The sequence below is a fragment of the Lutra lutra genome, chromosome 10 (genome assembly GCF_902655055.1).
Source record: "Lutra lutra chromosome 10, mLutLut1.2, whole genome shotgun sequence".
NCBI lineage: Eukaryota > Metazoa > Chordata > Mammalia > Carnivora > Mustelidae > Lutra > Lutra lutra.
In genome coordinates this window covers 103,381,276-103,524,621 of record NC_062287.1, presented here as the reverse complement: position 1 = coordinate 103,524,621, position 143,346 = coordinate 103,381,276, and the positions used below count along the sequence as shown (strand labels likewise).

At 44.5% G+C, this 143,346-nt stretch overlaps 5 protein-coding genes and 1 long non-coding RNA gene across 11 annotated transcripts; 3 read left to right on the top strand and 3 right to left on the bottom strand.

Moving 5' to 3' along the window:
• The first annotated feature begins 26,389 nt into the window (after positions 1-26,389).
• TCN1 (transcobalamin 1) lies at positions 26,390-40,076 on the top strand. Of its 2 annotated transcripts, none has more exons than XM_047693375.1 (9): positions 26,390-26,515; positions 29,709-29,888; positions 31,659-31,799; positions 32,699-32,851; positions 34,132-34,319; positions 36,745-36,934; positions 37,938-38,127; positions 39,366-39,484; positions 39,889-40,076. In XM_047693375.1, the coding sequence occupies exons 1-9, from the start codon at positions 26,437-26,439 to the stop codon at positions 39,948-39,950; spliced, it is 1,302 nt and encodes a 433-aa protein (XP_047549331.1). In that variant the 5' UTR covers positions 26,390-26,436; the 3' UTR covers positions 39,951-40,076. The 2 variants fall into 2 exon arrangements, with proteins under 2 accessions (XP_047549331.1, XP_047549329.1); XM_047693373.1 differs by having other exon boundaries at positions 32,696-32,851.
• Positions 40,077-45,514: 5,438 nt separating this feature from the next.
• Positions 45,515-68,130, top strand: CBLIF (cobalamin binding intrinsic factor). The gene is made up of 10 exons (XM_047690916.1): positions 45,515-45,643; positions 47,336-47,512; positions 49,276-49,389; positions 50,039-50,179; positions 52,236-52,417; positions 56,746-56,923; positions 59,406-59,607; positions 62,257-62,375; positions 64,442-64,510; positions 67,738-68,130. The coding sequence occupies exons 1-9, from the start codon at positions 45,565-45,567 to the stop codon at positions 64,501-64,503; spliced, it is 1,254 nt and encodes a 417-aa protein (XP_047546872.1). The 5' UTR covers positions 45,515-45,564; the 3' UTR covers positions 64,504-64,510; positions 67,738-68,130.
• On the bottom strand, positions 51,769-73,337 carry LOC125078373 (uncharacterized). Of its 2 annotated transcripts, XR_007120876.1 has the most exons (4): positions 72,976-73,337; positions 71,827-71,898; positions 52,023-52,119; positions 51,769-51,925 (listed from the first exon to the last, which is right to left on the bottom strand). It is a non-coding gene; the product is annotated as an uncharacterized LOC125078373 (long non-coding RNA). The 2 variants fall into 2 exon arrangements; XR_007120875.1 differs by lacking the exons at positions 51,769-51,925; positions 52,023-52,119 and adding an exon at positions 70,413-70,845 and having other exon boundaries at positions 72,976-73,325.
• Positions 73,338-73,376: 39 nt separating this feature from the next.
• MRPL16 (mitochondrial ribosomal protein L16) lies at positions 73,377-78,612 on the top strand. Its single transcript, XM_047690922.1, has 4 exons — positions 73,377-73,538; positions 73,870-73,935; positions 76,188-76,336; positions 77,243-78,612. Exons 1-4 carry the CDS (start codon positions 73,403-73,405, stop codon positions 77,726-77,728), a joined length of 837 nt encoding a protein of 278 aa, XP_047546878.1. The 5' UTR covers positions 73,377-73,402; the 3' UTR covers positions 77,729-78,612.
• A 2,462-nt stretch (positions 78,613-81,074) lies between these two features.
• Positions 81,075-120,517, bottom strand: STX3 (syntaxin 3). 4 transcript variants are annotated; one of them, XM_047690921.1, is made up of 11 exons: positions 120,291-120,515; positions 105,218-105,301; positions 95,264-95,363; positions 92,950-93,024; positions 91,840-91,907; positions 90,081-90,189; positions 88,930-89,003; positions 88,606-88,740; positions 86,774-86,884; positions 85,192-85,305; positions 82,740-82,992 (listed from the first exon to the last, which is right to left on the bottom strand). In XM_047690921.1, the coding sequence occupies exons 1-10, from the start codon at positions 120,318-120,320 to the stop codon at positions 85,222-85,224; spliced, it is 870 nt and encodes a 289-aa protein (XP_047546877.1). In that variant the 5' UTR covers positions 120,321-120,515; the 3' UTR covers positions 82,740-82,992; positions 85,192-85,221. The 4 variants fall into 4 exon arrangements, with proteins under 4 accessions (XP_047546873.1, XP_047546877.1, XP_047546875.1 ...); XM_047690919.1 differs by having other exon boundaries at positions 82,740-82,961; positions 120,291-120,514; XM_047690920.1 differs by having other exon boundaries at positions 82,741-82,882; positions 120,291-120,513.
• A 10,515-nt stretch (positions 120,518-131,032) lies between these two features.
• On the bottom strand, positions 131,033-132,158 carry LOC125079886 (olfactory receptor 10V1-like). Its single transcript, XM_047693609.1, has one exon. The coding sequence runs from the start codon at positions 131,969-131,971 to the stop codon at positions 131,033-131,035; it is 939 nt and encodes a 312-aa protein (XP_047549565.1). The 5' UTR covers positions 131,972-132,158.
• Positions 132,159-143,346: the final 11,188 nt, after the last annotated feature.

Genomic DNA, 143,346 nt, shown 5'->3' with positions numbered 1-143,346 from the left:
TCCTGTCCATTCCTTCCACCCTGGGGATGAGGTCTGAGTAAAAGATTGGAAATATGAACCCCTGCACCCAACCTGGACCAGTCCACATACAGTAATCCTTATAACCCCTACCACCCTCAAAGTCTCCGAAATCACACCATGGATCCACCACTCGCGAGTGAAAAAGACAAACCTGAACTGAGCTACCTGGACCCCACATCCGTCACCATCAAACCTTCTGAAGGTCTTTAAAGAGGGGCCCCTAAACTCTAAAATACATCTTCTCCTTCCTCAACCCAGCTGGGGCCTCATACTTGGGTTATTAAGTTTCTCCTGCCGGGGACTTCCTCCAAATGTAACTGCATGAAAGGTTCTAGAAGGTCTCAATACTTTCAATCCTTTATCCTAATGCCTCAGGCCTGTTACCAGGGAAAAACTCCTACTGCTTGCAACTCCTCTCGTGCTCCCAGCCAGATTTTCTGGACAGCAACCTTGACACAGATCTCTTGGTCCCCCTGTACAAAATATCCAAAATCAGGTTCAGTATGTTGGACCTATTAAGCCCAGGCTGGTTCTTCAGATGGGGGCGGCATCCAAGATCTTGCCCTCCAAGAGCAGGGTATGACTCAACTAAAGGATCTAGCCAGCCGAACCCCAGTACCCCAGCCTCATTACAGAGGAACCAACCTAACCTCACTCTAACAATGCACTCGACTTCCAGACACCCAGGGACTCAGGAGACAACTCATCAGCACCAGCTATCAACTATAGTTAAATTTTTCTCAGGATCCCACCAATAAATTCTGTTGGTCTGTCTCCCTGTCACCTGCTCAGCCATGTTCAGGATTCCCATTCCACCCAGCTGGCCACTACCAAATGTCACCAACTCTTCCATAACCATCGGACCTCTAAGCAATCCTATTCTCCTGGCCCCAGTCCCCAATCTTACTTGCTTCCTACCCCCAGGCCTTTCTCAACCCCCAGATGAATGTTGCCTTAATTTTACAGCCTCCCTTCCCTACTGTGTTCCCCTGGCATCTTTCTCTCCTGCAAGAACAACCTTCTCTTTAGGTACTGTGACAAAGATGACACCAGCTCTGGATACATACTTGTATTTTTGTCCCCCTCAGCCTCACTGTACTCTGGCCCCGAACTCCAGTTCCAGGTCTCTCCCCACCACTGGAGCCACCGAGCAGTTGCCTTACCTATCCTCCTGGGCATTGGTATCTTTGCTGGGGTAGCCATCGGTGCTTCGGGTCTTGGAACTTCTATTAACTTTTATTATAAGCTTTCACAGGAACTCAACAATGACATGGAATGAATCACGGACACCTTGACATCCTTACAGACGCAACTCACCAGCTTAGCCACTGTTGCCCTACAGAACCAATGAGCTTTAGATCTCCTCACTGCTGAAAGAGAGGAGACATGGCTTTTCCTGCAAGAAGAATGCTGCTACTATGTCAACCAGTCTGGAATTGTCACCTCCAAGGTTCAAGAGCCTTGGGACCACATCCAATGGCACCAAGAAGAACTCACCACCTGGGGTTAACCCCCAGGCATAGACAACATGGTTATTTCCCCTCGAGGGCCCCCTCCTAACCCTATTCCTCTTAATAACCGTGGGCCCCTGCATCCTCACTGGCCTCATTTGCTTTATCAGGGAAATGGTCTCCCAGCACATGAATGCCCACATCCTCGCCCTCCGAGGATATCAGCCCCTAGATATAAATGATGATGTTCAGGGAAACCCTATCGATCATCGGGGGGGGGGCATGAGGCAGAAAGCCCAAAATAGCTGCCTCACTGAGATGAGGAGCACCAAGGATGACTTGGCACTTCTCTACCAAGTCACTTCCCAAGGATGACTTGGCACTTCACCAAGTCACTTCTGCATAGCTTTAAGAACTACCACAAGACCCCTGAGCCAATCAGCTGTGAGAAACCATGAAAAATCCCTAGTTTGCCTATAAAAACCAGTCCCAACAAAGGCTGGGTGCTCAGACTTTGGGAAGGATTGCTCTGAACCCACCAGCGATAATAAAGCTGCGTTCTCCCAACTCTCCATGTACCACTTGAGTTTCTCCGTCACCTCAGAATTTCCACAACACCAAAAGCACAGACAGAAAAAAAAGGTGGAAAAAGATCAACTGCATTTCAAAATTTTAAAATTCTGTGCTTCAGAAAATACTGTCAATCAAGTGAAAAACAACCTATACAATGGGAGAAAATATTTATCTCATAAAGGACTTGTATCCAGATATATCTAGAACTCTTAAAAGTCAATAATAAGACAAATAACCCAATTAAAAAACAGGTAAAAGATCTGAATGGTCATTTTCCAGCAAGATATACAAATGGCCAATAGGTACATGAAAAGATGCTCATTGCCATAGTCATTAGGGAAATGAAAGTTGAAGCTAAATATCATTTCATACCCACTATGATTACTAGCAGCAAAGAGAAAGAAAACCAGGTATTGGCAAGGTTGTGAAGAAACTGAGCCCTCATACATTGCATGTGAAATGAGACAGTCACTTTGGGAAATAGTCTGGCAGTTCCTCAAAACTTTAAATACACAGTTACTGTAGGACTTGGCCATTCCAGACAACAGGAAACATAGAATCTTGTGCACAATTGTTCATAGCAGCACTGTTAATGAATGTAATAGCCAAAGATCAGAAATAACCCAAGTGTGGTATATCCTCACAATAAAATATTATTCAGCCATAAAAAGGCACTAAGTATTGATACATACTACAACATGGATAAACTTTGAAAATGTGCCAAGTGAAGGAAACTAGTCATAAATGGCCACATATTACATGATTCCATTTTCTGAAATGTCCTGAATATGGAAATCTATTGAAACAGATTAGATTAGTGGCTGCCACAGGTGAGGGGAAGGAGAGACTATGAACTAACTGCTAATAGATATGGGGTACCTTTTGGGGTATGATTAAAATACCCTGGAATTACGCAATGTAAATGTTTGCACAACTTTTTTTTTAAGTAAACTCTAACCTAACCTAGGGCTCAAACTCACAAACCCAAGATCAAATGTCACATGCCCTACCAACTGAGCCAGCCAGGCACCCAACAACTTTCTGAATATACTAAAACCACTATATTGTACACATAAAAATTTTTAAAATAAATTATTCTTCCCTATTCCATAACTACCAGTTAAACTAAATGCTACAGGCCTGCATTTCGTTTTTAATGCTAACTGATGAAATTATAGGCCCTACCCTTTAAAAATCTTCATAATAAATCAAAATAAATCTATGAAAGAAACAAAGGCATCAGAGAGAGATCCTTTGTATCATAAAACTCATTCAAAAAACTGATGTGATACAGTATCAAACCAAAATACTCATAAGAATATCAGCACTACTTTTTGTGGGGTATGGAAAATGGAGACTTCTCTATTTGTTAAGCAAGTTGGTCCATAAATACCAATATGCTTTTGGAAGTACAATTTCAAAGAGGTGTTGTAAGGTGCTGAAAACTTTAAAAATGGCTTTCATGACCCAGGAAGATAACTTTCAAAAGAAATCTGTAGCTCTGACTGCTTGTTGCACTTTTTGGTTTATTGTCCCTCTAATAACGTTGTGATTGATCTAACAATGTTGTGATTGATCTAACAACGTTGCGACTGATCTAACAACGTTGCGACTGATCTAACAACGTTGCGACTGATCTAACAACGTTGCGACTGATCTAATAACATTGTGATTGATCTCTCATTTCGTGGTATCAGCTTTGTGAAGTCAGGCTATCAATCCTTTAGCCGCCGTAATTCTTTCCTTATATCCATAATAAAGGCATGCTTTGAAATGCAGGAAAGGAACATAAAGGCCAAAGAAATTAGAAATATGAGAACTTCCACATGGAAGTTGAATTAGTAAGATTTGTGGACACGAAGCAGTATATTGAAGGAAATTAGAATTGTTTGTATACAACACATACACACCTCTAAATGGATAGATGAGTTATTCTGCACTTGATTTACCTATGCCTCTGTTTCTTTTGAGTTCTTGTTGTAAAACCACTGCCTGTTCCACCAAAGATCAATGTTGAATCCTCTCAAAGTTGCTGTCAGAAAACCCGGGTTCATTCTCTGGCTTTCCTGCTGCCTAGTTCTACTACCTTACACAGTCCTCTTGCCTTGACTTCACTCTAATGACATAACCACAAAAAAAAAAAAAAAAGAAAAAGAAAGAAAGAAAGATTCAAGAGGTTTTGCCACCAAGATCTATAGAACATCCAGGGATAGAAAAATTCCAGTTTCACCCAAACTTCTCCAAAACATGACAAGGAGTATATTAGAAAAGACAATTATAGACCAAACTCATTCTGGGACATTGATGTAGAAATCAAAACAAGGTACAGGCAAATCCACCTCTAATCACACATTCTCCGATCCTCCCTTCCTCTGAATCCCCATGGTGCTCCTTATCTCTGGCCTACTTTCTGGTCTACAGTCTCTCATTGCCTCCATCCCCACAGGAAGAATATAAATCACCACTGATCAATATCTAAATTTCAGTCATTTCTCTGTTAGACAGTTGCATGACCTGTGGTCAACTGTCAGCCCTTTAGCCTCAGTTATTTAATATGAAAACTGGGAACCATGTCTTCTTTACAATGTTCCTAGATTTTAGGAGACAGAAGGACTAAAGAAGACTTAAGAGTACTTGGAAAGTCCTAATAGTATATACATCAATACATTCCCCCCAAAAGGCCATGACTTCTTCAAGGCCAACTTCTGCATTCCACTGGTCCTTCTATCCTAAAAGGACCAAACTCAAGAGTCAAAAACATGAGCAGGTTCTTCATCTTGGGCCTTGACTGCACTATCTGCCACTGGGCTACTGTAAGTTAAGATCTAAGGGTTAGGTAATGATTTCAAATGGTCACAGCTCTTAGATCTTTCTGAAACCCACATTTGGTGACAAGGTAATTAAACTCATATCCCTTCTCAATTATGTTGGCTACAGAACAGCCAATTCCCAGAGAATGTAGTTTTCAAAGAGCTGGAGCAAATAATCCTAAAATTTGTATGGAATCAGAAGAGCCCCGAATCGCTAAGGAAATGTTGAAAAACAAAAATAAAACTGGCGGCATCACATTACCTGATTTCAAGCTTTACTACAAAGCCGTGATCACCAAGACAGCATGGTACTGGCATAAAAACAGACACATAGACCAGTGGAACAGAGTAGAGAGTCCAGATATGGACCCTCAACTCTATGGTCAAATAATCTTCGACAAAGCAGGAAAAAATATATCGTGGAAAAAAGACAGTCTCTTCAATAAATGGTGCTGGGAAAACTGGACAGCTATATGCAGAAGAATGAAACTCGACCATTCTCTTACACCGTACACAAAGATAAACTCAAAATGGATAAAAGACCTCAACGTGAGACAGGAACCCATCAGAATCCTAGAGGAGAACATAGGCAGTAACCTCTCCGATATCAGCCACAGCAACTTCTTTCAAGATATGTCTCCAAAGGCAAAGGAAACAAAAGCGAAGATGAACTGTTGGGACTTCATCAAGATCAAAAGCTTCTGCACAGCAAAGGAAACAGTCAACAAAACAAAGAGGCAAGCCACGGAATGGGAGAAGATATTTGCAAATGACAGTACAGACAAAAGGTTGATATCCAGGATCTATAAAGAACTCCTCAAACTCAACACACACAAAACTGATAATCATATCAAAAAATGGGCAGAAGATATGAACAGACACTTCTCCAATGAAGACATACAAATGGCTATCAGACACGGGAAAAAATGTTCATCATCACCAGCCATTTGGGAGATTCAAATTAAAACCACATTGAGATACCACCTTACACCAGTTAGAATGGCCAAAATTAGCAAGACAGGAAACGTGTGTTGGAGAGGATGTGGAGAAAGGGGAACCCTCTTACACTGTTGGTGGGAATGCAAGTTGGTGCAGCCACTTTGGAGAACAGTGTGGAGATTCCTCAAGAAATTAAAAATAGAGCTTCCCTATGATCCTGCAATTGTACTACTGGGTATTTACCCCAAAGATACAGATGTAGTGAAAAGAAGGGCCATCTGTACCCCAATGTTCATAGCAGCAATGGCCACGGTCGTCAAACTGTTGAAAGAACCAAGATGCCCTTCAACAGACGAATGGATAAGGAAGATGTGGTCCATCTGCACTATGAAGTATTATGCCTCCATCAGAAAGGATGAATACCCGACTTTTGTAGCAACATGGACGGGACTGGAAGAGATTATGCTGAGTGAAATAAGTCAATCAGAGAGAGCCAATTATCATATGGTTTCACTTATTTGTGGAGCATAACAAATAACATGGAGGACATGGGGAGATGGAGAGGAGAAGGGAGTTGAGAGAAATTGGAAGGGGAGGTGAACCATGAGAGACTATGGACACTGAAAATCAACCTGAGGGTTGGGGTGGGGGTGGGAGGTTGGGTGAGCCTGGTGGTGGGTATTGTGGAGGGCACGTATTGCATGGAGTACTGGGTGTGGTGCAAAAACAATGAATACTGTTATGCTGAAAAGAAATTAAAAAAATAATAATAATAAATAAATAATAAAATAAATAAATAAATCTTTTAAAAAAATGAATGCAAAAAATCATCTTGACCAGTACTATTGGTTCTACCACAGCCTGGAAAGCAAAAGAAGTCTATCCTACCAACACTGTTCAAAGAACCCAACAAGGAAAGATTCAGATAGAAATTTTTGTATCAGAGGACTCTCAGAAATTTTGAGCATAGCATCTTATAAATAAAAAAACACACACATGCATGCACACCAGAACATCCTTGAGAGATGCAATGTGATCATTTATACAAAGTCATGTTATTGTGAGTGAAAAATTGACATCAGGTCAGGCTCATGAAGGCCTATCTAGAGACAATCCCCATCATTTCCTTCACCCAGAAACATTCCCTTACAACTAGAGAGCTAAGCTACATGTGGGATGTTGTCTCTGCTTTGCTTGCTGTGTGGGATATCCCCTGGATTGGGATAGCCTCCAACTGGTACATACTCTTGGGTCTGAATAACCAGGCCAATGTAAATAATCAGTGGAACACAGAAGCTGCAGCTTCTCTGTAGCTCCTGGCTCTCCTCCATAGCAGCAAAAAACCAAACTTTCGTGGGTGAAGGGACAAAAGAAACCACATATTTGAGCAGCTGATGGATCTGCCTAGGAAATGAAGAACTGTATCTGCTGTCTCCTGCCTTGTATCCTATAAAGCAAAATGAAAAGAGGTCTTAGATTAAAGTTTGTGTCTAGTGTGTCAACTCCATTCATTATCCATAGTTGTGATACCCCGTCAATGCTATTACCAGGATTAAATCTTAAGGGAGTTTTTAGATAGATATGCAAAGATAGGTCCTGCAGATAAAGCCATCCATCACTAGAATTTCATTAAGGAAAAACTAGAAATAACTGTTGTTTACTTTCTATGCAATATTCATGGCTTTTTGGATAAGGAAAAATATATATAGTTTAGCTGAGAAAAATATTGCCATAGATATGCCACTGTAGAGATGGAGAGGAGAAGGGAGTTGAGGGAAATTGGAAGGGGAGGTGAACCATGAGAGACTATGGACTCTGAAAAACGATCTGAGAATTTTGAAGGGGTGGAGGGTGGGAGGTTGGGGGCACCAGGTGGTGGGTATTGTAGAGGGCACGGATTGCATGGAGCACTGGGTGTGGTGCAAAAATAATGAATACTGTTATGCTGAAAAAATAAAAAAATTAAAAAAAAAAGATATGCCACTGTAGGACACATGGACAAGGCAAATAAAGCAACAGATGTTAAAAGATAACTTTATGATTCAGGAAAAATAAGAAGCAGGAAGAGAAAAAAATGAAGGGCTTTGTTTTCCACAACCTAATTTAGAGCAAACACATGGTCACTTAGAGTGGGAACAGGAGATGACCAGAGGTGGGTGGTTTGTTTAGGAGTAGATCAGGAGATCAGGGTGGGGCATGGCAGAGCAATAGAGAAACTTTTTCCCCATGTAGGGTAGATGGGGATGGGGGGAGTTCCACAATAGGAAATACCTATATCTAGAAGGAAGAACAAAAACAAGCATAAGGATAAACCAGACAAATCATGTACTTTGGGGGAAAGAGGAGGGCAAAAGAGAGAACACAATATCACTACAGAAGTCAGAAAAATAAATTGGCAAGTCACTTACATTCCAAATAGAAAACCGTAAAAGGCCCACCAACCTCTAAGAAACTACACCGTCAAATGACAAAGCATGAGGATCACTCTTGTACCTGGAGCTTGCTCAGAAATGCTAAAATCAGGCACAAAAGTAAAAAATGATTGTAACCCTACAAAATCCTTCATAACATCAGCCACCAACCAGTGACCAAAACACAGGATACTGGAGGCACCTGGCCTGGTTGCTGCAAGTCATTTTATAGCAAATACAACCAACCCACAGCTGACTGCACTTACAAATCATTTTGCTGATTGCTTTTCTTTTTCAGAAATATAAGTATTATGTTTTCACTGATCCAAACTGCTTAATATTTGGAAAACATGGAAAGTACAAAGAAGAAAATAAAAGCTCTTTACAAAAGCCACTATTTTGGGGGTGACCCAGGTGCCCTCAATCAGTTGGGTATCCAACTCTTGATCTCAGCTCCGGATTTGATCTCAGGGTTGTGGGTTCAGGCTCCAAGTTGGTCTTGATACAGGACATGGAGCCTACTTCAAAAAATTTTAAAAACCACTATCTTTATATTCAAAGAAAAACTGCTTTCTAACTCCTAAACCTTGACTTTCCACTGATCACTCCAGTACTAAAATCAGGGGTGTAAATAAAGTGCCACCACCAAGTCTTTGAAAACTATAACTTCTTCAGGCCCTCTGAAATTCCTGGGAGAATAAAATGTTCAGGGAGTGCCAATAGCTGTTTATTGAATTGTTGGGGAAAGGCATTTAGGGTGTTTTGCAAACTAGAAGCATCAGAACTTTCAGAATCACCTGAAGGGCTTCTTGAACTGCAGATTGCTGGACTGTGCTCTAGAACATTCTTCTTCAGATTTTTATGGTGCCCAAGAATTTGCATTTCTGAAAGTTCTCAGGTGATACTGCTATCCCCAGGACTACCTTGGAGAACCACCGACACCGTTAATATCACCTTAAGGAGCGCTCTGTTCAATGGCTCCCAAACTCTATCAAAATTATCCGAAATGTTCTTTTAAAAATACAGGTATCTTTTTCTTCTTATTATGTTCACTAACCAAGGTATTATACATCATTAGTTTTTGATGTAGTGTTCAACAAGTCATTAGTTGCGTGTAACACCCAGTGCCCATCACATGTGCCCTCCTTAATACCCATCATCCTATTACCCCATCCCCCCACCCTGCTCCCTTCTGTAACCCTCAGTTTGGTTCCCTGAGTCCAGAGTCTCATGATTTCTCTCCCCCTCTTATTTCTTCCCATTCAGTTCTCCCTACCTTCCCCTATGGTCCTCTGTGCTATTCTTTATGCCCCACATATGTGTGAAACCATATGGTAACTGTCTTTGTCTGCTTGACTTATTGCACTTAGCATAATCCCCCCCAGTTCCATCCATGTCAATGCAAATGGTGTGTATTCATCCTTTCTGATGGCTGAGTAATATTCCACTGTATATATGAACCACATCTTCTTTATCCATTCATCTGTTGAAGGACATCTTGGCTCCTTCCACAGTTTGACTATTGTGGACATTGCTGGTATGAACACTGGGGTGCATGTGTCCCTTTTTTCACTACATCTAGATCTTTGTGGTAAGTACCTAGAAGTGCAATTACTGGGTCTTAGGGTATGTCTATATCTAATGTCTTGAGGAATCTCCACACTGTTTTCCATAGTGGTTGTACCAGCTTGCATTCCCACAACAGTGTTTGAGGGTTCCCCTTTTCCACACCCTTGCCAACATTCATCAGCTCCTGTCTTGTTAATATTTGCCATCCTAACTGATGTAAGGTAGTATATCCGTTCATGTCTTCTGCCCATTTATTGACTGGATTATTTGTTTTTTTCAGTATTGAATCTGAGAATTCTTTATAGATCTTAGGTATGAGCCCTTTACCTGTAATGTCATTTGCAAATATCTCCTCTCATTTTGTGGGCTGCCTCTTAGTTTTGTTGACTGTTTCCTTTGCTGTGCAGAAACTTTTTATCTTGATGTCCCAACAGTTCATTTTTGCTTTTGTTTCCCTTGCCTTTAGAGACATGTCTTGAAAGAAGTTACTGTGGCCAATGTTGAAAAGGTTACTACCTATGTTCTCCTCAAGGAATTTAAAGGATTCTGGTCTCACTTTTAGGTCGTTCATCCATTTTGAGTCTATTTTTGTATATGTTGTAAGAAAATGGTCCAGTTTTATTCTTCGGCATGTGGCTTCCTATTTTCCCAACATTTGTTGAAGAGACTTTTTTCCATTGGATATTCTTTCCTGATTTGTTGAAGATTAGTTGACCATAGAATTAAGGGTCCATTTCTGGGGTCTCTATTTTTTCCACTGATCTATGTGTCTGTTTTGTGCCAATACCATGCCGTCTTGATGATCACAGTTTTGTAACAGAGCTTGACGTCAGGCATTGTGATGCCCTCAGTTTTGGTTTTCTTTTTCAATAATTTCCTGGTGATTCCAGTTTTTTTCTGGTTCCATATAAATTGTAGAATTCTTTGTTCCAGTTCTGTGGAAAAAGTGATGGGATTTTGATAGGGCTTAGCATAGACATTTTAACAATATTTTTTCTTCCAATCCATAAGCATAGAAGGTTTTTCCACTTCTTTTTGGCTTCCTCAATTTCTTTCATGAGTATTCTATACTTTTCTGAATACAGATCCTTTGCCTCTTTGGTGAGGTTTATTCCTAGGTACCTTACAGTGTTGGGTGCAATTGTAAATGGGATCAACTCCTTAATTTCTCTTTCTTCTGTCTCATTCTAAGTGTATAGAAATGCGCCTGATTTCAGTTCATTGATTTTACATCCGGCCACTTTGTTGAATTCCTGTATGAGTTCTAGAAATTTTGGGGTGGAGTCTTTTAGGTTTTCCAAATAAAGTATCCTGTCATCTGCAAAGAGAGTCTTTAACTTCTGCTTTGCCTATTAGGATGCTGTTTAATTCTTTTTGTTGTCTGGTTGCTGAGACTAGGAATTCTAGTACTATGTTGAACAGCAATGGTGATAATAGACATCCGTGTCATGTTCCTGACCTTAGAGGAAAAATTCTCAGTTTTTCCCCATTGAGAATGATACTCACTGTGGGCTTTTCGTATATGGTTTTTTAAGATATTGAGGTATTTTCCCTCTATCCCTACACTATAAATGGTTTTAATTAAGAAAGGATGCTGTACTTCATCAAATGCTTTTTCTGCATCAATTGAGAGGATCATATGGTTCTTGTCCTTTCTTTTATTAATGTGGTGTGTCACATTGATTGATTTGCATATGTTGTAGCACCCTTGTGGCCCAAGAATAAATCCGACTTGGTCATCTTGAATAATTCTTTTAATATACTGTTGGATCCTACTGGATAGTATCTTAGTGAGAATTTTGGCATCCATGTTCATCAGGGATATTTTATGGAGTTTTTGTCTGGTTTGGGGATCAAGGTAGTGCTGGCCTCAGAAATACTGAAGTTTTCTTTCCATTGCTATTTTTTGAAACAGCTTCAGAAGAGTAAGTATTAGTCCTTCTTTAAATGTTTGGTAGAACTCCCTTGGGAAGCCATCTGGCCCTGGACTCTTTGTTGAGAGAGTATTGATTACTGCTTCAATTTTCTTGCTGGTTATGCGTCTATTCAGGTTTTCTAGTTCTTCCTGATTCCATTTTGGTGATTTAAACATCTCTGTGAATGCATCTATTTCTTCCAGATTGCCTAATTTGCTGGCAAATAGTTGGTCATAATATGTACTTAAAATTGTATTTCTTCAGTGTTGGTTGTGATTTCTCCTCTTTCATCCATGATTTTATTTACGTGGGTCCTTTCTCTTTTCTATTCTTTCAAAGATACAACTCCTACTTTCATTGATCTGTTCTACTGCTCTTTTGGTTTCTAGTTCATTGATTTCTTCTCTAATCTTTATTAATTCTTTTCTCCTGCTGGATTTAGGCTTTATTTGCTGTTCTTTCTCCAGCTCCTTTAGGTGTAAGGTTAGCTTGTTTATTTGAGACCTTTCTTGTTTCTCGAGAGAGGCTTGTATTTCTATATATTTCCCTCTTAGGACCACTTTTGCTGCATCCAAAAGGTTTTGAACAGTTGTGTTTTCATTTTCATTTGTTTCCTTGAATTGTTATAATTCTTTTTAATTTCCTGGTTGACCCATTCATTCTTTAGTAGGATGCTCTTTAGCCTCCATATATTTGAGTTCTTTTCAAATTTCCCTTTGTGATTGAGTTTAAGAATCAAAGCATTATGGTCTGAATATATGCAGGGAATTATCCTAACCTTTTGGTACCAGTAAAGACCTGATTTGTGATCCAATATGCTGTCTATTCTGGAGAATGCTCCATGTGCACTTGAGAAGAATGTGTATTCTGTTGCTTTAGGATGCAATGCCCTGAATATATATCTTTGAAGCCCATGTGGTCCTGTATGTCATTCAAAGCTCTTGATTCCTTCTTGATCTTTTCATTATTAATCATTATTCTGAACTCTAGTTCCAGTATTTTACTTATATGCATACTGATTAGGTCCCTGGCATTCAGTACTGCCTCTTGTTCTCTTTTTTGAGGTGAGTTTTTCCATTTTATCATTCTGTCCAGAGAAAAATAGATGAATGAGAGAACAAAATACTAAAATGGCAACAAGAACCCCAGAGAAATATATATTAAACTAATCAGAGGAGAACCAAAAATAAAATAATAAAAAATAAAAATTTAAAAAACAGAGACAATAATCAGAAAGGTGAACAGAACAGAGCAATACACTGCATCCTGTATTTTGTCCTGCTTTTTAGAAAATTGGATCCAAAAAACTGATACATGTACAAAAATAAAATTAAATACAATGAAAGGATAACATGTAACTATAAAAATGAAAATTAAATGACACAAAAAAGAAGGAATATAAACAGATAGGTGAACAGAAGAGAGCAATATACTACATCCTGAGTGTATTTTGGTCTGTTTGTTAGAAGAAACTACATCCCAAAATTGAAAGAAAGAAACTATATATATATATATATGTGTGTGTGTGTGTGTGTGTGTGTATAACTTTTGTATATATTTTTGTGTATATATATTTATATTTTTTTGTATATACATATACAAAAATAAAATTTAATACAATGAAAAGATAGAATGTAACTATAAAGATGAAAATTTAAAAAGACTTCAATCCAACTAATGAATCACTGAACACTACATCAAAAACTTATGATTATTCTATGCTGGCTAACTGAACATAATAAATAAATAAATAAATAAATAAATAAATAAATAAATAAATAAGATTTTAACAAAAAGAAGAAGAGGAAGAAGAAGGAGAAAAGAAAGAGAGTGTGGCCAGACAAGTGAGGAGAACAGAGCAATCCACTAGATTCTGGATGTACTTTGGTGTGTTAGAAGAAATTGTATCCCAAAAACTATAAAGAAAGACTTATGTATATATAGGTATTACAAAATTAAATACAATGAAAGGATAAAAAGTAACTGAAAAAATGAAAATTAAAAAAGATTTTTAAAAGAGTTGATAAGAGATTGAAAAAGGAAAGAGGAAAAAATTTGAAATTAAAACACGAAAGAATTGTGGGGGAAAAAATCACGATTTCTATATACTATTTTCCCCTAGTGCTGGAATTTTGCAGTTTGTAGGACTGGTAAACTTGGTCTTAGCCAGATGTTCTTAATGATATTCTGAGGGAGGGGCCTATTTCCCTGATTCTCAGGTGTCTTTGCCCCGGGCAGAATTACACCACCCTTGTCAGGGGATCTGGCTAAGTAAGCTGCTCCAGTTTGCTCTATGTGGCTTTTATTCCCTTGATGCCTTGGAGGATAAGAAATGGAAATAGCAGCCTCACAGTCCTCAGGCCTGCAGCTGAAAGCTGGGGACCCCAATCCTCAGTGTGCCTCAGGGAAAAGCAGTCAGTCACTCCTGTCTCCCTGGCCTCTTTCCAAACTCCGTGCTTACCCACCCTGTGACTGAGCATTTCTGTCTTAGCCATACAACCCCTTTCCAAGTCTTCAAACCCTGAAAACCACTGTGGTACACATCTGCGCCACTCCTCCTGGGAAAGGAAGGTGGTTTTACCCAGCTGCTTGTTGGGTCTCTGCTCAGAGCGACTGCCCGACCCTGCCTCAGCTTGCGGTATTATATGGCAACACCCAAGTTGAGACTCCACTCCTGGGATCACTGACTGCAACTGGATTCCCTGCTTCAATGCCTGGAAACTTCCACATTCAGGCACCGCCAGTCTTCCTGTGACCCCAGGTTCCCTGTGACAATTCTGTCCCACCTAGGATCATGCCCAGCTTCTCCACATGAGCATCTTTAAGGCAGGCACATCTTTCACTGGAGCAGACTTCTAAAAGTTCTGATTTTCTGCTCCATTGCTATATCACTTTCCAGTGTGGGCTTTTGGAGGCTCCCCGTCCACTGCGGTTTATCTTTCCATATATCTCCTCAGATTCACTTCTCCCCACCTCCTACCTTACAGAAAGTGGTCCTTTTTCTATTTGAAGAGTTGTACTATTCTTTTCTTAGATCTCCAGTTGAGCTTGCGGGTGTTCAGAATGATTTCATAGCTATCTCGCTGAATTCCTGGGACAGACAAAACAAAGATCTCCTACTCCTTTGCCACCTTGGACTATTTAGCAATTATTTATTTTTAGCTTCCAGTTTTCTCCTGTATAAACATCTAATATTTATTCTGAGATTACCTACTAACACCTGTTACTAATTTATCATTTGCCTGAAGGATCTTAGGTGGTTCATTTCAGCAAATATTTGACAACCTCAGGATACAGCAGGAAATACAATAGTGAACAAGAAAGACTTATCTTTACCTTTGAGGAGCTAACAAGCTGGTGGAGACAAGCACATTAAACAAACACAGTTGAGAAATAATTCTGCAAGTAACTACTGGAATTCTCACACGTGTTACAACGGAAAGTATGGAGTGCCAAGGGAGTAGATAACAGGGGAACAGAACTTGGTCTGGGATGCAGACAGAGTGTCCCTGAGGAAGCAGTACTTGAGCTGAGGGACATGAAATGGCACCACCTTAAAACAAGACTTCTAGAGGAAAACCATAAGTGCCAATGAGACTTGAGGAGACCTGGCAAAATGGAAGAACAGAAATGAGTAAGGCTAGAGCATAACCTACAAGATAATGAGGTAATGCTGGACACACAGGCATGGGTCAGAAGGTATAGGTTCTGAGAGATTCACATTTAAAATATGGATTCACAGGGTGCCTGGGTGACTCAGTGGGTTAGGCCCCTGCCTTTGACTCAGGTCATGATCTCAGGGTCCTGGGATCAAGCCCCACATAGGGCTCTCTGCTCAGCAGGGAGGCTGCTTCCTCCCCTCTCTCTGCCTGCCTCTCTGCCTGCTTGTGATCTCTCTGTCAAATAAATAAATAAAATATTTTTAAAAAAATATGGAGTCTCCTTCAAAGTGCAATGGAAGTCTTCAAGGTTTTTGACCAGAAGCAAATAATCTGAAACTTTTTTTTTAAGATCACTGTAGGAATGAAAGTGAATACGCAGAGCCCAAAGAGTCACAGACATACCTTCAATTCTATGATGATTTCAATAACTGCTTTCAAACATTACCCATGTAAGAATAAAATACTTTATCTGCAAGAAAAATGCAAACTGAGATTTTAATAAATTAAAATTCCTAGTGTAGTCTTAGGTAGTCAAACTCTGTTGTCAAACTCTGTTGCTGGAGAATTCCTTTTCTTTAAATAGGGATTATGTATTAATCAAGTTTGAGAAATGCTGCACTAGGAGTTGGATGGAAAATGGCTTCAAGGAGATACAAACTACTAAGACAAAAACTTGGAAGTTATGGTGGGGGTACAGGACTCCTTGTAATCTAGACCAGAGTACTAGCAGTAGAGGCAGGAAAAAAGCAGACTGGTTCCAGAAGAGAGAATGTTTGACCCTGGTGATTGATTAGATCAGTGATGGAAGGAAAGAGAGGTACCATGCTTGGCACCAGATTTCAGGTAGATATAGCTAAACTGATGGTTACTCTTCAGATAATAAGTGTTAACAATTATGTGATGCCTATTATGGATTAAGTACTATTCTCAGCAGTCTTGTGATAACTCATCAAACTCTCATGAGAAACAGGGGATAACAATTATTAGGATCTACATTTCATTGATACACTAAGCTTTGGAGAGGTTAACTGACTTATCTAAGGTCACACGGCTCTTAAATAGCAAAGAATCACCAATGAAGAAGCAAGTTAGCAATAGATGAAAAAGTTTTGTTTGAGATTCCTATGAGACATGCAAGTAGAAATATAAAGAAAGTCTTTGGCCAGTTTGGGACTCAGAAGGGAATCCAAGATAGAAATAAAAATTAGTATATTTGTAGGCTTCAAACTAGATGTGGGAGCCCCTGAGTCTATAGCATGAGAAACAAAAACAATTTAATACAAAGTCCTGAAGACATATAACATTCAAAGTTTAAACAAAAATATTTGTAGTGAGTACAAAGGAGCAGTCAAAAAAGCTGAGAAGACAATCAGGGGGTGGAGTTTGATGCCAATGTCACAAAAGGGGAAAATGTATCTCAAATTAGAGAATCTATTACACTCAGTGCTCTTAGGAATTCAGGTAGATTGAAGAGAATACAGGCAGCAACGTCCTCCTAGAAACATCGCCAAAGGCAAGGGAAGCAAGGGCAAAAATGAACTATTGAGACTTGATCAAGATCAAAAGCTTCTGCACAGCAAAAGAACAGTCAACAAAACCAAAAGACAACTGACAGAGTGGGAGAAGATATTTGCAAACGACATATCAGATAAAGGGCTAGTATCCAAAATCTACAAAGAATTTATCAAACTCAACACCCAAAAAACAAATAATCCAATCAAGAAATGGGCAGAGGACATGAACAGACATTTCTGCAAAGAAGACACCCAAATGGCCAATGACACATGAAAAAGTGCTCAACATCACTTGGCATCAGGGAAATACAAATCAAAACCACAATGAGATACCACCTCACACCAGTCAGAATGGCTAAAATTAACCAGTCAGGAAATGACAGATGTTGGTGAGGATGCAGAGAAAGGGGAAACCCCCATACACTGTTGGTGGGAATGCAAGCCGGAGCAGCCACTCTGGAAAACAGCATGGAGGTTCCTCAAAAAGTTGAAAAGAGCTACCACACAACCCAGGAATCACACTGCTGGGTATTTACCCCTAAGACAGAAATGGAGTGATCCAAAGGGGTACAATGCACCTGAATGTTTATAGCAGCAATGTCCACAATAGCCAAACTATGGGAAGAACCTAGATGTCCATCAACAGATGAATGGATAAAGAAGATGTGGGGTGTACACACACACACACACACACACACACACACACACACACAAATGGAATACTATGCAGCCATCAAAAGAAATGAAATCTTGCCATTTGCAATGACGTGGATAGAACTAGAGGACATTATGCTGAGTAAAATAAGTCAATCATAGAAAGACAATTATGATATAATCTCTCTGATATGAGGAATTTGAGAGGCAGGGTGGGGGAGTTGGGGGCAGGGAAGGAAAAAATGAAACAAGATGGGATTGGGAGGGAGGCAAACCATAAAAGACTCTTAATCTCAAATAACAAACTGAGGGTTGCTGGGGGTGGGGGGTTAGGGAGAGGGTGGTTAGGTTATGGACATTGGGGAGGGTATGTGATATGATGAGTGTTGTAAATGTGTAAGCCTGATGATTCACAGACCTGTGCCCCTGGGGCAAATAATACGTTATATGTTAATAAAAATAATTTTTTTAAAAATTCAGGTAGAAAAGACAACCCACAGAATGGAGAAGATATTTGCGAATCATCTCTCTTAGAAGGGACTTGTCTCCAGAATATAAAAAGAACTCTTATAACTCAATAATAAAAGAGAAATGACCCAGTTTAAAAAAACAGACAAATTAATTTTTTGGAGTGATGAGAATGTGCCATAACTGATTGTGGTGATGGCGTCACATACCTATGAACACACAAAAGTCCAAAAACCACTGAAACCACTTTCTGCAGCTGAATTGTATAGGATGTGCATTATTTCTCACAAAAGCTGTTTCTTCAAAAGTGAAGGGGAGGTGAACCATGAAAGACTATGGACTCTGAAAAACAATCTGAGGGTTTTGAAGGGGCAGGGGGCAGGAGGTTGGGGGAACCTGGTGGTGGGTATTGGAGAGGGCACGGATTGCATGGAGCACTGGGTGTGGTGCAAAAACAATGAATACTGTTACGCTGAAAATAAATTAAAAAAAAAAACAAAAAGAAGATGTGGTCCATATATACAACGGAATATTACTCAGTCATCAGAAATGATGACTACCCAACTTTTTTTTTTTTAAGATTTTATTTATTCATTCGACAGACAGAGATCACAGGCAGGCAGAGAGGCAGGCAGAGAGAGGCAGGCAGAGAGAGGAAGGGAAGCAGGCTCCCTGCTGAGCAGAGAGCCTGATGTGGGGCTCGATCCCAGGACCCTGGGATCATGACCTGAGCCGAAGGCAGAGGCTTTAACCCGCTGAGCCACCCAGGCGCCCCTGAATACCCAACTTTTGCATCAACATGGATGGGACTGGAGGAGATTATGCTGAGTGAAATGAGTCAAGCAGAAAAAGTCAATTATCATGGTTTCACTTACTTGTGGAAAATGAAGAATAACATGGAGGACTTTAGGAGAAGGAAAAGAAAACTGAATTAGGGGAAATCAGAGGGGGAGATGAACCATGAGAGACTATGGACTCCAAGAAACAAACTGAGAGTTTCAGTGGGGAGGGGGGGTGGGAGGATAGGTGAGCCTGGTGGTGGGTATTAAGGAAGGCATGTATGAAGCACTGGGTATTGTACATAAACAATGAATCTTGGAACACTGCATCAAAAACTAAAGGAGGTTGGGGGAACCAGGTGGTGGGTATTAGAGAGGGCACGGATTTCATGGAGCACTGGGTGTGGTGCAAAAACAATGAATACTGTTACACTGAAAAGAAATTAAAAAAAAAAAAACTAATGATGTAAAATAAATAAATAAATAAAATAAAATAATTTTCTGCACATACAAAAAAAAAAAGTGAAGGTGAAAACCAGAAGCTGTCCATTACATTTAGGAACAGCTTGTTGGCAACATCAGCTGAGGTGTTACACACAACGGTGGAGGCAGAAGACAACTGTAGATGTTTAAAGTGTCTGCCAGCCCTTTGAAGGTTCCCTGCCCTTCCTCTGCTCAGCTCTAAATCAGAGGACTGATCCCTGCAAACTTCTTCTTTGGACCCTCCACTAACTGTCTCCTTTTTGGGAGTAACTGACAAGAGACTGGATGGTAGGGATTTACAGCTGGTTCCATGGCCCATCATCTACCTTCCAGTGACACCTAGGGACTTGACCCTTGGTTAACTCTCCTAACATTAATGCAGGGAAATGTTATGAATTTGCTTACAGGAGATGCACGATAAGTGACAATTTAAAAGAAGACTATTTACTGTTTCGTTGCTGATACCCCAGAGAACGGAAGCTAGTCACAGATACCTGAGGGCCTGTGTAACTAAATAGGTAGATATAAAAGGTGAGGAGACCCTGGCACTGATGGTGCCCTTAGGCTAAGGTTGTCCACCTACGCTCAAGCCTCATGTCTCATGGCCATGTCCATCTGAAGTGCAGACTGACTGGAACATCAGAAGCTGTGCCTGGGAGTCATAACATCTCCTCCGTGTTGATACTGAGCACGCAGAGTAGTTTCACGTCTTGAAGCTTTCCTTATAGCTAAGCAAACTTGAGCCAGGGTGAAGCCTATTGTGCCTCATGAGTTGGATTATGAATTTGCATCTAACCTCACTTCTGCTGGAAGAACAGAGGAGACAGTGCCAAGGCAGTGCCAGGAGACTAGAGGGTGAGAGAAGAGGAGGGTCTATGGTGTTTCTCCCCTGAATCTCTTATCCTGAGACATCTACAGTGGGTCTACCTCCTGCCAGGCAGCCCTCCTTTCCATGGGTCCCTTGCATCCATCAGCCCCTCCAGGGCTGGGATGGTGTCTCTCTGCAGTTGTTAGATTGAGTTGCCTCATGTTCTCCTATTTCCTCTTTCAGCTCCCACAAATCTCAAATATATAACCCCCATATTACTCTATTGAACTACCTGGTGTGTTTTCTGCTTTCCTAACTGGACCCTGAATAGAATAGTTCAAAGCAGGAGCGGTCTTACAAAATTCAGCCTTAAGTTACAATCTGGGGATTGAATGCTTATTTATTTTGGTAGGAATGCAGTATCACCTCATTGTTAGTAGAAAATGACATTTTAAAACCCGTGGGAGGGGTGCCTGTGTGGCTCAGTTAGTTAAGCATCTGCTCTCCACTCAGGTCATGACCCTGGTGTCCTGGGATCCAGCCTCTGCTTAGTGGGAAGTCTGCTTCTCACTCTCCCTCACTCTCCCTCCTCCCCCAACTCATGTTCTCTCTCTCTCAAATAAATAAATATTTAAAAAAATAACCTGTGTTATATGGTGGCATCACACTGGTTTATCAGTCACCTAGTGTTTCTTAGGGTGATGGGCCTATTGTTGAGGGTTAGATTTTTGGAGATCAGTTAGCTTCTGCAGTTACTTGTGATTTCAGCAATCATGATTAAGAGGAATATGTGGTTAAATGCTGATTTCAGCAATCATGACTAAAAGGAATATGTGGTTAGATGCTGATTTCAGAAATCATGATTAAGAGGAATATGTGGTTAGATGCTCCTTCTGACATCATGGATCAGCTTACAGGAATAAAATTATAAATTCAAAATCTTACCCTCTCTGTTCAACTTAAATCAGAAAACCAGACAGCTTCTATATGAGCTAGACAAGATGCATTTATTTCTTATACCCACAGGCCGTGGGACTTAGGAAAATTAGAGCACAATCTAACTGTACAGCTTGCAGAATGAAAGTTTAGTATATAGCCTACCAAATCTCCATGGTAAAGATGTGGCCATTGACAAGGAAGGAGTGGGATTCTGAGACTCAAGGTGAGAATTTTGAATATACTTCAAAGAATCTGAGAATCTTGAATAACCCAATCTCTTTGAAACTTCCTTTTTCACAGAATTAGATTTTCCCATCATGACTGAAAGGACTAGTCTTCCTTTGCTTGGAGGCCCTGACATGCCTGTTCTGCCTAAAGCCTGTGCCTGTGATTACTCATTGCCTGGAGATCCATCACTATTGTCAGATCCCAGTGTGACCCAAGAAGACAGAGGCAAAGTTAGACTCAAGAGAAGATAGCTTAAACACAAAACTAATTACAAGATCTTCATAATTAACATTTGCAGAAACCTAAAAAAACATGTGTAGAATTGGACTATTGATGTGTTAGACCAAAGAAAACAGAATATAATGTTGGATGATGCCAAACTTATCAATATAGATGCAGTTAGCAGAGACCATGAAGTGTGAGCACTTGAGCAACAGCAAGTGGCTCCACCATTTTTCTTGTTGTTAGTATGGAAGCTGGACTCAATAATGACCTACATGAGTAAGAATGTGATGCCTGAGGGATGCTTGGGATGCCTGGGTGGCTCAGTGGGTTAAGCGGCTGCCTTCGGCTCAGGTCATGATCCCAGGGTCCTGGAATCGAGTCCCACATGGGCTCCTTGCTCAGCAGGGAGCCTGCTTCTCTCTCTGCCTCTGCCTGCCCCTCTGACTACTTGTGTGCTCTCTCTCTCTCTCCTTCTCTCTGACAAATAAATAAATAAAATATTTTTTAAAAAAAGAATGTGATGCCCAAAAGGCACCATCAAAGGCTTAAGGAGATAGCCATACTGAAGAGGATTTTTATCATGGGCAACCCATTCACATGACTCTTTCTTCCTTGGGGAGAGTCCAGAGACTACTCTCCTCACAATGACATTAGGAAATGAATTAGTGAGAGAATATGGTTGGAAATAATAGAGATCTGGTCATTCCAATTATCTCAGTTGGCATAATGTCACCCTAAATCAGCCAGATACGATGACAGTACTTGAATCATGGTTGGAGTTGGACAAGGTTGGAACAATTACTGTAACAGGCAACAGAACCAGAATAACAACAGGAATATTTTAACCCACAGATCTATGACATCAGCTAATGAATCAGGAGGTACCTAGGAATGAAATAGGTGATCAGCTTCCTAAAGTATTGCTTAAACTATATAACTGGAAAAATTATAAATATTGCATATCATTTATCTACTGCTGCAAAACTCACCACTCTGAAACCTAGTAGCTTAATACAATCATTTTCTCACAAATCTATGGGTCAGCAATTTGGGCTAGGTTTAACTAGATACTCTATTTATTATTTGACCAGGGTTATTCACATTATTTTATTCATCAGGTGGTTCAACCAATGCTAAATGAGCTAAAGGCTCCTCACACAACATCAGGCAGCTGGCAGGCTGACAACTAGAATGTTTGAGTTCTCCCCTGTGTGGCATTTACAGCAGGCTAGTTCTTGTTCCTACATAGAGCAGGTCCAGGATTCAAACCACAGAATTCACTGAAAAGGCAATTTTCAAACTTCCTTTTACATCATATTTGCTAACTTCCTATTGACCAAAGTAAATGACATGACCAAGGCCAAATTCAAGCTTAAATTAAATATATCTCCTATATGGAGGTAGAAAAAATTGTTTATGCTCAGTTAGCCAACATATAGTACATCATAATTTTTTGATGTAGTGTTCAACAACTCATGTGTTGCATATAACACCAGTGCTCATCACAACACATACCCTTCTTAATACCCATCACCCAGGTACCCTGTCCCTTCATTCCCCTCCTTTCTGTAACCCTCTGTTTATTTCCTGGAGTCCAGAGTCGATAGGACCATAGGGGAAGGGAGGGAAAACTGAATGGGAAGAAATCAGAGAGGGAGACAAAGCATGGAGATAGAAGTTTTAAAAATATTAACATGTAGATATCATTTAAAACCCTGAGATTTAATAAGATTACTAAAGGAGAGAGAAGAGTTTTAGAAATTAAACCTTAGAATATCACAACTTTTAGCATATTTAGGTGCATTATGAGGAACCAGCAAGAGAACATCAAAAGGATCTATCAGGACAGTAGAAAGAAAAAGAAAAACTCCATAGAAGGATGAACTTCTAGCCAAGTAAAGTAAGTAAGGGATAAAGAGTAATCAATGTTGGGTGAGATAAATGAGAATTTTATTTGTTTATTTATTTCGAAGATTTTATTTATTTATTTGTCAGATAGAGAGAGAGAGAGCACACAAGCAGGCAGAGTGGCAGGGAGAGGCAGAGAAGCAGGCTCCCCACTGAGCAAGGAGCTGGATGTGGGACTTGATCCCAGGACCCTGGGATCATGACCCAAGCAGAAGGCAGCAGCTTAACCCACTGAGCCACCCAGGTGCTCCAAGAATTTTTCAACATTGAAAGCAGCAGTGTGGAAATGACTTGTGATCCTGATAAGATCAGTCTTAGTGGAGGGGTCCAATATCACTTAAGAAGCTTACAACTTCTACTTTCATTTTTATGTATTTTAAGGCTTTGCCCCATCAAATCTAATCCATCAGGAGACAAAACATAACTATGATGCTTATAATAGATCCCCAGAATTTGTTCACTCTATAGCTCAGAGTTTGTACCCTTTGACCAACATCTCCCCAATTCCTCCAGCCTGTAGCCTCTGGCAACCACAGTTCTACCATCTGCTTCTATGACTTTTGACTTTTTTAAACTGCCACATGATATCATATAATATTTGTGTTTCTTTGTCTCACTTATTTCATTTAGCATAATACCCTTGAGGTCCATATATGTTGTTATTACAAATGATAAGATTTCCTTCTTTCTCATGGCTGAATAATATTGCACCATATATACATACCACATTTTCCTTATCCATTCATCAGCTGACAAACACTTAGGTTGATTCCACATCTTGGCTATTGTGAATAATGCTGCAGAGAACATGAGAGTGCAGCTATCCCTTTGGATATATATTCAGGATTCCTGGGTCATATGGTAGTTCCATGTTTAATTTTTGAGGAACCCCCATACTGTTTTCCATAATGACCATATCAATTTACATTCCCACCAACATTGTACAAGGGTTCCCTTTTCTCCACACCCCTGCCAACACTTACTATCACTTTACTACCAGCCATTCCAAAGGTGGGGAGGGGTGGTGATATCTCGCTGTGGTTTTGCTATGCATTTGCCTGATGATTAGTGGTGTTGACTACCTCTTCATGTAACTGTTGGCCCTTGGTGTATCTTTGATGGAAAAATGTGTATTTGGGTCTTTTGCCCATTTTCCAATGGGATTATTTGGGGGTTTTTTGTGATTAAGTTGTAGGAGGTCATTATAGATTATTTTATGAATACCTTATTAAATATATGGTATCTGATAAAAAAAAATTTTTTTTTACATTCTATAGGTTGCCTCTTCATGCTGTTTATTGTTTCCTGGCTATGCAAAAATCTTTCCAGTTTGAAGCATGCCCGCTTGCTATTTTTTGCTTTTGTTTTTTGTGCTTGCAGTGGCAGATCCAAACAAACCATTGCTAAGACCTACAACAAGGAGCTTCTTTGCTTTGTTTTCTCTGTCCGTTAAGTCTATTTATTAGTTTTCTTTGGCATCATGTTTGCTTGCTTTGTGATCTGTCTGGCCTTATATTTGTGTCTGTGTGTTTGAAGGAGCAAACACCTCTCCATCTTTACAGCCTGTTTTTGACAGGTAAAGACCTTCTCCTGTCAGGCCCAAGGCTGACAGGATTATCTCTGGGATCACAGTCACCAAGGTTGGATGAAACTGGGTCACCTTGCTGCTGCTGGGTCCTCAGTTGGGTCTGCAAACCACAAGTCTATTACCAGGTACATGATAGTCCTGGCTCCTGCTGGGTCACTGGAGAGATCCCAGCATGGGCAGGACTGTCCCTGAACCACAGCTGAGAGGGGATGGAGCCAGGTTACAGGGTCCATTCAGGATCCATAGCTGGACCATAGTCAGCCAGTCTGCCTCCTAGGCACTGAAGGGTGTGTCTTCTTCTAGGCCCCTGAGTGGGCAAGACTGTTCCTAGACCATGGCTCATGCTGTACCCAGGTCACAGCGCTTCAGGCTCCTCAGCCCTAACCAAGGTCAACAGTCCTATCACCCAAGGCTCAGGTGGGCATGATTCCTCCCAGGTCCCTTGGCTGATGGTGCTAGTCACAGAACCAGTGCCAAACAGCAACAGAGCCAAGTCCATAAGGGGATGAGGCTGTTTTCTGGTTAGTATCCAGGACCACGGTCAGTAAGCCTGGTTCTTCAGGGTGCAACAGGGAAAAAGGCCAGGAAGAAAAATCAGAGCAGGCAAATTCTGTGCTTTAGCTTTTGTGAAAGCAAGTCTTTCTTCTTCGGTATGTCCTTTCAATACAGCTCTCCTCAGCAGCTCCAATAACGTTTCTGAACCTCTTACTTGGAACACAAAGCTCCCACATAGAAACTTGTGTCCATGGATGACTGCTAAAATGATTGTTGCTGTGGGGGGATATGAGCGGAGGACCCCCTATTCCACCATCTTGCTGACCCATAACAAACATTTTAAGGCCAAACTGATAGTATTCTCTAATAGTTTCTAGGAGACCTATGATAGACAACACATCTTACATGGAGCTTGTAGCATCTTTCCTGGCACAGCAAAAATCCACATTTGATGTGTATCTCTGTGGTGTTCCTCCTGGGCTATAAAACTCGCAGGGCATCTATCTTAGAAGGAAATCATGCATCAGAAACCACTATGCCAAAGATCCTCAAGGGCCAGGCTCCCGCAACTGGCCTGGTCAATTTCAGTCTTACAACTTCTACTTCCATTTTTTTATGTGTTAAGCCCTTGCCCATCAAATCTAATGTTTCAAGAGACATAAATAAAATACAACCAGACTGGAATGGAAAAAGAAGGAAAATTAATTTATCCTCACTGGGTTGAAGGAAAGTAAGGAATGTGAATCCTAAAGTTTGGGATAGGAAACAAAGAATATTAGTTCTTCTTCCTCCCTGACCATATCTTTCAAGTCTTCTTCCTGGTTTATCACGATTCTTGGAAAAATACACTTCACCACACCACACCCCCTGACATTGCTCAATATTTGCTTAAGTGAAAGAGGCTGAGGCAAGCTAAAGGAGGAACTCTCATTACCCTCTGCCATCACCCAATAAATAGCCAGACAAGTCCTCACCATTCCTGAACACTTGGAAAGATGAGACAATCTCACCAGCTGCCCCTACTGGGGCTCCTATTGTTTTCTCTTATTCCAAGACAACAATGCGAGATCTGTGGTAAGTACGCATTGAGCTAAAATTACTCCTTGTGTGTTAGTCTTCTAAAGTTTCCTGGCAGAGGACTTGTGTAGAGTGACCTGAGAAAATACCCTATTCCAGTTCTTTTTTATTTTTAAGATTTTATTTCTTTATTTTACAGAGAGATAGAGAGTACAAGTAGGCAGAGAAGCAGGCAGAGGAAGAGGGAGAAGTAGGCTCTCTGCTCAGCAGGGAGCCCGATGCGGGACTCCATCCCAGGACCCTGCGATAATGACCTGAGCAGAAGACACCCACTTAACTGACTGAGCCACCGAGATGCCCCCCTATTTCAGTTCTATATGTGGTTGGACTGAGTAATGTAAAATTTGGCAGGACATGGTGAGGAAATTTCGATAACGTATGTTGTTTTAAGAGGGGGTGTAGATTCAATGCTAACTTGCCTAACTATTCTTCCTATGTTTAGATTTTCTCCACCATAGCAACCCTACCAAGAAACTGTCTATTCTTCTTCTATTCAAGGATAGACTATTCAGGATACCAGAAATTTTTCAAGATCATAGAAAGCTTTATTTTGAATTTGAGATGCAATCTATTTTTTTGAAGTTCAACCCATGGGTTTTGGGTTAATCCCTTATAACTGCACAGGAAAAAATGTTAAAAATCCCTTTCAAATAACAAAAACTTCTCGCTTGTCATTGTTGAGTTTAGATGTTCCAAGGTACACATTAGCCTCTCCAATTCATCCCCACAGGGCATGCATACAAGCCCATCATCTCTCCTCTGGGTATAGGATCCCAAGATTGTGTGATTCTATTAAAAACTACTAAATAGGAAAAAGAAAAACTGGTTCGGGTATAATCTGACCCCTTACTAGCTGAATGATCCAGTGATTCTGAATATTTTTAGCTTCATCCATAAATTGAGGATAATTGGGGAAAGGTGTTGGAGCAAGTGATGTTATGAAGCTTGGTATAGCTCTCAGCTGCATGGTTTCTTTTTTGTAAGTCTTTACCCTGGAATTGTGCTTAAACCCAGTCCAAAGATGACTATGTGGTGCCGTCAGTGGTTACATGCTCCTGGTGTTCTGGAGCCTACAAGAAGAGGTCAACACCACAGCAGAAGGACCTGTGTTCACACAAGCTAAAGCAGAAATGCTGCCAACTCTAGTTTTTCTTCCTGGCCTGTCATTTCCTTTGTTGTATCCTAAGAATAGGGGGTCTCTGTGGAGGTTTTAAAGTTCAATCCATTGTACAGAATAATTAACTGTCTTTAGTGGACAAGGAACCTGATGAGAGGTTGACCAGGAAATGAAAAGTCTGTTTCAGTGCCAGAAAATCTGCTGAACTGGATGTTTCCATAAAATCTCAGCCATGACTCAACAACTGTCCAATTGTTCTTCTAACAAAGAAGGACTTTTCTACAACCACTGGTCCATATCTCCCTGTCTTTTAAAGAGAAGAAAGATAGAGTGGTGCCTGGCTGGCTCAGTCAGTAGAGCATACAACTCTTGATCTCAGGGTGGTGATTCTGAGCCCCACATTGGGGATAGAGAACTCACATTGCCTCAGTTCCCTAAATATAGTGATAGAAACTACAGTTGAGCTAAGAGTGATAATATGTGTGGTACTTTATAGTTTATTAACTGATTTCTTGTCCAATAACTATAAAATAAAGGTTAATATCCATAATTTTAAAATGAGGGAATTGAAGGTCAAGAAAGTTACATAAGCACCCATAGTCATATGTTAGGGACCAGAGAATCCAGCCAAGGTCTGGCTGAACAAAGAGCTCATGCTATTCTCAGTATCCCCACTAACCCAAGAAATAATCTGGAGATGGGTAGGATTTGTCTTGGGAGTGTTAACAAAGTACATTTTTTAAAAATTGTATCTATTTATTTTAGAAAGGGACAGAGAGAGAGAGGAGAGAGAGAGTGACCATGATTTGGGGGAGGGGCAGAAGGAGAGGGAGAGAGAGAATCTCAAGCAGACTCTGCACTGAGCACAGAGCCCAATGTGGGGCTTGATACCACCACCCTAAGGTCATGACCTAAGCTGAAATCAAGAATTGGCTGCTTAACAAACTGAGCCACCCAGGTACCCTTAAACAAAGTTTATTTAAAAATATTTTAAGTGGTAACTCTTAGAACTCTTAAAACTCTTAAAACTAACTCTTCTTATTTTCCTCCAGTTATTGAGGTCTCTGGACTCTTAATTCCACAGTAGAATGTGACTCCTCCATCCTTTTCTTTGGGATTTGGTCATGTTATAGGATAAGACTAGATGTTTTCTGAAAGGTATAGGTTGCTGAATAATGATCCTGATGCCAGATCAGTTGGGCAACCAGACAATTCAGCTCTCTGGGGTCAGTCACCACCGTACCACAGAACTATTGCCCTCTTTCCCTTGGTATTAATAACCTGATTGAGTTAGAAGATGGAGAAGGGAAGGAACTCAATCCAGCAAGTAGTGAGGACTACAGACTGGGAGTCAGAAGACCTGTATTTTAGTCTCCATTAAGCCTTCAATTATGGAAGTTTCTTTAAGGACACCTGGCCTCAGGATCTCTTTAGGGATACACAGGCTTCCTCCTCAAAGTCAGGGAATCATACTAGATCTCCCGGGCAGGACTGATAATCTGCCAATACATAATAGTAAGGCTGAAAAAGCTGTTAAAAAATGGAAACACTTCCACACTGGTAAAGGAGCAGAGACTCCAGACCCACCTTTGTATTGTTCCAGCAACACAGTCAGTGACCACTGGATTGTTCTCTCTGTGCCCTGTTACTAAACATATCTGTTAACAAACATTTTAATACCAACACTGTTCCTAGGGTTCCTGTACCTTAATATTTTCATAGTGTGCATTTCTTTTTTTTTTTTTTAAGATTTTATTTATTTATTTGACAGAGAGAGATCACAAGTAGACGGAGAGGAAGGCAGAGAGAGAGAGAGAGGGAAGCAGGCTCACTGCTGAGCAGAGAGCCCGATGCGGGACTCGATCCCAGGACCCTGAGATCATGACCTGAGCCGAAGGCAGCGGCCTAACCCACTGAGCCACCCAGGCGCCCCTTTTTTTTTTTTTTTAAGATTTTATTTATTTATTTGACAGAGAGAGATCACAAGTAGACGGAGAGGAAGGCAGAGAGAGAGAGAGAGGGACATAGTGTGCATTTCTTATTTCTTCTTATTTCCTCCTTCCCCTACCACAGAGGTAAACAAGGAAAACAAAGCTGCTCTAAAACCTCTGATACATACAATGATCAATTCAAATTATACCAAAAGAATCCATGCCGCCAATGCACTGCTGTCCCTCAGACTTTGTGGGTCCCTGAACCAAAGCCAAGATCAACATCTGACTGAACAATTCATACTCACTGTGAACAGTACAGGTGAGTAGCTTTATTCTCTGGAAGTTTTAGGAGAAGACTTACCTATCCATAAAGATTATCTCCAGCAACAGATCTTTGGACATAATTTTGTATCCAAAGTCTCCCTGCTACATCTATCCTAGCTGTATAAAACTTGAAGGGGACTGGAAGAGATTATGCTGAGTGAAATAAGTCAAGCAGAGAGAGTCAATTATCATATGGTTTCACTTATTTGTGGAGCATAACAAATAGCATGGAGGACATGGGGAGTTAGGAGAAGGCAGTTGGGGGAAATTGGAAGGGGAGGTGAACAATGAGAGACTATGGACTCTGAAAAACAATCTGAAGGGTTTGAAGAGGTGGGGGGGTGGGAGGTTGGGGGAACCAGGTGGTGGGTATTAGAGAGGGCACGGACTGCATGGAGCACTGGGGTGTGGTACAAAAACAATGAATACTGTTATGCTGAAAATAAATTTAAAAAAATGATTAAAAAAAAAACTTGAAGGGACAGAAAGATACCTCAAGAAGTAGAGAGGCAAAGTTGGGGGTTTGGAGGGTAGGGAAAGAATAAATGAAACAAGATGGAATCGGGAGGGAGGCAAACCAAAAGAGACTCTTAATCTCACAAAACAAACTGAGGGTTGCCGGGGGGAGGGAGGAAGGGAAAGGGTGGTTGGGTTATGGACATTGGGGAGGGTATGTGCTATGGTGAGTGCTGTGAAGTGTGTCAACCTGGCGATTCACAGACCTGTACCCCTGGGACTAATAATACATTATATGTTAATTAAAAATAATAATAATTATAATAATAATTATAATAAAATGTTCAAATAAAATTAAAAAAAAGAAAGATACCTCAAATCCTCTTGCTATTTACAGCTAGGCCTTACTTGTCTGTGTCCTGAAAAATATTTTCCTTTAAAGAGTCACAAAGAAAATCAAAATAAATTAAAGACTCTTATCCACTAATAGTGTTCTATAAGTTACCTGAGTTCACAACCAGGAGGGATGTGGCCCACATGTAAGAAACCGGACAATAGCAAGGAAACCACAGTGCAATAGAGATGAGGACTGGGTCTTTTTGGTTTTGTTTTTCTTTTTGCTCTTGGTTTGTTTTAGAGAGGTGGGGAGGGACCAAGGTAAAGGGAGAGAGAGTATCTTAAGCAGACTCCATGCTCAGCACTCAGTGCAGAGCCCAATACAGGGCTCAATCCCACAACCCTGAGACCATGAACTGAGCCAAAATCAAGAGTCAGATGCGTAACCAACTGAACCACCCAGGCACCCCAGATGAGGACTGAGGTTGAATGCAGGCTAGATGCTGAGCCCTTCATGTCAATACAGAGCCTTAGCTTTCTAATTGAGATAAGGGAGAAATGAAGCCACCCCTACCTACCTCACAATATTATTCTAAGAATTACAAGAAACCTGAGAATTTTGATACTCTACAAGGCAGAACATCCAAGTCAATTATTACTATCTTGGCAAGATGGCACCCACAAAGAGAGTAAATCCCAAAGTTTTATTATCTATTCTTTTCCTTTTAAAATTTGTATAAGGATTGCAGCATTCCCAAAACACCTCATGATTTCATGGGGAAGACTATGATCTAGTTGGCATTTATACAGCACTGCTAGAAAAGTCTCTGCTTTGGGAATAAAGAAGACAACAGTAAAATATTTGTATAGAGTGGAAAAAGAGAATTGACAGGTGATGTAAGACAAGAAAGACAGGATGCCAAAAAAAATCACAAACATGTACCTTGTTAAACTCAAATACTTTTCTTTTCAGAGCCATCTTTAACCTCGGGACAGCTTGCCTTGGCTATACTGGCTTTGGGAGCATGTAAAGCACCTGGTGGAATGTCTATAAATTATTCTGAACTGGTCAAAAGACTAGGAAATAAATACAAAGCAGAAATCAGAAATATGGGTGAGAGTCAAATGTTCAGAGTCCCTGGACAACTTGCCTTCTCCTCCACTGGTTCAGATCTCAATGAAAAGTTTCCCTTCAGTCATTCCTTCTCCTCTTCATTCTGTTCATCCCACATATCTTTGATCATTTTCCCTTCTTCCCTCTTTCAACACGCATCTTGAATTTTCTTCTCAAACAGATCCAAATGAGCATGGACTTTACATCCACCTTACATAAGATGATGAACACACACACACACACAAACTAATAGAACAGTTTTTTTTGTTCTCTAGAAGCTTGGCTTTTAGACAAATAATGAAATAGACCAGAAATGGCTGAGCAATACAAGACACTATGTCAGAAGTACCAAAACTTATGATACTAGTAGAAGAGATAAAGAGATAAAGATGGCCAAAAGTGCTTTCTCACTAGGAAAAATAGACTGATAGTGATAGTGGCTACTGAGAGGCATTGTTTTTATTTCAACACCCACCCAGTATTCATCCTGTTATCCATTAAGCTGTTCTAATCCCATCTTCTTGGGAGATGGCCTCTACTTCTTCTATTTCTACTTATAGTTCAAACACATTTCCATTCAAAATGCAAGAAGCTTAGTGGTGGGAAATCTGCATTCTAGTCCTACTTCTGTAACCACCTGAGTATCAGGATGGTACTTTAATCTCTTTAGTGCTGAGTCACCTCATTTATAAAATGAAAGGAGTTGAGTTAAATTGGTGGCTCTTAATAACCTTTACATTTCTTAGGTTTGATGATTCTATGAGTGATCTTTCTCCCTCTATTACTTACCTTTCATTAAATGTAAAGAAATTCTTAAAAAGCAGGTAGGAAAAGATTGAAAGTTTATTACTCCACTATTATTTCCATGAGTAAGGTATTTCTTTCCTCTCTGACAGAAGATCATAATGGTAATCCACTGACTAACTACTACCAGCTCAGCCTGGACATTTTGGCCTTGTGTCTGTTCAGTGGGAATTACTCAATCACTGAAGTTGCTAAATTCCTCAATCCTGAAAATAAAAATTACTATTTTCATGGACAGTTCTCAGTAGGTGAGTGATTACACCCAGTTCCCTTGGCATAGAGGACACAGTCACTGGTAAGTCTTTTCCTTTGAGTTTTTCTACCTGTAAGTACTTGGACTTTATTTTTATCCTCTTTACCCTAGTGATCAGGGAAGAGAATTTTCTTTTTGAGAAGAATGAATATTGGGGGGCATTTAAGCATCTTTCTAGATATCTAGTATAGTAGAAAGATCCAGTTCCTACACTACTCCTTCTTTGAATTATATAACCAATGGATATTAACTCTTGACCTTAATTTTCCCATCTGTAAAATAAAGACAGATTGTGAAAATCTTCATATAAGACATTTTAGGAAGTGTAAGGATAGAGGCAGGAAAACAGTGGAATTCATTTAACTTAACTTCACCTCTCTCTCTAATTTTTGGGAGCACTGAATGTGTGGGCTTACTTGGACAACACAACCTCTCCATGGACAAGGCCCAATATTTTGTTTAATAAAGTCTGTACCTTCAATAGACAAGGACTAGAAATTTTCTCCTGGGTCAGTTTACACATCCAAAAAGAAGCCCCCTCTAGACAGCTAGTATTGTTGCTCAGCCCTATGGATCCAGATACACAAGCTTATCTTTCTCCAAGAAGCCCAAAGAGAATCACCATTCAGTATCTCTGGATATTAAGGTGAGATTTCATTCTATGGGAGAGGGAAACTACCACACTTAAAGAATCCAGCAGGGGAACTAAGTAACAAGCCAGGAAAAAATATTTTATCCTCCCTTCTTCCAAACTCTTGCTTTATCCTCCCCCTTAAGAAGCTTTATTGGAAAACAACTCTCTTAAGTGCTATTTTTCTAATCAGCCTAATGGAAACATTGGAACATTGCAAAGACATATGTTGCTTGGGGTATCATCATGAATTCTACCAATTCCTTTGCCAATATGGCTGAGAGATAAAAAAAAAAAAAAAAATGAGAACAGCCAAGATGTAGAAGTGGAAAACTGTCCATGTATATGCACCTGCAAATCTGTATGTGTTCCTATGACCAAGAGGTGAGTTATTGTGTACAAGGCACAGGGATACTGAACATAAGAAAGGGATCTTGAAATATTTGAGTGTTTAGTGCTGAAGAGATTATTGCTATCTCTTCAAATCCTTCTCTCCCATCATCAACTAGGATGACCAATCTTCCCAGTTTGTCCAGATATGAGCCTCTTTTAGTGATGAAAATCCTACCTACCAGGAGACCCCTCAGACCAAGGCAAACTGGAATGGTTGGTCACCCTATCGCCAATGTTTTGTTTCCTGGCAGATACTGGTGCGATGGCTGTCCTGGCTCTGACCTGTGTGAAGAACAAAGCAAGAGGGCAGAAACAAATAGATAGAAAGGATATAGAGAATATTAATAATTATACAGAGTCACTGATAAACAAGATTCTGTCTCAGAAAACAGAAAATGGTCTCCTCGGAAACATATATAGTACAGGAGAAGCTATGCAGGTAAGTCAGAGGGTAAAACAGGAGACAGAGAAGAGAGTTATGAAGGAAAGAAATATCTATATCCCTTCTTCCTGGCCCCAGAAGATATTATCCACTCTGTTTCCTATACGAACTGATTTTATGTGATTCTTCTCCCCTGATCGAAATGTATTCTCCTCACCTTAGATCCTTACATTTCCATGTCCAGTGCTTCCATGAAGCTTTTCCTGACTACAACTTTTTTTAATTTTAGAGTCTATTCCAACCTCCTATGTTGTTCTATCAAATGCAATTTCACCATATGCCATATGCCAGCGTTTGGTGCTTGCCTCTTCTCTCCCAAATTAGATTATGGTTGTCCAAGTGATAAGAGGCAGTGCCAGTAATACCAGCTAGTATTTACTGGCATGCTCATTAATGCACACAACAGCCCAGTGAGGAAAATATTATTAGCTCCATTTCCCAGAATAAGTGCATGAGTCATGGAATATCAGTAACTTGCCTAACATTACAAGGCCAAAAAGTGATTTACATGGAGAGGGAACCTAAACAGTTGGTTTCAAAACTCATACTTGGCACCCACTCTGTCCTGTATATGTTCCTTGAAGTCTGGGGCTTTATTCCTGCACTCACTCACTGATTTACATGACCCTAAGGGGGAGATACAAGAAGAGATGAAGGAAGATTGACAGGAAACAAAATTTCACTGAGTCTTTAGCATGAGTAGGGGTCTGCCAGGCCACCCCAGGATGAGAGGGCTTTCCAAGGGAGAGAGGACAGCAAGGACAAAGACCAGAAGCATGAAAGAACATTTTAGCAAGATCAAGGTGTTCAATGTGGCCAGTAAGGGTCCTTGAGAAAAATTATAAGAAGCTGGGGGTGTTATAGTGGTCCAATCACGCAGGCTGTGTTTACTGTTGGTGAGAGGCTGTTGTCTGTCTTGCTGAGTTTGGCCTTCATAGAACACTGGTTGTCCATTCTGGCTGCATATATGAATCATCTAGAGGAGCTTTTGGAAAACACTAATATTTAAGCTCCATCAGTCAGTCAATATAGAAACTGAGAGGTGGAGCATGGGCCTTGGTCCGGTTTTACATTTTTTCATTTAAATTCAAGTAGACAACATATAATACATGACTTGGTTTTTGATGTAATGTTCAATGTTTCACTAGTTACATGTAACACCCAGCTTGGTCTGGTTTTAAAACCCTACAGGGGATATTTATTCACAGCAGGCTTGGGAGCTGATTGCCTACAAGACAGTTTTGAAGATGAAATGAAATATAATCCTTTTTATATTTTTATTTTTTTTAAGATTTTATTTATTTATTTGACAGACAGAGATCACAAGTAGGCAGAGAGGCAGGCAGAGAAAGAGGAGGAAGCAGGCTCCCTGCTGAGCAGAGAGCCCGATACGGGCTCAATCCCAGGACCCTGAGATCATGTCCCGAAGGCAGAGGCCTTAACCCACTGAGCCACCCAGGCACCCCTATAATCCTTTTTTAAAAATATCCCACAAATGCTTGTTGACTTCTTGGTTAACTTAAAAGGTCTTCAGGAAAAATGAAAAGAGGAACCGTCCTTCCCTTAGAAACTACAGTGACATCTGCAGGACCAACCCGTTTTTGTCCTTGTCTTAGTCACTCTGATACCTTCCTAAATTTTCCTACCCCGTCATGCTGTCCCCTCTGGTTTATATTTGCTGCTTCTATAGTTTCTATTCAAGAATCTATTTGGCTCCACACTGTTAAGGAAATAATGTCAGACACCTCACTCTGAAGCTCCGGGATCCACCAATGTGGCCCCAACCTCATTCTCTGCCTGTTCTTCCACAATCACCCTGAGTCTCCCCTGTACACCAGTCCTCCCAAGCCATGAGGAATTCCCCGGGGGGTTTGCAGACAGCGTCATCAGAGACAGGCCATGCCCTGGCCTCCCCTACTCTAGCATCCTTGATCATGCTATTCCCTCTGGGTATAGTGCTCCTCTCCTGTCTCCTACTGAAATGCTGTCATATCATCAAGGCCTACCTCAAGTACTACCTTCCTCAAATATATGCTCTCCCTCTTCTGAAAAGCCACGGCACTAGATGCTTCTCTTAAGGCATTCGCCTTAGGGACTCCTCCATGATTGTCTGTTAACAGCATTTATCAGGTATCTCCCATGTGAAAGGTATTGTTCCGTGTCAAGGCTACAAGAGTGAATAGGTAAAGTCTGTTCTTATTGATGCCATTACTGGTTGTGTTATTAAGCAATTCTCCATCTCCCCCCAAACTAGTTTTTAAACTTCTTGGTGTCGGGAAAGGTATCCTAGTTGTCCAAGGTGCTTCCCCTGTGGTCAGTGTCCAGTAAATATTTACTGAATTCATTAGATGTAGGCTTTCCCCCTATTTGACATTTCTCTCATTCATTCTCATTCCCTTTCATTCTTTCTCTCACACATTAGGCTCTCTTTGTCTCACCCAACTATTACAATGAAAATCAATGGGTTTGCGAAAAAACACGGGATACAGTGCTCACAGAAATTTCTCGAGGAGCATTCCGAATGCCAACTGCTGCAGCTCAAATCTTACCGGCCCTGATGGGAAAGACCTACTTGGATGTTAACAAAGACTCTTCCTGTGTCTACAGCTCAGGTAGAGTACTAAAGAGCAGAATACCCAAAGAATGTGAGACTAAGATGTTCTTAGGGACCAAAACTGACCAGATAAACCCCTAAAGCATAACAGTTCCCTGATAGAATGAGGTCCTCCATGTGTCACCAGTGATTATAACCACCTGAGGATTTGTTCTTAACAGTGTCGTAGATGGTTGTTCTTGTTTCAAACACTGATAAACAATGTAGACTTGATTCAGTAATGTCTATCTTCAAAGGGATGTTTTCTGATGGTTAGAGAGATGTTCTGAGCATCATTCCCATTCAAAACAAAGTATGCTCTCTGACTCTCCATTATGCACAATGAGTGAGCCCTCAGGGAACTCAGAGGAATATGGAAGGAATATGGAAGGGTTATAATAAGAAAATTAGAACATGAATCATTTATTCAAACAACTGATTTTTAAACCAGGGATGAAAGAAGATTTGACTTTTATCTATGTTCATTCCTGGCTCAGCCACTTGCAGGTTTAGAAACCTCAGACAAAATGTTTAATCTCTAAACTTCAGTTTACTAATATAAAACATGCAAATGATAAACATACCTAACATGGATATTTGTAAGGACTGAATAAGATAAGCTGTGTAAAATGATTAGTACAGTGCCTGATACTTAATATGTCTTCAATAAATGTTAAGAAATAAAAGGCATCCCAAAAAAGGGAAGCATCATTATAGGCTATACAAAAGAAAAAGAAAAGAAAAGAAAAATTCAGGAGGGTTGATGAGAAAGAGGAGACAGGGAACCTGCATTGTTTAAACAGCTGGGAGTGAAGCTGAACCACACATTTACAAGCTGGTGCCTATCTGGTTTAGGCACACAAGAGATCCGCCCCTTGGCTGATGATTCTTGCTCCTTGTAGCAATCCTCCTCTACCTAAAGGAAAGCAGGCCTGGGGGAGGGGTTGGATGTGTTTGTAAACTTGAACATCATTTTTATTTTTCTGAATAGCAATTCTTCTCTGTTTTTCTGTTTCTGCCAGATTCCTTCCACACTTCCACTCAGGAGCCTATTATATCAGTGACACCTGCTGTCTCACCTTCACAAATCCAAGTAAATTACTCTGTGGTAATTGATAACAGAAAAGATCGCATTGTGGTCTCTGTGACAGATGGTTCTGTCTTCCTAAATGTGATGGAACAAGCTCAGAAAGAAAATCCAACTCTATTTAGGTATGTCTGTGCCTAACCTAGTTGAAAGTATTTGGGTGATTTTGAAAGACTCAGTAAGAACACGTAAGTACCTGAATAAAAGTATATTTGAAACACGTCTTCATTAGTACTTTGCTGCCCCTCTACATCTCATGGCAGGGGTTAAAATAAGGTGTGACTTTCCATCTTCCAACACACAGTAGGTACTAAATTAATGTTCACTTAATGGGTGAATAAGTCCAAGGGATCTCTCTTCTGTCAGTAAAATTCCTTCAACAAAGAGAACCTCTTAGCTCAACCATTTTGTGTTCAGAACACTGGATCATTATCTTTGAATCACTGACCCGTTTGAAAATCAGATGAGTGTAGTGGCTTCTGATCCCAGACAAGTAAACATAGACACAAAACCTGTCCTTTAAATCAGAGGTTTCACAAATGCCCTGAGTCTCTCCATGCCCCCCTCTTTCAGATTCATGGAGCCCTAGATTTGGGTTTCCTGGCCTAAAGAGGTCAAATATTAAAATTAAGATACTAACTTTGCCTCTGAAAGGTATGATCCACTTGACTCCCTAAACCTAATCAGCAATTATTTACTTTGTCTAGTAACATGATGTAAGATACCATAGAGAAAATTTTATATATACAGTATGTACTGTAAATGTTACGAGCACGCACACACACACACACACACACACACACACACAATGTAAGTATTTTAAAAGTTGCTTTCAAGGGCTCCCAGGAAGGCAGAAAAATGTGGCCAGGGAATGTGAAACAAACATTGGCCATGTCACTTTTTAATAAACACAATATGAAATATTAAGTTGCTCTTTCCTGTTCTTCTTTCCTAAGAGAAAACCTACTTACTTATGATGCCTCTAGGATGTGAGGTTAACATTTTCTTCTTCTGCTTTTGTCTCTTCAACCGTTACTATCTTGGGGTAGAAGATTAGCAGTTGTTGAATACAGAGTGTCCACCACGAAGGGAGGCAGGGGCAGAAACAGGCTTCATTCCTCTACTTCAGCAGAGATTGTGCGGTGCCTGCATCAGAACCACCTGGAGTGTTTATGACACATGCAGATTCCTAGTCACCGCCTATTTACCTACAGAATCAAAGGATCTGAGGATAGGGCCAAGAAATCTGCTTTTCTTGATAATGGCTTCAAATGATTCTTAGGTCCATTGAAGTTTAAGAAATGCCCATTAAAGTTGCCCTTGAAAGTTCTAAGTTCTTGAAACTCATTTATTGTCCCCACAGGTTCGAAACAAAGGAGACTGCATGGGGCCCCTACATAATCAGTGTTCGGGGCATAAAGGCCAGCACTAATGACAGGACCTACTGGGAGCTCCGGAGCAATGGTGAACACCTAAACCAAGGTAAGGGAGAGAGCGCTAAAAAGCCCCACAGAGTGACAATGCCCCAAACATCCCAATGTGAGTGTGTGAGCTTTGGTGGGGAATGTGCCAAGGTGTTGAGAAAGTGAGATCCATTATTTGGTGATTTGGTAGTTGAATCATTTGAACCATTGGGCACCTGGATGACTCGGTCTCTTGATGACTGATGACTCAGTCCATCTCTTCTTTTCAGCTCCGGCCATGATCTCAGGGTTGTGAGATCAAGCCCTGAGTAGGGATCCACGCTCAGTGAGGAGTCTGCTTGAGATACTCTCCCTCTCCCTCTTCCTCTGCCCCTCCCCTTTCCTGCTCCTATTCTCTTTCTCTCTAAAATAAATAAATCTTTAAAAGAATCATTTGATCCACTTTTCATTCTTCCTTTTCAGGAGCTGGTAGTTACATTGTCCATGCAGGAGATGATTTGGAGGTTCGCTGGAGCACATACTAATAAATTCAAACAGTGGACTTACAGGCAGAGATTGGCCTCATAAATTCCTTTTCTCTCACCTCCATTTTAATAGGAGCATCAATAACCTCCCCTTCTCTCTTTATGTGTTCAATAAAAGATCAACAACAATACAAAAGGAGCATTTTCTAATCATTTCATTTTAAAGGGGGATTATTGATAGAAGGAAGGGGAAGGGAAAAGAGATTAGACCATATGTCTAAACTGAGTTCTACTCAATGTTCCACTGCTAACTGTGTGGGTGACCTCAGGCAGTGAGTGGGAATGGAGATAAGGTTCTAGATCTAGTGTTGAAGCAGCAGCCAATGAGATCAGGTAGAAAATCTCTAGGGAGGAAGTTCTCTGAGGCCCAGATGTAAGGGACTGAGTGGACATACTGACCTCAGAAAGGCAGTGGGTAGAGAGAAAAAATACTGCTCTGAAGAAAGAGGGAAAGGTGAGACTTCTACATAAAAGACCAGTCCATAAAGTCTCAGGAATACTCTCCAGCTATCTCCCTTGGGTTCCATTTTTTTCTTCTTCCACATGTATTTTCCTTTATTTCACCATAAAAATCACTCTGATATTCGTATCATCAAAATACACATGCAGCATCTCTCTCTCTCTCTCTCTCTCTCTGTCAAATAAATAAATAAAATCTTAAAAAAAATACACATGCAGAAAAAATCATCTTTGATGATTTCAGTAGAATTCACATTTTAAAAATATATATATTAAATCAAGGACACCTACAGGTGCCTGGATGACTCAGTCAGTTCAGCAGCTGACTCTTGGTTTTGGCTCAGGTCATTGAACTTAACGCCCTGGGATCAGTGGTGTTGGGTTACCTGTTACCTGTTCAAAGAGGAGTCTATTTGAAGATTTTCTCTCTCCCATTCCCTCTCCCTCTGCACCTCACCCAGCTCTCTCTCTCTCTCTCAAATAAATATATCTAAAAATAAAAATAAGTCAGGGGTGCCTGGGTGGCTCAGTCAGTTAAGTATCCCATACTTGAGTTCTGCACAGTCATGAGCTCAGTGAGGTTTAGCACCATGGCTAGCTCCATGCTGAACATGAAGCCTGCTTCAGATTCTTTCCCCCCTTCCCTCTGCCTCCCTCTCTGCTCCTTACCTCACTCTCTCTCAAATAAATAAATAAAATCTTTAAATAAAGCTACCCCAAAAGGAAGACGCCTTCAGGCAGAATTAGTTAAATTATTTTATAAGCGTCTCCCTCATTTCTCCTGTGTTCCCTTCATGATACTCTTAGCTTCCTCCCCTCCACCAGCAACACTGCTTCATAGTCAGGCTTTGACCATTGCTTTCTGTTACTGGCCCTCAACCCTCAGGGTCATCTCCACCTATCCTTCATTAACTGGATATAACAGATGACCTCATCACTAGACAGCAATGGATTCTATCCCCTTGGGTCTAGGTCTCATTTTGAAAGCTAAGTTAGAGACAGGAGACCTCCATGGTGCTGTTCACATGGGCAGCAGCTGTCAGACCTGTTTGTAGACTCTACAAGCTATGTGAAATTGAGGGATAATGGCTTATGGTGATAAATATGCAGAATGTTACATAATTGCTATTCCTGACTATGATACACAGTGTGACCATACAACTTATCATCCAACCTCAACACTGTAAAGAGTGAAAGCAAACCATGTTAATAATTACACTCAAAAAGACAGATTAGAAACTGGTAATATCCTCGAAAAAAAAAAAAAAACCAGCACATATGGTTGGTTTTGTCCATCAGGAAAAATAATGACGCTCAAGCAAAAAATTACAGGAAGTACTGAACCTCCAATAGACACTGAAATTGAATCTCAAAATAACGAAGTTGGAATAGGTCCTTTTGAGATTGCAGACAATTTCACAAAGATTCTAGGTCACTTTCTATAATAACCACTCAACATCAGTAAAGCACACAATTTATATTAGACCTATTATCCCAAATGTGGTATAAGGATATTCTAGTTGGCACACTGACACAGAATCAAATAACATGTTATCACAGCATGAAAAAGTCATTTCCTTGGCAATTCTCATTTAATTCCTCTCATTGGATCAAACATAAAATCTCAGTTAATGCCACTGTGTTTCTAACACTTCCCTGTAGCACCATGAGCCTCCATTCCTAACAGACAGAGCTCAGTTTCTCCCAACCATTGGCTCCATAGTAGAATATAGTAACATTGCTATCTGATAGGAATTCATTTAATCACAAAGACAGACATGGAGAGAAATGGAGTAACATTCTCTTTGCATTCTACTGACATTGCCTAGGGAATCCTAGCTCTGGCCACACCTGTCTTATAAGAAGCTCTAAGGCTTAACACTATGACAGCACCAAGAGAGTCTGAGGGGAGAAACTTCCCTCTGCTGCCACAGCAGAGAATAATCAACACAAATAAACCTCTCAGATGTCCATTGAGAGTCTGGGTGCTTGGATGCCAGACAGTGAGGCACGTGAGAAAACAGGCAAATAAATTGAAAAATTTCCATCAAGGAATGCCTGGGTGGCTCAGTCAGTTGAGTATCTGACTCTTGATTTTGGCCCAGTCATGACCTGAGTCCTGAGACCAAGGTCCAAGTCAGGTTCTGTGCTCAGCATGGAACCTGCGTGAGATTCTCTTCCTCCCTCTCTCTCACTCTGCCCCTCCCCCATCTTCCCCCAACACCCCGTCTCTCAAAAAAAAAAAAAAAAAATAGTTCCCTCAATAGTTAGTCAAGGACTGTTGAAATATATGAGTTAAGAAATGTATGGCCTGTGTGGTTTCTGTTCTGGAAGTTATTTGCTAAGTGAGACAATTGTATCATAACCAGTCTTGCAACAACCACGGCTGTGGCAATTTATAAGGAAAAGTGTGTTTAAAGAGCAGGCACATGAAGGGGTTGTGGCTTATCTCAGGATGGGCACAATCAGGCACTGAAACCCAAAGTCAGTGCCATGCTGGGATTCTAATCCTGTGTTAGATTCTTACCGTTGCTGCAACAAATTACCACTAATTACTGGCTTAAGGCAAACACATCATCATACAGTTGTGGAGGTCAGAAGTCAGAAAGGGGTTTCACTGAGATAAAATCAAGGTGTTGAAAGGGCTGAGTTCCTTCTAGAGGTTCTAGGGGAGAAACCCATTTCCTCATCTACTCCAGCTTCTGGAGGAAGCTAGCATTCCTCCACCTTCAAAGCAGCACTCAGATCACTCCCACCTCTGTTCCCATCACCATATCCCCTTCTCTGACTCACTCTGCTGCTTCTCTCTTCCACTAATAAGGACCTCTGATTACAGTGGATCCTCTGACATAAACCAAAATAATCTTATGTTAAAATCAGCTCATTTTAGCAACCTTAGTTCCCCCTTGCCATGTGACCTAACATATTCATAGATTTCAGAGATTAGGATGTAGATACCTGTATGGTGTTGGGGGTGGGCATAATTGTGCCTACCACTCCTTCACATGACATGCAAACCCCTCAAACTGTCTTTCTGGTCTCACCCCACTGTACACTACATAGTAGATAATAATACAAAACTTGATGGCTTAGAACAACAAGATATATTATCTCAAGTTTCTGTGGGTCAGAGTCTCTCAATGAGGCCACAATCAAGATGTCGAATGAAGCTTCATCTGAAAGCTCAACTGGGGAAGAATCAGCTTTCAAGATCATTCACATGGTTGTTGGCAGGATTTCTGCTTCCCTGGCTGTTGACTGGAAGCTACCCCCAGTTCCTTCCATAGAGGCTTCTCTATCAGGCAGCTCAGAACATGGCAGCTGGCTTTCTCAGAGCAAGAAGCAAGAAGAGCCAGAGAGAGACTGCAAGCAAGAGGGAAGCTGGACCTTTGTCTCCTCATCATATAACTTTTCCTGTATTATATTCACGAGAAGTGAGGCCAGCCCACACTCTGGGGAAGGGGATTTCACAAGGGCATGGATATCAGGATGTGGGAACACGGGGCCATGTCAAAAGCTGTCTAATGCACTCCAATATATATCCTGTGCTTTCATCTCACAAAACCACCAACACTCCCCTGAGAAAGAAAAAAAATGTCCTATATTTGCTCATTTATTTGCTCATCCAAAAATTATTGTTCCTACTGTGAAATAAGCAGTACAGTAGCTCAAGGGCTGGAGATAGAACAGTGAACAAGAAACAAAGACCCTTCCCCCTTGGAGTGGACATTCCAGTGGAGAGGGTGACAGTAAACAAATCACACAGTGTGACAGAGGGTGAGGAACCCTAACAGGGAAGAAGCACAGTGGGTGTCCATGGGGGTGACACTGTCTTCTACATAAGAGAGATGGTCTGGGAAGACCTCTTTGAGAACTGGCCCTTGAGCAAAGACATGAAGGAAGTGTGGGAGCCACAATGAGAATATTTGAGGAGGAGTGTCCCGGGCAGTGTGGACAGCAAATCCAAAGGCAGGTAATGGGTTCAGGGAACAAGAAGCTCAGTGCCACTGGAGCAGAGGGAGCAAGGGAGAAGGCAGTTGGAGGGGAGGTCCAAAAGGCAACCAGGAGCCAGAACTGACAGGGTCTTGTCATTAAAAATGACTTGGAATTTTATTCTAAGATCGGAGTCACTAAAGAACGGCCCCACCAAATGAAGCTGCTTAAATTCCAGTAGTTACAAAAAAAATTAGCCCCTCCCTTCATAATTTCAAATACTATTTCTAGTTATATGTTATAGGAAGGTATACTTTGCTTTAATATAGCTGCATTTAACATTTAATATAGTCCATTGATCCACATTTTCTAATTACTTACTTTAAAAGATAGTATCTGAAAGCCCTAGGTGTTTGAAATTGCTTTGTTCCCAGATAAAGAAAGAAAAGTCAAATGAAACAATCTCTGGGCAGGGCCCCTGGGTGGTTCAGGTCCACTAAGCATCCGCTCTTGATGTCAGCTCAGGTCTTGATCTCAGCTCAGGTCTTGATCTCAGGGTCATGAGCTGGAGCCCTGCCTTGGGTTCCACACTGGGCATGGAGCCTACTTAAACAACAAACATACAGTTTCTGGGAAGCTTGGGTCCATTGCTCACCTGAAGTCAAACAACCTTAAAGGGCCTAGGCTGGGACTCAGGTCACAGCAACTTATTAACTGCAAAAAGGCCAACTTCACAAAGCAAGCGTCTCGAACCAAAAGCAAGGTGGTGCCTTAAGAACTGCCTAACCTTCAGTGAAGCGGCTACTGACCAACAGCCAGGAGGTTGTCTGGGCAGGTGTGTAAAGGCCCAGGAGGAAGGCCTGTTTATGCTTACTCGCACACCAGCCACACTCCTGATGTGATGACCCAGAATTGTGGGGAAGGACACTCTGTCATGGCCATCACTGCACACTCAGCCCCAAGTGTCTCCTACGACTGTGCCACCTAGAAGTCACCTCCACACACCTGGGAGGATGGATAGGCGGGAACTTAGATAAGCATGTGGAAATTAGTTCTATCAGAGAAGGAGGGGTCAGCTTAAGTGGTTAGGAGTGGCCAGAACAGGGAGGACGCCAGACTGTTTGACAAAAAGAAGCACATATAAGAGAAAGTAGAGAAAGACCCTGCTTTCAAACACGGGGATCTGTACACGGGAGCTGTAGACTAAACAAGAGAGAGTGGGATGACCTGGTTCACCATCCCCCTCCTGAACCTTCTCTGGGCTGCAGCTGGGACCAGCACCTGGACCCGAAGCTCATGCTGTGAGTATGGTGGTTTTTCCAGAGAGGTCGGGGGAGCAGTTCCCCCTGGGCACAGGGGAAAACCTCACACACAGAGGTCTGCTGAGGAGAAAGTGATTGAAAACGGCAATCACTGTAGGAGTTCCAAGTGGGCGAGTCAGGGTGAGTGTGTGCTGCATCTTTCCTGACTGAACCCTGTAAGTGCTTGGAGAGGCAAGTCTATGCATTTTACCTTAAAAGAGGTTGAAATAGTGGTGCAGGAACAATGGCTGGTGGCACAGAGAGAGATGCTCAGAGCTGTTCTGACCAAGTGCCACTGCTGGGGGATGTTGGAACTCACTGAGGACAGCTGGTATCCCATGTCTTCTATATTTTCCATATAAGACTGAGAAAAAAAGGAGGTGCCTGACTGGCTTAGTTGAGGAGCATGCAACTCTTGATCTCAGGATTGTGAGGTCGAGCCCCATGCAGAGTGTAGAGATTTTTAAAAAAATCTTTTTAAAAAGGAAGTTCACCTGGGTGGCTCAGTCAGTTGAGCATCTAACTCCTGCTTTCAGCTCAGGTCATGATCTCAGGGTGGTGGGATCGAGCCCAGCGTTGAGTGCTACTCTCAGGAAGGAGTCGGCCGGCTTGTCCCTTTCCCTCTGCTCCTCTCCCTGCTGGCCCACAGGTCACTCTCACTCTCTTTCTCAGTCTCTCTCTCTCTCTAATAAATAAATAATAAAATCCTTTTTTTTTTTTAAAAAGGACTTTTTTTTTAATTTATTTTCAGTGCAACAGTATTCATTATTTTTGCACCACACCCAGTGCTCCATGCAATCCGTGCCCTCTCCAATACCCACCACCTGGTTCCCCCAACCTCCCACCCCCCCCCGCTCCTTCAAACTCCTCAGATTGTTTTTCAGAGTCCATAGTCTCTCATGGTTCACCTCCCCTTCCAATTTCCCCCAACTTTTTTTTTAAGGATTTATTTGAGAGAGAGTGAGGTGGGGTGGGGCAGATGGAGAGGGAGAGAGAGACTCCCAAGCAGACTCCATGCTGAGCACAGAGCTGGACGTAGGGCTCCATCCCAGGACCCTACGGTCAGGACCTGAGCCAAAAACCAAAAGTTAGACACTTAATCAACTATACCACCCAGGCACTCCCCTGAAAAAAAGTTAACTTTAAAATAAAAGAGTGAGAAAAAAATACAAGGAAATCAGTGATTTCTAGGAATCTGCTAAAAATAATATGAAATGGCCATGAGCCATATTGCTTGAACTTCCTAAGTGAGAAGTCACTTTGTTAAACATAAGGGTTGTTTGAGGAGATCCAACATCTAACTGGTCTAACTGGCCTCAAAAGAAAATGTCAATGTTTTCTCCATCTCTATTTTTTTAGAGAATTTATTTGTTTGACACAGAGAGAGAGACATCGAGAGAGGGAATACGAGCAAGGGGAGTGGGAGAAGAAGAAGCAGGCTGCCCACTAAGCAGGGAGCCAGATGTGGGGCTTGATCCCAGGATCCCAGGACCATGACCTGAGCCAAAGGCAGACGCTTAATGACTCAACCACCCAGGTGCCCCTCCACCCCTGTTAGGGACGCTAATGCGTGTCCCTGAAAATGTTAATGCTAACTAATCCTGTCTTCTAACAGAGTGACACATGGGAAACATGTTTCTGAGATAAAAGAGAATAGATTAGGGGTTTAGTAAATGGTTTTTCTCTTCTCAGCTGTTCCCCCAGCACAGCAGCCCTTGGTTCATGGCATACAAGTGCTCATGGAGAACTCTGTGACCAGCTCAGCCCACCCCAATCCCAGCATCCTGATTGCCATGAACCTGGCTGGAGCCTACGACATGGAGGCCCAGAAGCTCCTAACTGACAAGCTCATGGCCAGTAACAGTGCAGGTGAGAAATCAGAGCCTCTCCACATGCTCCCTGATTCTCCAGCCCCAGATCCCAACTTCACATTCCCACACACACCAGTGCCACCTGTGACTGTCCCTGAATCACCCAAACACCTTTCCCTATGTACCTGGAAAGAAAGGTTCGTGAAGTCAGAGCATCAGTAGAGTTACATAGGAAAGCAGAATAAGCTCTAGACCAGACATTATAAAGAGGGGGCTTGCAGCTCTGGCTCCACCACTTATTAACTCTGAAACCTTGAACAGGTCACAGATCCAGACCAACCTCACGCCTTCATTTGCAAAATGCAGATGATTCTAATAACAAGGACTCTAACAGTAATAATAACAATGATAATAATAATCAAATCTCTGTTCTGCCTACTTCACAGGAGTTGCCCTGAGGATCAAGTTAGATAGTAAAGTTAAAATTGTTTTCAGGTATGAATTTGTATGGGTGCCAATGCTGCTTTTCTAAATAGATACCAGGGATTCCTTATCCATTCGTCCATTGAAGGGCATCTTGGTTCTTTCCACAGTTTGGCAACTGTGGCCATTGCTGCTATAAACATTGGGGTACAGATGCCCCTTCTTTTCACTACATCTGTATCTTTGGGGTAAATACCCAGTAGTGCAATGCAGGGTCATAGGGATAAGGAAGATGTGGTCCATATGCACTATGGAGTATTATGCCTCCATCAGAAAGGATGAATACCCAACTTTTGTAGCAACATGGACGGGACTGGAAGACATTATGCTGAATGAAATAAGTCAAGCAGAGAGAGTCAGTTATCATATGGTTTCACTTATTTGTGGACCATAACAAATAGCATGGAGGACAAGGGGAGATGGAGAGGAGAAGGGAGTTGAAGGAAATTGGAAGGGGAGGTGAACCATGAGAGACTATGAACTCTGAAAAACAATCTAAGGGTTTTGAAGCGGCGGGGGGGCGTGGGAGGTTGGGGGAACCTGGTGGTGGGTATTAGAGAGGGCACGTATTGCATGGAGCACTGGGTGTGGTGCAAAAACAATGAATACTGTTATGCTGAAAATAAATTAAAAAAAAAAAGAAAAAAGATACCAGGGATTCCTGATGAAGTTGTCAAGTCACACAGTGGTCACTAGATTAAACCCTCCTTCAACATTTTTCCATACTTCTTTCCTTAAGAAAAACAAGATCAAAAAACTATCTAGAGGGACCTGGCTGGCTCCATGGTGGGAACATGTGGCTCTTGATCTCCAGATTGTGAGTTTGAGTCCCAGGCTGGGTATAATGATTACTTTAAAAAAAAAAAAAAAAACTTTTTAAAAAATTATCTAATCATATTGCTTTTTTTTCCCTTTGACAAGATTTGATATTTTTTTAAGAAGATTTTTTTTTTAATTTCTTTTCAGCATAACAGTATTCATTGTTTTTGCACCACACCCAGTGCTCCATGCAATCTGTGCCCTCTCCAATACCCACCACCTGGCTCCCCCAACCTCCCACCGCTTCAAAACCCTCAGATTGTTTTTCAGAGCCCATAGTCTCTCGTGGTTCATCTCCCCTTCCAATTTCCCTCAACTCCCTTCCCCTCTCCATCTCCCCATGTCCTCCATGTTATTTGTTATGCTCCACAAATAAGTGAAACCATATGATAATTGACTCTAATCGTATTATTAAAAAATCAAAATGATCTGGAGATCAGATCAGAGAGCTCAGCCCTGACCCCTGGCACACTCTCCCCTGAGAATACCTTTGTGACTGTTTTATTCTCTCCTCTACAGACCTGACCATTGGTCAACTTGCCCTTACCATCATGGCCCTCAACTCCTCCTGCCAAGATCCTGGGAATAAAGTGTCGGTTCTACAGAGACAAATGGAAAGCTGGCCACCCTCAAGTAAGACCTCAGCAGAAGGGAGGGGAGGGTGAGGCAAATGGTCCTTCCTGAGAGTATTAAACCTAGAACAAAAAAGATGGGTGAGGGGCACCCAGGTGGCTCAGTGGGTTAAAGCCTCTGCCTTCAGCTCAGGTCATGATCCCAGGGTTCTGGGATCGAGCCCCACATGGGGCTCCCTGCTCAAGAGGAGCCTGCTTCTCTCTCTCTCTCTCTCTCTCTCTGTGCCTGCCTCTCTGCCTACTTGTGATCTCTGTCAAATAAATAAATAAAATCTTAAAAAAAAAAAAAAAAAAAGATGGCTGAGTGGAAAATGAGGGAGGGGATTCAAGTTATCTCCACTCAGGATTCTTCGGATAACCACACAGTGAGATATTCACTTCGATTCCAAATGTACTAAAGAAGATCACAATCCTGGGAAATAGACTTATGCCATCATCTGAAGACAGTCATCCTTTTTATTCTCTTGTCCTGCTGGGTGACGTTCTTATTCTGAGAAATGTTAAAGTTAGCTTTTGCCAATATGGAGTCTTTCTTTTTTGGACAGGTTTTCTAGAAATTTCTACTTTAAAGGTTTGACTTTTACCATTTTTACAGAAGTCCTCATTATGGTGAATGTTAATCTTACAGAGACCCTCTGTCCCCTTCCCAGGTCCCAGTGCTCCAGCTTCAACCTTCTATGGGCCCAGTCTGGCAGTCCTGGCATTGTGCCAGGAGAACCCAACAAGAGCCTTACCCATAGCAGCCCGCTTTGCCAAGATCCTGAGGTTTGGTTCCTCCCCCTTCAATACGGGTGAGTTGGTTGTCACTTCCAAACACTGCCCTGAGCTGGGAATATCAAGGACACTCAGTGGCGGGGGGGGGGGGGGGGGGGGCAGGAGGGGAAAGTGGGAGGGGGAGCTTTCCATGGCGGAGGAGCCAAGGGTCATGAAAATGTCTGCAGATGGAAGGCACTTAATAAACATTTGCTGGACATGTGAATTAAGGAATAAGTGAAAGGGCGACAGTAAAACAAAGAAACCAGGGCAATACTTGAAATGTCTGACAATGACAGAATCTCTACCAGGAACAATAAATAAGTCACACAAGTCAGGAGTTATTCCCAGACAAATTCTTAAATTATTAAATCAATGTCTAGACTCAAGTCTTACCCTGAAACCTTTGTTTTTAAAGATTCATTTATTTCTTTCAAATAAATAAGTAAAATCTTAAAATATATATATATATGTATATATATATATACATATATATATATATGATTCATTTATTTATTTTATAGAGAGGGAGAGCAGGGAGAGGGGCAGAAGGCAAGGGAGAGAGAGAACCTCAAGCTGACTCCACCCTGACCGCAGAGACAGACACAGGGCTCCATCTCACGACCCTGAGCCGAAACCAAGTCAGACACTTAAATGACTGAGCCACCCAGGCCTCCTGAACTCTCTCTTTTATCACTACTGATGATTCTACTCTCTGTTCCTCTCGATGTTTCTCCTTATAACACCCTGATATTCTCTTTCTAGTAAACAGATAATCTCTGAACCCTAAACCCATGATGCTCCTCCCCTTCAAGGATACACTGGAACCATGTTACTTCTTCATTCTGTAACCTTACGGTTGCTTGTCAAGAGAAGCTTTTTCCCCTACAGCACCATGTCCTTTTCTGTCCACCCTTCTGCAGGTCATGATACCTGCCCTGAATAACACCCTCTCTGTGGACATTATCACGTGCCCTTCATTCATGGTCACCTTTCCTCCTTCGGACTCTCAAGCAATAGCGTATCTCGGGTTTTCACCCCGTTAGCCACCCTGCCCCTGCAACCTCTCTTGTTTCAGGCAAACTCTCCCATTTCAGTCTCTTTCAGACCATAAGCAAGTACTCTAGTGCCCTCCCTGTGGCTCAAGAGCAGACAGGTCTCCGTTTTCCATCTGGGACCTCATGCATTGCTAGTGAGTCTGTCAGTTCAGGAGATTTGACTTCTTGGCCACCAATGGTTTCAACAACACTGTCATCCTTAATGAGGTAATACTATTCAGGTGGTGATTATAGGAGGGAGAAGATCAGAGAAAGAAGTCATCTGGCAAGTCTTTCACTTGTTCTCTCTTGTCCTGCCATAGCTTGCTCATTCAATCCACATACACTTTCCCATGCAAATAATGAAAATGCCCCTGTGCCAGGTGCCCTGGGGGGGTGCAAAGTTCCCACCATCCAGTTGTTTACAGAGCACAGTAACGATAAAACAGAGCAGAGAGTGCTGAGATTGCAAAACAGGTCCAAACAACACATGATAAAAAAGCTCAGAAAAGAGGGGCACCTGCGTGGCTCAGTTAAGTGTCCAACTCTTGATCTCAGCTTGCGTCTTGATCTCAGGGTCAGGAGTTTAAGCCCCACATTGGGCTCCATGTTGGGTGTGGAGCCTACTTTTTGAAAAGTTCAGAAAAGAGACTGTACCTGTGGCACTGGGCAGACCAAAGAAGGTTTCACTGAGAGGTGGTGATGGCCAGGCCTTCCAGAACCGGTGAAATTTTTAAAAGATAAACACTGGGACAAGAAAAATGAGACTGAATGAAGCACCAGTCTACATGAATTAAAAACATGAGCCTTAGATCTGGGTTCAGGTCCTGGCACTGCTACTTACCAGCTGTGTGGCCTTGGGCCATTACTTGGCCTCTATGAGCCTCCATTTCCTTATCCCTTCAGTGGAGTTCATTATAGGTCCTATCTCACAGGTTGTCCTGAAAAATAAAGAAGATAATGTAGTTGGAATGCAGTAAGCACACAGTAAATGTTAGCTCTTCCTATTGTTGGGTGATGGTTGTCTCACCCACCTCCCTCCAACCATGATTCACAGACACAGGAGCTATGGCGACCTTGGCTCTGACTTGTATGTACAACAAGATCCCAGAAGGTTCAGATGAAGGTTACAAAATTCTGTTCAGTGAGGTACTACAGGAAGTCGTGAAGAATGTCAGCATGAGAATCAAAGACGATGGAATCATTGGAGACATCTACAGTACTGGCCTTGCCATGCAGGTAAACACATCACCTATGCTTCTTTGTTGAGCCCATGCCAGTATGATAAGACTGGATTGTGGGATCAAGACACCAGGCTTCTTATAATTATATCTCTGGGGAAGACAAGCTAGTATGACTTGAGGTAGATTCCTTGTGGTGTTTGTCTCAGTTTCTCTACTGGTAAAACACAGGTGTTAATTCCTCCCTACCTCATAGGTAAAGGGTGAAAATAAAATTATAAGAATTCCTTTCTCTTTCTTGGAAAAATAAATAAATAAATCCCAGGAATATATCAGGTTATTACTGATAATGTTCAGTGTGCTCATAATAATCATAGACTGATGAAAATTTGATGTATAAAAAATAAGATATTAAAATAGGCCCTCAAAAAAATGAAATTTTCTAATTCCATCTTGCCAGTCAAGTGTTCTTTTTTTCAGCCCTTTATCTTTTTTTTAATTTTTTTAATTTATTTTCAGCATAACAGGATTCATTGTTTTTGTACCATACCCAGTGCTCCATGCAATCCATGCCCTCTCTAATACCCACCACCTGGTTCCCCCAACCTCCCACCCCCCGCCCCTTCAAAACCCTCAGGGTGTTTTTCAGAGTCCATCATCTCTCATGGTTCACCTCCCCTTCCAATTTCCCTCAAGTCCCTTCTCCTCTCCATCTCCCCTTGTCCTCCATGCTATTTGTTATGCTCCACAAATAAGTGAAACCATATGATAACTGACTCTCTCTGCTTGACTTATTTCACTCAGCATAATCTCTTCCAGTCCTGTCCATGTTGCTACAAAATATCTTGATCCAGAAAATACAGGCTTATGTTCAACCTGAACACAGGTTGAAACAACCTGAATACAGCAGTGAAAACACCTAAAGCTGACCTGTCAAGCTCTTATAATCTCCATCTCATTGCAACCTCACACAGTGTTCTAAATGGGAATCAGGTGTGTTTGGTACTCTGTCCATACTCAATCCTATGTTTCTCTAGTATAGAACCCGGGCTTGAACTCCATAAGATGCTGTTTGATATATCTCCAAATGCAACCCTCACCCCATTGATTAGGGTTGACTAGGGCAGCATCTTCCCATGGAGGACATACTAATGATAGTGGGGAGAGGTAACCAGCTAGAATCAGAAATTAAAGGGTCATCTGTGGCCAAACTGTCTAGTCCAAACTCAGAACTTCGTGCTCCGAAGTCATAAAATGCCTCATGTGATTCATAGTAAAACTGTACCATGACCTTCTCAACTCAGAAAGCCCAGGAAACAGAGAACCCTGGAGTTACAATGCCAGCCCTAAACCTAATATACCTCTGGACTAGTGGTAGAAAGAAATCCTTTGGGGGAGAGGAGCAGAGACTGGCCCTGATGTTCCACACATTAGAAATTAACAAAGGACATAAACAGACTAGAAATTCATTTATGTTAAACACAAAAGTAAATACAATATCACCACTCCAATGTGCAAAGTATTGGAGCAACTAATGAGGACAACGTCAGCTTCCATGACATGTCAAGGTGAATGAAGTTTTGCCATGGGAAAAAAAGACTGTTACCACGGCTGAATCATCCAAGAACAATCCCGGGACTCAGGGCTAGAAAGCCTTGTGGAATATCAGAGGCAGTCTGGACGGGATATAAGATGGGTTTTATTTATGCCTCACTTAAAACTTGCTTCCCCTTAGTGCCAGACAGAGAAATGTTTGCTTTTGCTAGTTAGGTTTGTGAATTCCGTTTGGGATTTTCTCACCCACAAGGTACACTCTGATAAGCTATACCTAAGAATTAAAGCTTTATTTATGAAAAGGCAAGACCTCATCCTTATCTGATATCATAGGTCATATGTATTTCTAATCAGTTGGGATAGATAACCTCTCCTTACTCGAGTTATAGTACATAACGAGAGTTTACCCAAGCAGCCTGAAGTCTGAAATCACCAGATATCTAATACACGACTTTTTTTCTAATTTAAAATGTTCTTCTGTGGAAAAGCAAAGGGCTCTCAAGATGTCACAACTTGAGTTTGAATCCCAGATCTCCCACCACTGTGGGCAAATATTGAATTTTTCTGAATTTCACTTTCCCCATAAAAACAAAAAACAAAACAAAACAAAACCAAAAAACAAAAAACAAACAAACAAAAAGGTTGCAAAGGTATTTTTTTAAAACATCACAAGCACAATGTGATTCCAATAACTGTTCATGGTTTCTGCCAGTGGAAGAGTGGTGATATTAAGCTTCCTCTCCAGCTTTCATTCATCCTCTTCCAGGATGCCAGTGCCCTTCAAGTAGCCTGAGCCACCCACATGGCTTCCCTAGGCACTCGGGAGGCACTTCCTCTGTTGTAGAATTTCTTCTCTGCTTTCTATCAAGAATCCAAAAGCCTTCAAAGTTCCTCTTAACTTGGGGATTTAACTTGGAAAAAGGATCTGATAAACATCTTTATGCAAAGCTATTAATGAGTTCTCATAGGTAATGTGTTATTCCTCTCTAGAGTGTTGGCACTAGTAATGTTTTATCCCAAGGGGATCCATCTTGCTTTTGGGATCTGAGAGGTGAATATGGCAAATGAACAAGATCTGGCTGCTGAGGAGGACCTACCTGATGCCCCTTAAGCCAAACTGCCCCATAAAGTGACCTCTGGCAGAGCAAAGAGATCTAACAGTGATGGTCGTGTCAAAAACTGTCGGGTCGTTCATCAACTGCCTTTGGCTTCACAAAGCCATTTCTTTTTTTTTTTTTTTTTTTAATTTCTTTTCAGCGTAACAGTATTGATTGTTTTTGCACCACACCCAGTGCTCCATGCAATCCGTGCCCTCTCCAATACCCACCACCTGGATCCCCCAACCTCCCACCCCCCGCCCCTTCAAACCCCTCAGATTGTTTTTCAGAGTCCATAGTCTCTCATGGTTCACCTCCCCTTCCAATTTCCCCCAACTCCTTTCCCTTAACTCCCCATGTCCTCCATGCTATTTGTTATGCTCCACAAATAAGTGAAACCATATGATAATTGACTCTCTCTGCTTGACTTATTTCACTCAGCATAATCTCTTCCAGTCCCGTCCATGTTGCTACAAAAGTTGGGTATTAATCCTTTCTGATGGAGGCATCATACTCCATAGTGTATATGGACCACATCTTCCTTATCCATTTCTGATCTGACTCTCTTCTCTCACTTCCTATTCCAAGCTTCAGGTGAATCAGTCACCAGCAATCTCAAACCACTGACTTACTCTGAGGGTCATGGTCAGCACAACCCTAAAGGGAGGGAGGTGGTGATAACAGCTTACACATTACACATAACAAAATGCTTTTGCTTATTGTCCCACATCTGAACCTCGAATGAACCCGCAAAGGTAGGAAGAAATTGTGACTTCTATTTTACTCAAGTGATACAAATCTCAGCAAAGTAGAATGAATTGCTTGGAGCATTAATCAAGAACCACTTTGCAGATAACAGAAACCCAAATAATTTTTGCTTAAGAAAAAAATGGGGATTTACTATTTCATGTTATAAACTAGAAGGTCCAGGGCTAGATTAAATGGTTTCAGGATTAAGCAGAATAAAGGGCTCAGATTTTGCTTTTAGGCACTATTCTTTTTTCGTCACTCAGCCCTGGTTTTCCTCAGTGTCTCCTATGGCATGGTTTCTTCAAAGTGGCTGAGGAGGATGGTCACAGCCCAGTGACTACTTACATGGTCCCAGCTGAATACCCCAGCAGGAGGAAAAGACATGCTTCTCTCTCTGAATGTCTGTATGTCAGGGAAGGATGCTGGCTAGTGGGGTGCCCACTAATCACTGTTAGCAAAAGGATGGCACTCTAGGATTACCCCAGCCCAGGCCATGGGTCCACCCCTGTGGCCAGGCTTGTGGAACCTCTGACTAACTGTCCTGACATGATCACAAAGTATGGGAGGAGTCCACCAAAGGTTGTGCAGGACAACACAAAACAAAGAGCACTGCTATGTTTGGATGACCAGATGTCCCAGACTAACACTGCTCCTGAAGCTTGCTTTCCCTGGGACTCGCCTTCATTCTACATTCAAGAACTGTTTTATACACACATGCTATAAATACAGCAGCCCCAGTAGTGTTCCCCAAATCTAACTGGCACACTGATATTTGTTGTGTGACTGCTATGTGACAGACCCTGATCTAAGAGGTGGGGACACAGCAGGGAAGACAGACAATGTCCCAAACCTTGGGCAGCTCAGTTTTGGACTCTGAGTGATTCCCCCAAGATTAGTGATCAAGTATATCTCTTGTAAAGCTTATAGAGGCCAACTCTCAGCTATGCTTAATCAACCTCTTATTCCCTCTCTCTCCTGCCCCCAGGCTCTGTCTGTGACACCTAAGAAACCTAACAAGGAGTGGAACTGCCAGAAGACCATGGACACAATACTTCAGGAGATTGAGCAGGGGAAATTCCACAATCCCATGTCCATTGCCCAAATCCTCCCTTCCCTGAAAGGCAAGACATACCTGGATGTGCCTCATGTGTCCTGCAGCCCTGGTAAGAACTCTTAACATCTGCCTTTCCTTATGTCGTAAAGTAGTGACTCCTTATGTGGATCAATTTTAAGTGGCACACAGGCTCATTATGTAGGCAGAGCCACATCTGATATCCAATACCCAAGTGTTGTGTGCTAACACACAGCCATGGCAGCCTGTCCTCAGAATTCAGCCCCCATGTCTTCTTCACTCAGTACACATTAAGTGAGCACCTACTATTTACATAGCATTTTGTGAGACGCTGGTGAAGAGGGGCGGTCCATGGTCCTAACAATCAGATGATACATAACTTCCTTCATTCATTTGACAAATGCACCAAACCTTATGCACTATCTTATGATACCTGCTCTTTACAAGGTCAGGATACAGATATGTAGACAAAAACTACAACATTTGGAAGAATGAAATAAGTATTAAGTAGAAATAGAAGCCACATGTAGTGCATAGGAAAGAAAGTGTGAGCAATCATTGAACTGGTCTGAGACACGTATGAGAAAAAGAGTTGGCTTTTAAGCCCAGACTTGGGGATCTCAATACAAGGCCTTGGTGCTCCTGGCACACCAAAGGAATGGGATGGAAACCTGGCATATTACCTTTTTATTTTAAATATCTCTATTTTAGCCAATTAAAAATATCATACAGGGCTACTTAAAAATTCAAACTTTGTAGAAATATGCACAAAGAAAGTGGGAGTCCTGCATAAAATTTTATCCCCCCAGCAATAATGAGTCTTAGCAAAGATACCTCCAACTCCTCCTTCTAGACAAATACTAGTATAAAGTGCTCATGTCTTATGTTGCACGGATTTGCTGAGATAAGAGAGATTACTAAATTCCCTGCCTATCTCAGTACAGAGTCTATAGAGACTGTAATCAAGGAACCCAATCCTAATCACACCAAACACAGCTACATTCACCGAACTCCTCAGGCTGCTTCCCAGTGATTTCCCAACCTGGACAAGGTGGCCATGGAGTCTTTCCAAGGACTCTACACTATAGTTGCCCAGGTGTTTTGTTAAATGGTCTGAAACTTACTACCTTTGCTTCCAGATTCACAGTGTTACCAAAAATCCCACAAATCCACAGAACTCAACCATGTAATACACATGACTTGGAGCTAACCATACTCCCTTCTGGTTATAAATTCTTTTTTTTTAAATATTTTAATTATTTATTTGACAGAGAGAGAGAGATCACAAGGAGGCAGAGAGGTGGAAGGAAGCAGGTTCCCCACTGAGCGGAGAGCCCAATGCGTGGCTCCATCCCAGGACCCTGGGATCATGACCTGAGCCGAAGGCAGAGGCTTTAACCCACTGAGCCACCCAGGTGCCCCTGGTTATAAATTCTTTAAACAAAACTAATGTTCACTATAAAATGAGCCATCTCCACATCACTCGGCATCAGGGAAATACAAATCAAAACCACAATGAGATACCACTTCACACCAGTCAGAATGGCTAAAATTAACAAGTCAGGAAATGACAGATGCTGGTGAGGATGCGGAGAAAGGGGAATCCTCCTACACTGTTGGTGGGAATGCAAGCTGGTGCAACCAGTCTGGAAAACAGCACGGAGGTTCCTCAAAAAGTTGAAAATAGAGCTACCCTACAACCCAGCAATTGCACTACTGTGAATTTAACCCAAAAATACAAATGCAGTAATCCGAAGGGACACGTGCACCCGAATGTTTATAGCAGCGATGTCCACAATAGCCAAACTATGGAAAGAACCTAGATGTCCATCAACAGATGAATGGATAAAGAAGAGGTGGTATACACACACACACACACACACACACACACACACACACACACAGAGTGGAATACTATGCAGCCATCAAAAGAAATGAAATCTTGCCATTTGCGATGACGTGGGTGGAACTGGAGGGTATTATGCTTAGCGAAATAAGTCAATCAGAGAAAGACAACTACCATACGATCTCCCTGATATGAGGAAGTGGAGATGCAATGTGGCGGGTTTGGGGGGTAGGAAAAGAATAAAATAACAAGATGGGATCGGGAGGGAGACAAACCATAAGAAGCTCTTAATGTCACAAAACAAATTGAGGGGGGCTGGGGGAGAAGGGTGGGAGAGGGTGGTGGGGTTATGAACATTGGGGAGGGTATGTGCTATGGTGAGTGCTGTGAATGAAGTGGGCAAACCAGGCAATTCACAGACCTGTACCCCTGGGGCTAATAATACATTATATGTTTATAAAAAAATAAAAAAGATACTAAAAAAAAAAGAAAAGAAACAGTTAAAATGAGCCATCAGCTCTTCAGCTATGAGCAATTCTCTAGATTAGATTGGAAATGAGAGCTTCATAGATCACACAAGTTCCTCAGAACCACCCAAAAAAGACACAAAATCTTTGCCATTTCTTGAAATGTTTCTTTAGGATAAGTTGCCAATAACAGAGATTTTTTTCACCTATAATACAAACCCTATAATCATTAACAAATGTGACCTCTTTGCTCTTCACAGGTGTTGAAGTGCAACCAACTCTCCCCACTCAACCCAGCCCTGTTCCCACCACAGCATCCAACATCACCATCATATATACCATAAATAACCAGCTGAGGGGAGTGGGTCTGCTCTTCAATGAGACCATGGACGTTAGTGTGAAAGGTGGATCAGTACTATTTGTTGTCCTAGAGGAAGCACAAAGCAGAAATCCCATGTTCAAGTGAGTGCTGTAAGCAATGTTCACCATTCTCCCCAGACCCCACCTGAATTCCCATTCTCTCTTCCTTCCTTCATTTTCTTACAATTTTTCCCTTCTTATAATTTAACATCATTTCATCACCCCTTGAGAAGCGTGCAATCTAGTAACTATCAAAGCTGGCTCAGGAAAATTCAATCGCCCAAGTCAACATATGATGGAGTTTTACAAACAGGAATTCAAAGGGGGGAGAGTCTATTGTGGGTTAGAACAGTCCAGGAAGGCTTGTGGCTTTGGAGCCCATTTGAAAAATAAGTACTGTTAGGAAGATGGGGAAAGATGGTATTCTAGAAAGAGGGAAGGGCTAGGACAAAGCATTTGAGATAGGAATAAGCAAGGACTTCAGGGTCAGTGAGTAGGCCAGCTTGACTAGAGAAGAGAATAGTGAATCAAGTGAGTAACCTGTAAGGATAGGCTGGGTGATAACAAAGTCTGAAAAACCAGGTTAAGGAGATCAGACTTCCTATTAGAGAAAGCACTGCAAGTTTTTAAGTAAGAAAAGTCACGTTGTAAAACGTTAATTGGTTCGAGAATGGGAGACAAGGAGGAGATCTGGGGCTAGCCTGAGGTAACGAATCTGTGAGGTGATGAAGACCTCTTCTAGGATAAAGAGACTCACACCAAGGAAGACACCACTTGGCTCTGTGAATACTGGGGGAGAGGAGGCGGCAATAGAGAGAAGCTTCCAAACTTTTGATAGGAGTGTCAGGAGGAAAGAATGTCTTTCAGAGAAAAAGACTTAGTTCCTTTAGACATGTCTAATTGTGGGTGTTCAAAACAGCAACATTAGGGAGCTTTTGGAGGTTTAGATGAAGGCCTAGAAAAAGAAGTCAGGACAGGTGAAAGAGGTCAGATGGTCATCTGATAGAGGGGATGACTGAAGTTGAGGAACTGTGCAGAGGTAGCAGAGACAAGTTCCCAACAAGCCACGAGTCCAGAGTGCCAGCTGGCTCAGTCAGCAGAGCAGACGACTCTTGATCTCAGGATCGTGACTTCAAGCCCCATGTTGGGCGTAAGTCCACATGAAAAACAACAAACAAACCAACCATGATCTATATGCCCATTTTACAGATAGCACCACATAGTCCCAAAGAGGCTAAGTAACATTCCTAAGATCCCATGACATGTAACTAGTTAAGTTGCCTGTGAAGCTCATGTTCCTTCCACTGTCAGGAGAGGACAAAATACAGAAATAAATCCTGAGAAATAAAATTAAACTTGAGATGTCTTCATAGTTTGCAAGAAGAGGAAGCAGTAGAGAAATATGGAGAAAACTAAGCTCACAGAAAGAGCAGAGGGGAAATGCCAGGAAAGGAAAAGAGGAGAGACCTTCAAAGGACAATGATGTGATCCAAATTCTGCAGAGAGATGCCAGAGAGAAAGACTGACCAAGCCCAAGGAAGTGACACCTGAGTGGGATGTGGAACCTGTTCCACAGGATTAGGTTCCATACATTGTGCCTGCTGTCCACAGCCCAGTTCCATAATCTCCTGACTCCCACAGACAGGTCAGGACAAAAGTTGCGTTTCAAGAATACTTAGTTTTTAAATACCCTCAGAATATACCTTACTACTTCTCTGAGCTTAACTATAATTTTGCCTGATTTTTCTTTTTCTGACCGCACATGGCATGAATACATACAGTAGACCTTTGGGGGTGATGCATAACAAGCAAAACCTCTAAAACTAGTAATACACTATCTGTTAATTAATTGAATTCAAATAAATTTTTTAAAAATGGAACAACACAAAGCATGTACAGTGTGTCCATAATGTAATCAGTTGACATTTCTTTATGATTTGGTAGGTGTTTTCTTCTGTGCATGTTATAGATAGCTGTGACCCCTCACATGGGTGGGATAGTTATTTCATGTAAAATTTGTGTCCCACATTTTCACCTAACAATTAGTGCATGAGCATTTTTAATGTCACTTAAAAGTATGGAAAAATACAATTTTGTCAATGCCAAAAAAAAAAAAATTCAGTCTTGAATATTCATCTCATCACTCATGTAAGTATTCACCCATTGTTGGGCGTTTACATTTTTTAAAATTTGCTTATTGATAGGTTTTTTAAAAAACCCCATTCATTTAAATATCATTTAATACCAAGTGAAGTAATTTCATATCCATTAGTCATTAGCAATTTCTCTTTTAAGCATTTTTTTAAATAAACATATTTTTAATTCGCATTAGTTTTATTTCTACCTAAAGGGAGACATTTTTTTAACTATGTTCCATTAGCCACTGTAGAGTACATCATTAGCTTTTGATTAGTCTTCAGTGATTCATTAGTTATGTATAACAGTGCTCATCACAACACATGCCCTCCTTAACACCCATCACCTGGTTACCCCATCCCCCACCTCCCCTCCCCTCTGTAACTCTGTTTGTTTCCCAGAAAAGCAACGATTCCTGTGCATTAATTTTGTATCCTGCCACACTGGTGAATTGCTCTATGAATTCTAGTAATTTGGGGTTACTTTATGTGGATGACATGATACTTCAAGGCTTTTATATGATCTCTAAAGTATTTAGAATGTCTCTGTCCCTTCACCTTAACCCCTTATTGCCTGACATAAATGAGGTTAATCACATATTTTTTATTCTTACAGATTTGAAACCACAATGACATCCTGGGGCCTTGTCGTCTCTTCTATCAATGATATCACTGAAAGTGTTCATGAGCGGACATACTGGCAATTCCTTAGTGGCAAGACACCTCTGAGTGAAGGTGAGAAAAGGAAAGGAATCTGGGACTTTCTTCCATAGTCTGCAGGCTGCTTTCTTTCATTTACTTATTTAATTCATTCATTCCTTTAATCAAAAACTGTGAGACTGTATGTCTCACATGTGAGATATGTGAGATACTTGTGTATACAGTGGTAAACTATACATGTACAAGTACACATGTATTATGAATATATATATTCATATATATGAATTGATTCGATTGAATAACAGATAAATGATGAGTAGGTAGATGGATGATAGAACAGGTGGCTGACTTTCTAAAATAGCTTTTTCGAAAATCAAGAATCCTGACTCCATCCTGAGCCAATGGGGACATATCCAGTGAGCAAGAAAAGTGGATTGACCTACTTAAAGCAATAGGAGCTGAAAAAGGAAAACCCAGATAACATGAGAGACCAAAAAAAAAAAAAAAAAAAAGGTAGAAAAAGTAGTATGGGATCCTGTGATCCAAGAAGATGGCCACTTTAGGATTTAAAAATTAAATATCATCATGTAATATAAAACCACAGTGACTTCATAGCCTATGGGAAACAAATATGAGGAAGGGGAAACCTAGCTCTTCGTGCAGTGATGTTATCATATGCCACATGTCAACTCTGTAGATATCGGTGATTCTCTTTTTTACAGAGAGAGAAACTAAGTCTCAGAGGCGTTAAAGGGACTTGACAAGTCCTGCATCTAGGGTGGGACTGAGCGATCATCCAGACCATGCTTCCAAACTGTATCATGACCGTCCTTCCCCCACAGCTTCACTCAGCATTCATTTTTCTTCTCGCTCTAATGTTTTTTAAAAATTTCCAAATAGAAGAAGGTTTATTTTTGTGGGGAAGAGGCAAGAATAAAATTCAGACTTCAGCAAAACCTTAACATTCTTTAAAATTTTGCACAAATACTAAAAATAACTCTAAGTTAAATGGCCATGCGTGCTATTTTGTCTAAGGAAGATGTTCGCTAGTTAAAGGATGTTAATCGTCACCGTGCAGGGAGATGTGAGGCCACTTAGGGTCACAGCAGAGCTGAGGCTGCGGCTTTGTAAGATGCTTCATTATCCAAGATTACGATGGGAGAGATGTTTTCTTAGAGTCTATCAGGTACATAACAAAATCTGGCTGGTCAGAATTTGTTGAATTGCAGCAAAACACATAATAAAGACCTCAAGGTTACATAAGGGTTGGTTAGAAGCCCCTTCTCCTACTTACTAGCTGCTTTAGGCAAGGAGTGAATCTTCTCAGAACCAGTTTCCAGAGCTATGAAATGAACACAGTAATAGCCATTTCTTGGGCTAGTATGAAAATTAGAAATAACATGTTTAAAATGAGTAAGTACAATGTCTCCTGCATAGCACGCACTCACAAATGCTCAGTATAAGTATTATTAGTTCTCCTATCACCTTCATCTCAAGAATTGCCCAGGAACCTAAATCAGGGTTAGTCTCCTGTCTGCCAATTACCTTTCTTCTCTGGGGAAGGAAGGGGAAACAGAAAGGCCTCTGATATCCAAAAAGTTCTCAGAAAGATCTTATTCTTTCTGATGCCCTGTGACTTGAAAGATAATCATCAATACTGCCATCATCTAACTTCTCTGCCCTGAAAAACAAGAATTCTCAACCCACTGCCCTTCCCTACTTTTGGCAAAACCTTCAAAAGTGAACATGAGTTCCTACCTCGAATGTTCTAAACTTGGCTTAACTAAGTCATTTTCTTGCACACTTACTATGTGTCAGGTACTATATTAGGCATCTGGCAGTCATTATTCCTAATCCTGAAATGTTTCTGTGGGGTAAATATTATTAGTGCAGTTTTAGACATGAGGCAAAGGAGGATCTCACAATTTAAGGGGCTTGTCCAAAGACATGCTCCATGTGGCAACTCTGAGCCTGGAAACAAAGACTCCCTAAATCTCAATTCCATGCTCTTCCATAGTCATCAAGCTGCCCATTGCACTCTGGGATGATTTTCCTCCTCTAGCAAGGGGGCTGGTCATTTGGGAGGTGGGTGTGGATACATACACCATGGTCTCCTCATGTTCTTCTCTGCTTGTTTCCAGGAGTTGCTGACTACAAACCCTCCGACCGTGAGCACATCACGGCCAATTTCACACAGTACTAAGGACAAGGTGAGTTCAGGTTCTCTCAAACATCTCCAAAAGACGGTGGAATTTTTGTTTACTTTATTCCAAGTCTATGCAAAAATACCCTGGATATCTACAATGCTGCTGTATTCCTGCTAAAAACACAGAAACCACTATGTAGAATAAATGATTCAAACTTCCCTTAAGTCTTAACATCTGTGACCCATGATAAAAGTCCAGCTTCTCAAGGCAATGACTGCCAGTCATCATTTAAACCTAGGATGAGGGGAGGAGAGAGAGCCCAGGTGATGTCTTTGGAGTTCATTCTGATCTTCGTGATTAATTAACAAGTGGATTCCTTTATTTCTACAAATGAAGTGATATATATTAAAAACTCCTATTTTTAAAAAACCTATTTTTGTTTCTTATACCAAGTACTATTTTTCAAATCACTTAGTGAAATGACCAAAATTATTTCATGAGTCTCCCAGATGGTTTAGAACTAGGTAAATCATGTTCATACTCTCCCCTTGCATTTCTAGTGTTCATTCTGGGTAAAATTAGTTTAAATGTATATTTTTATATAATTTGTAGATAAATACACACATTTAATATATAAGTATAACCTACAGTATGTAATATAAAATTTGATATCTATTTTATATTTGATATCTATTTTATATATTAAATATAAATATATATTTAAAATCCCACACCACACATGTAACATGTATTTTACACAGTAAATAGAAATACAGATCTATAACCACACCCTATACCTACATTTGAAAGAAAAATTAAGCTTTCAAAGACAGTCATAACTCTAATCTCTGCTGGTAGGAGTCAACACTGGTACCAACTTTCTAGTGAAGGATATGAAAATTGTATCAAAAGACCTAAAACAGACTCAACTACAACCTCCAAAATCCCAATTCTGAAAAGTATACAAAGGAGAGAATCACAATAGGGCACAGATATACCAGAATCAAAATGTGTGCTGAGGCAATTAGAGAGCAAACCCTAGACATGCAGTCTCAGTATACTTCCTGAACTGATCCCAAGGCAGATGTGCCCCATCACAGGTCTCCGCCCCCAGCTGCTCAGAGCAAGAGCCTACCCTCTGGCAACTGGGGCTCCTGGGAGAAGGAAGTGTGAGCCACCAGCCCAAACATACCATTAGTTATGTTTGGACCCCAGGAAAAGCCCAGCGCTGGTGCTGTGGTGGAAGGCACCCTCCAGGAATGTGAATAAGTGACCTCTCATAACATGCCCTGATATTCATAATATAGAAAACACAGAAACAGTCTACATGCCCAACAACAGGGCAATGGAGAGATAAACCCTGGTGGATCCATATGCTGGGATACTTAAAAGTCACTGAAATTCTTAAGTCCACATATGAGTGAGAACATACAGTATCTATCTTTCTCTGACTGACTTCACTTAGCATTATACCCTCTAGAGTACCCATGTTGTTGCACATGGCAAGATTTCATTCTTTTTTATGGCTGAGTAATAGTCCATTGCATAGCTACACCACATCTGCTTTATCCATCATTTACAGAATGAACAGCTGGGCTGCTTCCATAATTTGGCTATTGTAAATAATGCTGCTATAAACATAGGGGTGCATATATTTGTTTGAATTAGCATTTTCATTTTCTTTGGGCAAATACCCAGTAAAGGAATTACTGGCTTATATGTGGAATGTAAGAAAAAAAAAAAAAAGAAACAAACAAACAAACAAAACAAAACAAATGAACAAAGGAAAAAGAGACCAAAAAACAGACTCTTAACTAGAGGGAACAAACTGATGTTGCCAGAGGAGACCTGGGGGGTGGGGATGGGTGAAATAGATGGAGAAGGTTGAAAATACACTTATGGAGGGGCGCCTGGGTAGCTCAGTCTGTTATGTGTCTGCCTTCAGCTCAAGTCATGATCCCAGGGTCCTGCGATCGAGTTCCACATCAGGTTTCATTGTTCAGAAGGGAGCCTGCTTCTCCCTCTGTCTGCCACTCCTCCTGCTTGTGCTCAGTCTCTCTCTCTCTCTCTCTCTCTCACTCTGACAAATAAATAATTTTTTTTTAATGGACACTGGGACGCCTGGGTGGCTCAGTTGGTTGAGCATCTGCCTTCAGCTCAGGTCATGATCCCAGAGTCCTGGGATCGAGTCCCACATCAGGCTCCCTGCTCAACAGGGAGTCTGCTTCTTGCTCTGCCTGTTCTGCCTGCAGCTCTCTGTGCTCCTGCGCTCTCTGACAAATAAATAAATAATCTTAAAAATTTTTTTAAAAAGGTACACTTATGGAGATCAGCATTGAGTAATGTATGCAGTGTTCAATCACTACTTGTATACCAGATACTAATATAACAGTGTATGTTAATTATACTTTTTTAAAAAGTTAATTTTTTAAAAGAAGTATAAAAATTAATTTTATGGTATAAAAATTAATTTTAAAGATTTTTATTTTTTTATGGGGGGCAGGGGCAGAAGCCCAAGCAGACTCCACACTGAGTGTGCAGCCAGACCAGGGCTTGATCCCATGACCCTGAGATCATGACCTGAACTGAAATCAAGAGCCAGATGCTCAACCCAACTGAGCTACCCTGGCAGCTCTTTTAAATTTATTTTCTTAACTGTCAGTAAAATTTGTGTTGGAGATAAATACTTGCTGACATAGAAAGACATTCATGATCACTCTGATGCCATCCATGCCAGAGTATTAGAGTGGTTAACTGTGATGGAATTACTGGTAACTGATTTGTTTGCTTCTCTAGTGTCTACATTCTCTCCATTCGATAGAATAACTGAACAACTAGAAAATGGGAAAAATTACCTTTAACAAAGATTACCTTTTTATTTATCAATAAATTGGGCAATGAAAGGAAGGGGTGTGTGTGAGCAAGAGAGAGGGAACCACTGTCCCCCAACTTTTGCAATGAACTGGGTGTGTTTATTTGTATTGGCAAGGATGGAGGACAGGTGAGCAAGCTGACAATGGCTTTATGACAAGTTACAATTCCACTTTGAGGAAGTGCTGTAATAAAATGTAGTCTGTATGTGTTCATTGCTGCATAACTGTCCAAGCATGGGTTTAGTAATGCTTTGAGAGACTATCATAAATGTTTTTGCGACCTCTACTGGCCATGGATGGTAAAGCCTAAACTTCCTTCAGGGAAGTGGTCAATTTTCTGCGTTACTGTTTTTGTGAAGATGCAGGGGAGAGGTGGGAAGATTGCTACCAAATCCAACTGTACTTTCCTTTAACTAGATATACGAGTGACATATGCCAAGTCTGCGATTGAAGATCACACCCTGATGAGGAAATGGAACTACAGAGAGCCTCCTCTAGCCCCTTCCAACTAAGATCCTGTAAGTCTTTGAAATGACAAAGAATCTTGCTCAGAAGCACAAACACCTTTGAGATTTCTAAGAAGAAGAAGAGGAATAACAACAACTACAACAAGAATCCTGGCCAAGAAAATAAAAATAGAAAGGGAGAGATAATAGAACAAAATAGTTCCAAATTCTATCTTGAAGACCAAACATGCAAAACAGCCATGATGTTTTTTGGACAGTAAAGTGAATTTGACCAAACATATAAAAATATGTAATAAAGTCACGATAATTAAAACAGTGTAGCACTGGTTTCAGATCAGGGAGAGCATGGGAATGGGATAAAATGTTAAAAAATATATTACGTGAGAATTTAGCATATTATAAAATCACATATTTTTTAAAGATTTTATTTATTTAGAGAGAGAGTGTGAGCATGCATTAGCATGGGAGGGGCAGAAGGAGAGAGAGAGAATCATAAGCAGGCTCCATATTCAGCATGGAGCCCAATGCAGGGATCCACTTCATGGACCTGAAATCATGACCTGAGCTGGAATCAAACATCCAACATTTAACTGACTGAGCCACCCAGGGACCCCAAAAAAATCACATATGAAATGAGAATTTTCAACTTGCCAAAGGACATCCCTACTTCTGGCCTTATAAGCATATTAGCAAAGTCAAAAACTCTTAAGAAAATAACTGAAAGATTTTACTGTGCATGAAAATTTAAAACTTAAAGGATATAATAAAATAAATAATATAATAAAATTAGAGGATATAATAACACTGTAAAAAACTGAATCATATACAAACAAGAGTTAATATGATTAATATACAATAAGCTTTTAGAATTGATAAAAAAGAAACAGTACAATTAAATCATAGAGAAAGTACACAAACAAATCACATATGAAAAAATGGACAAACATATGAAAAAAAAAGGGGGAGAAAAAGTTCAACATCACTAGTCATTGAAAAATTGCAAGCTAATGTATATCCAGTGTGTAAATTATATGAAGTAGGACTCAGAAAATGGTATTGGAAATCAACCTTAGGAGTGCCTGGAGGGCTCAGTCAGTGGAGTATGTGGCTCTTGATCTCATGGTTGTGAGTTCGAGTCCAGACTGGAGGTAGAGATTGCATAAAAATAAAATCTTTCGGGAAAAAAAAAAAAAAAAAAAAAAACTTTAGGTTACCCTGCTCCTGCTTACCCAAACTCCAAACCAACGTTGTAAGGCTGGGGGATTTTCTATATTTTCTCAGTTCTCTAACTTAAGAAGAAAAAAAGAAAGAAAAAAGATAATTCTGATTTCAGTAACTAAAATGCCCAATACTGTGTAATAGTCATAACTCTGAATTCCATCTAAAGGTGAAGCTGCCTCCCTCTGCTAGTTCAGGTCTGCTCCAGATAGGGTGACTGTAGCGGAAACAAAATGGGAATGAGGTCGGGTGGGGTCTCTCTATTTCCTCACTTTGCACTTTGACCGGTCATGTAGGATCTCTCCTGCCCCTTGTCTCTCCCCTCTGTTGCTGACCCCTCTGGGAAGACTGGCATAGCACCTGATATGGGTTAAAGTATGTCCACCTCCCCCCCAACCAACCAATATGTGTTGGAGCCCCAATCACCCCCTTCACCCCCCATTCCCCACTTCTGCCCCCATCTACTGTCCCTCAGAATGTGACATTGTTAGGAGAAGGGGTCTTTACAGAGGTAATCAAGTTAAAATGAGGTCAACAGGGTGAGCCCTAATCCAATAGGACTACTGTTTAATAAAATGGGGAAATTTGGACACAAAGACACATATAAAGGAAGAGAGAAAGGGAGAAGATGGAGAAGATGGCCATCCACAGGCTTGGGAAAGAAGTCTAGGACAGCCCTCTCCTCACAGCCCTCAAACAGAACCAATCCTGCTGACACCTTGATTTTAGACTTCAGGCTTCCAGAAATGTGAGGCAATAAACTTCTGTTGTTTAAGCCCCCCAGTTTGGCATACTTGGTTAGAGCAGCCCTAGCAAAATGATACAGCACCCAACAGTAGTTGACTCAGCTCCTGGTATAGTTTAAAGTATACTCATCCTCTCATGGGTGCTTTATGGATTCTTCAGAAAAACACATACACACACACACACACACACACACACACACACACACACACACCCCCTACCTTGACTGCTGAGGCTATATCTTGATGCATGCCAATTCATCTCTGCTGAATGACTGGCTGGTTGCATACAAGTCTTCCCTCAGGCCCTAGACATCCATCATTTCATCTCTTCCAGCATCTTTCTCCCTGCTTCTCAGTGGGGGCCTGTTAGATGGGATATAAGAAATCCCTAAACCAGCACACTGCCTGGGGGTCCATGTCTGCTGAAGAAGGTATGCACACCTCTGACCCACCATCAATGGAAATGTAACTACTTCCCAATTGCAGCCCTCTACTTTGCATCAAACCTCCAAACACAGACTTTTGTCAAACACCAATCCCTCTCAAACAGTGGGCCCATATCCAGCTGAGTGGTCTTGAATGCTCTCACTTGAAGCTTGATGGAGCACCCCAATCCCGTGCCTTAGAGAGGAACAATATACCAACAACTCAGACCAAAGAAATCTTTAATGTAATTTCCAGTCTCCACTTCTTTTCTTGATTTTCCCAGTCCTTTTTAGAGTCTGGAAAAAAGTAAAGAGCTAAGAATAACAAAGCCATTTCCTACCACCTCCTTTATAAATCCTGCCCAGGGGGCTCCTGGGTGGCACAGATGGTTAGGCTCCAACTCTTGGTTGTGGCTCAGGTCATGATCTCAGGGTCCTGAGATCAAGTCCACACTTGGTTCATGGAGTCTGCTTGAGATTTCCCCCTCTCTGACCTCCCCCTGAGCACTCATGCTCTCCCTCTCTCTCAAATAAATAAATAAAATCTAAAATCAGTCAATCCATCAGGCCTGTCCAGAAGGCCCAGCTCGTCACTCTGGAATGTGCAGATTACCACATACACTGGCGCGTCAGGCAAAGTGGAGTCAGACACAATCCTGTTCGAACAGCCTGTTATAAACATAATATTTGGGTATCATTTCTCTCCTTCCATATTGGCAGAGCTCTAAACAAAGCTGTGCAAGACAACTCAGCAAGGATGTGGATAATAAGCACTCTGATACATTTTGGTGAAGATCAGTCCCTTTGGAAATTTCCTGTATCTCTACCTACCCCCCAAGATATATGCTAGCAAACATCATTAGCCCCCTGATCTGCATCTGAAGGGTCTCCTGACTGAGGTTTTACTAGACAGTAACAAATGACCCCTCAAGCTTCTGGAAACCTTAGAGACTTACACTATCCCTAACCCCCCTCCCAACTTCCAGGTACATATTCAGTCACTGCTCATAATCCTAATGCAGCTCTTTCTGCCCGTGGGTCCTGTCCCTGTGCGTTAATAAAAACCATCTTTCCTGCCCTGAAAACATCTATAGAAATCTTTCTTGACCATTTGCTCCCAGAGTCCAAAACACCACATCAGGATCATTGCTCTTTTAGCAATGCTCTACACCATGTGGAAGCTAATCTCTACACCACATGAAAGTTCTATGCTAATTTATTACACTATGATATTATGATTAGAATCTGATAAGCAAAAACTCAATCTTTTAAAGTGAGATAGTGGGCACAGATATGCATACACAGACACAGACAACATGCATGTGGGTGTCGTTTATGTCAACAACCAGACCTAAAACTAGGTCTTTCTGTTATCTCATGATTTTAAAATAAGAAAGATTAAAAACTGGGATGCCAGGTAATTTTGATACAGATGGCAAAATATACAAATCCCAGCAAATACAGAACTGAATGATCCAAAAACAATGCCTTGTAGCTATACTCTGCTTTTTAAATTTTCAAAGTGCTCCCAGAGGATTGACTCTCAACTTGCTTAGGCATTAGAATCACTCATGGGGCTTAATTCACTAAAGGAATCCTGAACCCCACCTTTAGAGTTTCTGACTTAGTATGTAGGGACCAGATACTTACATTTATATGAAGGTCTCAGTAACATCTGATGCAGGTGGTCTGAAGACCAACTGTTGGGAGATTTTACCAAACCTGTTCCAGTAAAAGTAAGAACAGCAAGGTTTTTATCATACTAACTGTGTGGCAAATCATTTCATCCCAGAACATCAGTTTCCTACAAATAAACACAATGGAACTATCAGAAGAGAAGTGTAAATAAAGAGCTGTGAGAATGGGAAGGAGGGAAAATCATTTTCAGGGACCAGGGAAGATTTCACGTCCCTCCTAACATTTTCATGCTTTATTCATATTTCTCTTCTGAAATCTTAACATTAGCTATTGTAGGCTCACCATATTGTCCCTACCTCAACATAAATTCCTAAAGAAAAGGGTCACTGATTTTTTTCCTCTTTGTATCCTCCATAGTACTGGCACAACTCTTGCAAAGAAAAAAAGATGTTATTTGTCATAGTTGCTGTTTAAATGTAAAACGTTGAGTTTGCTTCTTAGTTCTCTTAAAATAAACCAGGGGGTGGAAGCGGGGGAGCACCAAGAGACATAGAGACCAAACCAAGAGAGATTGTATTGACACTTTACTTTCTATCCAAAACAAAATTACACAATACTCAGCCTGAGATTTTTAAATGCCTCATGAGCACATTCAGTTCTCCTACTTTGGGTGGAAGAGAGTAGGGAAGAGCTCTCTAGAATCTGACACTGGCTTGGGAGTGGGGGGCAGTTAAACCCTTTCAGAACTGCTCTACACGGCCGGAAATGGCTAAAATAAAGTCCAATAACTCTTTTTGAGACAGCTTTTATCAAGAGCGCCTAACGCCGTGGACAGAGAAAGTTCTCCCAGTAGCTTTGCAAGCATTACAGGTTTTAGTTGTTGCCATTTCTGAAACTAATCCTTGGGGAAAGACCATACACAGATTCAGCGTGATTTAAATACAACAGACATCAGTCTCCACTTGTTAATCCCATTTGTGTCCTAGAAGCTTGGGAAATGAGCCTCTCTCGTTCTAAGTATTTAAAGGGTTCAGACCCATAAAAATGATTTTACAATCATCCTCCCAGAAGAGTCACGCATTACTTTAACTTGATCATCAAATTTTGATCCAGTCCAGTCCCTCGGGTCCCTGGAGTGACAGACTCAAATTCTGATCTTACCGTTTTCTGCTGTGTGACCCTAAGTGAAATCCTTCGACCCCTGGCATGTTATCTGCAAATGGGTGTCATGACGTCCTTCTTCTCCTGAACTCTTCGAAGGACCACAGGCAATGACGGGGTACTGAACGCCGACCACACTGCCACCGCCCACTAACAAGTTCAAGCAATGGTCAGTCAGTGGGCCTTTCCCAATGTCTCTGAGCGCCCCCCCCCCCCCCCCCCCCCCCCCCCCCCGCCGCAGAGAAGCGGCGGAGAGACGGAGAGGTTCCCCTAGGGAAGCAGGGAAAGACCCCAAGAGTGTATGGAGACTTCCAGAAACCTAAAGCGGCGCTGGGCGTAACTAGCACACGCCGGCGCGGGAACCCGAGCGATGCGGCCGGGTTTTCTCTGCTTCCGCCGGGATCTGTGGGGGAACGGACCGTTGCGAATGCAACTTCCGGCCCGACCAGGTCCAGGGAGCTCCTGCTTTCGCGGTGGGAGTCCCGCGGTTGCCGGACCCCGAGTGGCCATGTGGCGGCTGCTGGCTCGTGCTGGGGCGCCGCTCCTGCGAGCGCGGGTGTCAGGTCAGGAGGCCTTTGGTCCCTCAGAAGACCTCCCCAGCCCCAGTGCGGCGCGTAGCCGGCTCCGCCGACCGCTGCCCCAGAGCTGAATAGGCGCGGCGCTGTCCAGCCCGGGGACTCGTGCCGGGGGGCCACGGCCACCTGCGGGGGTCAACGTTCGGAGACCCCTGCTGACTTCCCGGGGGGGAGTGGGAATTGGTGCTGGGCCTGCGAGCCCATTTAGCGGAACCCCACGGTCCACCATCGGGGCCCTTCGTCAGGACTGACTTTGGTCTGGGTCGTAGCAGGCCCAGGTCTTGTCGCTTTCGGATCTTAATGTGATTTGCTTTTGTAGATTCTTGGGCCGTCCCGCCCGCCAGCGCTGGCCTCAAGACGCTGCTCCCGGTGCCGACTTTTGAGGGTGAGCTTGTGTCCCTTTCGTGTTTTGTCTTCTCTGATGGGACCTGAAGAGGGTAGGCGAGGATGAAGGCGGGTTCTGCCTTCCCTCCTCCATTCACTCGCTCAGTGAATACCTCTAGAGGGCATGCTGTGTGCCAAGAAGTGTTGTAAACGGTCGGGATAGAACAGGTGCTGTTATGGAGCGACTGTGTAATGGGGTAGCTCCCCTGTGGTAGGTACTGTGTGGGGCAGTTCCCCCCAGCGCACCCCCCGTCCCCAGCCAGGGCATATTGCCATCAAATTGGAACTTCTGACGTTCTCCCTAAAGGATGTTACACTATGCAGTCATATAGCTATGGGAAAAGCATTAACTTGTTAAATACAAACGTTAAGATAAACCACAATTGTGTAAATATAATTTAACATGTCTTTACTATATTGGAAATCTTAAAAAACAATTGGAAAAAAAAATATGAAAGTGTCCTTGAGCTCTGAGGATTTTATCTTCTACACATAATTGTGAAACTACTGTATGCTCCAGAAGTTCATGTGGATTTGGAGGTGACCGCATCACTAATTTCTCTGTGGCTGCTTATAGAAAGTGGAGGAGAGGGATGCCTGGGTGGCTCAGTTGGTTAAGCAGCTGCCTTCTGCTCAGGTCATGATCTCACCGTCCTGGGATCCAGTAGCACTTGTGGTTCCCTGCTCAGCAGGGAGCCTACTTCTCCCTCTCCTGCCTGCGACTCCCCCTGCTTGTGCATGCTCTCTCTCAAATAAATTATTTAAAAAAAAAAAAAAAAGAATGAAACTGGAGGAGAGCAGGTGGCAGTTTCTACATCCGTGTTAGCCAATTAATAATTTGGTATTTCCTTGAAGGCCCTTGTTTTATATTTGACTCCATGATAAAGCTGTGCCTGTTTTACCACAGACATTTTTTTTTAAGATTTTATTTATTTATTTGACAGAGATCACAAGTAGGCAGAGAGGCAGGCAGAGAGAGAGGAGGAAGCAGGCTCCCCATGGAGCAAAGAGCCCGATGTGGGGCTCCATCCCAGGACCCTGGGACCATGACTTGAGCCGAAGGCAGAGGCTTTAACCCACTGAGCCACCCAGGCGCCCCTATAAAGTGGAGATTTAAAATAGTACTTGCCTAACGTTCAGTTTCTTGAGCAGGGTGACTGTTAATGTGGGTGTGTTTATGCATTCACTTTCTGATAATTCACTGACCTGTACATTTTTTATTTGGCTTTTTGATTATGTGTGCTAAACTTCAAAGTTCAAAGTTCTAAAAAGGGAAGCCCTAAAAAATTACCAAGCCTCTAAAGCTGTTTTAAAGATTCTATGAGGGGCGCCTGGGTGGCTCAGTTGTTAAGCATTATGCCTTTGGCTTGGGTCATGATCTCATGGTCCTGGGATCGGGCCCGCATCAGGCTCCCTGTTCAGGAGGGAGCCTTCTTCTCCCTCTCCCACTCCCCCTGCTTGTGTTCCCTTGCTTGCTATGTCTCTTGCTGTCAAAAAATAATCTTTAACCAGGTGGTGGGTATTAGAGAGGGCACGGATTGCATGGAGCACTGGGTGTGGTGCAAAAACAATGAATACTGTTATGCTGAAAAGAAACAAAAAATTAAAAGAAAAAAAGAATCTTTTTTTAAAAAAAGATTAAATGAGATACTGCACATAAAGCATTCAGCTCAACGTCTAGCACTTAGTAAACATTAAAAAAAAAAGTTAGCCAGTGTTATCTGTGACAGTCTCAATCTCTGTACCTTCCCAGATGGTCTCTTTTTTTTTTTTTTTTTTTTAAGATTTTATTTATTTATTTGACAGACAGAGATCACAAGTAGGCTGAGAGGCAGGCAGAGAGAGAGAGGAGGAAGCAGGCTCCCTGCTGAGCAGAGAGCCCGATGTGGGGCTCGATCCCAGGACCCTGGGATTATGACCTGAGCTGAAGGCAGAGGCTTTAACCCACTGAGCCACCCAGGCGCCCCACCAGATGGTCTCTTTTCTAGTGTTATGTAGAGTGTATTTCCTTTGAAAGTTGAAACTTCGTTATCTTCAAAGGTTCAGAACATCTCCATTAATACTTGTCATAATCAAAAGATTCAGTGTCAATAAAAAAGCATACACAGGAAAAACCTAATACACTTTTGAAATTATTTTTTTCAGCGGTAACTCTAAGACTTCCACTTGATTAATATAAATCTTTGTAGGAAGAAAATTGATCCTTGGAGATGTGTGGTTTTAGTTCTTCTTGGCTGTCTGTGCTCCTTTTAGATGTTTCCATTCCTGAAAAGCCCAAGCTTCGATTTGTTGAAAGGGTACCACTCGTGCCAAAAGTGAGAAGAGAACCTAAGAACTTGAGGGACATCCGGGGACCTTCTACTGAAGCTACTGAGTTCACAGAAGGCAGTTTTGCAATCTTGGTAAGTGAGTTCAGTGTCAAGCAGATGCATGATGGAAGCCAGGGATTAGCAAAATCTCATGCTCTTAGAGTTAATTCTCGTCCTCTGTGGGTTTTATTGGAATGGCCACCATTTGCTCTTTAAACTGACGTGCACTACCCAGTGAACAGTTGAATTGTTTATCTTTTTCATGTCAAAAATAATACAAAAACAGGAGAAGGCAGGCTACCAATTTGGCCCCTATAATCAGACTATGAAATCCTCACAGGCTTCTGGTTAAAATAAAACTATCCATGACTTAAGATGCAGGACACTGTTTCCTTTCTAGAGTGGCTTCCATGGAGACTTGATGTCAGTAGCTGCACAAATGGGTGTGGACTAGGACTGATTTCCTATCAGGAAGCCAGAGCAATATTTTACAGTCCTTCCTGCCACCTGCTGATCAGCCCTGGACGGCCTCTCACAGGCTTATGCCCATACCCTGTCCTTCACTCTCTTCCAGCCAGTCTGCCTTCTGCTCACACTCACCAAGCCATTCCTCTTCCTTTAACTTGTTTTCCCTTGGCTGGTTCCTGCCATTCTGGTCTCAGCTTTAAATGTCCCCTCCTCGGGATGCCTGAGTGGCTCATTGTTTAAGTGGCTCATTGGTTAAGCCTGCTGCTCCCCTTGCTTGTGCTCTCTCCCCACTTCTCTGACAAACAAAATCTTTTAAGTAAATAAATACCCGCTCCTCAAAGAGGCTTTCCCTGGTTATCCATTGAAATGGGTCCACCTTGTTTTCATTTACTTCTGTACCCTAGGCTTTTCTCCATGGTACTTACCAGAACTTCTTTTTATGTAAATCATTGAAGCCACAGTTACTGTGAAAGAGCACATACAAGATAACTAAATCCCCACGTATTTTCTAATTCTTTCATCCACTTTTAGGCACTGGGTGGTGGTTACCTCCACTGGGGCCATTTTGAAATGATGCGCCTGACGATCAACCGCTCTATGGACCCCAAGAACATGTTTGCTTTATGGAGAGTACCAGCCCCTTTCAAGCCTATCACCCGCAAGGGTATGGGACAGCGCATGGGGGGAGGCAAAGGTGCCATTGATCACTACGTGACTCCCGTGAAGGCTGGCCGTCTCATAGTAGAGGTGGGTGGGCGTTGTGAATTCAAAGAGGTACAAGGTTTTCTGGACCAGGTTGCCCACAAGTTGCCCTTCCCAGCAAAGGCCGTGAGCCGTGAGACTCTAGAGAAGATGCGGAAAGATCAAGAGGAACGGGAACAGAACAACCAAAACCCCTGGACCTTTGAGCGCATAGCCACTGCCAACATGCTTGGGATACGGAAAGTCCTAAGCCCGTATGACTTAACCCAGAAGGGGCGGTACTGGGGCAAGTTCTATATGCCTGAACGTGTGTAGTGAGAATGGGAGACATAAATGTACAAAGGCTACCAAAAGAAAATCTACATTTTTATTCCCCTCAGCCTACCTTTAACAGACTGTGGGTGGCACTGATAATCTAACCCAGGAGCAGTATGAGTAAATGATTTGTGAAAAATTGTAGAATATCCATTGATTTTTTTAAGTGCATTATATAACTTCTCATTGGTCACTCCTAATCCTTAAATGATTACCAAGCCAGCTTCACTGATTGTTAGTGGGTCCAGTTCTCCCCAGCTGGAAGATGCATATCTTCAGGGCTGAAACAAATGCCTCCATCTCCCATCTCTGGTATAAGTTGGATTTAACGTCTGCCTGGGTTTCCTTGCTGTCCAAGTCTGCTTCACATCGCTTCATTTTTACCAAAGAGCTACATTGGTACCTGTTTTCCTCAAACTGAAAGAAATCTGAAGAAGATTTTTGCTTTACAAAATGGTAATTTTTCACTGTATATTGTTTCAGTTTTAGGAACACTACTTTTGGACACTGGGAGAATTCTGTACTACCTTTTATAGCACAGGAGCTAGTTGGTCTTTACTAGTTACAGATGTTTTTGGAAAGCAAAAACACACCAGTACATATATTAATTGAACAGATATTTATTTATGCCCAACTACCCATCTCTCAATTTTGGAAGACAAAGGGGAATGTTGGACAATATGCTAAGGAACATACCCTTGCCTTTTAACACAAGTAAGTGATAAAAGTTGCAGTTGGCCTTTCCTAGGTCTGAAACTCTCCGAGGAGGCCGAGTATTTGGCTCTACCTTTGTGGCCCCACAGGTTCTAGGACAGTGCGGTGTGCCGCACGGCACTCAATTAGTTACTGTTGGATGAATAAAGGCCCCATGTGTCTCAAATCCCCATGGCTCTACCTTCCTGTCTGGTCTGTAACAAGATTCATCTCTTCCAGAGCTACCCAGCAGTTTCCTATCCCCTATTCAAACTGAAAGAAATACAAATGGATAGAAATCACAAACCATTTGCTTTTGAAAATGGGTAGAAAAAGAGCACAAGGACTTGAAACGTCAGCTTTTTTTTTTAATCCCACTTTCTTAAAAAGATGTGTGGCAAGAAAGTAATCTTTCAAAAGTGCAAGTGTATCTAAACAGTTACATGGTCCTCAAGAGTTGTACGTGGTGGTGGTTAATGTATTTGTAGTGAAGCTCTTGTAATATAATTACTAAATTGCATTAGAACACATCTGAACTTTGAATTGGGGCCTTTGTTCAGGAAACTTTTAGGCACACTGCTGGCCAAGAAAATTCAGTTTCAGCTAGCAACATGAACCATATAAGAAACGATGCAAATGGTAGCTGCCTATCACTTTTCTGACCTGACCTCTCATCTCTGTTACAGTTCATAGAGCATGGTCCTGATGCTCGTTGGGAGTTCAGTCATGGTATAAACCTGTTTCTTTTGTTTGGGAGCCACAATCCTGGGACCAGCAGTCTTTGTAGAGTGAGAGACTGTCAACTCCCATCGCCATTCATTAAAAAAAAAACATGTCACAGTAGGGGGAGGCGTGTCATATATTTGCATAAGTGAATCAGCCCCTTCACAGGTATTTGCACACAGCCTCCGATACTAACAAACCCACTTACCACTGATGCCTTAAAAGGTTTCAAAGTAAAACCCACGGACTCAACCGTGAGCAGAAATCCGAGCTTAATTACAGATAATTAAGTCAACCCATCCTTGAACATCTGTAAGTGGCAAGCACTGTACTAAGGACTGGGGACGCTGCTGTGAGCAAGACATGCGTGGCACCTGTGGTTAGACCATCTTGACTTTAGACTATCAGACCCTGAAGAAGGAAGTAGATGGAGCGTTGGTTGAAAGTGAGACCTAGAAGAACCTGAAGACCAGACATAACGGGCCTGGTACTGGTCAGAGGAAATTAATTGCTGATGAGCTGGGTGTGCTCCAATACCTGCCTGGCTCTGTTTTATTTCCCCAACAGGCACGTGTTCTCTACCCCTCAGCCTCTCCTTGACACCACCTTCCTAACCAGCTCATGTTCCTTCAGCCCTGCCCTCCCCGCCCAATCCCGCACTGTCCTAAGTCTACCTTTGCATAACTTTTAAGAGGTGGTTGATGGAGACCCTATGTCATAGGTTTCACAGTGGAAAGGAGTAGCTGTTGAGGAATCTGCAGTGGAGAAGTGATGGCACCACAGAAAGTGGAAGGAGGATTAAAAATGCCGGCCGAGGCTCCATCGGTGAGGACTACAAGGGGTAACGGAAGGGGAAGAAAATCACAGGTTATACAACAGGATGTTCGAAGCCAGGATCACCAAGTGCTTCCTCTGCAGGGGCAAAGAGTCTACTCAGCAAGTCTACACTAACGGTCCTAACCCTCAAAGAGAGGATATTAATTTACTCTGGGGTTACTGGCTGGCTCTCTCCTACTAGAGAGGGGTGCTTCCAGTGCAAGAACTAATTCTCCTTTAGCCATTCCCGACACCACCACCCAAATTGTGCTGCAGGAAGTCAACATCCTTCTACAAATCATTCTAAACAGAGGAGACTGCCCCCTGCCTCCCCATCTATAGCCAACGCGTTATTCACCTGTATTTCTCTATGAAACCTTTTTTCATTGTTCTCTCCAGCCTTTCTCTAGTCTAATACCTGTTCCCTCCCAAATCTGGGGAACCAGCGACAAGTGCTTTTAAGCATGTAAGAGTTTCAAGTAAGTGAAAGAAAAAAATCATCTCCCCACAAATGGCTCACCTTTTTCAGGCAAATATGCCCCCAATGGTAGAAGCTAAGATGATCGCAAGGATAATACAGCAGATCATGATCATTATCTTCTTCTGCTCATCCAGATAAGGAAAGAAAAAGCATGTGAGAAGCAGCATCACTGTGCAGAGTTGCAGGGGAAGGAAGGCGAAAGTGGATCCAGACACAGAGGAAGACGTGAAGGGAAAGGGTGATGGATCTGGCTTCAAGAACCCAGGATGTTACTAGAAGCGTTGCTTTCAGGCAAGAGATTCAAAATGAGATCAACAGCAGTCTCTGAGGACATTCAGTAGGTTGTTCTGCTTTCTGGTTCCCACCACACCAGAGTTACCCCATCTCCTCCTAGAGACAGATACTCCTGATAAGTGAACTGAATTCTTAGGGAGACCACCTTAAACCTGAAACTCAAATATAGTTAAACCGTATTCTTTGAGAGTTAAAGCATTTTCAAAAATTAGAACTTTTGATCCATCCGGTCTGGCACATGGATAAAAAGCACTGTAACCCTTGTTTCCAAAACCTAAACAAAAACCACCACATGGTGGCACCCAACCACTATTTTGTAGGGAAATAAAGCAAGAACTGTTTCACAATCAATATAAAGTCATTTATTTTTAAATTATCAATAAAATAATCAAGTTTACATTTAAAAAACACAAATGACAAAAAACCCTTCACTTGTTGTATTCCAGACTAAGCCCCAGGGCTCAACAAAGGCCTGTGGTAAGAGCTTGTCTTCCCTCGTTGCTGGAGCCAGTCCACTGTCTGACTTCATAGCCATGGGAAGAGGGTATCCCTTTGGCTCTGTAGGAGTGCTGAGCAATGACAGAGTACACAGCCTTTGCAAAGGAAGCCCGGGGCAGTGCCTGGATTAGGTGCTCACTCTATCCTAGAGTGTCGAAGTTCAACTATACATCAGGGAGACTGGCAGGGTATCTAAGGGGCTCACCACTGGGTCACCATAGTCACTACACTTGAAATCATTTCCTGGCTGTTGCTTCCTCCATGATAAGAATTGGGGGGAGACAAAGAACCTGTCAAGCTCATTTACCTGGTAGCAATACCAGCTACTCAGTAGTCCCCGGTCTCCCCCAGCTGACTCAGCCCTGGAGACAGGATCATCCTAAAGGCCCCAGAAATGATCTCAGATTGCTGTGGGATACTCTCAGGACAAGCCTCACCTATGCAGCAGCAAGGAGAGGTGCCAAAACTTGTCATACCTGTCCGCTAAGCAGAAAAACTTAGTGGGATCAGTGTAGTCCTAACCCCAAAGATCTATGATCATCCCAGCACTCATCCAGAAAACAAGGTTTCTCAATGACACAGGAAGATCCTATTTCTGCTGTGTTCATTTGTAAATAAGCAAATGTCTTACCTAATTTTTAGTCCAGCCCAAGGTTTTTGTTTTTGTTTTTTGATGTTATAATATTCTCCATTTCTAGTGTCCTACTTCCTCGGAGACAGGCAAATATATATGTACGTCTCACACATGATTATAAAAATACATCTGGAATATATGAAATGAATGAATGAACACTCGCACCAGTCTAAGCATTTCCAGAACCTGAAACTCAAGCACCTTGTCCCTGGCCCAATTTTAAGTGCCTGGTTATTTCTGGCCTCAAGGCAGTGGCTTCACAAAGCATCACTCCAAAGGAGAACAGCCAGTTTCCAAGACTCAGAGAGGCAAACAAATATCTCATACCTTCAGCCTTTACAAATGGTAACCTCAGACAACCGTATCATCCTGGTGCCTCCTTGAGTAAACATGAGAGAACACAACATAAAGACTGAAATTGGCCATGAAGCTGAACATACCAAGAGCTTAATTTAAGACTGAACTTCAAACAAGTCAGCTGCTAAGACCAAAATGACATCTGCTAGTTCCACATATTTTCAAGACACAGGGACAGCAAACTGTGAGGACCAAGACCTTGCCAAGTACAAGGCTCGAGCTGAGCCTTACTGTCACCACACTTGGAAGAATCCCCTTGTGTTGTGAAAGATACCCCTCAAAAATACGTTGCAATTTCTGGGAGAAGAATACTCCATGAGGTAGAAAATACAGCACCCTGGGAAGGTTTGGAATCGGCTTTCCAAGGTGCAAGGCTTACTTTGACACATTCAGAGGGAACAAAGAGAAGCTGGGTTGGTTCATACTGTCCGGGAGAGAAGGTACTTCAGAGTTGGTGGGGCAGGAGAAGGTTCTGAGAACTCAGGGTTACATCAGGCAGATTAGCTTCCTCCGGGGCTAAGTTGTTTGCTGGGTCAGGTCCAAGGACGGTTACAAGGAAACAAAGGAACAGGTCCCACTCTCTCTCAGGAAAGCCATTCAAACTCCATTCCCATCTGAAGACAAGGGTGGCCACACCAGGCTGGAGTGAAATCGGGTTCTAAGAGAGGCAGGGGAAGGAGTTGCTGATCAGTGCACAGAATGATGGTGGAGAACAACATTAACACTTAGTCACAAACCTAGAAGGTGGAGACAGAAGATCAGACGTCACTGCAAAAAAGGAAAGTGATGGAGAAGTCAACACTAAACCTGAGAAATCCTATAGACAAACCCAAGACAGGAACGGATCCGGAACTAAATATCCTGCCGTGACAGAAACAAAAAGCTGTATTATGAGAGAGGGGAAAAAAAGTCCCTGGACTTCTTGCAATCCTTCACACAGGCTGTCACATCAGCAGGAGGCAGTCACTGCACAAAAGCACCTGTTCTCTCTACAGGGTCCTCATCAGCGCTTTTCAAATACAAGCTGCAGAACTGGAATCTTCTGTTCCATTACTCCTCTGCTCCACACTTCTCTTACACCGTGAAAAGAATAAAGAGAAGTTCAGAGGTCATCATGGCTGCTCCTCTTAAATGGCTGGGTAAGCCCAGACAAGTTTCTTAACTTCACTGAGCTTCGGAGTTTCCCATCTGTAAACAGGGACCATGTTACTATCTTAGAATAGTACCTGGCACACAACTAGGGAGTCAAAGGTAGGCTGTCTTCCCTCCCTCCTGTTCAGAGACCTCATCCTCAGGCCACATGGGAGGGAGAGGTGGGTCCAGACCTAAAAGGAGCAACCAGTCTTGACTTCATGGACATGGAACACACTACAGTAAAGAACTCAACACTGCTCAGTGAGAGGCAGCCTCTTGGACATCAGGTAAGTCAACTAAAAACAATACATTCATTAGTCTCCTCATTTAAAAAAGGGATTCATTTACATTCTCAAGAAGAAGTTGTTGTTTAGTGCTATAATTATCTGACTTTGAGACCCTACGGCTCACAGGAGCAGGAAGAAGGAAGAGGCACACGGAAGCAAAAATGAAAAGAAGGATCAGGTCTGGGACCAACATGGAAGTCTGTGTCAAGTATTGAAGACATTTGTATCTATTACCTCAGCAATCCGAATTCTCTGATTTCATAATAAAGAGAAAATAAAAATGAGAAAAATATAGATAATCACACCATTCGTTATAGTAACACTGTAATCGCAAAACTCCCAACTTTGGGGAAGTATTAAGTAATTCAGAGTATACTCACAATCTTGCGTTGAAAATTAGATTCACCAAAAGATTTTAGTGATGTGGAATGACGCACAGGATTTTTGGACTGGGTCTAAAACCACTGATGATATACTCTGAAGTCTGTGGACCATGTGTGAGTGTGTGAGCATGCCACAAGGTTATCAACAATAATATTAAAAATTAATTCTGTTTACTGTTTCTGTTTTAGAGGTTTTTGTTAACACTACATCCTATACCTTATTCAGAAAAGTAATATTTAGGAAGTTACAAATGTGTTAACAGTGCCAATTAGGCCATTCCCATCATGCTGCTATGCCCATGAAGCCCTGATTCAGTGGTCAGCTCTATTCTTTTCACCAGATTTTAAAGAAATTGATAACCTAAATTTTAAACTCGCTCTCCTCCAAGGTTCTCTAGACTTTGTAGACAATGATAAATGGCTACCTCGTTTCACAAAGAGAAGCTAAGACGTAAGAAAGAACTCTCCTAGGCCCCCCATCAGCTGTGTGTTCAGACTTGTCCTGTGACTTAACATCTCTTTAAGCCTGAGTGTCTTTGCCTGTAAAATACGGTAAACAACAGTACCTACCTCCAGAAGGTGTTGTGGGGATTCAAGGATGTGTGTAGAGGTGTTCAGTACACGGTCCAGCATGACTCAACACTCAAAAATGTTAGCTGCTATATCATTCAAGATCCAACCCATCAGCCACAAACAAAACCGCACCACCCCACACCCCAACCCAGAGCTTTCTTGACACTAAAAAGGATATGGAAAGCAAAGCCCAACATCCATCAAAGTCAGCAAGAATTCAGAAGATGAACCCCAGACCCAGGACACAGACTGTTCCTAATTAGGAGCATGCTTCCAGAGCGAAAGGAGCAAAAATGTGGTGCTCAGGTGTCAGGAAAGGTGGTGACACACGGTGTAAGAAAAAGCGCTGGGACAGAGTCCCCAGGAGAGGAACCAATGGGAGCCTGGCCCAGAAGAGAAGTTTCTCCAGGGCTAGAAGCCCAGAGGAGTATTTTAAGGAGATGAAAGAAGGCACAGGTGATGGAAAAGTCCGAGAGAGCTCTGTGTTTCCAAGGACAATCACAAAAGGAGAGCACTGCCATGTGAAACCCCAGGCCAATTTCTCAAGAGAAAGCCAATCCAGAATCCCCGAGAACCTTCCATTTACTTACATTTCAGTGCAGCAGCCACTCAGGCCACCATTACTTCAGCCCAACGGAAAGTCCAATAATCAATGCTAAAATGCCCAGCAACACCACTACTACCACAATGATAATTATCAATTTCTGGAGAGGATAAGAGAAACAAAACAAACCATCATTAGAAACAACCAAATAACAATTCATCCAAAACCCAACCCCTCTCACCTCCACACTGAAAGCCTCTTACCAACCCAAAAAAGACTATAGCTCTACATTAAGACATTCTATTGGGATATTTTACATATCTTAAGTGACTTCCTGGCAAGCAAGGCCAGCAAATGGAAATACGGAGCTTCTGTCGGCTCTTAGCTCACACTTCAGTCTTGTGTGCATGCACAGATTAAAAAAACCATCACAGGATCTCCTAGCAACAACGGGCCATGGTATCAAGGGACCAATTTTTCCTTTTCAAAAAGAAGTGTATATTTTCAAATAGTTCTAATTTCAAACTTCTGTCTCTCCCCTAAAGCACACATCCACCCATCAGACCCAGTCCAGGGACTGGGGATCAGAAAGCGGGACTGTGGTCCTGTTGTGAGCCAGCCTGGATTCATCAGGTAAAATAACTTCCCAACTCCTTGAATCCCTGCACAAGCAATGGGTAAAGTAGGAAGAAAAAGAACTGAAGAACGAAAGTATCAGAGCCCAGGAGAAGTAGTCAGAAAAGAACAGTCTAAAAAGTGCAAGCCACCAGAGCTGGCTACCCCAGTGGGCAGAGAAGCTTAGAAGTCCTCAAGCAACAGGGGCAGTGGAAGAGGGTGAATAACGGTGGTACAGGGGAAAGAACATAACCGGAATCTGAATTTGGGAATCCCACTCCTATACTACTCAGTACCATGAAGCCAATTACGGAACTTCTGACCCTCAACTGTTTCACCTATAAGTAGGAATAACAGGTGTTCCACAACATAGGAGGTAATGTTGCATGGAGATCAGCACAGCACCGGGTTCACAGCAGAGAAAGAGGGGTGGGCCTGGTTAATGGAGTGGAGGAGAGTGAACAGGTTTCTGAAGAACAGAGGAGTCAAATGTGACATCTGAAAGGATCCTGAGCTCTGTCCAGGAGAAGACTAGCAGTGACACTGGGCAACGCATCCACTCTGCAGAACTGCCTTCAAGTGTGGGTTCTTGGGTAGAGAACACGTGAGCCAGATCCATGCAAGGCACGCCAGGGAAGGAAGGAGCTACTCTCTGGGAAAGGCTGACACAGGTGTTGGGATGAAGCCCGGACAGAGAGAAAAAGCATAGGCTCAAGGACACGGGTGGGGAGCACCAGAGAGAGGAGGAGCAAGCCGGACCCGTGGAGACTAAGGCGCTCACCCTCCGAGCTTCACTCTGATACTTGACAGCCTTTTTGGTATCCGCTACGGCCCGCTCCACAAAGCCCACTGACTGGTCCATGTTGTTCTCGATACGGTCAATCATGGCTCCCTTTGCCCGAATGCAAGAGGTGGTGGCAGCAGAAAAAGAGACAGGCAGAGGGAGGAGAGAAAGAGAGAGAGACAGCAAGGAGAATGGACTCTCTTCTCTGAAGGCAGCTGGAGAGTCTCACCTTCCGGGCCTGACCCTGGTACTTCACGGCTCTTTTAGTTTCTTCCCGTGCCTTCTCCACATGGTCCACTGTGTGCATGACATTCAGCTCTATGTTATCTAGCATCTCACCCTGCAAAGGACAGATACAAGTCACACCCCATAAACCCGCCCCGGGACAGTCAGAGCTCACTGGGGATGGGGCTTTCTGTTATAATCCCCAGTGCAAAGAGGAGCATGGGGAAGTCTTGTGTGGGGCACACGTTCCATCTTCCATGGGATTACCTATGGCTCCCCAGTCCTTGGTGGTGGTCACGCACACAAGCAACCCTCAGTGAACCACTTCTCTGGGGACAGGCACTGCAGGGGGCACTTGGAGCACACTGTCAAGATGCCTGGTAAATACGTGTTCTAAGACCAATCCCACCACCACTGCTCTGTTTTTAATTAAGCATATGAGGAGAGGAACTAAAATAAGAGTATCTTAGGGCATAGCTGGAATGCTGGCCTCTTCCTGGTCGTGCAGACCTGAACCAAGTTCATTTGGCCTGAGGCAAGTGTGCGGACTTGTGCTTCGGAACAGTGCTAGCAAACGGGAGCTGCTCTGTAAACGCCCGTGGTTGGGAACATCCGCTTTCTCCAAGAGATACTCCCAAGCCCCTAAGTGACAGGCACGGGGTTTACCTAAGCTATCTGGTTACATCTTATATCTACGAGGTTATTAAGAGACAACAGTCTCTTGGTGAGGTTCCCAACCATCTCCCAGCGATTACTTCCTGACACGAAGTCTGGTCACTCCAATTAATTCTGAGCATCTTAGGATGGGAACGCCCCTCCCCTACCGAGACCTGCCTCAACCTCAACCCAACCCGTTGCTTGACGGCACTCTGTAAGCAGAGAAAGGCACTTACCAACACTCGACTCTCAAACCGAGTCCTCAGCAAGGCCGCGAGGAGAGAAAAAAGAAGAGCAGGGAAGAGGGCACTTAAGGAATGGTCCGAAAGGCCAGAAGGGGACGGAGGAAAGGCCGCCGGGCCCTGAGCAGGGGACGGCTGTTGGAAACCAGCCAAGCAGTGCTCGGGCTTCAGGTGGGTTTTGCAGCCTCTCCACAAGGAGCAGTTTTCAGTCCTTCCCAGGCGGCAGAGCGGCCAGGGGTTCACGGTAACGGCGGCACGCACGGTCACCGAGGCATCTCTGACTGCGTCTTAAGGACCAGTGGCCACCTGACCATGTGGAGCCGGCACCGTGTACAGGTGACAGGGACGCACGGCCTTGGGCAAGCAGCCCAGGGACAAAATAAGCTGTCAAACCACGGGTGTTTCAAGCGTTCCCATAAGCATTATCCTACCGTTCCTTCCTTCATTTTGTTATCTGCTCTTGTTCCTTAGCAAAAAGTGCCAAAATTTTGGGGAAAAACACACAGAAAACAAAAATGGGGAAAAAATTAAAGCCTCTGGGAAAGCTAACTTTTCACCATGAACTGGGGAAATGATCCTGTCTTTGGTGTCACCCATGAGATAGTTCCCATCAGGAGACCGCTTTAAGGCATCCCCATTAAGAACCCACATCCCCAGGTAAAAGGGCACAAGAGGTGCTGAGACAGAAGGAGGCAGTACTTGACCAAGCGCATCGAACCCCACAGTAGGCAGAGGTGAGGCCGAAGGAGCGGGCAAGAGGATAAGGCTAAGACGGACACAGGAGGGCGTTCCTTTCCAAGACACTGGGATCCTGTTACCCCCATGTGAAGATTCCCGATGATTCCCCCACCTCACCTCACCTGACTCTCCAGTCCACCCTTCTCAGTAGGACCTGAGCTTTCCTCCCTCTGCCCAGGGTGGTGCCCGCGGCCGTTACCTGATTCTCCACCAGCATGGCGATGTCCATAAACATGTCATGAAGCTCCTTGATGCTGCTCTCCAGCCTCACGATGTCCTTGTGCCGCCCCTCGATCTCACTGAGGGCTTGCTTGGAAATCTGAGAGTCAATGATCTACAACAGGCCACACAAAGACCAACGTCAGCCAGCACCCCCGCCACAGACCCCAATCACACTCCAGCCAAGCCCGCTGCCTCACTACCTCCCTGCACCTGCAGCCCTGCCCTCACCAACCACACAGAGCTCCATGGCAGCCTCCCCTCTCCATGACAGGGACTTGCATCCCAGCTCCTGGACACTCACCCCAGAAGTGAAGATGGCAGGGTTCCCACTCTCCAGCATCTCCTCTAGCTCCTCATCTGTAGTCTTTTTGCCAGCTTTATAATGAAAGAAGTAGAACATCAAATACAAGATCAAAGCACACCAATTCAAAGTTCCCTGAAAAGGGCGCCTGGGTGGCTCAGTCAGTTAAGCACTGGCCATCAACTCGGGTCATGATCCTAGGGTCCTGGGCTCGAGCCCCACATCCTGAGCTCCTTGCTCAGCAAAGAGTCTGCTTCTCCCTCTCCCAGCTCGTGCTCGCTCATGCTCTCTGTTACTATCTCTGTCTCTCTCAAATAAATAAAATCTTAAAAAAAAAAAAAAAAAAGTCTCTGGAACTTTTACCATGTGGGAACATGGTAACTTCACTCTAAAGACGGTGGCCTTTATAACCCCTGAGAGCCCCTGATGTGTCTTGCTTCCTTCTGATTTCTCCCCTAATCCAGTACACCCTTAGCATGACACGCAGTTACTTCCTGAAGCACGAGTCTGACCACATCTCTTCCTGCTCAGAGAGCTGACCGACCCATGCACTGTGCCTCAGAGGATCGGGAGCCAGTTCCTAGGTGAGCCCACCCTCCTCTACCGCACCCCACACTGCTCTTCCCAAGGGCTCCCTCTTCCCAGGCTGCACAGTGGCAGCACTCCCAGACACACTTGTGTTTCTCTGACCACGTGCTGCTTCACACACTTCCTCCACTTAGAGCCCTTGGAACCCTGCAGCGCCCCGAATCCCTGAATGTCACGTCATGTCTGTCACATCTGTCATGTTCCTCACAGCACCAGGCGCCATACTATCATCTCATAAATGTTCTATGCTGTCAAAGACACAACAAAAAGATGTCATAGGTCCCCAGGACAGCAACTGTCAGCAGGCGCCTCCCCTCCATGTGAGGAAATGCTGGCACCCCCAGGAACCAAAGAACCCGGGCCCAACAAGCATCGCGCCACCCTCAGCCACAATGGGCATCAGACACGCCGGTAATCTAAGGCCTCTCCTGGGCTCAGGTGCGAATGCAGGCAGAAGGCCAAGCAGGGGGGCTGCTGCTCGCTCTCCCAGTTCTCCCGACTTGGGACAGACAGCCCGTGGCAGGGAAAGGCGCAGGGGCGCGCGCCAAACTTCACACACGTACTGATTTCGAGCTGCCGCTGGATTCGCCCTTTACTGCGTTCGCGGAAGTCCACCTGAGCCTCGTTGTATCTGGTCATCACCTCCACAAACTTCCGGGACAGGACGGAGTGCTGTGGGAACCATCCGAGTGCAGTGAGCCCCCGGGAGCGGAAGGCCAGGGAGCCCACACTGTTAGAGAGCCCGCACCCCTCGCCCCACATGGCCCAGTCTGCGGCAGCATTGGACTTGGAAGCAAAAGACCAGGTATGAGACTCAGCGTTCTGCTTTCCTAACTTCACACCATCAGGAGAGTCTGCTGACCTTTCCAAGCCATGTGTCCAGCATCTGTCTGCCCGCCTGCTGACCTCACGTGGTAATCTTGAGGCCAAAGGAGAGCCCTGCATCCACACGACTAGCTGGCTTTTTCTGGCACAACCTTTGGCTTGCTTTCTAAAGCTGCCAGACTCCCTTCCAAATCCAAAACCTGCCAAAATTCTTGAGTTCTTACCCAACCTGACCTCCCTATCTTCCCTTGCCTATAACGCAATGCATTCGCTCAACAGCCCCCTGTGCCTGTGTTCCAGTCTTCACCATGATTTCCACTCCTTGCCCACCTCTCCACATCAACGCCTACTGGCTTCACCTTTGCAAAATCACCAGTATTTGCAGCACACACATTCAAACCGAAGTCACTGCAGAAGCCCAGCAAGAGACCCACCTGCCTCTCGGCCCTCCCCCATTCTGGTTCCGCTTTCAGGAGGCTCCCAGACTGTCTCCTAACAGACTGCAAGCTGAAGGAAATGGACACAGGCTATCTGGTTCCCCGGACAGATATTCAAAGATCTCTGAAGTACAGCACTAAGTTCTTGATAAAAACTCAACAGCCACGGGGCACCTGGATGGCTCAGTGGATTAAGCCTCTGCCTTCGGCTCGGGTCATGATCTCAGGGTCCTAGGATCAAGCCCTGCATCGGGCTCCCTGCTCAACAGGAAGCCTGCTTCCCCCTCTCTCTCTGCCTGCCTCTCTGCCTACTTGTCATCTCTATCAAATAAAAAAACAAAAACCTCAATGGCCACGAGCCCACAACTAACTTTTCTCTCCAGACAGGCTGTTCTCTCCATGCCTGCCCCTCACCCCTGCCCCACCCCCATCACTACCACAACTGCTACTAACATAACCACCACTCCTGTCCCCATGCCTCTTAAAGGAACCTCTCTACCCCTGAGCCTGTCCATGTTGCCACTTTTGCCCACCCAAGGCCCAGCCCCCTCTGACTGCCCCCAACTCTGCCCGAGCTCTGTGAATGCTGAGAGCACCGTGCACATCACAGAGTCTTCCCACCGCTCTCCTGTTGGGTCCTATGTGACAGCCTCCTCATGCCACTTGAACATGACTGACAGTTCTCTGAGGACATGGATCATATCTTTGATCACCACCGGAGAGCCTAACTCCAAACTGGACAACTAATGACCGTAATCTTCAGAGAGAAAACCTCCATGCCCTCAGGAGGCAAATAATTCCGCAGCTGTGCCCGGGGAGGACCCTCAGAAGTTCTCTAAGGGCCTCCTTAGAGAAGCCCCGGGTGGCAGAGGGGCCACAAGGCCTAGACTCTGGCCCCTCTCCTGCTTCAGCCTGGGCAGAAATCCTTTACCAGTTCTTCCAAATGAGTCCAAACAAGAACTGTACTTTGGAAAAAAAAAAAAAAAAAAAAGGCTCCACAGCTAAGAACGACAACAACAACAAAATTAAGACTGGATGAAATGACAAGGGAACGTCTTACCTGGGATTTCCGAATCCGAAGGTCTGCGGATGACCGGACCTCATCTTCCTCAATGTGCCTCTCCATACCTGCGGAGCAGAGCAAGCTTACTCCGGCAACATCATCGCTGCTCTCCTCCAAGACGCACAGCTCAGTGCAAGGCTCCCGCACCCCCTCTCACACCCAGCCCGCGGATGTAGACACAACAGGAATCCACTGTCCTGACACACCAGCTCACCAGGGAGCCAGAGGCCTCACGTCCCACACCCTTTACTGGACCAGGTCTTGTCTGACTGTACCTTGGCCCAGCTAACAGCAAGAGTCTCTGTCAGCAGGAGGCTCAGGCTCAAATCCTTGCCCTGCCACTTGCTAGCTGTGTGACTCTGGGAAGGCCATGTCACCTTAGTGTTCCTGTCCTCTCATGTGCAGAACGGAGCAAGGACAGCACCTCCCCTACCCAGCGGGCAGTGGATAAGAACACACAGGCTTCTGCACACTCTCCCAGCTACTACTGGAAGCTGCCCCTAGCCACCTCCCCCTCTCCCAAGAAAACAGGGACTGTGATTCGTTTGGGGGGAAGAAATGGTAAGTGCTGCCTCCACTCCCTGACCAACAGCCTGCATTCCCAAACCAACGGGGCAAAAGTGCAGCTGGAAGAAAGGGACCTTTCTGGCCCAGGGGTACCCAGTCTGTGACCAGGGTCTCACTGAACAAAGGTCTAAACTGAAGTGGTAGAGACCTGGCCCCCCAAGAAATGACTGCAGACTGAATAATAACATGTTCTGCATCTAGACAGCTCCAGCATTTCTGTCCACAGGGATGCAGGCACTGGGAAATGGGACAAGTAAGAGAAAAGTCAAGGGACTAAGTTAAAGCACCAAGTCACACAACAACTCAGCAGCCAGCAGCACACTTCAGTTCTGCACTCTCTCGACTGCAATCCTGCTTCCAGGACAGGCAAACTTTCAGGGGCAGTGCCCAAACTGCAAAGGAAGATGGGACAAGTGTATCATCTGGATGCGTTTTGGTCCTGAAAAGCTGGGCCCCGCAGATGTGAGGGGGTGGTTCTGGGCCCAGCAGAAGTGAGGGGGTGGTGTTGGGGCTGGCTTGTTCCCTTTGCTCCCTTCATACTCTTCAGTTTGTTCCGGACGTTGTTGGCCCTTTTCTTGATCTCAGTCGTGAGCTGCTCTAGGTCATCCTTGGTTTCTGGGTAAAGAAAGGCAAGCAGGATCAGTTAGACTAATTGCTTTGTGAGCCTCACCAATCAAGAGGAGATGGGAGCTTTCTCAGGTTCCCACCCCCAGCAGTATTTATCCTGGGACGCTCCCAGGCATCTGTCCTTAGAATCACAGACAGCCTATTTAAAAGGCACTTTTCTAGGCACCCTGGTCCCAGACCTGCAGAATTAAAACCCCCACAGCCGGAGCCCTACAGGCTATCTTTTAACGAACTTTCCCAATGCTTATTGCAGCAATGTCCACAACAGCCAAAATATGGAAAGAGCACAGATGTCCACTGACGGATGAATGGATGAAGATGTGGGGTGCGCATGCGCTCATGTGCATACACACATACACACACATACACACACACAATGGAATATTACTCGCATCAAAAAGAATGAAATCTTGGGGCACCTGGCTGACTCAGTTGGTTAAGCGACTGCCTTCAGCTCAGGTCATGATCCCAGAGTCCTGGGATCGAGTCCCGCATCCGGCTCCCTACTCCATGGGGAGTCTGCTCCCTCTGACTTTCTCCCCTCTCATGCTCTCTGTCACTGTCTCTCTCTCAAATAAATAAATAAAACCTTAAAAAAAAAAAAAAAAGAATGAAATCTTGCCATTTGCAACAACATGGATGGATCTAGACAGTATTATCCTAAGTAAAATAAGTGAGTCAGAGGACGACAAATACCATGTGATTTTACTCATATGTGGAATTTCAGAAACAAAACAGATGAGCATAGGGGAGGGGAAGGGAAGGAAAAACAAGATAAAAACAGAGAAAGAGGCAAACCATAAGAGACTCTTAACTCTAGGGAACAAACTGAGGGTTGCTGGAGGGGAGGGAAGGAAGGCCCTTGATGTAATGAGCACTGCGTGTTATATGCAACTGATGATCACTGAACTTCACCTAAGCCTAACAATATACTATATGTTAACTAACTTTAAGTTGAATTTGAAAAAAAAGCTTTCCCAAGTATTCTCCGGCACACAAAATTAAATTATGAGAAAATCATCTGGTTTACCACGATGGCTTCAACTCAAAGGTAAGAGAGAGTTTCATGGGATTTTTGAGAAAAGGGATGCCAACTAGATTCAGGCAAATATTTATGACATATCTATTACGTGCACAATGCTATTCTAGGATCTATGGAGCAAAGTAAGCACTGGCCACGACTATTCATTCAGAAACCATGTTTCAGCCCCTGCTACAAGCTTGGACCTGAGCTAGACACCAAGCCTTCAGAGAGAAGAGAGATCCTGCCTCCAGGGGCTCAGGGTCTACTAAGGGACAAGGGACAAATCAATCTGTTGTTCTTATGTGCCGTGTGGAGTAAGGTGTGAGTTCTGGTCAAGGTGTGCACAGGACGGTGATGAAGAGGCTCGTCACACAACCTAGAGGGATCTGGAAACGCTTCTAAAGACAAATGACAGTAAGACCACATCTTGATGAAAGGAGGAGTATTAACCAGGCAGAAAAGGAGGTGAAGAGCAGAGTGTCTGGGAGAAGGGACAACATGTAAAAGACATGAGACAAGAACTATTTGGGGGAACAGCCCAAGTTCAATCTGGCTAAAGTATGGGAGACGTGGGGAGGGTGGCAGGAGGAAAAGGTACAGAGGGCAGGCATGTGACCAAGACAATTCCAACATGCTCCACTGAAACGTTCCAGTTTTAACCTTCAGGTGCTAGGGAGCCACTGATCAATTCAGAGCAAGATAATACTGTCTGGCTCATTCCTTGTCCTTAAGGAACCTAAAATTCAGCCTCAAGCACCACTCTAAAAATGTGAAAGTTTGCCGAGGTGGCAACAACAAATGGGAGGACACTTCATGGAAAAAAGGTGGCCCTGATCTGGCAGGATCTGGTTGGGGACAGGGAAAAGCATTTCAGGTGGAGAAACAGCACACACAAAGGTACCGCCAAGGGTGGGAGATTGGCGGGGGAGGTGCGTGAGAAGCAGTCAGCGTCACTGCAGTCATGAGAGAGGCTGGATGAGAAGGAGAGGAGAGCAGAGCCACGTGGATTCCACAGGACCATGAAGACAAGAGCTGGCCGCGCTGGGAGCGTGAGCTCAGGCAGGGAAAGGGGAACAGAGAGCACCCAGTGTGTCCACAGTATGGGGTGGCGCACACACTCCCTGCTGCTCACAGGAGAAAGACTGGCTCAATCCCAGTGCCAAGGGCCGACGCTGGATGACTCAGCTCTAAGGAAACACTCACTTGGCTCAGGAATCGGTGCAGACAGGATGATACTGTAGAGTTTCTTAGCCTCTTCCACGTGCTCTGAGATCTTGTCGATGTTCTGACGAGTTTCCTCGATCTAGAATCACAAAGACAATGGCCTTTGTTGGGAGAGGAAGAACATGTCCACAACTGTGACAAAAGCTTAGCAGAGCTCACTGGTGAAAGCTGCCCACCTTCTGGGTTTGTGGGACAGCTAATGAAGACTGAAAAGTCTGCTGCTCCTGGGTAAGCGCCCTTTGCATGGCCAGATAAACTAGCATCCAGAGCAGTCACCAAAAACCCACACACCCTGCTCCTCGTGAAGAACACATCTGCCCATTTGGGAGGGGAGGCTGCAGACCAGAGACAAGAAGAGCCGGGAAAACCCATGAAGATGAGTCAAAGGACAAGGCCAGTAAGCCCCATCAAGCAGACCCGTCAGCCATCCCCAGGATGAGAACAGCAGAGGGGGAAGAGGGCAGAGAGGAGAAAAGGAAGAGGAAAGGAAGGTAATGAATGGGAGAGAACAAATGTAGAGAGTGAAAACAAAGAAGAGAGAGCGAGAGACTAGGAAGCATGGCCCCCTCAGGAGACGCGGGAGCTTCCCTTAGACACATGTTCTGCTGGATTTCCCCAGATGATCAGCCTCCAGACGCTCCAGCCATAGACCATTTCTACACCTGTCTAAAGTTCCTGATTATGCAAGGTGCGCATCATAAAATATTTCCAGCACCACAAGACATGGATGCAGGAACACTCAGGCGCCATGGCCCCTGCTGATGCGGGAGCCCGACACAGACCTCAGTGCCCGCCAGGTCTACCTGCCGCACTTCCAGAAGGTCGGGCTTGTCAACACTGCAACAATTAACCAACAAATTTTGTAAAATTCCATCTGGCAGGATCTTACCATCAGGAATACAGTAAAATACAATTCAATACGCAGTGTCCAGCATGCCTTCTTCCAGCAAATAATTCACTTGTGTCTGAAAACCTAGTCAGAGCTTTCCAGATTTAACAGACAACAGGAAAAATAAAACTTGAGTTCTCTAACCCTCAAATGAGCCCTGCTGCCAGTGGAACCGTGGAGTTTGCCTCTCTACAAACACAGTGGTTGTGACGAACCACAATTCGAGAGTAGACACTCTTGCTTTAGGATGCAGGATGAACTGTCAATGTAACCGTGTGATCAGAGTATAAATCCAAGTACGAGTTGCTACCCACGAATTTGTGAAGCATGTTAGCAGCTGGCAGAACAAAACCATGGTGATGCATGAGGTCCACGTGAGGAACCTAAAGGTTGAGGACGTCACAGGTCACATAGTGTGATGACACTCAAATAGGGATGTTTGGATGTTAGAGCACTCCAGACTCCAACATGATTTTTGCATGTTTTTTGCATTATTTCTAAGACTTTTCCATTATTTCTAAGATGCTTTTTGCATTATTTCTAAGACTTGATCTTTTGGCTTTTGTCTTTTGGCTTCTCCATACTCTTTAACTTCTAGCAGAATCCCAGACCACCTATCGCTAACAAGGGTCTGTGTTACCACCTGTGAATGTTGGCAGGCCCTTGGGTCAACTCAGAAATTGCCACTTTGCCCCTCCCTTCCCTTATCTCTCACATCAAACACTGGCTCCCCTTACAACTCATAAAAGGTCATTGCATCACACCACGTTCCATTTCCGTCATAGGACTCTCTTGCCAAAGTAATTCCACTGTATCACATAGGACTGAGGGAAAAGGCTGTCTGGAATAAAATGCACAAACCACTTCAAAAAGGGTTTCACACATCTTAACACACCATAAGGCCTCAGATTTTGCATGTTCAACATATTGGATGTCTTAAAATATATATTCTGGAATATTATTTCATAAAGCAAAGAACACCCTGATCTGAACTTTGGTCAATGGTAGAAAGATGAGATAGGAAACTGTTAGCTGCGGGGCCTCAAGTCCATAGTCACTCCAGATGTCTGGAGACCGGCCGGCAGATGGCCTATCGAACCCCGTGGATGGGAGAGCCGAGCCCTGGTGCTGCACCCTCAGCTTGCCTGTGGGACGTCCCAGCCCAGGGAGCACAGGCTTCCACTCCCAGCTCCTCCACCCTCCACCAAGTGCGGGCTGGCTGCCCTCTTTCCTCTGTCCCAATCAACCCTACCACTTGGGAGGCATCTCGGGGATTCTGATTTAGCAATACAGGAACTGTCAATTCACCGAACAATCACAGAGCCCATTTAGACCTTCAGGAGGGGCAACTGGCTGATCACAAAGCTTCCCTTTTTTGAACTCTGTGTCTCTGTTTTTTCTTGGAAGTGCTGGTTTTCCTCCAAGGTGACTTTCTGGGTATTTCATAGTGGCAGCTACATGCAACTTATTTTCTTTTGTGCATTTGCTAGATAACTGAAGCCTCACTGGGGGGTGGGGGAGCGAACCTGGTATGAAGCCTACCAGGCTGAATCCAAAAGCCCAAGGGCTGTTTGTGTTTGCTGGGGGGCTGTTCCCGTATCCTGACATCACCTTATACAAGAACATATTTAAGAACTGAACTGATTTAACGAACATGCATGTCAAAGACAAGCGGACACTTCTGTGAGCTCGCCCTCACTGGCCCCTTTTTGTAGCCTGAGAATACTGCAGCTCACAGGACGGTGCTCACTCCGGGCCATGCTGCAGAAAGAGGCGAAACCGGGTGTCCGTCAGACCCCAAACCCTGTCTCCTGAACCAGGTATAGAGGTGCAAGCACTGCCAGTGGGAGGCTCCTCTCTCTTCTCTCCCTCGTCCCTGTGTATTCAGCCAGTGTCACATTAACGCTCCTGTTCCACTCCCTGTCTTGTGAGACGGGCCCAGTTGCTGTTTGCTGGGATCATGTGGCTTACTGCTTCCTTCTCCTACAGAGAGCTTTAAGCACCAAGAGCCCTCAAGAATCATTACTGATGGAGGGAGCCCATCTGAAAGTCATAACTTTTTTAACCACCGTGCTAAATTTGCAGCCAGTACATCCTCAGTGCCTGCTGATTGTATGTTACTTTTCAAAATGTATTTTTCGGGGCACTTGGTGGCTTCATTCAGCATCCGACTCTTGATTTCAGCTCACGTCATGATCATAGGTAAATGAAATTGAGCCCCACATCGGCCTCTGCCCTCAGTGGGGAGTCTGCTTAAAGATGCTCTCCCTCTGCCCCTCTTCTCCCTTTCTCTCTCTCAAATAAATCTTTAAAATGATTTTTAAAAGTGTATTTTTCAATGACTTGTCTGTAATGTGGCCGTTCAGACAGTACAGTTCAGAAAATGTTAAGAATCAAACAGGCCAGGCTCAAGTTTCAGCTCCATGTCCCAGCAGTTTTATAACCTTGAACCATCCCCTCACCCCCCTCATACACACACACACCCCAGCCCTGGTTCTCTTCTCTGTAAAACGAGGATTTTCCTGTTTCCCACTTCGTAGAGTTTCTGCGGGGATAAGATGAGATAATGCATGTCAAAGGCTTAACGAGAAGTACATGCTCATGAAGTGAATTGAAATGATGAGAAATCCAGGAACAGCCAGAAATTACTGCCCGTTTACTACGCACCAGGCACTATGCCTGCCTTCACAAGCGCGCCTCATCTACACCTCCCAGCAATCCCCAGCGTTAACAAAATGCCCTGTGATGTTGTCAGCAGCCACCCCAGGAAATCAAGTCAATCGCTCTCCACGTTGGGTGTTGCCTCAGGGAACCAATTATGACTACCAGATTATACTAATCACCACCGTCTAACTAGAAGGAGGGAGATATTTTCAAGGCATGGATGGCCTCCTTCTTCTGGACCTAAGGAGACAGTGGAATCTAATTAGATAATGGGAAGCAGAGAAAGTCTGTCCTTTGGAGAAGTAGCGTGTTGCCGTGGGAGAGGGTGGAAGGCTTTGTCCATTGTACTTAAGGACGAGTATCTGCCTCCCCTAAGCTCCCACATACTCTGTACCCCTAGTTAGACATTAATTCCTGCATATTTATTATGTGCCACCCCATTACGGTGACAAAGTAATGGGATTGTAAGGGTCAAAGTTCATACACCTTGACTAGTCCTCAGAACTAGGACAATCCAAAACAGTTCCTGTATTATAAGTTCTCAGTCAAGTCCTCTTTGATTTGTTTGCTTCTCAGCTTTGGAAAACAAACGGACAGACTAGAAGGGAACAGAGAGGTCTCAGCCCAAGCAACAGAAGTCAAGTCTGTCTGGGGTTTTATCAAGACTAGTGATAAACCAGTGGAACTCCCCTTTCACGAATGAAAAGAAATGAGCAATCTCAGAGTCATTCTGACCCATGAAAACTAGTATTCTTAGATAATAATCTCAAATCAATTAAGTACGTTCTGGTTTTGCATCACTCAAAATTTGGTCAGGAAAGCAAAAATCTATCTAGTTATTTTAGCTGAAATAACAGAATGCAGGGATTCTTCCCCCAGAATGGAAGGGCCAAGAGGCCGAACAGAGGACGGTGAGGCACGCTGGAAATCACCAACAGCAGGGTCACCAGAGCCCAAGGCCAGGGGCCCTCTGATGGGAGCCAGAGCATGCTAGAGCTGCCCAGCAGAACGGACACCATGGAGGCAGGCTCTACCCAGCAACAATTGAGGCCACAGAGGAGGCATGTCTGGGGGGCCAAACAGGCACATGACAGGGGAGGGCTTCGAAGTGCCCAGCTCACTGATTCACCCAAATATTCCACCTGTAGAAGAAACTGAAGAGTCCTTAACCTGCCAGATTTGACTCGATCCCGAGGTTTCCATGTTACTTTCACTCTGAGGTTCTTAGTTTTAATGAAAGTTAAGCCTCTGCAGAAATGCCTCTGCCTCCAGTTCCTCTAAGTAGGCATCACTGTGCCCTGCGAGGCGCCCCAGTCCCTGGCACACACGCCCTGCACTCTCACCTGTCCCAGCCCTGACGCAGTGACCTCCTCCTGCCTGCACTACCTCACAGCCATCACTGGCCAAGCACCGGGCGTGACGCAGTGTAAGTCTGTTGACTGAGCAAATAAGTGAATGCAAGTAACTTCGGGAGACAAGCAAGCTTCATAGACCATTGGAACTGCCAAACAGTCTCACAGACTTTTTTTAAAAACACTTCCTCTGGGGCGCCTGGGTGGCTCGGTCGGTTAAGCGGCTGCCTTAGGCTCAGGCCATAATCCCAGGGTCCTGGGATTGAGTCCCACATCGGGCTCCTTGCTTGGCTGGGAGTCTGCTTCTCCCCTGCCTGCTGATTTGCCTACTTGTGCTACTTGTGTCTGTCAAATAAATAAATAAAATCTTAAAAAAAAAAAAAAAAAAAAAACACCAAAAACTTTATAATAGCATTTTCTGAAACGTCACTGTTCACCCCTGCTAATAGAAGTTATGCGTCAGAAAGCGTTCTGTGAAAAAAATAAATGCTCAGATAAGCAAATTAAACAGTTTTCTTTAGTACGGGACATCTCAGAGCCTTTAGTAAGTTCATGTACATTTTAATTCCCCACGGGAGGAAAAGAGTACGAAGCATTTTCAAACGTATTTGCTCACCACCCCTGACGAGCACTTTGATGCACCAATTAGCCATCCCCTGCCCCTGCCCTTTCTTGTGAACAGAACTCTAGTCTGCCGGGCAGCAATGCTGTCAGCCCCGGGCGGTGATGAGTCAGGATCAGTTCTACGGGCGGTGATGAGTCAGGATCAGTTCTACGTCAATCCCTCGTGCCCCTCCCAGCTCAGTGGCCGTGACCACGTGATCCACTGCTGGTCAGTGGGCCCCAAGGGGAAGTCAACTTAGAAGATCTGGGTGGTTTTCTCACCTCACAAAAGGATCCGGGGACTGCTCTGGCTTCCCCGTTTCTGACTTCTTGCGATGCTGGTACACGGTGGTGGCGTGTCATATGGAGCTGTGGCTCTGGAAGTTTTAAAACGTGGCACTGGTTCTTTAATGGTCCTCCCACTAAGAGGCGGTATCTATGCATCGCTCTCGTGCACCTGGCAGGCCTGTGACTGTTCTGACATCCAAGCACAGAAGTGATGTACCATAGGACCTCCAGAGCTGGAACCCTGCGCTGGAGCCCTGAGCCTCCATGCGACAGGGAGGAGAGGAGACCCTGAGGATGCTGAGTTGGCCGGGCTAAGAAACCCAAGCCACAGAGACGGTTCAGGCAGAGGCACTCCAACAGAGGGTCTCTACAGAGATTTCCCTTGAGTCAGCAGATGTTTGAATAAAGAAGTCACTCTATGTTCCAGCACCCAGCTGTTCTAGTCTTCCCAACTAAGTCCCCGGAAATCATGGCGCAAAAGTCACCCACCTCCGCTGTGCCCTGTGCCTGAATTCCTAATCCATAGACTCTGTCGGCACGATAAAATGGTTGTTTTGACACCCTAAATACTGGGGTGATCTGTCAAACGGCAACAGGGAATCAGAACAGACTCTATTTCCCAGTCCCAAGGGAAAAGCCAAGAAGATCAGAGACATATTGACCCAGACCCCCACCACCTCCAACCCACCGCACCAACCTCAATGCAGACGTCTTCACGTGAGAACTGATTACGCACCTTTATTGCTTAAGCCACAGTTACTCAGAAGCACCCCAGGTGGAATGCCGTGGTATGACCCCTAGACAGTCCCAGACCCGGGTCAGAGTCCTCATCCTCCTTCCCACAGGCTGCTGCACCAGCCAGCCGGCTAGTCCTTCCACTGCTGGCCTTCCCCCCACCTCCACAAACTGCCACCAGAACGATTTCCCTGAGACAGTCTGTGCCCAGCATTTTCTTGCTTAACACCTTCAAAGGCTCCCCTGTCACTCTGAAGAGGTTCATAACCGCAGAAGCAGAAGACGAAGACTCATCCTCATCTGGACAGACTTCCTGAAGAGCTGGAAGTCTAAGCCATTCCAGGCCCCCTGAACGGGGCTCCCCAGGTGACTCTGAGGGGCAGGTCTAGTTAAAGAACCACCGGGGCCTTCCCTCACCTTCCTCTCTCCCCTGCTGTGCTCCCCTGGGGCCTTGATGTTTCTATCTCGGTGACTCACCAGATAAAGGGACACCAGAGGGCAAAGGACCCTGTCACACAGAATGTTGTTAGTCCCAGCCCTTAACATGCCGTGTGAGAGACGTAAGCCTGTGTGTATCCTCGTGAAGGGATGAACGGATACAGAGTAAGCCCCTGATGCTTCTGCCTTCGAGGGCAGGTCCGCTTCCTCTGAAAATGTGTTCTCTCTGCCAACTGTGCAAACAGAGCAAAGAAAATACAGACAGGCACAAATCAGACACTAATTGGAGGTTTATCATTTACTGGCCCCCGGCGTAATCATCCAAGGCCTGGGGACCCAAGAGCCAATTCTTTTCTGTAACGGCTGAGAAGCTGGAGAACCCATTTGAGTTTTACAGTGCAGTGCACATTCTGAAAACGTCCTGGTCCCATGACTTCACCGGCACCTTGCACCTGCCCCTCTGACCGGGTTGTGATTCACACACTCAGTCCTTGACAAACAGCCGCGGGGACCTGCTTGCTGGAACAAGTCCAGAAAGCAAGGCATATCGCAAGAGTGCCTTCCCAAGCCATCTGTCTGGCTCTATTCCCACAGGATGCACTCAGGGTGTCACCAGCCATATGCAGGGGCCCCTCCTCATGTCCAAACCCCCATTACCTGGCACGTACTTTATCCCACTTTCAAGGCTATTTCCAGTCCACATTCCCAAACACATCAGGAATGGAACAGCGAGCGCAGCTCAAACAGATGAAGACATACTGTACGTCAGCCACTGTGCTCGGTACATCTACATATGTTCTCCATTTACATTTATAATATCCAGCAGGTAACACCACTAGTCCTGCTTTAGAGGAAGGTGGGGTTCAGGGTAGTGAAACAACTTTTCCAAAGTCATGCTGCTGGTCAGGGCGGTGCTGAGATCTGGACCAGGACCCGTGGACACCAGAGCCTACGTGGCCTCTTTCCACAGTCCATGGCCACCCTTACCCCCTCCCCCCGCCCCCGCCCTATTGCAGCGTGATCCCGGGACCCTGTCAGATGGAAAGCAGGGGAGTGACATTTACCTAAGCCCAAACAAAGCATTTTCTGGGGGTCAACTCCTTTACTCCCCAACAAATCTGCAAAGTGACTATGTTGCTCCCCATTTCACAGACCAGCTCACAGAAACTGGCGGAAGTCAAGAAACATGTCCAAGATCACACAGTTAGTAGCAGATAAAGAATTTAACTCCAAAGATGACTCTCTTTCCACCCCGCGGTGTAGTCCCCTCCCCCACCCTAAATATGACAGGGTTTGGGTTTGTTTTTTGTTTTTTCCTTTTCCTCAATGACAGAAAAGCATCTGGTAAGAAGAAGGCAAAAAAGAAAAGCAGCCCTTGAGGTCTTTTTAAGATTCCAAAAATGACTCTGATGCAGCCAGCACTTTTCTGTTCAGAGAACCCTTGCCGGATGTGTGATACCCACATTATCCCCATAACAACCTTGAAAGTACGTACTGACAATTCCCAATTTCCAAAGCAGGAATTAGAGGCCAAGGGCGTTAAGTGACTGGACCAAAATCAACTGCTAAGAAATGCTTGAGGAATTGGGACCACGTTGTGGAGGCCCACCATCTTCCCACCTCACATGGGACCCTGCCCTCCAGGGACCCTCATGCTGGCTTACAAGGGGCAAAGCATTGTTTCTGGCAAAGCTGCCTTATCTAAGGGAAGATGTTCTCTAATGTCTCTGCTTCTCCAAGGCAAGATCAGAACAAGCTACCGTGCCTACAGGGGTCCTCCCCACCCCTGAAAGGACATGTTCCTGCCACGATCCACACCTGGGACAGCACTGGACTCACAAAACTCAAGTGCTCTTGGGTCTCACAGGGACTCCTTGACCAGAAGGACAGACCCACCCAGGGAGGCGGGGGGGGGGGGGGGGGGGGGACTGTGGGCGTTCACAGACAACTTCCCCATCAGGCCAGCACGCGCTGCAGTTTGCTCCTACCCGCTAACGACTCCCACAGATGACCTGCCGTGAACCGCCATGCTATTTAGACAAGAGCTAGAGGGTGACTTCACACATCTCCGACCTAGAGACGAGAGGTACCCACATTCTTCCTGCAGAAAGAATGTAGTGCTCCTTGTCTTCTTTCCAAAAAAATAAAAAGCCTAAATTAAAAACAAACAAACAAACAAACAAAAAACCCACAGTATGATGGCAGAAACTTCCATCATGGAACTTTTCTTGCTTTTGTTTTGAAGGATTATCCATCAGGCACGTACAGGTCAGATACTACAACCTTACAAACGTTATTCCAGGATATCTTCGTAATAACCCCACAGAGGATTATAGTATCGATCCAGATACGGAAACCACGTGTGGGAAGGAACCACCACAGGCCAGCAGCAGGGCTGAGATGTGAACCCATGACTCTACTCCACCACTCACCATTGAACAGCAGTGTTCCCCACGAGGACCTTCTAGATCAAAGATTATGTGGATCTACAGATGGGGGCAACCCATCTCTGCCCCTGCTGAACTTCCAAAAACATAAACTGCTCGTTTCTTAAGTGTTACAGTTATCACTAGACTTAAGTCAAAGGGCCTGAGTTTTTGGAAACAACAAATCGGATCTATCTGAATCACGGACCAAAAAAGGTAATATTTTTTTCTTCTATACTCTTGACTGTGACATCCATGGTTGATCCTGTATCGAAATCACAAAATTTAGGCAAGAAAGGGTATCGTGAAAATGGTGTCATGTAGCATAAGACCTTAAAAACATCTCTTTACGTATAATTTAACCCTCCGCTGACTTTCTCAGTAAGATTAAAGATCCAGCCCCTCCCAAGTATGTATGGAAGAGAATCTCTGGGCAACTGCCTGACCTGGCCGCCCCCACCCCAGAAAAAGACCGACCATCCTTCGCTACCCTTGAAAGAGCCGAGTTTCCTTATGTACATTCAGGATGGTCTCCTACCTCCGCAAAGAACTCATCCATGAAAGCCGTGTTGTCAATGGCAATCTCGACCTCGTCCGTATCATCATCCTGTGTGAGCTGCTTCTGTGGGAGACAGAAAGGAGCAGAGTGAGGCTCAGGACCCAAGACGGGGTTAAGGACACCAAATCCTCACCCATTGCTACGCCCATACTAAGCATTATACATATAGGATCTCCCTTAAAACTCAGAACAGCTCTGCAAAGCATCAAACTCCAACCTCACACTGTCTGCACTTCAACCCCAGCTGCCCCGCTTACTGACTTTTGGCAGGTGGGTGGGGGAGAAAGGGAGGGATGGGTAAGCTACTGACCTCACTGTGCCTCGGCTTCCTTATCTGTAAAATGCGGACAATGCACTAAATGGGGGGTGGTTAAGAAATGAGACAATGAAACTAAAACATGTTTTCATTGTGCCTGGCATACTGTAAGTACTCAATAAATGCTAGGTTTTAATGTTGTTGTTACTGTTGTTGTTGGAGGTGGTAGGGTAGTAGTAGGGGTAGTATTATGACTCAATCCAGTTGGAGAACCTAAAACAGAGAGGTTGCATAACTTGGCCACAGTCACACAGCTAAAATGTGGAGACAGATTCTAGCCTGTCTCTTGGATTTGGACCCCATGTTCCCAGGCCCTTGCCCACAGTGTTCAAACGCGTGTCTGCCCTACCAGAGATCTCTATTGGAACAGTTTCTAGCCTCGGTTCCTCCACAGCACTCGCTTCTGATCCTCACAGTAGGAGCAAAGATTTTCCTGTTTTCATAAACCACCTATTGCAAAAAACCCAGCACTGTGTGTTGTTCCCTGTCAGAACGCACGTTTATAAGGAAAAGGAAGCTCTCCCCTCAGCCCCCGGCAACCCCTGGGGACCCCAGCGTTCTTGATCTCATTCCACTTCCTCTACAAAATCACAAAACGGCTCTCTAAAGGAACCGCTTCCACTCCCCCTCAGCATCCAGGGCCTCAGCTGTTTCTACGTTCTCCCCAGCACCACACGACACACTGACCACTTTTAAGCACAGAGGGAAAACGGGTCCCTGCAGTAGAAGTGGGGAGCGACAATTCCCCTACACCTGCTTCTCCACGACCTCCAGGGGGCTTTCTAAACCAAGACATGTCACCCAGACACTCTGAACCCACCAGGGGCCTCTCTTCTCTACCTGCTACCAACCTCCCCGCCAACGCACACACACACACACCAACCCCACCTTCAACAGATGATGGAATTACTGGGAATTCCCATTGAAATCTGAGACTCTCCAGACACCTGTGGAGTCTGTTCTGACCAGCTGGCTCCCCCATCATGGCATTCTCTGGCTTGTCTGGAACCATCAGCAACCCAAACTTGACAGCCATATTCCAAGAAACTGAATTCAAGGGCAGTGCTACAATCCCTGAAATCGACTTCCTAAAAAGTCATTCCTTCTGTCCATCTCCTCCAGGGCTGAAAGTCCCATTGCCTAAAAGAGCACACAGGACTCATTAAGGGCTGGCCCCACCCACACTCCACCCTCTAGGATGAACTCTCTAGACCAGGCACTGGCAACTCCTGGCTGTTCCAGGACACACCATTCTTTCATTTGCTCAAATGTCACACAAGGACCAGCTGGAAAAACTGTACTTAGCCTTTAAAAGTCAATCTCAAGACAGCTTCTCTGTGTGCCTTCCCTGACACTTCCCCGCTAAGGTCTCAACGCACCCAGCACAACCTACTGTTAATTATTGCTTCACTTATCAATCTTCATCTCCTCCCCACCCTGGCTGTAAACCCCGAGGGCCAGGGTTGCCTCATCTACTATAACAGACACTCTGAGTGTCCCTGCCTGCCAGAACACCTTGCTCTGTGCAGAGGACCTTCCCAGAATTGTGTGGGGAAGATAAAGGGGATCGACCTGGACCCCAGCTCCCTGAGGGATATGAACGGCACAGTGAACAGAGCTGACTCGGCCAGCGGCAGCGCCCAACAGAGACACCTGCTGGTTTTGCAGTCACCCTTGCCTCTACCCTTCCAAAGCGGCACTCGGCTTCCGGCATGTTCCACAGAGGTTCCTAGCACTCCTCCAATGACCTGAACAGTACTCTTCTAATATTTCGAAAATTCAATTTTGGAGGAACTGGCTCTTGTCATTCATTCAGGTGTATACTGAGCACTGACCAGGGGCCAGATATGTAAGGAAATGGAATCAGTTTCAGCCCAGTGATAGACTAGCCTCTGCAGAGATGCAGCCTGCACTCAGCAGTTTCTATTTTTTTGTTGTTTATTAACATATAATGCAATATTTGTCTCAGGGTTAGCCAGCAGTTTCTAAAGTGGAGACAGAGCACTTCCTTTATCAACTATCATCAGTACGTGGGCCTCTTGGCAACCTCCAAAGAGAGCTCCGTGTCCCGGGAAGGATCTCTGTGACCCTCACTGGAAAACAAGGTCCCAGTCTTCCTCGGGGAAGGTGAGTTAACAAGTGTTTGTTGAGTTTCCTCTCTACAGACATCATGCAAGTGGGATGAGGCTACCACCCTGGGATGGACGGAGGGAAGTTTCTGGAAGCTGGGAACAACTGTGTCCTGGAGCATGGAAGGCAGGCACCTAGCTGTCTGTCGTGACATAAATCTTTGAGGCCCCTGGAATTTGCACAGACCTTCCCCCCCATCCAAGACATCACTTCTTGGCTTGGAGAAGGCCCGGGGGGTGGGGGGGCACAGACTGCTCCATCTCCAGTGAGAGAATGCGTGAGCCAGGAAAAGAGAAGTCTTTGGAAACTCACAACCTGGGTCTAAAACATGTTGTTAATCACTTGCTCGCCGTGAGACCCCAATCAAGTCTCCTACTGCTCTGGGGTTGTTACCTGTAAGTGGTAATAACACTACACACCTTAGGACATTGATGGGCATTGGAAAACAGCACATCTGGAAGGTCCCCAGCACAACACTGGGAACACACCAGTTTCCCTATCACCTTGCCGTAAAGACATGTTGTCTAAAAGAGTGAGTTCTCCTCCTTCAAGGAAGTTCTCACACTAATGGCTAGGACAGTAAGGTTGGCTCCAGGGCGTCCAGACGACGTGGGATCCAAGGCTCACATCAGCACATACTAGTCGCCAAGCCTTACACGACTGGTTTAGCATCTCTGAGCCTCAGTTTCCTTACCACAAAATAGGAATAATAATAATCCACCAATGCTTCTGTGAGGATTCAATAATATTTTAAAGTTCCTTAGGCAACAGACAGCATGTAGTTACAACTCAAAATGCCGCCATATAGAAGATCTAGCCAGCTTCTCTACAGCTGCAACCTGGATTTAAGTATCTTTAAATGGGAAAGGGTGGGGGGCAGCGGGAGACACAAGACTTAGAGCTGAATGCAACCTTACAGATTCTATCATCAAATTCTCTCACTTAGAGATCGGCAAATCAAGGCCCACAGCCAAACACTGAGTTACGGACACAGCCAGGAAAAGAGCTCAGGTTTCTTGATTCCCATCTTCCCATGTAGAGTCTTTTCCACCAGACTGTGCCACTTCCAAAAATGTAACATAGCAACATCAACGACAACAGCACAGCTTGAGTCCAATCAGAGAATCCAAGCAAGAGTCTGTCATCACGGGTTATCTGGAGCCATGGGACATGGGGACTCCCACCAGGCTTTTGCACTGGGAGATCTAACTGGTCCCAGGGAGACCCCTTGTCCCTTCTGACACAGCCAAGGCTCTCTGGACTGAGGCCTCAGGGACCCCAAGCATGCAGCACCCTTTCTCTTTGGCCCACAAGACTGAGCACAGCCAAGAAAAGAACTTCACCATCTTTATCAAAGAATCAAGGCGTGTGGTAACAGGAACATTGCAGGAACTGCAACAAGGGGCCGCAGCAGAAACTCTGAGAACCATGAGCTCCGCCACTTCCTTCCCCTCCCATAGGCACAGCCTCCTGCTGCCCACTCCAACCCCTCCTCCCACCCCAGGAGATGGGAGATCTACCAGGGGGCAGCGCTGGGTCTGTCACCCACCCCTGCCTCCCAAATGTGCCCCAAAGTCCTGTGAAGGAGCCGTGACCACAACCTCCTCTGCAGAGTGGGGAGAGTTCAGGGCCCTAGAGCACAAAGTGCAGGGGCCAAAGCCCTAATTCCCCTCACTCCACACTAACCGCCTTCTCTGTTAACCTCAGTCCACTGGACTTGGGTCCCCCTCGTTAGCTTCTTTAATAAAAACATCTGCCACCCATAGACCCCCTGGCCACGACCCCCTAGCTGCTTCACGTTCATCATGTCAGTGAGCCCCGTCCATGTTTTATAGTTGAGGACCTGCAAGTCATGGACATTCTAAGTAACCCCGGGGTCTCCCAGCCGCTGATCTGCAGCGTCTAGGCTCACACCTGGGTTGTCTGTCTTATGCCCTTGTTATTCCAGTGCACCTTCCCAAAGCGGCCTATCGCCCAGAGCAACCAGCAGCCACAGCAAGCAGCAGCCCAGCTGGGCACTTGTCTCATTAAGCCTGGGTTTTCTCACCAAGTAAGGAGCTTAGCTTTCCAGCCCGGCTTTGTGGAACCCCAGGACATTCGAGATGTGCCTCCCAAACCACCCAGGGATGCCAGGGAGGGGCAGTCAAGCAGGCAGGCTCTTCCCTACTCTGAAATCTGCACACCTTCCCTTTTATCTGCTTTATACCCCAGGGCTGAATATAACAGTGCATTTGAACAGTCCTGTTGTCAAAAAAGAAAGGAAGAAAAAAGGAAGCGGGCAAGCAAACCAGCAAGCTTAGCTAGCCAGGAAACCACAGGCTTCAACAAATAGATGCTTTCTGGAGAACAGAGATAGAGAAAGAAAGCCCCTCCCTCCTTTCCAGGTACAAACTTCCAGTTATAAAATAAATAAGCCACGGGGATGAAAGGTATGGCACGGGGATGAAAGGTATAGCACAGGGATTATGGTCGATACGGTTCATAACATTGTATGGGGACAGAGGGTAATTACACTTACTGTGGTGAGCTCTGCGTAACACAGAGAGTTGTCACAATCACTATGTTGTATGCCTGAAACTAAGATAACATCATAATTTGACAGTACTTTAATTAAAAATGGAAAAAAAAAACAATACGGCTGCAATATAAGTTGAAATCAGCAGCCATTCCTCAAGGATCATACACATCAGAGCAGCAAGACAGAGGGGAGGGACAAAGAAAGATACAGGGAGCCATCCCAAATGAAGAAGTCCCCGATTCCTGCCTTGCCACAGCTGCCAGGCCACAGGAAGACAGGAGGGTCCCAGGACATGCCAGAAGGCCCGGGAGCTTCCGGGAATGCTTCAGGATGAGGGAAATACTCAGAGGGGAAGGCACTAGCAGTCTGGACTAGGAAGGGACATCTGGTCCTTAACTTCCCCCAGTGGGGTATTAAAGGATTGTGGCTGGAGTGGGGGGCAGGGCTCTCCTGGCTCAAGCAGGTGAACACAAATTTGTACACTTCCTCCTCCACATGCAGGAACAGCTCTTTGCTTGGGAGCTACACATTCCTCTTCATAAACCCGGATTCTCCCCCAGTTAAATTCCAAGAGACAATGGCATGAGACTTTCCCTGTCCTTGCTGCCCCCTCCCCCATCCGCTTCCCTCTGGAATGAGGGTCTGTGGATTCCCAGAGACAAAGAGCGCCAATGACAAGGATTCTAAGTGTGTGCACGCACACACACGCGCCCATGACACACTGCCCAACATCTGGTTTTTCCAGTCCCGCTATTAAAAGAGCCAGAAATTCTGAGTAAGCTTGTCAGCTCTCAAGAGGTACTCGGTGCTCGTGTTCCCCACTTACAGAGGCCGATGGCCCTTCTCCAACACCCATGTTCCCTCCCAGCCTGTTTTCTCTTCTAGTGAAAGCCTCCAGGGGGACACTTCCCCTTCTGACGGAAGCCTGCAGAGGAATCAAGAGGAAATCAATGGTGAACAACACCCTAGTGAGCCTCGCACTTTTACTTTCAAGATGTCTTCCGGATGAGTAACCTGAGGCCCACAGTGGCCCTGTCTGGAAAATGAAGAACTGAGGAACCAGTCCGGGGCCAGGCTGGCCAACAAGGCCAGCGAGTCCGTGGACAACTGAACAGGACCCGAAGTCCCTGACAGCCCCACGCCACAGGTTCTGCCTCAACAACACTACTTCTTGTAGTAGGTGTCTATTTCGTCACTGACACTCTCGTGGTTCCAAATATATCACATCACTGTCACGTCAGCCCTCAGAGGGACAAATACTATTCTCTCCACTGACAGATGAAGCCACCTCTCGAACAGGCAGGTTAAATACCATGTCCACAGGGCTCCGGCCAGTAACGGGCAGCAGGACGGCTTGAAAGCAGGTCCGCAGGGACCAGGGCCCCAGTCCCTGCCCTCCGCACTCCACCTGCAGATCCTTCCCACTCCAGCTCCTGACACACCCTCGCTGACTTCAGGGGACGCTGGGAACTAGATTAATCTATATGCATGAATGAAAAAGTTACCAGAACAGGGGCGCCTGGGTGGTTCAGTCAGTTAGGCAACAGACTCCTGGTTTCGGCTCAGGTCATGATCCCAGAGTCTTAAGATCAAGCCTGATGTCGGGCTCCACACTTAGCACAGAGTCTGCTTGGGACCCTCCCTCCCTCTCCCTCTTCCCCTACCCTCTCTCTCTCTCTCTTTTCCCCCAAAATAAATAAATAATTTATTTAAAATTTATCCACGCATGTAAATCCTATGAATCTTACACACCTATACAGAGACACACAGATACATCTGACATCCCAGGTTGAGAACCCAGCTCTGCAACTCAGCTGCTGTGTGATCTCAAACAAGTCACTGAACCTCTCTGGTGGGGCTCCCTCCTTTGCAACATGAAGAATCTGCTCATGGAACTGTTGTGAGGATTAAATGAGTCAATACACGTAATGTTGAGAGCAGTGCTGTGTACATATTAAATGCCCAAGACCATGCCACCTAATCTAGAACTGGGCCTGTGTCCTCTGAACAGAGTTTCTACCAAAGGTGGTAGAAATAAATAATACCAGTTCTCAGGTGGGGACAGAAGATCCCTCAGCCGGAACTGAAACTTCCTTCATTTATTTGAATGAAGTCATTTTTCTGGAATATGCATTTAAAGAAATAAAGCTGTCTCTGAATTTTGCTTCCGGCAACTTCTAGCAAATTGTGATATCCACTACTCTTATTACCACTCTAAACATTTTGTCATTTCTTTTTTGGTTTCTTCTTAATCCAAGAGTTATTTAGAATGATATTTTAAATTTCTAAAGCAGGTAAGCCCCCCAGGGGGAGGGGGCGGGAGCAGGGGGGATGATTACTGTATTGTTCATTTTATTATGTCATCATCAGAGAACATGGCCTAAAGGATTTCATATTCTGTGCAATCTGACATATATTTTCTTCATGTCTTCATACACGTCAGTATTTTTCAGTCTTCTACATGTGTTTGAAAAGGTCCTGCTTTCCATTTGTTGGATATAAAAATCATTGAAGTTTCATTCCCAGTGCCATGTTAATTGCCAACTGTTTCTGCTTCTCGGGACCTGAGCTAGATCTGGAGAAGGAACAGTGAAAAGGGATGGAAGTTCACCCAAAGAAAAGGAGGAAGGGGGAAAACGTCCTCTGGGTAGATGTCTATACAGATGAGGAATCTGTGGTAGGGGGTTAATTCATCCAGAATCACACGGCTAACATGGAACAAAGCCAGGATGGAATCCTGCTGGTCCAATCCATTGGTTTCATAGTGCATGAACTTAGAAAGATGATGGGATGTCACAGCCCACCCCATAGCCACACATCCTCTTTCCCACTATGAGGTCCCATCCGTTCATTCACCCAACAGTATTTACTGAACAACCATCATTTGCCAGACAACAGAACAAACACTGGAGATGCACAGACCAAGCTTAGCACATGCCCTGTCCTCCAGGACCTCACTAGCTCCGATGGGAGGCACACCAGTCGTTACAACCCCACGTGGTGAGCAAGGATAACAACTAAAGGAATCACACACCCAGGAGAAGACGGGGTACCCAACCTTGCCTGAATCCAAGGGGATTCCCTCCTGGGGAGGAGAAACGTCTATTAGAGAATGTTACAAAGGTGACCCCTTGGGGAAATGCTAAAAGATGAGTAGGTTTACCCAAAGGATACCTGCAGGAAGGCCACCGGAGTGAGAAGCCCACCCCTCTTCCTGTGTCCTCTCACATCCCAGGAGCCATTCAAAGAGACTAAAAAATATCTTCTGCTTCCCCCTGGACGGGTCAGGTCCCCTTCCAGCTCTTGCCCCTACTCCAGCCTGTCTTCACTCTTTTCTGACTTCCTCTCCCTCCACACCCCACCCTTCGACACCCCCACAGCACACCGTTCTCAAGGACACAGAATGGAGGAACTAACACCATCTCCCTCTCTACTCATCCCCAGCCTCCTGCTCAACACTTCCTTTCCACCCCATCCCATCACGATCCTTCTAGAACGCTTCACTATTAGGTACCCGAGGTCCCATCTACTGAGCGCTCCCCACGGGCTGAGGACTCGTCTAAGACATGCACTTTACCTTTATCATTTAACCTCTACAGCGATCTTCTGGGGACCCTCCCCATGTTACAGCTGAGAAAATAAAAGCAGAAAGATGTCAAGCAACCTTCCCAAGATGGCGCAGATGGTGAATGCCTGAGCCAGGAGAGCCCTTGCTCCCACCGCCACGAGCGACGCCTCCAACCGCCACTACACCCCTGCGCTGGCCTCCCGAAACACTCTTCCAAGGCATGAAAACACATAAGCCATACCGACCAGGCCAGAAAACAAAGAATGACAGAGAAAGCGTCACAGGCCAGGGACGGTGAAGGAAGCAGGACACCCAACTGCCATCCGGAGTCCTGGACCAGAGCCCAGGTCAGAGACAGGGACATTCGTGGGAAAACGAGTGGAATCCAAATCCAGTCTGGAGTTCGGTGAGTAGTAACAGGCCAATATTGGTTCCTGAGTTTTGGCAAGCGTACCATCAAAATGGAAGGTGTCATCCAGGGAAGACACCAGATGCAGGTAGACAGGGTCTCTCAGCCCTGTCTCTGTAATTTTTCTGTAAATCCAAAATTAGTCCAAAGTTACAAGTTTATTTTTTTAAAAAAGCAAGCCCAATGCCCCACTGAGTTGCCCTGACCCAGGCAGCTAAGCACCCCAGAGAGCAGCTGTTCCCTTCACCTCCTTTAGGTTGAACCACATTCACAGTGCCCACAGGAGAACGCTGCCATGGAAATGGCCCATTGCCGGAAAACTGGCTGACCTGACCAGGGAGACTGGGGACACTGGTGACAGGAGGAAGCCACAGAGACCTGAGATCCAAGTAGCTGTAGGTATGGCCCCTCGGGGGCTCCAGAATCCCAAGTCAGCTCATGTGCAGATCTTCCCCATTCATTCACCGGATGCATGGTCTGCAGCCTCCCCTGCTGGGGGCTCTATGGTCTGTGCTCCCCCAGACAGCACACATACCAGGCAGGCAGCTTCCGACACTCAGTCCCTGCTGTTACCCACCAACAAGAATAAAGAGTTCGAGGAATGGGAAGTGCTGCCCACTCAGGGTCTGGAGGCTGCCCTGCGGTGACCCTGGACCGGAGCATTAAGAGGTGTCTAAGACTTTGCCAGAGGAGAAATGGGGTGAGCTACATTTTCACCCGTGGCATCCACATCTTCTCTTTCATTGTCCTTCTGAACGGGGCCATGCTCCATGATGAACCAGGCTGAGGGTTTAGGAACAGCTAGGAGCCTCAGAACTCAACCATCCTGTCCTTGAGGATGGAATTGGTGACCCCTGACTTCTTAAGCAAAGTCACAGGCTTCCTGAGTAAATGCTGCATTTCACCAACCCACAGGGACTGGAGAGGAAAGCCAAAGCCATAACGATGTAAGTAAGGGCTGTCTAAGGGCCAACCATGGATTTGTCAATACACAATACACAAATGTTGGCTAGATGACCACCACGCAGAGTGCCAGGCACTGGGACCCCACAGGAATCCCCTCTCTGCCACTGCATCAAGGGGCATGCAGTGCAGTGTAGCTGGGAGAGGATCAAATACGAATGCAGGAAGACCTAAAAAAGCCAGACATGTTCGATTCTTGATCCCAACATTTCCTAGCTGGGAATGTCAATCAAATCTGAGCTTCAATCTCCCCACCTGTGAAATGGGAATCATATAAACCACCACCCTGCCTTGCACAGTTGACAGGGTTAGAGACAACGTCCGTAAGGCCCCTAATGCAAGTCCTGTCAGAGAGTCAGTAGCTGCTCAATAAAAGGTCATTTTTACAGCAGCTGATGATATGGTGACAACAAGGAAGAGAATGAACAATTTTAAGATTTTATTTTTAAGTCATCTCTACACCCAGTGGGGGCTCGAATTCACAACCCTGACATTAAGGATAGTCTGCTGTCGAGTCCCAGCCAGCCAGGTGGCCCTAGAATCATCAATCTTAAAGACAATAGGACCTAGGAGACAAAGAGTCCAATTCATGAAAAAACAAATGAAGGTGGTTTCAAGCCTGCTTTGGGGTGACAAAAACCCCACTGGCCTCACAGGGGAGAGGCATTTGCCACAAAGCAGTGGGGACCATGTGGGCACCTGGAATGGAGGGAGGAGATCCAGGCTGCAGTTAGGGAGGGTGAGTGTAAAGAATGTGTTTTGGAAGATAGGTAGGAATTCTGACAGCTGGAGAAGGGAGAGAGAATGACACAAACAAGCATTTCTCCCCCAGCTTCTGCCAGGCCCCGGCCTCCCCCTCACTCCCAGGAACAAAAATAAATCTAATCCCCTTCTCTCATCCAAGCGTCCAAGCGTCCAAGCGTTTTCTCTTCTGGCCTCTGGCTGATGAGTCCGTAATCCCTGCTCAATCCCCCGTCACTCATCCCAGTGGGGCCTCCTGTCTGCTCCAGCTCAACCGCTCTCCCATGGGGTGAATCCTCCCAAAAGAAACCACTGACCAGTGAGAAATCTTATCACTAAAGGACAGAAGCTCAGTGAAAAGGCTCTTAAGTTGAATCTCGGTGAAGAGATTCTCAAGTCAGGATGTCAAGATTTGGTTAGGAGCCAAAGCACCTGGCACACAATAGGAGCCCAATCTATATTTACTGAATGAAGTAAGCTTTAAAGGGAAAGTACAGCCTCATGCTTCTGATGGGGTTACCCTCGAACCCTTACCATCGGGACCCCCCCATCCCAAGGAGACCCCAGAACGTCAAATGTGACAGGAGGCCAAGGAGCCTTTGGGGGATGCAGCAAGACACAGACAGAAGAGAAAGAAAAAAGAGTCCGTCTGGCCTTTCGAGCCCCACATGGTTGGTTTCATCAGTGTGTCCCTATTGGTACTGGCTTTGGAGGGCCCAATGTACCCCAAGTTATTTCTAGTCCTTCACAGGCCAACTTCAGGGGGTCCAAAGTCCTTGACCTTGATTCCTGACATCACTGGCTTCCCTGCTATCATAATCTACCTTTGATTTGGGTTCTTCTCTTATACATGACCATTTACTCTTTAAGACCCTTTACTCTGCGTCCTAATTCTGTCTAACATGATGTCCAGGAGGAAGAGGTCCAAGAGGATGAGGCTGAGCCTTCCCAGCACATACAAGTCCCAAAGCACTGATCGTGTGAAGAAGGGAAGCGCTCACCAGCGGGAGAGTGGCTCAGAAAATCCCAGATCCTCCCCTCTCGGGAGATTTTACGTGTCTTGGAGAGATGAGACTTGGTCTCAACAAAACCAGCTAACTATCCCTTCTGGGAAGCACCCTCTAGTGCCTTGTCCCCAGAGGCCAGTCAACGGGGTCTTCCCACGGTAGCGTCCCCAAGGACGGTATTGTCATCTTCTGCTTCTCCTGCATCTCCCTGTGAACTTCCTACGAACATGCAGGAACAGGCGGTAATCGCCAGTAAAGCCCAGTACCCATCACTGGTGCTTGGGCCATGGTAGGTGCTCGGTACATGTTTGCTGAATGAAAAGGGAGCACGGACAGGAACTGCACGGACTCCGAGCACCCCAAAGTTGGCTAAGTGAGAAATCTTGTGAGACAGGCTGGGGGTAAGCAGTGCCCATTTCTGGCAAGCCTGTCCTCCTCCCTGGGGAAGCAGGCTGCTGACTAAGACTACCAGGAAGAGCAGGGAAAAGGATGAGTCAGGTCTTGTGACCCTGGCCTCTGCAAGGGACGCCCCTCAGTGTGGACGGTGCTCCCAGCAGGTCAGGTTGAGGAACTCACATGTCCTATGGCGGGTGATTATCTCAGATTATCTCATTCAACTTCCACAACGGCGCTATGGGGACCGCACAATGACCCACTTTATGGGTGCAACCCTGAGACTTCAGTCCTAGAAACCCCAGAGCCTCACCTCACCTAGAATTGACTCACACACAACAAAGCATCCACACATCATTAGGGTGGATGAGGGCCTGAAATCTTTTCATTTGCCTTCACTGCTCAAATTCCTACAATGTTCAACATCCCACAAGCTTCCTGCCTCACCCTGCCCCCACCCCCCCCACCTCCGGCTTGAGGGTTCCCAACCTCTCTGGCCAGCCCAGTCCGTCCTTGGGCAGCTCTCACTACTGACAAAGCTTTTGTGCAGAGAGTCCTTCTTTCTACCATCAACGCATCAACGTCAATCTTGTTTTATCTACAAGGAGGAAAGCTAATCTCCTGCGCATGACAGCCCTCCAACTATCTGGAGACAGTTATCAGCTCACCTCCCCGAAAGGTTTAGAAAGATCCCACAGAGAAGATTGCACAGGACCGCTCCCGGCGAAACGGGTTTCATGCAGGGCAACGAATGTCCTTCACCGATGAAAGCCATCAGAGGGAGGGTTACCCTGCTGCAGGGAAGGCACCTCTTACCGGCAGGGGGCTGGGGGCAGGGTGTGGACTAGCAACAAAATTCCAAGCAAACTTGAACAGACTTCACAGAAGACGTGAACCAGGAGGGGCTTCTGAGGTGAACGCAAGTTCTTGTTTAACAAAAGAGGAACGGAGAAGCAGAAGGATAAAGGACAGGAAGGAACACAGCTCTTCAGTGGCTGGGGGACAATCAGAACCTTTGAACCTGCAGCCTGGTCCTCTCCGCTCTGCTCCGGCCATCTCCCAGCTCCAAAACACTAGGGCGGCACCCTGACCTTCCCTGGAGTTGTGAAGCTCCATTTGACAGCGGGTGACAAAGAGGCTCGGGGAACCAACCAAAAGGACTTGCTTGGCTTTCCTGGCAAGGAAACTCAGAACTCAAAAGTTCTCTGCTATTTGTTGACAGTAGGCTTAAAGGGGCTGTGTGGGCTATCTTCCTCTGGAAAGGGATTTCCTAACACAAGGAAGGGAGTTGCCTCTGCCACCGGTTCAGTTCAGCGCTGTTTTAGGACTGGTGGGTGTGCTGGCCGATAGAGGAAGAGCTTCAAAACCACACTCCTCTTTCCTCCCTGCCTCCCCAACCAGCACAACTCAGGAAAAGAGTCCGGTGGAGAGCGTCAGGAGCCTGGGTTCCTCTCCGGGTTGTGCCTTGCTCAGCTCTGGGATACCCCTCCTACCCAAGCTGGGCTCTACTTGCCTCTTGTATGAAAATAGGGGCAATAAAATCTGTCCCGTCAGTGACCAGGATGTTATGAGGCTCAGATGATAGGGCGAGTGGGAGGCAGGGAGTCTCCCTCCCTCTCTCTGCAGCTGTGCCTTCTGCATCCCCCGTTCCCCATCACCCTGGCCCCCTCTGCAGCCGTAAGACCCAGAGCTGGCAGAGCAGGCGAGGGGGGCATGAAGGTCCCACCAGAGACAAGGGAGAAGAAAGAAATACCAACCCAATGCCCTCCCGGCAGTCCCTCACGCTTGTAGGAGGACTGGATTTTTCCAAAGAGCTTTTACAGCTACCAGCATAATATTTACCGTGTATTAATCCTACCTGTGCTCTGCACCTTGCAAAGGTCTCTGTGTGCTCTCCCACTACCAGTCCTCACAACCACACACTTTACAGATGACAAAACTAGGCTCCAAGTAAGCAGTGCAGCCAGGAGGCAAACCCAGTTCTATATATTCCTGTGCTCCCCAAAGCTGAATGTGGTTTTGCCTCACTTGGGAAGATTCCTGAGTAATCAGACTGATTTTGTAGGTCCAGGCGGGGCAGGGGTGGGGAGAGGCCTAGGCTTCTCACTACCTAACAAGCTCTCAGGTAGAGGGACTGCTCTGTATCTGTCAAAGGCTAGATTTAAAATTCCATAAAGATGGAGCCTGTGTCACCCAATCCCCAGGGCTTAGCACAGGGCCTGCCCCATAGAATGTAGAATGAGTCAATGACTCAAATACCCACGCTTTAACAATTCTCTACATCAAGTCCCATTATGTCATTTGATATCATAACAAATCTCTAAGGCATGATCATCCTCACTCAAAAGATAAGGAAACAGAAGCTCAGAAGGGTAAGTAGACTGTTTTTCAGCTTTAGTGCAGTGGGACCAAAGACTGTCTACCTTCGGATCCTTTGCCCAGCTGTCAGAAGGATGGGGGAGAAATTAATAATTATAGACCTCGGAATGGCGGGGAGCAAAGCCCGTCCTGGCACGTGACCAGCTCCCAGCTCAGGAGGTCACCCAGGAACTCTGAGCTGCTCCGGGTGGGGAGAGGCAGCCCGACTCGACGCCCCACTAAGGGAGACAAGGAGGGTAAGAGGAGGCCGATCCTGGGCAGAGTGCCAGGCAGTAGCAGGCAGGTGGAGATGACCCCTGACTTCACAGAGAATCCCGCTGGGCTCAGGCAGCCCTCGCCCGCAGACCCCAGCTCTGGAGTGACACTGTCCAGCTTGGAGGAAGGCGGCGGGGCGGGGGAAGAGCGGCAGGCATCCACGGAAATCACAGCCCAGGGATGAATCACCGGCACATGACCCCGAAAAGGAGGGGAGGGGGGTGAGGAAGGGGCGCGGATGCGGCTGGAGCTCCGGGAGCTCAAGCCTCGCGCGGGGGCCCCCTCTAGCCCCGATGTGGGGAGCAAAGGGAAGGCCCTGTCCCGCGCAGCTGCAGCCCCCGGCCCGCCAGTTCCCGGGGGCGACGGGACTCACGGCCTTCAGCTGCTCCAGCCGGTCCTTCATCCTGGTGCCCAGGCGCCCCGAGGCAGGTGAGCGCGTCCCAGGTGAGCGGCCGGAAGTGGCGGCCGGCAGGCCGGGGCTACAGAACTGGAGGCGGAGGCGGGCGGCGGCCGCGGGCTAGGAGGAGCGTCCGAGGCCACTGGAGGCTCCGCCGCGCCGCCCCCTCCGGCCCCGCCGGCGCCGAGCGCTCCAAATCCGGCTCCCGGGCCGGCGCCGGCGCGCAGCGCAGATCCGCCCGGCGGGCCCGCCCCTCACCTGGGCCGCGCCCCGTGCTCCTCCTTAAAGGGCTCGAGCCGGTCCCCGCCCCCACGGCTCCCGCTACCCGCGCGGCGGCCCCCTCAGGGGGCGGGGAAGTCCTGAGGGAGGGCCGGGCCCGCGGGACCGACGGACGGCCCACCCTTTCCGTACGCCCGCCCGCCCGCCGTTCCCCGGCTGCTCCAGGCTTGCCGAGCCCAGCTCCAGCCCCGCGCGGTCGGGCGAACCGAGAACTCGGGTGACGCGCTTTGCGCCTCGCAGGTGGGAGGGAGAACCAGGCGTCCCGCCGGGAGGAAGGGCGCTCCAGGTGCCGGAGTTGGCCGTCCAGGGGCCTGCGGGTGGACGCTGTGGACGCGCGTTCCTAGAGGAAATAACTGGGAATGCGACGGGACGGGGCAGGTGGGGGCGAAGAATTTGGGTCTGACACAGCCAGCAGTCGGGGCTCCTCCGAGGAAGGGGCGCAGTCCAGCGCTGAAGCCAGCACCTGCTGCTCAGAATGTGTGCAAGTTTGGGGAAGTCGCCGTTTCGCTAGGGGACTCCGTTTCCGCGTCTGTAAGGCGGAGTGAATCCCCACTTGGGTGTGCCGGGAGGCCCGGGCGACGGGGGAGGGATGACTGGCTCGCGCCGCAGAGCGCGGGGTGCTAAGATGAAGACGCGCGTATCTATTTGGAAAGGTGAAGTCGCCTCGGCTCCTCCGCGGCGCGGGTCCGCAGGTGGGACGTGTCTTCTGACAAAGTGGGCGGGTTCTTCGTGCTGACCCCTCCCTCCATGCCCCACCCCACGCGCCCTTCCCTCTTTCCCATTCGTCTTCCTCCGGCCGCGCTCCGCCGGTGGGACTGGCGTTCCGGAGACTGAATTCTCAAGTCAGGAGGAGACTGTGTGCTCTGTATTCAGGTTAAAAGGCTGCAAGTACTGAGGGTTGATGGGGGGAGGGGGGTTGGGAGGGGGGTGGGGCTTTGGACATTGGGGAGGGTATGTGCTACGGTGAGTGCTGTGAAGTGTGTAAACCTGGCGATTCACAGACCTGTACCCCTGGGGATAAAAATATATGTTTATAAAAAATAAAATTAAAAAAATAAAGGCTGTAAGTACTTTCGTCATTCTAACAGAACTTTGCCCTCTTCTGCGATCTCAGTGCTTGCTCCATGCTGACTTCATCGCCTCCCATAAAGATACTGTCTGCAGGCGGTCGGTGGATGACCTCTGGTTCTCAGCCCAGATGCTCCCTGTAGGGTCGCTTCCTTCCATCCCCGGCCTTCCCTTAGAGGGGTTCCCGACCTTGATAAAGGGAGGCTTCCGCGCCCCCTGGTGGTCATACATGGAAAAGGTGAGTAAGTCAGAAACCGTATCCCACCTTCCCTTAAATTTTTGTTAGTGGGGATGGATAGCTGGGTCCCGCGCCTTAGAAAAAGAGAGTCTCCTGAGGGAAACAGATATTTGAACAGCTTTACATTAAAGTCTGGAAAGGGCCATAGGACTCTGGAATAAGGAGCAAGGATAGCCGTTCAGCTTCTGCCTGAACACATCCACAGATGGAACATTCAAGGCCTCCTTGTTAAAGATCATTGTTTTTAAAAAGATAAGATCAGGGGCACTTGGGTGGCTCATTCGGTGAGGCCTCTGCCTCCGGCTCAGATCCTGATCCCAGGGTCCTGAGTCAGCTCCCTGCTCGGCAGGGAGTCTGTTTCTCCCTCTGCCTCACCCCCACCCCAGTGCTTGCTCCCTCTCTCTCAAATAAATAAAGAAAATATTGAAAATAAAGATAAAATCATGACTCTCAGACAACTATAAAATGAACACACATCAAAGATTTTATTTGACTAATTAATGAGGGAACAATTAAGGTGTCAAAAAACTGTTAAGAGAAGGACCCAATCAGGAATGCTGAAATGAGTATGTTAAATGCAAAACTGGCTTCTCCATGGGAAAGATCTCATTTGCATCTCTATGGACAAGAATTATTTAACTTCTGAGCAGTTTTCTACAATTTACAGAATTGTAAAATAGTTACAAGACCACAGGAGGCACAAATCAGTAATAAACGCAAATAACCCAGAAAGGCCCAGCATGCCCTCTGATACCTAATAATTCTTTTTTCCATTTCATTTCACAGTTTTTCCAGACACCTCAAGGAAGCATCTTTCCTGGTTGAAAAGTTCCAACTTTTGTTTGTGTATTGCTTTACAAAACAAAAATTTCCCTCCCTATAACTTCCACCGCTATTTCTTGCTCCTTGCCTTTGTCCAAACATTTAAGAAATGTAATCTGTTCTTTCCATGAAGGGAGAGCTGCTATAGGGTTGTAGAAGGATTGCTGACACAGAGCCAGGAGGCCTGGGTTCTAGGCAGACTTTCTGCCACACGACAGCTGTCCCTTCACATCACACAACCTGCATTCTCATTTGTGACATAGGGGCTGGTCAAAACTAGTGGTTCCCAACCTTTTCAAGATTAAGAATGTCCTATTGTCTTTGTTTGCATTCATGCATCTCTTATTTCAGAAGATTCCATAACCTTATCAAAATATATTTATGGGATAATAAGAAATTTGGATTCCTCGAACTCAGAGGCATAGACCGGATTGGTGGTTGCCAGAGGTCGGGCTGCAAAATGGGAGAAGGAGGTCAAAATGTACAAACTGCCAGTTACAAGTCCAGGGGATGGGACGTACAGTATGGCGACTAGAGTTAACAAGAATGTATTGTGCATTTCAAAGTCGCCAAGACAGTAGATCTTTTTTTTTTTTAAGATTTTATTTATTTATTTGACAGAGATCACATGTAGGCAGAGAGGCAGGCAGAGAGAGAAGAGGAAGCAGGCTCCCCGCTGAGGAGAGAGCCGGATGCAGGGCTCAATCCCAGGACCCTGGGATCATGACCTGAGCCAAAGGCAGAGGCTTAACCCACTGAGCCACCCAGGTGCCCCAACAGTAAATCTTAAAAGTTCTTGGGACCCCTGGGTGGCTCAGTCAGTCAAGCATCTGCCTTCGGCTCAGGGTTCTGAGAGGCTCAGGGTCCTGGGATGGGGCTCCCTGCTCAGCGGGGAGTCTCCTTCTCTCTGCTTCCACCCCCCCCCCACACCCTGCTTGTGCTCTCTCTCCCCCTGGCAAACAAATACATAAAAATTTTTTTAAAAAGATGTTCTCATCACAGGAAAAAAAATTTTAACTACGTGAGGTGACAGATGTTAACCAAATTTACTTTGCACTGTATATATGTATATATATCACATCATTATGCTGTACACCTTAAACTAATACCATGTCTTGGGACGTCTGGGTGGCTCAGTTGGTTAAGCAGCTGCCTTCAGCTCAGGTCCTGGTCTCAGGGTCCTGGAATCAAGCCCTGCATCGGGCTCCCTGCTCAGCAGAGAGCCTGCTTCTCCCTCTCTCTCTGCCTGCCACTCTGCTTACTTGTGCGCACGCGCTCTCTCTCTCTCTCTCTGTGTGTGTCAAATAAATAAAACCCTAAAAAAAGAAAAAACTAATACCATGTCATATGTTAATTTTATCTCAATAAAACTAGGAAACCAAAAAGTCATTTTATTTTCTACGAGATGTTTCCATGAAGAAAAAATAAACTCTTGGTTAGCCTGTGGGGCCATAACAGAAAGGACTATATGATTTACCTTAAAACTTTGTAAATATTAAAAAATACTGTAAAGAGCTCTCTTAAGTGGCACCTGGGTAGCTCAGTCGTTGAGCATCTGCCTTTGGCTCAGGTTCTGATCCCAGGGTCCTGGGATCGAGCCCCCATCAGGCTCCCTGCTCAGCAGGGAGTCTGCTTCTCCCTCTCCCACTCTGCTTGTGCTCTCTCTCTCTCTCTCTCGCTGTGCCTCTCTGTCAAATAAATAAATAAAATCCTTTTTTTTTTTTAGGAGCTCTCTTAAGTGCAGTTGGAGTCCAGGAACCCAAGATGGGCCACATCAGCAGACATCTTTTATTATGTTTTTCTGTTTGAAGGTAGTTACAGACTTGAGGCCTTCTTTAAAACTCTCGTTAGGCATGAATCCTGTTTTGTTCATTTTCTGTTAGTATATTAATATGTGCTCTTCCCTGCCAGGCAGAAGTATGGATTCCACCTGCTAGTTGTGTACAAGGAACTGGAAAAAGTCAAGTTCACTGGGATATGGGACCTGGGCAAGGGGAGTCTGGGGGCTGGTGAAAAAGACTCTGATATTGAGCCCAAGTGGACTCTAGGGTCTCCAGGTAGGTGGACAGGGACTTAAGGTTCCAGACTCGCTAGGAGCCCTTTCTCTCTCAAGTATTTTTATTTTTCTGCCCCACAGTTGGAACTTGGTTTCCCACCCACTCTGTCTGGGTGCAGCTGTTTCCCCATTAAACAAACCTCGTCCAGGTCAAGTGTGCATTTTGGCTCTGTATAATTCAGCCAACACTTAATTTCACTTTCACAAACAAACCAAAGAGAGGATCCTGGCATCTGGGAGCTCCACTTCCTTCTCTCTCCTCCCTCTGAGTCTATGTCTTTTCCCTTTGGAGAAAAGGACTGAGCCTTACCCCATCTGGACCTCGAGAGGCTGCTGCAGAACCGGCGAGACCACTTTCTGGCTGCTGCACCTTGAGGTATGGTGGTGAGTAGAGATAAGGGGAACAGGAGAATTTAAGGGGAAGGTCCTTTCTCTTCCCCAACTCTTCCCCACCACAGGAAGGATGGAGAATAAACTTACCCATGGTTTTCAACTCCCTCAGCATTTGTATTGTTTACATACTGCTGCATAACAAATGGCCCTTGAGCCCACCAGCTGGAAGCAACAAACCATCATCCTCTGGCTTCTGTGATTTGGGAATCCCCACACAGCTGAGCTGTGTGGCTCTGTCGCACAATCTCAGACCTCAGAGAGCAGTGTCGCCTAGGGCAACAGTCTCATCTCTTGGCTTAACTTGGGGGGGTCTCTTCCAAGGTCACTCTGCGGTGGCCAGGATTCGGTTCCTCAAGAACTATCGGCTGGAGGCTTCCTTCTGTCTCCTGGCCATGTAGGCCTCTCCCTAGAGCAGCTCACAACATGGCAGCTGGTTTCCATCAGAGCAGGAAGGTGAACAAGAATGGGAAAAGGAAGCCAAGGTGTATTTGTAACCTAATGCCAGCTGTGACATCACACTTGCTGTATTCTGTTCACTAGCAGCGACTCACGGGCTACAGCCCACACTCGAGGTGAAGAGGATTACACAGTAGAATGAAAGCCAGGAGCCGTCAGTACAGAGGTCAAATCCCAAATTAATGCCAGAGTTACACTCTTCACCTTCCTACAGATTGCTTCTCCCCCATATCCATCCTGAACAACCCTGATACATTCTCCAGGCCTCAGAGTAAAGGTTGCACCCTCCAGGATTAACTTAAGTGTCCCCCAGACATGCCCATGTGACACCCTGGACTTTATCATAGCCCATACCACACTGCAAGTTACATGGTCTGCCCTACAGGCCACTGGTCTGCCTCACACGCCTTCTGTAAACTCTGTGAGGACAGCAGCTTCATCTCTCCTCGTCACCGACGTGGACCCAGACCCAGGCGTAGGGCCAGAAATATACCAGGTACTCCGTTAACGTTTACCACATTTAATAAATGAGTCTTCCCATGATACGCTCCATTACGTCTCTCTTCTGATTGGAACTCCTCAGTGGCTTCTCGTTACAAAGAAGAGGGAGTCCATCCTCTTAGAATGGCATTCAGGCCCTCGCCCCCTCTGGCCCGGCCCCAAGCACTGTCACCCCATGACCCACACAACCCCATTGTCAGCCTCAGCTAACGCCCACCTCTTCTCTGAGCCAGATGTGCCCAGGATTTCCCACCTACCTCTGCCCTTTTTCCACTTCACGTCTGGCAGATCCCTGCTCCTCCCTTAAGACCTAAACCCTCCAGACATTAGTGGGGGAAATCAGAGGGGGAGATGAAGAACCATGAGAGACTATGGAATCTGGGAAACAATCTGAGGGTTTCAGAGGGGAGAGCGTCAGGGGAGGGGGTAGCCGAGTGATGGATATTAAGGAGGGCACGTGCTGTAATGAGTACTGGGTGTTATATGCAAATAATGAATCATTGAACACTACATTAAAAAAAAGCCCGGAACCCTTCTGTTCACTCGGGCAGCCACTTGGCCCCCATTGCCTGCCTGCTCCCAGTAGAACTTGTTCAGACCTCTTGAAAGCCCACCCTGTGTTGTCTTGTATCTAGCTGCTTACCCCTCTGTCTCCCTGCCTAGACCATGAACTGCTTAAGAGCAACAAACCAATATTATTCACCTTCTAGGGCTACTACGAAGTAAGTGGAATGCAAATATTTGGAGAATAAACCGAAGAATGGTTGGCTACTAACACACTCTCACTCTCACACACACACACACACACACACTCTCATGCATTCCCTTTGGATCCTCCTCTCTTCTCCCTGAGGAAGAAAGATGATCCTTCCTTAAAACTAAATGCAATTGCAATGCCACATGTTTTGGAGGATTGAGTTTAAAATATTTGCAAACATGTCTTTTTTTTTTTTTTTTTTTTTTAAGTAGGAGCCCAACATGGGACTTGAGTTCATGATCTTAGAAATAAATCCATATATCTTTGGTCAAACTGATTTTTTTTTTCCCAGTGGACCAAAGGCCCTGCATGGAGCCCATTACAGGACTTGAACTCACAACCCTGAGATCAAGACCTGAGCTGAGATCGAGTTGGATGCTTAACTGACTAAAACCACCCAGGTGCCCCTTACAAAGAAAGAGGTCTTATATCATGTTGTTCAGATGTTTTCCTAGCACAAAACTCCACAGGCCATACACCTGTGCCTTCAACTTGACACTGTAAATAATTTGAACCTTATGCATTTCTCGTTTTGTTTATATAAACTCCTCAATCCCTAGAGCCTAAAAGCACCAAGTGCTCCCCTGAAGAACCTAGAAAAGAAGCCTCACCCAGAGGAGCTTATGGTTACTTTGAGTTGCAGAAGACAACTTCTTCTTGCTTCTTGTAACACCTTCAAAACGCCTATTAAGAGGAACAGATAAACACAGTGGAGCAAAGGGGAAAGGCAGGTGAATCACTATGGCTTTAAAATGTTTATAACCAAAAAAATAAGCCATGTCATCTCTTTCTCCATTTGGACGTTGTGTTTTTAAGCCCAGGGTGGGGCTTGAACTCACGACCCTGGGATCAAGAGTTGTATGCTCTACCAGCTGTGCCAACACGGGCACCCCTCCATTTGGATATTAAACCAACCATGCTGAATCCTTTATTGTATTTTTACAGTTTTTCCGTGCCCCCCAAAGATGTCACAATAATTTGAAGGAATAGAATAGATATTACTTCCCCCATTTATTATGAAATTAAGTATAGAAAAATGAAGGGATCCCCCCAAGCTTCCATAATACAGGGAGAGCTTGCTGAGAGAGGTTGTAGTTTTGTTCCCTGGGCTTTGAAACCACACACCATCCACACCAAAAATCCCACATTCTGCCTGTCCTGGCTGTGCGACCTTGAACACGCTACTGAAACTTCCTGTGCTACAGTTTCCTTATCTGTAAGCAGAGAAAACAATAGAGTCTGTCTCCTGGATTTTTGTGATGATAAATGGGCAATCATTAATTCCTTTGTGCAGTCCTTAAGAAGAAGCCTGCAAACCCATGATAACTACACTTGTTTTTCTCAAGGAGCACCAGGAATTGAGAAGTGCCTGGACCATTTCAGTCACACCCTCTGAGTAGTCGGTTGAACCTCAGCAGGTTCAACAGGGTAAGGAATCGAAGAGTTTAGTGGGGCCACAGTTCAGAAAACATAAGAGAAATGCACCCCGCGTCCTAGAGTCTGACCACATATTTGCATATTACAGGCACTGAGTGAACCTGTAGGAGACCACTGGTTGGGGTTTGATCACAGTGCTCTTCACACCTGTTTGACCACAGAAAGTTTATTTCTCCCAAACACAAATTATTCAACAAGACTCGTGTCCTGCAGAAAACACCGCCTAGTGAAATATGCACTAGAACACGGGAGAGGCCCAAAGTATCCGTAAGTGAGCCAAAGAAGATCCTTTCCAGTTCTTGTCTTTTTTTTTTTTAAGGTTTTATTTATTCATTTGATGGAGAGAGAGAGAGAGCACAAACGGGGAGCAGCAGGCAGAGGGAGAAGCTGATTCCCCACTGAGCAGGGAGCCCTATGTGGGACTAGATCCCAGGACTCCAGGATCAAGACCCCAGCTGAAGGCAGATGCTTAACTGACTGAGCCACCCAGGTGCCCCCAGCTTCTTGTCTTTCAAAGGAAGATGGGAACATTTCAGTTCCATGTAACACGAATCCCGGTCATGGTTTCTGCCTTCTAAGCCTGTGATACATTTTCAGAAAAAAAACAAAACCAAACAAAACAAAAGAAAAAAATGTAGCAAACATTTTATACTCTTTCAGATAGGAAACAGAGGTACAAAGAGCTCATTCTTCTGCCTCTACAATCTGCCCTTCAGGAATGCCCTTCCTGGGCGCCTGGGTGGCTCAGTCCATTAAGGGTCATGAGATTGAGCCCCGAGTCAGGCTCAGCTAAGTCTGCTTGTCCCTGCTCCCCCAACCCCCCGACCGACCTCCACACCCCCTGCACATGCACTCTCTCGCTTTCTCTCTCTCTCTCAGATAAATAAATAAAATCTTTTTAAAAGAAAGAAATGCCCATCCTGCTCCTCTTTGCACACAGAGAGACCTGGACACCTGCATGGTCAGCTCCAGCGTCAGCCCCCAGACACACTTGCCTTGATTCCTTTCTCTGTCCCTGGTCAGAAGCTCACTGCATTCTATCACTTGCCGTTGGGCTATCCTGGTAGGTGTTCTTCAACACTACCAGACTTGACTTCCTACAAGGCAGGAGCTGCCTCTTACCTCTCTACATCTTGCCCCACCTACCACAGGTGGGTACATAGTACATAGCAGAGTTCGATAAATAGTTGTTTACTGTCTTCTTAAATGTTGTTGGATGAATGAATCACTCATAATTTTTTTTTATTTTTTTAAGTAAGCTTCACACCCAACATGGGACTTGAACTCACAGCCCTAAGCTCAAGAGGTGCACATTCCACTGACTGAGCCAGTCCAGCACTCCAATAAATGACTCACTAATCAATGGGCAGAGGAATAAATGAACTTCACCCACCCTACAAAAAGACAGTAAACCATCTATGTTCTGATGTTCCAATGCCATTACCTGAAACAGGGATCATCCTACCACAGTTACGCTCCCACTCACAGCCACATTACAGTCCTTTCCCTCCATTGTGCCCAGCCAGTGTTTATCTCCACAGAACGAGCTTTCCTCAACCTGAATTGAGATTTGAACCAGCATTACCCCTCCCTGACCCAGAGAGCCTCAATTAAAAAAGCAATCCTCCCAGTTATGTCCACTTCATGTCTTCATCCAACTGGGCTGCCATTACGAAGTACCATAGTTGGGGTGGCTTTGGAAACAACAGAAATGTATTTCTCACAGTTTTGGAGGCTGGAAGTCTGAGGTCAGGGTTGGGTGAAGAACCTCTTCCAGGTCACAGACTTCTTGTACCCTCACATGGTGGAAGGGGCCAGCGAGCTCTGTGGGGTCTCTTTTATGAAGGCACTAATCCCATCCATGAGGTCTCCATCCTCATGACCTAAATACCTCCCAAAGATCCCACCTCCTGATACCATCCCACTGGGGATTAGGATTTCAACAGATGAACCTGAGGTGGGCGGACACAAATATTCAGACCATAGCATCTAGGAACAGAGAGAAATGTGAGACTTGTGTGTGGGTGTGTGTGTGTATCTGAGACAGAAGGAACATGAGGGGAGGATACCCAATGGGCATGGGGAGAGTGAGTTAGACTCAGACTAATAATTAATGCAGAGTCAGATACTAAGATGGAGACAGATTAGCTCTGGGTATAAATGTAAGAAAAAAGAACCACAACTTTTAAACTCCTGCTCTTTCCCCATCACTTTTCCCAGGAAGAAGAATTTAGGATGAAAGAGAATTCGAGAAGGTAGGAGCCCAGCATTTGCACCACAGGAACCAGCAGAGTGGTTGCAATGGTCTCGGTTTGATGTGTATCTCGTTCTTGGTTCTGTCCCTGCTCATGTGTACATATGACCCTGCTAAGAACCTGAGAACTAGACCTAGACTCTATACGTAATGATGAGGATAAGCAATGACCACATCCACAGTTGTCATCTCCCTTTAAAAGTCACAAAGTATTTTCACTTTGGGTCCTTACAACTACCCCAGGTTTAAGTCTGGTGGGCATTTTCATCCCCATTTTAGAGATGAAGAATCCAAGGCTGAGAAAAGAAAAATGACTTTTCAAAAATAATATAACAGGAAGAAGTAACAGTATAAATCCAGTGACCTCTTAGCTCCCACCTCCTCATCTTCCAGAAAGAACACTCATTTGTTTCTTCCCAGCAATGTTGGAGAAGAACATCCAGAGTCTTCACTGTATTTAGGACAACAGGAACCTGATCATTGTTCTTTTCAAAGCATCCTTAAGCTCTCTGTTTCTCACGCTGTAGATCAAGGGGTTCAGCACAGGGGTGATGAATGTGTAAACCACAGACACTACCTGGCCCCTCTCCGGAGAGTAGCTGGAGCTGGGGCAAAGGTAGATGAGGCTCCCACATCCGTACTGGAGCAGGACCACAGTCAGGTGAGAGGAGCAGGTGGAGAAAGCCTTGTGCCTCCCCTCTGCCGAGCGGATCTTCAGGATGGCGGCCACAATGAAGATGTAGGAGAGAGTGATAAGCAGGAAAGGGATGGTGAGGATGGTGACACTGACCACAAACAGCGTGACCTCATGGACCCAGGTATCTGCACAGGCCAGTCTCATGACAGGGAGGATATCGCAGTAGAATAGGCTGATTTCTTTGCTGCTGCAGAAGGGGAGTTGGAAGATGAGCACAGTCAGCTGCATGGCCAAGATGAAACCCAGCACCAGAGACCCCAGAGCCAGCTGGACACACAAGTGCCAGCTCATCATGAGGGTGTAGTGCAAAGGGTGACAGATGGCCACAAACCTGTCATAGGCCATGACAGCTAATAAAATGCAGTCAGTGCTGCCCAGGAAGATGAAAAAGAACATCTGGGTGCCACAGCCAGGCAGGGAGATGAGGGCTCTCTCCATGGACAGGACACTGGCCAGAGTCAGAGGGGCAATGGTAGAAGAGTAGAAGATCTCCAGAACTGCCAAGTTGGCCAGGAAAAAGTACATGGGGGTGTGCAGAGAACGGTTAATCCAGATGATGAGAGAAATGGAGACATTGCCGCTGATGCTGACCAGGTACATGATCAGGAAGGCCACGAAAATCAGCATCTGCACCTCAGGCAGTTTGGAGAAGGGGCGGAAGTGGAAGTGAATCATCCCAGTTTGATTTGCACTCTCCATGTACTCAATGAGTTGGGCCTGTTGATGGTAACCTGCTGCGCCCTGAGGATAGATTAATGTCAGGACACAGAGTTCCTGCTGGGTGACCCATTCAACTCTTGGCTTCTCCCTTTCTTGAGCCCCCCAACCCCAACCATCTTTTTCTCCAGGCTAAACTCCACAATTGGGGCACCTGGGTGGTGCTCACGGTTGGTTAAGCATCTGACTCTTGGTTTCAGCTCAGGTTGGGATCTCATGGTCCTGAGATGGGGATCTGTGTCAGACTTCATGCTCAGTGCAGTCTGCTTGAGATTCTCTCTCCCTCTCCCTCTGTCCCTCCCACTTGTGCGTTCTCGCTCTCTTTCTCTAATAAATAAATCTTTAAAATGAATACATAAGTAAATAAATAAATTCTGCAACTCACTTCTAAATCAGACTTTTTGTTGTAATCACCCAGAAGTAGTTCACCTCAGAAATCCTTTTCTTTTTTATTGTATTAGAATATACATTGCATAATATTCATAAGTTTAGCTGTGTGTAAGTGTACAATTCAAGGGCACTAAATACATTCACAATGTTGTGTAACTGTCACCTCTACCCATAACCAAAACTTTTTTATCATCCCCGACAAAGACTGTGTACCCACTAAACAATAACTCACCATACGTTCTCCTCCCAGCCTCTAGTTACCTCTATCCCAATTTCTCTCTCACTCTCTGAGTTTGCCTATTCTAGGTACCTTCACACAAGTAGAATCATACTATATTTGTCCTTCTGTATCTGGTTTATTTCACTAACCATAATGTTTTCAAGTCCATCCATGTGCTAGCACATATCAAATTTCCTTTATGTTTTATGGCCGAATAGTATTCCATTGTGTGTATATACCACATTTTGTTTATCCATTCATCTGTTCATGGACACTTGGTTTGTTTCCACCTCCTGTCTCTTATGAATAATGCTGTCATGAATGTAGGTGTGTAAGTATCTGTTTGCATCACACTGAAATCTTAAGTCATAGAATACCATACCCAGACCACGAATCTCTCTGCTCCCTAACACCTCCCCTGGTTCTCAAGAGCACAACCTCTGGGATTAGAACCTACTCTGGGATTAGACCATCTAAATTCTAATCCCTGATCTGCCACTGACCAAGAGTATGACCTAGAGCAACTCATTGAAGCTTTCTGCTTCAATTTCTCTATCTATAAATATAACAATAAGACAAAACTCTTGATTGTTTTGAGAAGTAAATGTGTCTGGCCCGTAGTAAACTCTCCATGACTGTTAGCAATAATCATTAATATTTCATTTCTTCCAACTCTTCAAGACCACCTTGATGCTTCTGGTTCCTCCAAATAGGCCTCCTTGGGCTTTACTCCCTTCCCACCCAACCAAGACCTATGGTTTATCTCTTCCATTAGTCTTTTGCCAATATTGCCATTATCCTAGGCTCCTTGACTTTTTGTCAACCCTGTTGTCTTCTGTAATATCCAACATACCTATTCCAGGCTGAACAGGACTAAAGATTGCAAAATCATGCTGAAGGGGCCATAACAAAGGGGCATTACCAACCCCAGCACTGTTCCCAGTCCTCTAAAGTGCAAACCTCCCTGGTCTCTTCAAGTCTTCCCTCTACAACCTCCTTCCTCACTAATAGTAGAAGACCCAGCCTCCAATTTCACAGAAAGAAATAACAAAAGCTACTTGGAGGCAGCCCATCATCACCCTCACTAGCACTGGACCTAGAACATAAGACCTACAGCATATCCATAACACATTCCTGCAATCTCACATCACCCTCTGATGCCTCCCTATCTCCTTCCCATTATGACCATTCCCTATTTCTTCTTTAGTACAGACAATCCAGTTTCCATCTTACTCCTTGAAACCACTCTAATGAAGGTCACCAATGACTTCCAAATCATTGAATCCAACTTTTGACTTGATCAGCATTGCATTTGAAGCTGTCCCTACTCCTTGAAATTCCTCACCCGTAGCCTCTGTAATGCTACTCTACCTCTCTAGACGCTTTTCCATCTTTTTTCACTTTTTCATTTCTGTCACTTCCAGAGACCACTCTTCCTCTTAATAATTTGCAAAAGGAAGATTTTGTTGGTTATTCTACGCTGGCTTCCTGATCCACTCTCCACCCTGCTCTGCCCCACGGAAGGCTAGTCACTAAGGACTGCATTAGCCAGTCTCCCTCACCTTATGGTTTCTGGTTGAATTTGGCCAATGAGAGGTACTGGTAGGAGAATGAAGAGTAGCATAAAAAAACACTAGGGTAGGGCGCCTGAGTGGCTCAGGGGGTTAAAGTCTCTGCCTTCGACTTAGGTCATGATCCCAGGGTCCTGGGATGGAGCCCCACATCAGGCTCTCTGCTCAGCAGGGAGCCTCCTTCTTCTTTCTTCACCTGCTGCTCTGCCTACTTGTGATCTCTGTCAAATAAATAAATTTTTAAAAATCTTAAAAAAAACAACAACAACACTAGGGTATTTCCCCTCTCCCCAACACACACACACACACACACACACCCCATACTATATGTCTTGCAGAAACAAAAACTGGCACTTTGCCTTTCTTCCAATGATTAAGCAATTCATGATACCATGAAGCGGGAGGAGACCACATAGTACCCTGGGCTAAACCAAAGCAAGATCACCCTGACTGGTTTATGGATGCCCAAAAGAATTTATTTTTATTATTTTTGCTATGCTGATGTCTGAAGATGTGTCATGACCTTTGAAAATATGATGATCATGTAATAATGCTATTTTACACCATAAACAGAATAATACAACCTTAGTATTCTTGCTGATTTGTGGCTTTATCCTTTGAATATTTGCTGGGTTTTTGCATCTGAGTAGTCAGTCTTTTCAAAGTCTGATGCCCTGCATGCTTTGCAAGTAAAGTGTTTTCCCTTCCTAAATGCGTCTGCCCCCACTGGGTCATCGGTTTGGCACAGCCTTATGTAGGGAGGGAGGGCTAGAAGATGGCTGGAATCATGGTAGGGAAAAACCCATCAGTTTCTGAAAGCATTGTTCCTTGAAATTTTTAGCGCCTTTTCTGGGAGCAACATTAGGAGCACATATCTGCCTGCCTCTCTCTCTCTGAGGAGTGAGGATAGTCAGCACATCCTCTACCCCAAATATTTGACCTCCATGAATTAAACACTGAGGAGGCAAACAGTTATAGGAAAGTACTATTATCTATGATTAGGGATTTCACCATTCCTGAACAATGTATTTGCTTCTGTGTTCACTCGTGTATTTCTGTGCCCTTTATGGACTCAAAGATCCACGAGGGCAGGGGTGATTGGGTCCCATTCTTCACTAATGCCCAGGACGCTAGCACAGTGCCAGGCACAATGTAATTCCGTATTGACATGAATACTAGAGACTTACTGAGGCCCTATCAATGCCAGCAACTGATACTGAGTACTTTTGAAGTAGAAATAGGAATCTTCATTTTAGCACTCTGATACTAAGCATATCCTTTCTGGAGGGATAATCAGCTGTTTTTCTTTCTTTTTTTTTTTTTAAGATCTATTTATTTATTTTAGAGAGAGAGAATGGGGGGGAATGGTGCTGCAAAGGGAGAGAGAGAATCCTCAAGCCGTGTCCTCGCTGAGCACAGAGCCTGAAAAGGGGCTCAATTCCCAGACACAGAGATCATGACCTGAGCCAAAATCGAGAACTGGCAGCTCAACTGACTGAGCCACCCAGACACCCCAAAGATAATCAGCTGTTTTCAAGAAATGATTAAGATGTCACATGCATTGGGGCATCTGGGTGGCTCAGTCGGTTAAGCACTGACTCTTGATTTTAGCTCAAGTCATGACCTCGGGGTTGTGAGATCGAGTCCCCCCCCTCCATTGGGCGCTGTGCTGGGCATGGAGCCTGCTTAAGATTCTCTCTCCCCTCTCCTTCGGCCCCTACCCCCCAACACCAAAAAAAAAAAAAAAATGATGTCAAATGCACTGAATCAGTACTCACATCATTAGAGGATCTACCGTAAGGAAATAGCCCAGAATATGGAGCCAAATGCACAAAGATGTGTATAATATGTCTTAATAATTTCTCATAAGGAACCAAAACAAATGCTTAATAGAAAGTAACATTTCAGTCACTTAGAGTATATCCATGTGACAAAATATTACATTTCCTTTAAAAATGTTATATTAAGAGGTTTAATAAAGTAAGAAGATGTTTAAAATATGATGTTAAATGAAGAAAACAAAGAAGCAAACTGCGTGCATGGCACCAACCAGTTCTGTTGCCAGCAGAAAGGGCAACAGTAAACTCTTCATAGTGTTTTTGGGAGAAATGAGGGATGACGTTTTCTTCATGCTTTCTCCACTTTTCAAATTTTCTTCCCAAAAATGTGGGTTTATTTTTTTTAGTTATAAAAATGTTATTGATTTTTAGAATTCTCATTTGAGAAGCAATGAAACTGAAGAGACACAACACACCCCTAGTTATACAGCCAGTCATTGTCAGAACCAGGATTAACATCCAGATATGGCCATGGGATCTGCCCACTTGCCAATGAGGCAGACCAAGATGGCGCTAAATCTAGATATTTATTTTTATGTTTGTTAATTCCCAGGCATATCACATTCTTGACTTGGGCTAAGTTTATTGTTGTGTCCCTTCCTTCCTTTTCCTCCCTTCTCTCCTTCCCCTCTTTATTTTTCTTTATCCTCATCTCTTTTTTTTTTAAGACTTTATTTATCTACTCTAATGAGAGAGAGGGAGAGCAGGAGTTGGGGGGAGGAGCAGAGAAAGACAATCTCCAGCAGACACCCTGCTTAGCATGAAGCCTGACTCAGGGCTCCATCTCATGACCCTGGAGACCACAACACTAGCCGAAACCCAGAGTCAGACGTTCAACTAACTGAGCATTCCAGGCGTCCCATCCTCATTTCTTCTTAACACCAACCCTTCAGAGTTAGCTCATTCTTCCAGCCCATCAAGATCTTATGGAAAATTGCAATTCTGTGCTCCAACAAGCAGTCAATTTATCTTCCATTGTCATCTACAAATTTAATGAACATGTTTCTCAAAGCTATAACTGGTCTAATGCCCAATTATAGCTATATTAGATCAGATGTGGAAGCCACATCCCTCAAGCATAATAACCCCAATATCCCTCAAAATTTTCTTCAGAACATCAATAGGTTTTCAAAGAAGTTTTTTTCAATATTTATTTATTTATTTATTTGACAGAGATCACAAGTAGGCATAGAGGCAGGCAGAGAGAGAAGAGGAAGCAGGCTCCCCGCTGAGCAGAGAGCCTGATGTCGGGCTCGATCCCAGGACTCTGAGATCATGATCTGGGCTGAAGGCAGAGGGTTTAACCCACTGAGCCACCCAGGCGCCCCAGAAGTTTTTTTTAATCATGTTCGGTTAGCCACCATATCATTATCATATTATATCATTAGTTTTTGATGTAGTGTTCAATGAATCATCAGTTGCATATAACACCCAGTTTTTTGTTGTTTTGTTTTGTTTTTAATTTTTTAAAGATTTTATTTATTTATTTGACAGACAGAAATCACAAGTAGGCCGAGAAGCAGGCTCCCTGCCGAGCAGAGAGCCCAATGTGGGACTTGATCCCAGAACTCTGTGTGACCTGAGCCGAAAGCAGAGGCTTTAACCCACTGAGCCACCCAGGCGCCCCATAACACCCAGTTTTAAAGAAAGGTTCTCTGTGTGGAATGTCTTAAAAACAACAGCATATTCCACTGCAAAACACAATCACACTGATTACAGAGAGATGTTCAACATTCCTTAGATAAGGAATTCTAATTCTCATTCCTTAGACTCACCTGAATCCACAACACATTCCCCACACCCTTGCCCAGACACACACGTTTCTCTCTAATGAACACATATATGTTGTCCTACTTGACTATTAATCCATTTTTGCCTTAGCTGTAAGGAAGCCCCAAACTAAGTTTTATATTCAACTGCTTATCTCTCTTCAACTCCAGTAACTCTGTTTCTGTTTCGTTCTTGCCTTTATACTGCACAAGTGAATTTTGATCTTACTGTAGCTAGGGTTTTATTGCAAGGCACTCTATTTTTAGGAGTATTCAAACCATAGTAAATATATTATATGAATAAAAAATTATTCTTGCCTTTTGTGTCTTCATCCAAGGTATTGACAAATGAATGAGAAATCTCTCCACTCTCCATTCCCAAGTTTCCTCCTTCTCTGGGTTCCTCTCAATGGTATAAAAATGACAACCCTGTGAGCTTGGTGGTAGTTAAATGTTCTCTTTCATTGTCTGCTTTCTTCTGCCTTTGCTGATGCATAATCCCTTGCTGCTTGAACATCGGATCAGGGAATTCTAGCTCTCTTCTTACCTAGGAAATATAAAGCCTCAATAATGTTGCATCTTCTTTGATGAGTCTCTTTTGTGGTACCAGTACTGCTTCCAAAGACTTGGTGAACACTCAAAGAAAGATCCCTTCCTCTTCCTTGGTGAGAAGGAAGGAACCTTGGCATACTCCTCTACCTTCTTCCCTCATAGGGTATAATTAACAGGACTGTTCTGCATTCACTTGTTCAACAAGTATTTACTGAGCATCTACTACCAACTAGGCATTGAGCATGTAACTCAGAAACTGAGTAGATTACACTATGTTTTCTGGGTGTCCCAATGAAGTATGTACCCCCCCTACAAGGAGGGCAGATAACACTTTCTCACCACTCTCGGTTAACCTAGGAAATTGGTCACACTTTGAGAGAGAGAGGCAGACTTACTCTCTCACCCTCAGCAGGGGGCTGTCTGTTTTGAAGATTTGCTTGTTGTTAGAATATTTGGCATAAACTGTGTCACTTCATTTGCTCCAGGAGATGGCACAAATATTCCAACTCATTTGTAATTCCACCCCAGGAAGCCCCTCAGGGGATCGGGGAATCCCAAGGTCGGTAGGATTCATTGGTCCATTCTCCAGGGTCTAGACCACACAACAACTCAATCAGCCTGGTCTTTCCTCTGCTCTCCTTACCTTCTGCCTGGAAAACCTGGCAAACACATCCTTCCCTTGAAGCTGAGTGAAGCCCACAGTGGAATCCTCTTCTCAATGATCTTGGGAATCGTGGAGACCGACACTCCGAGAAACCACCCAGCACTGAGGGGAGCACACATCCAGACACTGTTAATCCTTCCCTATTGTGTCTTCCTAAGGGGAAAACATGGGACTTTGGGTCTTGCTGAGACAGAATTCTGTGTTCTCTCTTAGCTCTCAGTTCTTCTCATCTTATTTCTAGGGAATTCCCTGCCAGCTTTGGTTCAGTAAAGCCCCAAGACGCTAACTTAGCTTTTAACTTGACCATCCCCTGTAGGTCAATGTTTGAACATAAATAGGAATTGTTTGGAGACTTGATATTCTAAACTGGCTTAATTGCTACTAGTCTTAGCTATATCCTAATTATTGCTTAATTTTTACTCTCCAGGTTTGAGAGAGCTTCAAAGATAAACAGTTTTTTTTTTTTAATCTATAAACATATATTTTTATCCCCAGGGGTACAGGTTTGCGAATCGCCAGGTTTACACACTTCATAGCACTCACCATAGCACATACCCTCCCCAATATCCATAACCCCAAAAGATAAACAGTTTTAATTTATCCAAGTAGAGATTAATGTTGGGTACCTGGACAAATTCTAGGAATTCTTCAGAACTCAGCCAAGTGTTAAATGAAGCCATATTCTGATATACACCCCTTCCCTTTCCCTCCTCCAAAAAAGGAAAAATCACTCCCTGCTTCATGCTCTGTGATGGCTTTGTCATATTTTTGTCATATAGCATCTATCTTTGTTTTCTGTCATGTAGTATCTATCACTCTATATTGTGTTTATTATATTACTTGTCATTCCATCCCTACCACATAGGTGCACAATGGGAGCAACTAATTCGAGATATTGCATTGCATGGTGTGGTATGCTGCACGACCCTGAGATCATGACCAGAGCTGAAAACAAGAGCCGGTCGCTTAGCCAACTGAGCCACCCAGGTGCCCTTAAATTGTTTTACAACAACAGTTTATAGTGATCCTGGTTAAGGCTTTTATAAAATGTAGGAAAAACATTTCCCAAACTTCAGACATTAATGAATAGTCTTCATGATTTGTGTTTTATCTGAGTTACTGGTATGAACTACTTAATGTTTTTCTTGACTTAAATTCAACTTACTTTTTGTTACATATCAATGTATATTACATGGGTTCTACTTGGTAATCTCTCATTTCTCAGTAAATACAAACAAATGTTTAGATGCTCATTTATGCGTCACCTAAAACTTTCCTTTCGAGAACCAGTAACTCTGAAGACTCTGTGAACGTGGTCAAAATGAAGGCCTGCAGGGGTGTGGGTATTTGTGTGTGAGAGAGAAAGAACTTGGCAGGAGGCTGTCAAAGCAATCTAGAAAGATAAATGCAAAGAGATTCCTGAAACACAATCACCAGCCATTTTAAAGTCTCACGGTATGTACACTGAACTGAAACATGTTTCAGAAAGGAGACGTAGTCAGGTGTCCACTCAGAGAAGGGCCAACAGAACTGTTCTCTTGTCTAGAGCAGAAGGGGCAAGCTGCAGCTCACAAGATACCGACAGGCAGTGGGGGGCCCGCAGGTGGCTGCGCTCACAGTTTCATTGGCTTGTGGAAAGCCCCAGAATGCAATGCAGCAGAGTAGCTGCCATACTTGAGTTGGGACTCCATTTCTTTGGAGTCTAGACCTCTTACCACTATAGACGTCTCTGAGTGACACAGCAGGCAATGTGGCAGTAGTTTATTCATGATTTCTCTCAATTCCATTCCTCTTTCTCTTTCCATTTCTTCTGCCTATTTTTCTTATTTTTTAAAAATTTTATTTTATTTTTTCAGTTTTCCAAAATTCATTGTTTATGTACCACACCCAGTGCTCCGTGCAATACATCCCCCCTTAATACCCACCACCAGGCCCTCCCAACCCCCCTCCCCTCCAAAACCCTCAGTTTGTTTCTCACAGTCCACAGTCTCTCATGCTTCGTCTCCCCCTCTGATTTCCCCCAACTCACTTCTCCTCTCCTTCTCCCAATGTCCTCTTGAGTTATTCTTTATGCTCTACAAATAAGTGAAACCATATGATAATTGACTCTCTCTGCTTGACTTATTTCACTCAGCATAATCTCTTCCAGTCCCATCCATGTTGATACAAAAGTTGGGTATTCATACTTTCTGATGGAGGCATAATACTCCATTGTATAAATGGACCATATCTTCTTTATCCATTTGTCCATTGAAGGGCATCTTGGCTCTTTCCATAGTTTGGCAACTGTGACCATTGCTACTATGAACATTGGGGGTACAGATGGCCCTTCTGTTCACTGTGTCTGTAACCTTGGGGTAAATACCCAGTAGGGCAATTGCAGGGTCATAGGGTAGCTCTATTTTTAATTTCTTAAGGAATCCCCACACTGTTTTCCAAAGTGGCTGCACCATCTTGCGTTCCCACCAACAGTGTAAGAGGGTTCTCCTTTCTCTGCATCCTTTCCAATACTTGTTTTTTCTTGCTTGTTGATTTTGGTCATTCTAACTGGTATAAAGCTGGTATCTCAATGCAGTTTTGATTTGACTTTCCCAGATGGCTAATGATAATGAACATTTTTTCATGTGTCTATTAGCCATTTGTATTATTTCTTCTTTGAATGATTGGTAGAATTCCCCCAGGGAATCCATCAGGGAATAATCTTAATCTTTTGGTATCAGTTGTGCCCTGATTTGTGACCCAATAAGTGGTCTATTCTGGAGAAAGTTTCATGTGTGCTCGAGAAGAATCAGTATTCTGTTGTTTTATGGTGGAATGTTCTGTATATATCTATGAGGTCCATCTGGTCCAAAGTGTCATTCAAAGCTCTTGTTTCTTTATTGATTTTCTGCTTAGATTATCTGTTTATTACTGAGAGTGTTGTGCTAAGATCCCCTACAATTAATGTATTCATATCAATATGACTCTTCATTTTGATTAACAGTTGCTTTATGTTGTTGGCTGCTCCTATACTGGGAGCATAAATATTTACAATTGTTAGGGAAATTAAAACTGGTTTATATATAGGGGTAGTATTGAATAGGGAAAAAGGATTACCTTGAAGCTTATATCTATATGTACACCACAACCTCCCACAGGCAGTGCTCACCCCCGCCACCATTCCAGCGGTCGCCCAAGGCCCCCGCATGTCTCTGTACCCCCATGCCACTAAAACAGCGAGCAATATTGGACTGGGTGAGCCCGAATCCTGGCGACTTCCATTGTCAGAACTGCTGTCTGGGGTCCACGCCTGCACCCGGTGCACTCACCCCTGTTGGAGGCGCAGGTCTCAGAAGGCTGTGGGCCGAGGGACCCAGAACTGAGACCACACCAGGCTCTCTCAGGCATGGGCAGGAGTATGCCCAGCCCAGCGGTGGTGCGAGCAGCAGAAAACCATGGACTCAGGGACCGTGGACTGGAGCCACCACTGGGCTCTCTCTGGCATGGGTGGTCACCGGCAGTGACTGTCCTGGGACCATGGGCTAAGGCCCGTGCCCATGACCGCCCGATTCCACCAGTTGCCCCTTAAGATCTTTTACTCTTTTTGAGTGCTTTTAACCAGACTCCAAGTTAATGCTGGTCCCCAATCACAGGGCACTTTCGTATTGAGGTATTACTTTCCAATGGGTCACTACTGGTGGCTCCCTCCCCCTTCTGTTTATCCTCCGATATCAGTCTGAGTGTTCCCACTCCACTTTACCTCTCCTCTGATCTTCTGCCTCTGTCGAGATCCAGAAGTGTATAATCTTATATCTCAGGCTGATTTCATGGGTGTTCAGAGTGTTCTGATAGATACTTAGCTCACTTTAGGGGACCGGTTGAAACAGTCTCTCCTACTTCTCTACCATCTTGCTCCTTCTCCGCTCTTACTTTTTCCTGCAACCCTAATGATGGTTTTCTCTTTCCCAAATTTAATGTGCCTTTGCCTTATAGGTGTTAAATAAGTATCATTTTTAAGAAGCTACAGGGAGAAAAATCCACTTGACTCCTTAGCAAATGGTACCAGCCTTGAGTCATCTTCTTATCCTTTTTCTAGAATCAGACTCCAGGGACTTTGGGAAATAGAGTGAGTGCATCCAAGGGGGAGGCATCCAGTGATGTCTATGATCAATGTACCTCTTTCCCCCATGGTCTCTCCACATTCTCCAGTGATTCATTGAGTGCATCCATCTGATCCCAACTTTCAGTCAGTTCTCCCACAGGCAACCACAAACCACAGTAGGCATAGCTGGCAAATTGTCTCTATGGGATGAGGGGAGTCAGCAAATCTTGCTGTTGATAGAGAAGCCCTTGAACTTCATCTTGACCTATATC

What these genes read in the sequence shown, in the direction of transcription:
- MRPL16 (XM_047690922.1), top strand. Translation starts at nt 73,403, where the DNA reads ATGCAACTTCCGGCCCGACCAGGTCCAGGGAGCTCCTGCTTTCGCGGT. An exon ending in CCCGGTGCCGACTTTTGAGG is followed by an intron (nt 73,936 to 76,187) that starts GTGAGCTTGTGT and finishes TGCTCCTTTTAG; the next exon opens with ATGTTTCCATTCCTGAAAAG. An exon ending in AAGGCAGTTTTGCAATCTTG is followed by an intron (nt 76,337 to 77,242) that starts GTAAGTGAGTTC and finishes ATCCACTTTTAG; the next exon opens with GCACTGGGTGGTGGTTACCT.
- LOC125079886 (XM_047693609.1), bottom strand. Translation starts at nt 131,971, where the DNA reads ATGGAGAGTGCAAATCAAACTGGGATGATTCACTTCCACTTCCGCCCC.
- TCN1 (XM_047693373.1), top strand. Translation starts at nt 26,437, where the DNA reads ATGAGACAATCTCACCAGCTGCCCCTACTGGGGCTCCTATTGTTTTCT. An exon ending in GAAAATCCAACTCTATTTAG is followed by an intron (nt 38,128 to 39,365) that starts GTATGTCTGTGC and finishes TTGTCCCCACAG; the next exon opens with GTTCGAAACAAAGGAGACTG. An exon ending in TGGTGAACACCTAAACCAAG is followed by an intron (nt 39,485 to 39,888) that starts GTAAGGGAGAGA and finishes CTTCCTTTTCAG; the next exon opens with GAGCTGGTAGTTACATTGTC.
- STX3 (XM_047690917.1), bottom strand. Translation starts at nt 120,320, where the DNA reads ATGAAGGACCGGCTGGAGCAGCTGAAGGCC. An exon ending in GGCTGGAGCAGCTGAAGGCC is followed by an intron (nt 105,302 to 120,290) that starts GTGAGTCCCGTC and finishes TGTCTCCCACAG; the next exon opens with AAGCAGCTCACACAGGATGA. An exon ending in TGCACCGATTCCTGAGCCAA is followed by an intron (nt 93,025 to 95,263) that starts GTGAGTGTTTCC and finishes TTCTTTACCCAG; the next exon opens with AAACCAAGGATGACCTAGAG.
- CBLIF (XM_047690916.1), top strand. Translation starts at nt 45,565, where the DNA reads ATGACCTGGTTCACCATCCCCCTCCTGAACCTTCTCTGGGCTGCAGCT. An exon ending in CTGGACCCGAAGCTCATGCT is followed by an intron (nt 45,644 to 47,335) that starts GTGAGTATGGTG and finishes TTCTCTTCTCAG; the next exon opens with CTGTTCCCCCAGCACAGCAG. An exon ending in AGCAGAAATCCCATGTTCAA is followed by an intron (nt 59,608 to 62,256) that starts GTGAGTGCTGTA and finishes TTATTCTTACAG; the next exon opens with ATTTGAAACCACAATGACAT.